The sequence below is a fragment of the Dama dama genome, chromosome 11, assembly GCF_033118175.1.
Source record: "Dama dama isolate Ldn47 chromosome 11, ASM3311817v1, whole genome shotgun sequence".
NCBI classification, from domain to species: Eukaryota; Metazoa; Chordata; class Mammalia; order Artiodactyla; family Cervidae; genus Dama; species Dama dama.
The window spans coordinates 82,725,179-82,869,357 of NC_083691.1; the positions used below are offsets into that span (position 1 = coordinate 82,725,179).

Below are 144,179 nucleotides of genomic sequence, written 5' to 3' on the forward strand. Positions count from 1 at the left end.
TTTTGCATTCCCAGTGAGGATGCAATGTAGGAGAGTGCCTGAGTTCCCCCACATCCTTGCCAACAGAGTGTAATCGTCAGCTTTTGATCTTTTGCCAACCTGACGAGTGAGAAATGGTGTCTCAGTGTTGTGTTAATTTGCATTTCTCTTATTATGAGTAAAGTTGAATGTTTTTTCATGTTTAAGGTCCATAATTTGATCATTCTTTTTGGTGAATTGTCTGTGGATGTTTTTGCTCATTTAGTAACAGGATTTTAAACATTTAAAAGTTGTTTATTTGGCGGAAATAGCTTTTAAAATAATTTATGCTAACTGAGAGAAGAATCCCAAAGTACCTGGCTATGGATAAACTATGGATTCTGCCCTCTAGAAATTTACAGTCTGTAAGCTAAACACCATTACAGTGGATATGAGCATAAGCTGTGGACCCAGACTGCCTGCCTTCAAATGCCAGTCCTACCACTTAGGCAAGTTTTTAATCTCTTAGTGCCTCAGTTTCTCCATTTGTAAGATGAAAGTAACATTAGCATTTACCTCTTAAGATTATTGTCAGGATTAAATGACTTAACACATGTAAAGTACTTTGAGCAGGAAACATTCCATACATTTTGGCTATCTTAAGAGTCAAGAAAATCCTTTCAATACGTTGATTTGATCCCATAAGAAACCTGTTATATAGTTAGTTATAAAAAAAGAAGACCTGGAAGTGTAGAAACATTAGGCGAATCAGTGATAGAATCGGAATTGTAACCCATTCATATCAGAGAAGGCAATGCAACCCACTCCAGTACTCTTGCCTGGAAAATCCCATGGACGGAGGAGCCTGGTAGGCTGCGGTCCATGGGGTCACGAAGAGTTGGACATGACTGAGCGACTTCACTTTCACTTTTCACTTTCATGCATTGGAGAAGGAAATGCAACCCACTCCAGTGTTCTTGCCTGGAGAATCCCAGGGGCGGGGGAGCCTGGTGGGCTGCTGTCTAGGGGGTCGCACAGAGTCGGACACGACTGAAGCGACTTAGCAGCAGCAGCAGCAGCAGCAGCATTAATTTATTCATTCATTTATTTTCAGCTATTTTTTGAGGCCCTACTAGGCACTGGCTTAGGTACTAGAGATATAGCCTGAACAATACAGATCTTTGGGCTCCTGGATGCTCACTTTTCTTTTGTGGTGGAAGAGGCCTGTGTAGGGTGTGGAAAGTAACGAAACCCAAGGAAATCAATTTTGTTTTTTTGGCCATACCATGTGGCATGTGGAATCTTAGTTCCCCGACCAGGGATCAAACCCAAAGCCTCTTTATTAGAAACACGGAGTCTTAACCACGGGACTTCTAGGGAAGTCCCCAAGGAAACCAATTTTGTCTGTCTTGTTCGTCAGTAGTCTGTTCAGCACACACAACAGTGTCAAAATTCTTTTGTTTAAATGAAAGAATGAAGGAACAAATGACAGAGTAGTGAAAAATGAGGCTTGATGCATAGGTCGGGCTCAGATCATGAAAAGCCTTGTCAACTCTTTTGAAGAGTTTGAACTTCATCCTGAGCAGAGAAATCACATGAAATAGATTTGCATCTAAGAAAACTCAAGTCAGTCTGTGTGGAGGATCTACACAGGGGGAGAACCACAGGGAGGTTGTTATAATAAGTTCAGCGCAAGATGATGAGGTCCAAATCAAGAGGGAGGCTGAGGGGATGGAGAGGAGGTGAGCTGGAGGGAGGTTTAGAAGTCAAAGTTGACATCACCCGGACTTGCTGGGTGTAGAGGGAAGAAGAAGGCTGCAGCATCACTGAGATTTCACTGTGATGAGAAACTGAAGACAGGAACTTCCCTGGCGGTCCAGGGGTTAACACTCTTGTGTTCCCAGGGCAGAGAGAATACGTTTGATCCCTGGTCAGGAAATTAAGGTCTTTCATGCTTCTTGGCACAGCCAAAAAAAAAAGAGAAAGAAATTGAAAAGGGATGACTGATGGGGAAAATGGAGAAAGGCCTTTTTTAAAAAAAATTATTTATTTTTTAGCTGCACTGGGTCTTCACTGTTGCCCTCAGGCTGTTCTTAGTTGTGGCGAGCAGGGGCGCCTGTGTAGTTGTGGTGCAATGGGCTTCTCACCGTGGTGGCTTTCTTTCCGTGGAGCATGCGCTCTTGGTGCAGAGGCTTCGGTGGTTGTGGCTAATGGGCTTAGTTGCCCCACTGCATGTGGGATCTTCCCAGACCAGGGATTGAACCGGTGTCCTCTGCATTGCAAGGCAAATTCCCAACCATTGGACCACCAGGGAGGCCCAAGGAAGGCTTTTTAAACTTATGGATTTGAGGTGACCATGGGACAGTGCTCAATCTCTTGACTGTACTTGCTTTTGGCTTCTTTACACTTCTTGGAGTCAGGAGACTGGGACCTGTCCAGCACACTGTAGTGGCCCATGAGATAAACTGTCTAATATTGGAAAGTACACTGGTTAGGGGCATTACTTTGCTAACAAAGGTATGTATAGTTAAAGCTATGGTTTTTCCAGTAGTCATGTATGGATGTGAGAGCTGGACCATAAAGAAGGCTGAGCACTGAAGAATTGATGCTTTCGAAATGTGGTGTTGGAGAGTCCCTTGGTGGAGAAGGAAATGGCAATCCACTCCAGTATTCTTGCCTAGAGAATCCCGTGGACAGAGGAGCCTGGTGGGCTGCTGTCCATGGGGTCTCATAGAGTCCGACATGACTGAAGTGACTTAGCAGCAGCAGCAGCAGCAGCAGCAGAGTCCCTCGGACTGCAAGGAGATCAAACCAGGCAATCTTAAAGGAAATCAATCCTGAATATTCATTGGAAGGACTGATGATGAAGCTGAAGCTCCAATACTTTGGCCACCTGATGCAAAGAGTGGATTCATTAGAAAAGACCCTGATGCTGGGAAAGACTGAAGGCAGGAGGAGAAGGGGACGACAGAGGAGGAGATGGTTGGATGGCATCACCGACTCAATGCGCATAAGTTTGAGCAAGCTCTGAGAGATGGTGATGGACAGGGAAGCTTGGCATGCTGCAATCTATGGGGTCGCAACGAATTAGACAAGACTGAGCAACTGAACAACACTGGTTGGGAGGTCTCTTGACTAGTAGTGCAAACTTTACCTTCCAGGGGTTCCTGATGGGGGATGCTGGTGCTAAGTTTACTGCTAATTGTAACTGGAAGTTTATTCTTTGATGACAAAAATAACTTATCTTTGCATCTTCTCTTACACCTGAGAGGATGCATAATGCAGACTGTGGGCAATATTAAATAGATGTCTCATAGGAGATTAGAAGTGTAGGAAATCCATCATAGGAAATTAGGAAATCCATCATCAAGCAGGGCTCATGGCTTGGGGGGTTGCCCCAGGGTCACTGAGCCAAGATGCAGAGTTACCACGTCCAGGAGGAACTCCAAATCCCTTTCCATTGACACAGAAAACAGATGAATAAAGAGTCCAACAAAACCCCCTCTAGAATGGCACTCTGCAAGCTTTGATGACACCATTGCTTTTCTAGAGGTCATGCTAGATGAAAGGCTGTGAAAAGACCTGGACAAGACAGCAATTTGGACACCTGGACACATGCCTTTACCAGAGAGAAGGAATTTCTAATGAAGCTGGTGATAAGGGCAAAGATCCAAAAGAATAGAAACCATGTTTCACAGAAGCCTCCACAGGCAGATATTTATTTTAAAAAGTGACCCGAACTGTCTCTAGGATGTCACTGGATCCCCACAAGACGGTGCATCAGTTAGGAAAGGACCTGCTACAATTCATTTTCTGATTAGAGCGCTTTCTGGTTTGACCCTATAAGGGGCTAGGAGCAGGAGGGCAAGGGTATGCACAGTTAAGAAGATAGGAGGAGGGTCTCAAGTAGAAGGAAGCTATGACAAAGCAGAGGATGGTCTCTAGGTGGGAAACGGTATGAGAGACTTGTGCGAAGAAAGATGGAAAGGAAAAGCAGGCCACTAGCAACAGCTCGGGAATGGAGGGAAAGCGAGAGAAGGACGGGGAGACTAGCACTGGGGAAGGAGGTGGGGGATAAAAAAGGAGAGAAGGAGAGGAGTATGAAACATTTGCGGTGCACGAGTTAACGAATTATGGAGAAGAAACGTAGAGAATTGGGTTACTGAATTGGGAAGGAGGGACTTGGTTCTCTGGAGAGTCCTGCGATTACACAGCGCTCAGGGGGTGTGGTCCTGACTTTAGGGCGGTGGGAGTGCGAGAAGGTTGCGGTGGGGGTCGCCGCCCAATTTCTCCCCAAAGTGGAAGCCTGGGAAAACCGAGGGGCAGGCAGGCAGGCTAGCAGGGAGGAGGCGGAGCGACGGCGCCGAGGGGCGGGACGAGGAAGGGCGTGGGGAGGAGGAGGAGGAGGAGGAGGAGGCGCAGACTGAGGGCGGCGCTAGGACCTGCCTGTGCCCCGCCGGCTCCCGGGAGGTTGATAAAGCGGCGGCGGCGTTTGACGTCAGTGGGGAGTTAATTTTAAATCGGTACAAGATGGCGGAGGGGGACGAGGTAACGCGAAGCCAAGAGCCGCACCAAGGGTTGCGCCGCCGGCGGCGGACCAGCGACCCAAACACCGGGGTTAACCACGTCTCGTCCACGACCCTCCTAGGTACGGGCCGGCAGGGTGGAGGCCGCAAGGCCGGCGCAGGGAGAGGGCGCGGGCCGCTCGGGCTCGCGGGCAGCGGCCGCAGGCGGCGGGGTCGTCGTCCGCGGCTGGCTCCGCTCTCCTCCCGCCGCCGCGTCTGGCCGCCAGGCCTAGCCCCCGCCGCGCCCCGAGCTCCCGCGGCGCGCGGCCTGAAAAGGGCGGCCCTGGGACCGCGGCTCCCGCAGCTGTCGGGTGAACGGGCGGCGCGCGCCTCTGCGTCCGACCCGGCCCCCCTGCCCGCCCGCCGCCGCGTGTCTGTCGCGGTGTCGGCCCCGACCTGAGGGGGCGGCCTTGAGCAGGGGCTGCAGACCCAGGGCGAGGGGAGGTCGGCGGCGGCGCGGCTGTGTTCTCGGGAGCTCCGGACGCGCCCGGGCGACCTGTCACCCGGCCGGCACTCGCTGCCCTGTGTCTCGCGCGCGGAGAGGGAGGAAGGGTTAACCAGGTCGTGATGGGCCCGGCGGTGGAGGAGGACGCGCAGCGCGCGGGAGGAGCAGACACCTCGCTGCCAGGTCGGGAGGCTCTCCAGACACCCGTCCAGGAGGGAACCGCAGTCCGCAGGCCAGGGCTGTGTCCCGGGGCTTGGGTTCCGGGGCCCCGCAGTTCCCGAACCCAGTCTTGCGGGTAGTGCGTGGCTAGGATGCAAGTTCCGATTTAATTGTCAAAACTGGGCGTTTGAGCTGTTTACTAGTACTGAGACCATAGTGAGGCCCAGTAGGGCTGAAAGTGTCGGTGGTGTGAAGTCACCTGATCCTTCGCTCCCCGGTGCTGCTGAATGTGAGCTCCTACTGTAAAGGAGTGCCCCTGCCCCTTGGAAGACGCACTTGCTTTGGCGGCAGTGTTGTGTATCTCTCTTACTCAGAACACCCTATTTTTAGGAGTTTAGCATTTGATCTTTCACTGTGGTGTGAATTGAACGCCTGAAATCTTGATTGAGAATTTTGGTGGTACTTAAAGGCATAAAGTTTTTCCAAGGCTTATAATTAGTGAAAGCTTGAGCTTAGGTAAGTATGGCCATGACATAGATAAGCGTTTATTAAGTATATTGAGTATGAACTGTGTCTTTCAAATTTCTCTCCACAGTCTGATACAGGTTTTGTGAGGTAAAATGTAAAACGTTTTGATGAAAAACTCCTTTTAATAGAAGCGTTTATGTGAAATATATTTGATCATTCACGTTAGCCCTTAGACGTGTTGAACGTATGTCAGAGGTGAGGACAAACTGGAAGTTTTGTTAAGGGACAGGGAACAGGAAATAAAGTTGATTTTATTATTGCTTGCCAACCAAAGCACTTGACAGAGCTGTTTACACAGAAAAAATGCCCCCAGAGAAGAGAGGTATGCCTTAAGTCTATTCTGGTTGGAATTCTCGAGTCATTAGTTGTTCTGGAATGCCGATGGATTGGTTAATTTAGCTCTTTTGGACCTGGGAATATGTGTGCGCGTGTTTGTTTACTTATACCGTTTTAGATGTAGTTTCAAAGCGTTTTATGTGCTTGCCTTATTAGGAGAAACATTACTTTATGACTCACAGTTATGAACATCGTTTTTAGACTATGGCACATTGAGAAGAGATGCTATTCTTAAGACTTGATATATCGGGGTCATCATTTATTAAATGCTGTGTCCGCTGCTCACAGGTTTTTGTCTTTTGTGTGTGTGTGTGAAGTTAGTCCTTCACTTGAAAGCCGTTTCTATCAAATGACTGCCCAAAATAGTCCCTCTCCCTGCTAATTTTCTCTGAGTCACCCATTACTACCTTAAAAACTAAGTAAATTGGCTGAGATTTGTGTTTAAAGTTAAGAGCAAACAGGCTGTGAATGAGTAGGTACTCATCTGGTGATTTCGGCTGTAGAAACTCTGTCTCCCTCTGCTTTCTGGATAAAGTTGAGGAGTTGGGGTGAGTCAGGTGCTGCTCTTGTAGTTTAGTCTTAGGAAGATGCTTGTGTCTCTTGTAGTTTTTTTATTCTTTTTAGGATTGTAAGACCTTATAAAAGACCTAGGAACTCTTCTGTTGACTTTGTAGGATGATAAGAATCTGTGGATGTGATTAAATCTATTTAGTAAAGTGTTTTGAAATTCTTCACATTTTTTATTTGGGGAAGAAGGAGCTCCCTTATAGTAAAGAGGCACTTATTATAGGGCAAATAAACCAGGAGTTAAAATAAGATTCAGGCCTTAAGTGGAATGCACCTGTTTTAAAACTCATTTTTAGTTTGCCTCTCTGTTTTAACTTTAGGATAGGGTTTTGGAATACTCACAAGTGAAAATAAGTTTCTTGACGTTTTTAGACTGTTGCCAAAATTGTGCCTTTTCCATTTATCTGCTGTTAAGCAGCTACTAAGAGTGTACCTGGAGGACTGTCACCTAGTTTGATGCTGGAGTTCAAGACATAGTTAAAATTGTGAGACCTGGTAGTAAGATGCATTTTAAAAATGCATCTTATGCATTGTGTATGTTGTTTATGCTTAATTGGAAGACCTTTTTGACACACAATTGTAAGTAAAGCTGTTTGGCAGTCTATCAAAGGGCCAGAAATGTACAGGGTGGGAATAGAAGTTAGACTTTTTATAATAGTGACTTACAGCTTTACAGAAGGAGTTTTTCTCTAGAGTGGGTGCAGGGACACAGCTTAAAAAATTTTTTTTTTAAAGTGTGATGGTATTCTGATTGTCTAGCCATTTTGGGGTTGTATTGTTTACTCTTTGGGGCATTGTTTAACTTTAGGAAGATAGATGTGAATATAGAATAACCAAACTTGATCCTCCAATTCATTACTCATGTAAGTTTCTTGCTACCCTTTACTCTTCTTTATCACCCATGATACAGAAGACCTATTGAGGGCTTTCTCCATAGCTTTAAAAGTGGATATCTAGAAAAAAAGACCAACCTGAGGATATAGTGTCAGTAGGATAATACTTGATACATAAAGCACTTCAAACATCATCCTTTGATTTGATTCTTAAAACCTTCCTCTGGAGGAATTAAATTATTGCCACTGAAGGGAGTGATTGAGACTGTTCTACAGTCACAGAAATGACTCAGAGGTACTCTTACTGCTCCTCACCAGATTTGGAGGAGAGTAGGGGCCTCTTTTCATTCAGATTGTCACGTATCATAGTCATGACTGGGTAAAATTTTGTTGAATGAAGCCTGAAATCATACTAATGAGAAGATGGGGCAGTTAAAAAGTAAAGGTAGGGCAAATCACTTAAGTGGAGTGGGAAATTTTAAAGTAGAAAGGGAAAAGGTGGATATTGTAGAAAGAAGAATTAATAAAGTAGACGTTGGGGTTAGTCTTCTGGCCAGTACAGTAGAATCTAGGGGATTCCCTTGCTAAAGTACCAGTTTAGTAAAGTTATTTGTACAACTTGTATTTCTATGATTGGCATCAGAATAAATAATAACTAATAACTTGGCGAAATGTGTAACTGATGAAAGATACTAATCTAGGCTCTCTAGCAGGTTTTACCTTTTTATTGTATAATACTGATTGTGGGGGCAGTATTTCTTTAACCATAGAGAATCAAGATAGTGTAGTGGAAAAAGAATGAGGAATCAAAAGCTGAGTGACTTCATTTAAACTCTGAGCTTGAAACCCCTCACATGCAGTAGTGATAATCATCCCATAAGGGCTGTTGTGGTAAACAAATGAGGTGAGGGTACAAGTGTTTCATAAATTATAACGCTGTGTGTAAGATACAGTAATGTATGGGTAAGAATATGCCAGGTGGACTGCTTGTTCTGTTATATTAATATATGTGTATATTTGCAGTCAGAAAGTTTCTTTTAATTTTTTTCCCCTGTAATGTGGGCAGTTTAGTGTGGTCAGGAGTGGTGGGTAAATTTTTAACTTTATCTATAAAATGCTGATAATGTGTTCATGATTAGGGTTATTAAACGTGATTAAAGTGCTTAACTCAGTATCAAACATTGTGTTTGGTGGTACTTACTACTATAATGTGTGGTTAAGTCTTTGTTCAGGTTTTATCAGATAAAAATAAACGTTCATATTTCTCAGCTACCTTTATTTTAATAAACTTGCATTTTAGAGAATCATTTAATCATGTGACAAGTAATCTTCTGAAGTTGTTTATTTCAGTTTCAGGATTCAGCATGAATCATGGCAGTTTTCAAGTAGAAAACATTGGCTTTTCAAACCGTAAAGGTGGAAAATGTAATTTATGTCTGTATGCACAAGAATGCCTGAAACAGTGATTGACTTGAAACCACACTAATCATGAATCCCATAAAAAGCTTCCCCCCCTTTCTGTAGTCTTCATAGAAGAGTCTTGGGTAGTGATAAGAGCATACTTATTTTAATTTTGAATACTGTAAACTTCCATGGTCTTCAGACCATGGAACATTTTTTCCTTCCTGAAGGAAATATCTACCCTAGCAAGCTGGTAGAGCTTTTTTTTTTTTTTTGGATTACTAAGTAGATAATCTGTGGAGGCACTTTAGAAACTTTAAAGCTTCCTATATGAAACTCTGTAAAGGGGTGAAATTGGCACCCCTTGAGCTGCTCTTTTCCTCTTTGAATGACTGGGTTTATGAGCTGGAGTAAAAGCTGGATTAAATTCACTTTTATCAGAATGGTGGGAGGGGGTTTGAATTTTGAATGATAAGGTGGAGAGAAATTTTGATGAAATTTGAACAAAATTTACCATTGTTCTTAGTTTTTTTGATGTCAATGGATGATGCCATCCAACCATCTCATCCTCTGTCACCCCCTTCTCCTGCCCTCAGTCTTTCCCAGCATGAGTCTTTTCCAAAGAGTTGGCTCTTCCTGTCAGGTGGCCAAAGTATTGGGAGTTTCAGCTTCAGCATCAGTCCTTCCAGTGAATGTTCAGGACTGATCTCCTTGTGTCCAAGGGACTCTCCCACGAGTGTTCTCCAGCAGCACAGTTTGAAAGCATCAATTCCTCCGCACTCGACCTTCTTTATGGTCCAACTCTCACATCCGTACTTCACTACTGGAAAACCCATAGCTTTGACTAGATGGAGCTGTGTTGTCAAAGTGATGCTTTTAAATACACTGTCTAGGTTCCTCATAGCTTTTCTTCCAAGGAGGAAGCGCCTTTTCATTTCCTGGCTGCAGTCACCATCCGCAGTAATTTTGGAGCCCAAGAAAATAAAGTCTGTCACTGCTTCCACATCTGTTTAGTCTTCTTTTGATTATGGAGTTATTTCTTACTGAATAATGCTGGCTAAATATCTTTCTAGATAAATCTTGATTACAGGGTAAGGTCTTAAAAGTAGATTTCAGGGTTCAAATGGCCTGTACAGTCTCAAATTGAAGACCACATCAGCATATCCATTCAGAAAGGTTATACCCATTTATTCTGTCTCCATTTGTTCACAAGTGAGTGTTGTTAATTAAAAACAACCAACACATGGAACCAACACATAGAAAAATGGGGATTCCACTGTTTGTTTCATTTGCATTTCTTTGATTACAGTTGATATTGAAATTTTAACATGGTAATTGAATGTGAATTTTTTTTTTAGTTGCATTTTTTGTATTTGACTGGCTCGACCCGCTCTCAGTGTTTCTCTTATCTTTGTAAATTTCTTTTGTATACAAGAAATTCTTTTTCATGTTTGCTTTTTTACTTTGTGGGTTGTTTTTGGGAAATACTGTATTTTAAAAAAATACTTTAAATGGTTCTATATGAGTTCTTTCCTTAAATTGGCATCTCTGATGGCATGTCTGAACTTATTAGTACTAGTTTCTTGAATATTTAGGTATGCACACATGGAGGTTTATTCCTTTTCTGTTTTGAATTCTTTGTGAGATATTGATTTTTTGTTCCTGTCTCTTTTTAATACCAAAGTATGGGCATCTGCTTCCCTGATAGCTCAGTTAGTAAAGAATCAGCCTGCAATGCAGGAGACCCCGGTTTGATTCCTGGGTCGGGAAGATCCGCTGGAGAAGGGATAGGCTACCCACTCCAACATTCTTGGGCTTCCCTTGTGGCTCAGCTGGTAAAGAATCCGCCTGCAACGCGGGAGACCTGGGTTCAATCCCTGGGTTGGGAAGATCCCCTGCAGAAGGAAAAGGCTACCCACTCCAGTATTCTGGCCTGGAGAATTCCCTGAACTATATATAATAGTCCATGGGATTGCAAAGAGTTGGACACGACTGAGCAACTTTCACTTACGTGGGCATCTGCTTCAGTGCCTAGTAGGGTGGCAGAAGCTTCCAAACTTAGGAGCTGGATTCAGATCACCATCGTTTTCAAGCTTTGGCTTCCTTAACAACAACAACAACAAAAAACCTACTTCAGAAATTTAAGGTTCAAAGATAATATTTTCAAAGCACCTGACATCTATTGAGTGTACAGGGTTACTCCTCAGGGTAAAGGAGAGCCTGAAGGGGCTGCGACTAGTTTTCTTTTGGGGGTAAAGAGGTGGAGTAGGACAGTCAGGTAGAGGGCCATCCTTGGACAAAGAACTAGCTTTTTTCTCCCCTTGATGTTATGTTGCTATTTTGACACCTACCTTATAAAAAGGCTTTCTGTTTCTTGTAGTGAATATCTATGTAGAAAAGTGTGGAACAGATCACTCTTTCTAAGCTTTCATGTAGTTGGGAAATCAGATAGACCTTGTGCATGTTTGTGAGTAAAGTTTACCAATAAGTTTCTAATTTCAGAAGTAGAAATTAGTGTGTTAATATTGTTAAGGAAGACTTGGGGGAAGTTGGGCTTATCAATTCTTGAAGTCCTTAGCAGAGTTGTAGGCTATACCACTTGTTTGAAGATAGAAAGATAGGCATATGTTGGGATGCTTTAGTTAAAGTACTTGTTCCTGCTTTCTAAGAATTTTTCTAAAAAGGATGCTTGAAATATTTAAAAGCAATTAAAAGCAACTGAAAAATCAAATTTGTTAGAGCATGTTTAATAAAAAAGGATATGAATTTTTCTTTAGCCAAATACAGCAAATAATTTATTTAAATAACTGCTAGAAAAACTGTCTGAATAGCTCCCCCAGAGATGTGTGCTCCCTGCCTCTGTTTTTGATTATGTATGTATTTCTCTGCCGCAGGAAATCCTGACACTTAATCTAAAATTGCCAAACTTAGAGAAAGAACAAAGGAGAGGATAGTGAGAACCTTTGACACGCTTATCCCGTTTGTTTTGTTCAAATTAGTCACATTTTATCTAGCTGGAAAGATGGTAATTTGTTCCTTTTTGGCCCTATTTCCTTTTTACCCCTGCTTTTAGTAGGATTTTGTCTGCATTGAGCCAAGATTGGGATTTGAGTGTATTCTTTACTTTCCTTTCTTTAAACTGCTGCTGTGATAAGTCATCTGAGGTTGAGTGTTGAAACAAAGTGGAACTTAGTGTTTTGTTTCCAGAGACTTGACAGATACCTGTTTGAGATTTGTCATGAAAAGCCTATTCCAAATTTAAGGTTGAGTGCATTTTTTTTTTTTTAAATAACTCCTTTGCTAGCTTGTTAACCCAAATTTCAATAGCTCTTCTATGAGTTTAATATCTTTTGTTTTACTGCAGAGTTAGTTTGGAGGCCCTCAAAGTGAATGATTAAACCATTTATCTAAATTGAGGCAATGTACTCTGGTTTTGTTGGATTCCTGATTGCTGTGTTAAAAAATCTTGGAGTCACTGTACCAACAGTACTTTTGGAAATGGAAATTTAGTGCTTTGTTGCTTTATAAAAGCTTATAGAGAAGAGAATGTCCCTTATAAAAAATATGGAATAATTTAGTATTATCTGTTGCCTATTCTAAAGAAGGATGTTGAAGCTAGCTAGCTCTTGCATGCATCATTTTCTATTTTTACTGTCCCCTCTTGACTTTGAGCTTTTCACCTTATACTCAGGCTCCTTCGTTTCCCTTATATCTGATTTCCCTGTTTTTAGACTCTCATTATTATACTTCTTACTCACTCATCACTTTCAGTTTATCTGTGCAGCACAGCTTTGATCCTATCACTCTGCTTCAGAATTTTCCATGGCTCTCCTCAGGATAATGCTTAGCATTTTTAAGCTTTTTTTTATTCTTTTTTTTTTTTTTAAATCTATTTGGCGGCACTGGGTCTTAGTTGTGGCACATGGGATCTTCCATTTTTGTTACAGCATGCAGGATCTTTAGTTAACTACATGTGAGACCTAGTTCTGACCAGGGATTGAATCCAGACCCTCTACATTGGAGTGCAGAGTCTTAGCCACTGGACCACCAGAGAAGTCCTAGCTTAAATTTTTAAGTTTAGCTTAATCTGATTTTCATGACTTAGAGAAAGGCAGCCTTCTCCAGGGTATCTTCATTGATAACCCTGGTTTAAATAATCCCAGAATATCTGTTTCTCGTTATACTGTCACTTTATACTTGTTTGTGTCAGAACTTTGAGAGTAAGGACTGTTAGTAGCAAATTGTACTTCTCTAGTGTCTAGCAGTAGTGACTAGTCTGAAGTAGTTAGGTTGAGAGAATCTTCATGACACATTGCTGAGCATTGTTGGAATCAGTGAATATGAAACAGTAAGTTGCGTATTTGTTTACATGTACATATATATGCATATCTTACCAAAGATGGGAAAGGATAATTTTATTGCATCTTATGTTTTTAAAGTCTTCAATTAAAACCTACCCTTCTAGAAGTTTTATGAAGAAAAAATTTTTTCCCAAATGGGGGACTGTATAAATGATTTGCTAACTATAAATGATTAAGTTTTGACAAGGAAATTTTTTGAAAAAATAAAGAGAAAGATAGCTGTATGCTAAGATTTGTTATAAAAATGAGAAATAAACTTCTTTGCTTTTAAACAAACTGTATTTTTGGTAACTTTTTTTAACTTTATATAAAGATATTGAGCACATAAGAATTTGCTTCTGAGTTTGTTCAACAAACCTGCTCATTTGGCATAGTTGGAGAATGATGGATCAGACAGTTACAAAGGCTGGGTGTACATTGTGATCTGACCACTTAAAATGTTAGATTTTGTTTACATTAAGCAAACCTCAGTGTCCTCCTTCATATAGATAAGAAAACTCTTAGCTACTTTTGAGGATTATATAGTTATTAGCATAGAGTAGGCATTCTATGTGTTTTTCTCTCTTCTAAAGTAAAAGGTACAACATCTAAAAATATTTCATACAGTAATTTATTTTAAGGAATGAGAAAATTCTTAATAATATCTCTTCTCCCAGATACCCAGTTCTTTCAGTCCTCTGTTCAAATGTCTCCTTACTAGAAGAGCCTTGCCTGACTGTTCTTTTGTCAAATGGCAACCCCTGTTTTCCTTTCCCTTAACTGGTTTTATTTTTCTCTATAGCACTGGCTTCCCTGGTGGCTCAGATGGTAAAGAATCTGCCTGCAATGTGGGAGACCTGGGTTCTATCCCTGGGTCAGGAAGATCCCCTGGAGAAGGGAATGGCAACCTACTCCAGTGTTCTTGCCTGGAGGATTCCAAGGAGACAAAGGAGTCTGGTGGGCTACAGTCCTTGGGGTCTCAAAAGAGTCAGATAGGACTGAGTGATTAACATTTTTCACCTCACACATTTGGATCTTATGCAGTAATTTTAATTCTCTTTCATAGTTTATTTATCAGTAGATATTTAGGTTCCACATTTTTTTTGCAGTTAGACACAATCCTCCCCTGAAAAGGAGCCATGTCTCTTCTGTGCATTGGGTAAGAATTCCTCTGGCATGTAAATAAGTTATCTGAAACTAAATGTAAAAAGTTTCATTACTGTTTACTCATATTCTCTAAAATAGTGTACCACACAACAAAAGTGTGTCTTCCCATCCCCCCCCCCCCCTTTTTTTTTATACCAAAGATGCAGGCCCCTTGGGGTGACTTGGGTGAGATTTTCTGTAAGACTTTTCTTTAGAAGAAAAGAAAAGTCCTCTCCTACTGAGGATTCTTAAGTTGCAGAACCTAAATAGAATTTTTCTGAATTTCTGTCTTGTTGCTTAGAGCCTCCCAAGCCATTATTTATTCTAGCATTTCATAACTAGTCAACAAAATTGACTTCATAAACTGCCACCTTTTTAAAAATAATTTCAGTTGAAAATTTTCTAATCTTAAAGTATATACACATATATTTAAATGTATGCTTTAAGAGCTGATTAATATTTGATGATAAACTTTGGGAGAAATATTTTGTGATCTATTTTACATTTTTCTTCTATTTAGATAAATGCATAAAAAGCATTTTTATTCTTCAGTATTTTTTTTTTTAATAGATTCAGATTTTATTGTTTGCTCAATGTGGGGAATAATCTAAATCATCCATATTGAGGAAAATCAACTTTGTTTTATATAAACGTAAAAGCCAACCAAAGTCAAATCATGTTTGATAAAATGAACAGTTTTAAATTAGAAGTGAGTATATAATGAACAGTTTTAAATCAGAAGCCAATACTTTGGCCATCTGATGCAAAGAGCCGACTCATTGGAAAAGACCCTGATGCTGGGAAGGATTGAAGGCAGGAGGAGAAGGGGACAACAGAGGATGACATGGCTGGATGGCATCACCAACTCGATGGACATGAGCTTGAGCAAGCTCTGGTTCTGGGAGTTGGTGATGGACAGGGAAGCCTGGCATGCTGCAGTCCATGGGGTTGCAGAGTCAGACATGACTGGACAGCATTTTTGTCTCCCAGAGACCCCCTGGATATACGATAACTTTTAGTTACTTTGTCTTTTATTAACAATGTTTGGGCATACTAATTTTTAATTCTATCTTTTAAAAATCCTATTTTTAAAGCAGCAGTGGCGATAAGAAAATATCCTTCATATTTGAAAATATTTTTAGCATAGTTTTGTTGTTTAGTTGCTAAGTTGTGTCCAACACTTTTGCGACCCCCTGGACAGGCTCCTCTGCCCATGGCATTTCCCAGGCAAGAATACTGAAGTGGATTGTTCAGTATTCTTTAAATGGAAACAGCAAAGATTCTATGTCATCACTGCCGGTTACTGTGGAAACAGTAGATTACAAGTGGAAAATAATGTTTGAGTCTTATAGGAAAACATTTTTTTGTTTATCTCCTGATTTGAGAGTAATGAAGGAAGGAAATATGAATTACTGTATATGCTCTTTAAAAGTATTTTTAAAGCTTGGTGATTAAGGATGGTCTTATTGGTCAGATGGGTAAAGTTGATGGGGGAAAGTATCTGATGTATGACATTAGTGGAAGGTCTCCTGGAGTCTTTAAAGTTTTCATTTTTACCATTTGCATCATGGTTCCAGTTTTATCCCTGGTAGCTCAGAGGTTAAAGCGTCTGCCTGCAATGCGGGAGACCTGGGTTCGATCCCTGGGTTGGGAAGATCCCTTGGAGAAGGAAATGGCAACCCACTCCCAATTTTCTTGCCTGGAGAATCCCATGGACGGAGGAGCCTGGTGGGCTACAGTCCATGGGGTCGCAAAGAGTCGGACACGACTGAGTGACTTGACTTCACTTCCAGTTTTATAGGAGAGAAATTTAACTATAAGTTATTAATAACAGTATTTTATAGGAGCAAATAGTTAAATTCTTTTTTGTGGTACCTGTTTGGCTAGTAGCTACTTCTCTTCTTAAAAAAGTTTGTTTTGAAGTCCAAGTTTGTGTCTTTGTCAGTATTCTTATTCTGGGCTGCATCTATTTGGGCAGGGAAAGGGAAGCCTGCTATTAAAAACTCACCAGGTGATTGATGATGGCTCCAGACCAATACTTTTCAACCCTAGCTATATATCATATTAACTAATTAGAAAATTTTTTATATTTATATTTTTGAAAGTAGGGGTGTGTCAGGAAGCATTTAACAAGAGGCTTCCTGTGTGCTGTTTTGGATCTGTCAGGAACCCTCTGGCCCTTATTAATTCCTGAATATTCAAGAATTTAGAGGAGAGGCACACTTTTCCGGGGCTGAGGAATCCTGGCATTTCTCATTACAAGTGATAAGTACCCTCTTCCTTTTTATGAGCCATAGGGTAAAAGGTGATTGTTTGCCACTCTGTCTTTGATAGAGATTGTCTTATGTTTTGTAAGTCTGGAATTTTAATCTTTATCTTCGCTGAGAATAACCACCTTGTAAGACAGTATATATGCCCACGCCATGTTGATTAAAACACCTTTGCTTCATCAGAGCTTGGGTCCCCGTGTCTTTCTTTCTATTCTTTCTTTTTTTTCCCCTCTCTCTCTCTCTCTTTCTGGCTAATTCCTTGGAGCGCGGAGGCCCGCTGAGCTCACTTTCTTGCCCGGGCTTCTAAGACCCTCTCGAGAAGGCACACTGCACCTTCACCCTCTCGAGAGGGCGCCCGGTGCCTACGCGCAGCAGCGCGAGCCCTAAGAACAGGGCTCTATTGGCTTTCCGCGGAAACCAGGGGATGTCAGCCTCTTTCTCTCTCTTACTTTCTTATCGTCGACTCCGGACCACCAGGTTCTGGTTCATTAAAGGACCAACAGGGATGTCTATGTACACTGCCTCTTTTCACTTTATACAGCATCCAGAATAGCTCAGCTAGAGTGGTTCACAGTCTCCCAGGAAAGTGGTGGATTGTAGTGTAGCTGGAAAACCTGCTTTCCTTTAGTGAAAACTGTAGCATCACTGGAAACTACATGAATAAAATAAAATGAATGATCTTTACATTCTAAATACATGTAAAATACTGTGATCATCGGTACTCTGTTCTGTTCAGAGGACCATCAGTGTTGGGAGTTAGAAATTCAGTTTTAGCCTCCCATCCAAGATTGCCTGATTCAGAATATTCATTTTAAGAAGATCCAGGTGATTCATATGCATTTAAAAAGTTTGAGAAACACTAATGTAGAGGAAATAACACTAAATAAAACCACAGTCAGGTCTCCCTTCACAGGGTGGTCCAATCATCTGTTTTCCTTGTCTTAAAAATGAGTGAGTTTGGCTACATAATCTCTAAAGCCCCTGTGAGTGATATATTAGATTTAATTTTAAATATGGAGGCTCATTTTTAAGCATCTGTACTAGAACTTGAATGCCCTAAACTTTCTTGACATTCTGGGGAGTGTATTCATGTATTCCCTTTATGTGTAAACACTTGTAAGGAATTTAAAAATGTCCCCCTCTCCAATTTAGAAAGCTGTTTCTTGAGTTCTTTAAAAAAAAATACATAACTTCATAGTACCTTTTTATTGTTTAACCGTAATATCTTGGTGTGATGAGGACTCACAAGAATTGATTCACAAAGGAGTGAATTTGTCACTATTGGAGATACTCAGAATTACCTTTTTTGTTTTAATCTTTCATGGCACCATCCTGCCCCTCCCAGTCACTAAAATGCTGTGGAAGTAGCAGAAGATTGAGAAATAGAGTTTGAGAGACCTTTTCTCACTTCTAATAGCTCTGGTCTATATTTCTATCTTTTGTACTTAGATCTACTTCATTTGCTAATAAAACCTTTATTAGCCTCACCACTTAAAAAACTTACTATTATGGGAAATTTCAGATATGTACAGAAGAGAACAACGTTAGAAATCTGTGTATATATACATCTCCAAAATTAAACGATTATCAGTATAATGGCCACTTTCTTTTATCTATTTTCCATACCCTGCCTCCCTACCAGATTGCTTTGAAGCAAATAACCGATTATATGAATGTTCTGTGTCTTTAAAAGAGGAAAGGTTTTTTAAAGAAACATCCTTGGTACTATTACCATGCTAGAAAAATAATTCTGTAATACCAGATATCCAGAGTTCATATTTCCCTGATTGCTTCAGGTTTGTTGTAGTTGATTTGCTTGAACAAGGCCCCCTCACTGCATTTGGTTGATACGGCGCTTAAGTCTCCTTCTCTTTTTTCCCCCCTTTCTTTTTTCAATTTTTTGTCCAGGTTTGCTTGTGCAGTGAAATTTCCTATATTCTCGTTTTCTGACTTCATCTCTGTGGTGGTAGTGAATGTGTCTCTTTTCTTTCCCATAGTTAGATCTAGAAGCTTGATCAGTTTGATGTTTTTAAAAATTTTCCTCAAACATACGTCTTTGGTGGTGTCTTCTGGTTTCTGATACATCACAGTTCAGTTCAGTCACTTTGTGTCCAACTCTTTGCAACCCCAAGGACTGCAGCATGCCAGGCTTCCCTGTCCATCACCAATTCCTGGAGTTTACTCAAACTCATGTCCATTGAGTCAGTGATGCCATCCAACCATCTCATCCTCTGTCATCCTCTTCTCCTCCCTCCTTAATCTTTTCCAGCATCAGGGTCTTTTCCAGTGAGTCAGTTCTTCACATCAGGTGGCCAAAGTATTGAAGCTTCAGCTTCAGCATCAGTCCTTCCAGTGAGGATTTAGGACTGATTTCCTTTAGGATTGACTGGTTGGATCCCCTTGCAGTCTAAGGGACTCTCAAGAGTCTTCTCCAACACCGCAATTCAAAAGCATCAGTTCTTCAGTGCTCAGCTTTCTTTGTAGTCCAACTCTCACGTCCATACATGACTACTGAAAAAACCATAGCTTTGACTAGACAAACCTTTGTTGGCAAAGTAATGTCTCTGCTTTTTAATATGCTGTCTAGGTTGGTCATAGCTTTTCTTCCAAGGAGGAAGCATCTTTTAATTTCATGGCTTCAGTCACCATCTGCAGTGATTTTGGAGCCCCCCAAAAATAGTCTGTCACTGTTTCCATTGTTTCCTCATCTATTTGCCCTGAAGTGATGGGACCAGATGCCATGATCTTAGTTTTCTGAATGTTGAGTTTTAAGCCAACTTTTTTCACTCTCTTGTTTCACTTTCATCAAGAGGCTCTTTAGTTCTTCTCTGCTTTCTGCCATAAGGGTGATGTCATCTGCGTATCCTGGCAATCTTGATTCCAGCTTGTGCTTCATCCAACCTGGCATTTCGCATAATGTCCATGAAACTTTTGATTGTCTTTTTGTGATGTTAAGCGTGGGTTAATCTATCCATTGTAATCTATCCCCTTTGCCTTTCACTCAGTGGTCTTAGTAGTCGTGCATTGCTGCCTTTTGAAATCCTCATTTCTAGGGAATGAAGACCACCTGGATTCGCTTTAAGACCTTACATACTTAATTGTTTCCTGGATAAACAGTCTTAAGTCAGATCATTAGTTCCTATAAGTGTGTTTTATTTCCAATTGTGTTTTGTTTTAGGGAATCTTCCTGTATCATGCTTGATCTTGAAAATAAATGAAGACTAGACATGTAACATGAATGAATGAATGAATGTATTATTACTTAGTAATGATTATATGGCTTCCCTGATGGCTCAATGGTAAAGAATCCACCTGCCAGTGCTGGAGACTTCCATTCCTGGGTCAGGAAGATCCCTTGGAGAAGGAAATGACAACCCAGTCCAGTATTCTTGCCTGGAAAATCCCATGGACAGAGGAGCCTGGTGGGCTGTAGTCCATGGAGTCGCAAAAGAGTCAGACAGGACTTAGCAACTAAACAATAACAATGATTTTATATTTACTGGTAATACAACCTTTTAAGGAATATTTTTTCTTAAAGTAGGTTGGTTGAATTATTAGATGGATAAAGGGTCGAACCCGTGCCTTCTGCAGCAGAAGCATGGAGTCCTAACCACCAGACTGCCAGGGAATTCCCAATAACCTCTTCTTAAGAGGAAGATAAAGTACAAGTCAGGAGTCCTTCATTCCTTGGTAGAATTTGCTTTAGCAAGTTAAGTCTGCATTTTTCCAAAGATCTTATAATTATTTCCAAAATTAATATTAAAATAATTTCATATTTTTCTTGGTGATTCTTTAAAACTTTGAATAGCAAATATCTTTAGTGATTAGTTGCTTTTTCCACTTTGAAAGTGCTTTGTAGCTGAACTATTTTGAGTGAGATTCTCACAATTAGGTCAAATTTGCCTTGAAGCTATGCATGGCTGTATCTTTCTTGGCTTTAGTTATGCATTCACTTCCTGAAAAGTTTTGGTTGTTGATGTTAGTGATTTCCGATAGTTAATTCCTTCTTAAATTCCAGCTAACATTATGGGAAAATTCTTCGGTCCATCTGTAATGGCACTTAACACTTGTGTTGAATTTTCAGTGCCAGTTTTCTTCCTAAACCTCTCAAACCATCTTTTTAAGCTAAAAACTTTTTCCTTTGATAGCTCACTTATTTGGTTCAGTTTTGTGGATTTGCTTATACATAATATTCTATCAAGTTTTCCCACATCGATAATCAGCCTGTCCATTTTATCAAAAAGACTGGTGACTATATTGACCTACAGATCTCTGCGACTTTCAGTTATATTTTCTTGTTTTTCACAACTGTATTTTGTTGAACATGATAGTTTGAACCTGGAAGATAACTCGTACTCTTTCATATCTCATTTCTGTAGATTTAAATGCCATGCTTTATTTCTAGAGTGACAATTATTTTACTTAAGGTTTTTTAAAAAATTTTTTTGGTGATTTACTATTTTTTTTTTTTTTTTTGAGATCATAGTTAAAGCAAAAAAGTTCCAGAGTTTGAAGAAAATATACAAAAAGTAGAGAGTAGAGTATGTATTTGTGTTGAGCACTGACTGACTCCAGATTTTTTGCTGGATTATTAACCTCAGCTCATTAGCCAATGATCCTTAATTTTGAGTTGTTCACAGTGTTTTACAAATTTGAATTTTGACCCTGATTGTGGGAATGTTAATTGTAATAAAGGTCATGGAAGCAGAGTAGGGTTATTGAAAATAGGGCCATTTCTTTCTGAGGCTTTGTCTATATGTCTGTAAGAGAGGCAGCAGTGGGACTTTAACCAGTTTTATTGCCTGTTGTGTGTTTATAGCCAGTTCCAGCTTTTTAACACCATTCAATTGAGAGAACCACAATTATTCTAATGGGAAAAACACAGTTTGCTTTATAAGGTTAAATTGAAACAAAGGATTCTTGACTGAGCATTCTGTAAGAAGTAAATCATTGATATATTATGCAAGCAACTGTATATCAGCTAAGTCTTTTTGATTAGTTTTCAGCGTTAAATTATGTGCTGTATATGAGGTACCCCACTGTGCTCTAAAATATGCAAGCAGCACATAATTTTTTTTGAATTTAAAAAGCTATCTGCAAAATATACTGTTTAAGCATTTAATAATTTGCTACTGTAGAATTTAGGGGCTTCCCTGGTAGCTCAGTGGTAAAGAATCCTCTTGCCAAACAGGAGATGTGGGTTCAATCCCTGGGTCTTGATCCCCTGGAGAAGGAAATGATAACCCAATCTGTATTCTTGCCTGGGAAATCTCATGGATGGAGGAGCCTGGCAGGCTACAGTTCATGGGGTTGCAAAAGTCATTCACGACTTAACGACTAAACGTAGAATTAAAGTAACTTCTGGGTTACAGTTTATGACTGTGTGTTTTCTTAAAGCTGCCTAGATTATGAATAGACAGATGGTTCATACAAGAGGAAACAAATATGCATAGAAAAATGATCAGCCTCTTCAAGGATATGCGTATTAAAGCAAAATGGATACTGTGACTAAAGATATGAATTTAAAATTTTCATTTTAGCTTATATTTTAAAAACAATTTTGTCAGTATAGGTCTACATATGAATGGAAAATGATTTTTTGGTATTTGATTCAGTTATTGGAAAACTTGCTGGGAACAGCTTGTGTATGTGAATCTTAATCAGTTGTAAATTTTATGAAATCTAAGTGATCATGTGTTTTTGATAAGCATTTAATATCTGAATTGGAAGATGCTATAAGTGTAAAATACACAGTGAATTTCAAAGACAGTATGAAAGAAAAATGTAAATACCTGAATTTTAAAACATTGATTTTGAGTCAAAATGACAATATGTATGTTGCGTAGATTTGGTTAATAAAATAATATTAAAATTATTTGCTTCTTTTTACTTTTTAATGTGACTAAAGAAAACTAAAAATTACCTATGTGGCTCATCTCTCCTGTGGACAGGCCTATCCTATATTGATAATTTTTTGTCTCCATAAATACTGAGACAGGTTGTCAAATATGAATATGCATTTGTCTGTTTTCTCTTTAATTCATGTAGTTTAAGTCTCTTATTTAGGGTTATTATGTTTTTCTGATGTTACCCATTTTATATCTAGAAATACTTTTAGTCTCTAAGTCTACTTTGACATTCTTACAGCTGCACCATTTTTCCTATGGTTATTTGTATATGTATCTTTTTTCCTACTTTTACTCTCAACCTATCATTGCTTTTATATTAAAAGAGCTGCTTCTTTATACAGTATACAGTTTTGCTTTTATTATCCAGTGTGACAGTCTCTTGTGTTTTCATTGGAATGTTTAGTATATTTACTTTTAATGTAATTATTTAATTGGGCTTAAGTTTGCCACCTTGCTGTTTGTTTTCGGTTTGTTCCTTGAGTCATTTATTCTTGTTTTTTCTTTGGGTTAATTGGATATTTTTTAGTGTTTCATTTTGGTTCCTTATTGTCTTTTTTAGGTTATACTTCTTTGCTTTTTTAGTCATTGTGCTAGAGCCAATAGTATGCATCTGTAATGTATCAAAGTCCATTTAGAATCAGTGTTTTTAGAATCGCTTTCCACTTCAGAATATTAATAACCTTAGAATGTAATTTATTTGTCCCCACATATTTGTCATAATTTTTAAAAATCTTCTACATACTTTATAAACCCCACATGGCAGTCTGTATTTTTGTTCTAAATGATCAGTTATCTTTTAAGGACATTACTTGGGGGAAACAACCAGTCTTTTATTTTTGTATCCATTTATTTACTACTTTGGATACTATAGGAAGGAGGGAGGAGGCTTTCCATCTGGTATCATTTCTTTTCAGCTTGAAGAATGAAGAACATTATTTAGCATCTCATGTAGTGCATATCTTCTGGTGACAAATTTGAGTAGCTTTTTTGTTTATTGTCTATATATTGCTTTCATTTTTCAGTAATAGTTTCTAAATATAGAAATCTGAATTGGAATTCTTTTTTTTTTCTTTAAACACTCTAAAGATATTATTTTGTTGTCTTCTGGCTTCCATTGCTTCTGATGAAAAATAGTCATTTGAATTATTCCCTTTACTGTCTGGTGGCTTAGATGCTAAAGAATCCTGTGGAAGACCTGGGTTCCATCCCTGGGTTGGAAAGATCCCTTGGAGAAGGGAATGGCTACCCACTCCAGTATTCTGGCCTGAAGATTTCCATGGATTGTATATGGCATGGGGTCTTGAAGAGTTGGACACCACAGAGTGACTTTCACTTTCTTCACCACATCACTTCTTTAAGAATTTTCCCTTTATCTTTGGTTTTTAGCACTCTGATGTGGTTTTCTTTTTGTGTTTACCCTTTTTGAGGTTTGCTTTTTGGATCTATAAGTCTCTGACACCAAATTTAGTAACATTTGACTCAGTTCAGTCCAGTCACTCAATCATGTCCAATTCTTTGCTACCCCGTGGACTGCAGCACGCCAGGCTTCCCTGTCCACCAACTCCCCAAGCTTGCTCAAACTCACGTCCATCCAGTCGGTGGTGCCATCCAGCCATCTCATCCTTTGTCGTCCCCTTCTCCTCCTGCCTTCAATCTTTCTTAGCATCAGGATCTTTTCTAATGAGTCAGTTCTTTCTCATCAGGTGGCCAGAGTCTGTCCAGTGAATATTTCATTTTAATTATTGTACTTTTCAGCTCTAGAATATTCATTTGTTTTCTAGTCATCTATTTATTGGCTGAAACTCCCTAACTACTTATTAAGAGCTTATTGAACATATTTGTAATGTCTTCTTTAAAGCTTTTGTTGAATATCTGGGCCACTGCAGGATTGTTTTCTGTCAACTGCTTTTTTTTTTTTTTTTCTTTACGGTGGGCCACGTTTTCTTCTCTACATTTCTAATAATTTCTGATCATGTTCTTTAATTGTACGTTGTGCATTCTGGAGATCTGGATTCTGTTGTCTGATTTGTGTTGTGGCTCAAAGTTCAGTTACTGATTGCTCTTGACCTCTTTATAGGCTTGACTTTGTATCTTTTTAGTATGACTTTTAGAAAGCTTAGAGGAAATCCTTCTAACTTGGGGATACTAAATCTCCAAAGTGTCTCCGCTCTTAGTGTTAGGCTTTGTTTGGGTGGATCTTCAGTAGACCTTAAAATAGTTAAGCATGGGCTTTGAATCTAAGATATGGCATTCCTGGTGTTTTAGCTCCAATGCCTGAGGTGTTCTGTCCACAATGGCTGGGCCAAAATGTCACAGTGTCCCAGTACAGTTTGACTTCTGGTATCTCTGTTCCTCTTAGAACCCTGTAGTTGCTGCTTTTTGTAAGCCTTGTGTAGTGTGTTCTCCTGTACCTGTGAAACTTGTCAGCCTTGGCCAGGGACTTCTGGGCTCTGCCTCTGCATTGCTGGAGTTCATTCTCAGGCGTGTTTGACTCTGTGACTCCATGGACTGCAGCATGGCAGGCTTCTCTGTCCTTCACCACCTCCCGGAGTTTGCTCTAACTCATGTCCATTGAGTTGGTGATGCCATCCAACCATCTTGTTCTCTGTCGTCCCCTTCTCCTCCTGACTTCTACCTTTCCCAGCGTCAGGGTCTTTTCTAATGGTTCTTCACATCAGGTGGCCAAAGTATTGGAGCTTGAGCTTCAGCTTCAGCATCAGTCCTTCCAGTGAATACCTCTGCATAGTTCCTTTTTCTCTGTTCTGCCTCACAGCTTCCCATCCCACTGCCTTTAATAGTCCTGAACTCAGATCTTTGCTTATGCTTTGGTTCCCCACTCTAGGTTTAGGAAATTGTTCCTAGGCAGAGAGTGGCTGTGGATGGGTGTGTGTGTGTGTCTGTGTGTGTGTGTGTGTGTGTGTGTGTGTGTGAGAGAGAGAGAGATATCTTTTTCCAAGGATTCTTCTCTCTCTTGTCCAGCTTGAAAAAAGATGCCTGGTGTATTTAGTTTAGTTTTATGGTTTGTGGCAGAGGGCCAGTCTGGTAGCAGTTATTTTAATGACTGAAAGAAGCAGCCTCAAATATTTCTGTATCCCACTGCAACTCCCAAGTGAGCTTGTGTTTTTAAAAACAAAGCAAAACAGAATTGGGGAAGATTTGTACTACTTTGTGATCTGCCTTTTTCCTGGTTATTTTATACCAGTCTTAAAGATATCTTTAATTTCTTAAGTGTGTATATGTGTTTTAAAGCTGCATAATATTATCAATATGTAGTTAAAATATTAGGCCAGTTTCCAGTTTTGAGACATTCAACCTTAAGTTTCACTACCATAAATAACACTGATAAACCAACTTGTATATCTTTGTTAGCATCTGTATTTATTTTCTTGTAATAAATATCTAGAAATAGGTTTACCATGATATAACCTCTTTAAAGCTTTTAAAATATGTGCTGAAGTAAACTTTTGAGCACTTATATACTATTTTTATTTTGTTATGGAGTGTAGATGTGGAACAAATAAATACCAAACACCAAAATATCACTTTGCTTTTGTTGAATAGCTAATTTTTGTAAATAGACTAAGTGCACTGAATCCAGGCCACTTTCCATAAAAATTTGTTTTAAGTTTTTATTTGGAATGAATATACTTTGATTGCTTCTGAAAAGTGAAATACTTTTTACTTGGTTTTTTTCTACAAGTTTAGTTTTGGGTTGATGTAATCTAATGCTAGTGGCATTTTATTGTAATGTAGATTTACAGCACCTTTCATTGTCATAGCTTCTAATTAAGCCTGAAGTTTTCAAATGTACTTAGTCCTGAAGTGTCACTTTTCCTGTTGGAATATGTACTGAATGTATGAATTTGGCAAATACAAGATAAAGTATGATTCAACGGCGAGAAAAAAAAAGCAAAATGATAGGTGTCTTCTTTTTTAAAAAATAATTGACTTTTACGTTTTAAAGCAGTTTAAAACGGTTCACAGAAAAATAGAGCACAAAGGACAGTGTTGCCACCCCCCCCCCCCCCCCCCCCCCCCGGCACTTCCTACAGCCCTATCAACATCCCACACCAGAGTGGTATATTTGTTACAATCAGTGAACTTTCACTGACACATTATTATCATCCAAAGTCCAGAGTTTCCAGTAGGTTTCACTTTGGGAGTTGTATATTCTGTGGGTTTTGGCAAATGTATAATGACATATCTCTAACATTAGTTTCATAGCCCTAAAATTCCTCTGTGCTCCATGTACTCATCTCTTTTTTTCCCCCAACCCTTGGTACTGACTTTTTTTAAAACAAAGGTAGTGTCTTTTTTTTTTTTTTTTAAGGCCTTGTAGCAAATAGGTTAAGTATATTAGGAAAACTATATTGACGGGCTGAAACCTACCTTCCCAGCAATCTCTTAGCATTGAAAAGTGGAAATGAAATCAGCATTCTCTGCATAGAAGTTAACTTCAGTTTAAAATCTTAAGTAATGCTAAATTTAAAAAGACTTCCACTTGTAGGTGATCACTATTAATATTTACAGGTATTCTAAATAAATTTGCATATACTTATTAAATTTTTTTTTCGATGGCCTATATCAGTATTTGATGAATGAAATACTTTACCTGTATTTAGTCCACACTTGGTAGAGAAATTACGATGGGGGAGTAAATTTAGCTGAACCATGTTATTGTGCTCCATAATATCTTTGAAACATTTGCTACACTTCCTTTTAGAAGTCTGTTGACTAGAAATAGTGACAAATATGCTGCCTGTGTATCTGTAGTATCTATCTTTATCCATGATATTAAAGGAAAACAGGCTACTGTAGTCAACTAATTTAGGTGAAATTTCAAGTTAACAGATTTCCTGCCAAATGGTTAATTTTTGTTTTTATTTTTAAGGAACCAACTAATGCTTTCTTTACATTAAAGATAAGACTACTTGTTGGTTTTAACAAAATCAGCAATCTCCAAATTTGGTCATTGTGATATTTTAGCACTTACTGATTTTGAGTTCCTTTTAATTGTGCATGTGAGTACGTGGTCAGTTGTGTTTGGCTCTTTGTGGTCCCATGGGCTATAGCCCGCCAGACTCCTCTGTCCATGGAATTTTCCAGGCAAGAGTATTGGAGTGGGTTGCCATTTCCTACTCCAGGGTCTTTTTAATTAAAATGTGTTATTTGTTAGCTCTTCATAGTTTTATTTGTGATTTTTGTGATAAATGTACTACTCTCGAGTTGCTAGAAGTATTTCCCCAAAATAATTATGTGATTGTTAAATTTGCTTATAAATGGGTGGGAAAGGGGCATGTGTAAAACTCCTGAGTAAAATATGTACATTTCATTCATTCAAGAAATATTTATTAAACACTTGCTAGGTGCCAAGCAGTTTTCTAAATGCTAAGAGCAAGAGTAGTCAACAGGGTGATTAGGATCCTTTTTTTGGTGGCCTGCACCTTGTATGCAGGAGGGGGAGATATGATGTACACATGTAAATGAATGAAAAAAGGTCATTTTTAAATACTGAAAAAGGCTCTGGGGGAGAAAAACCCTGTTCTGTTAAAGTGATGGGTAGGATCTGTAATTTAGACGGAGTGATTAAGGATAGCCACATGGAGGAGATAACATTTGCAGTGACACCTAAATGATGGAGAAGCAAGCCACTTCAATTTCCAGGGACAGAACTTTCCAGACAAGGAAGAATACAAGGCAAAGATTCTAAGGTGGGGAACAGGTTTGGCCTATTCAAGGAACAGCAGGAGGGCTAGATTGCACAGAACTGTGGAGGCTGTAATCAGGAACTTAGAAGATCCCCCCCCCCCCCCATTTTCTGGTTACAGGGGGAAACTAATTGAGGGTTTAAGCAAAGGATTGGTAATCTGGGGGGGTGGGGAGACATATAATAAATAAGTACTTACATAAATATTCAAATGATGGGTGGATAAAGTTTGGGGGAGTGTAGGAGGACTAGGAACCTTGGGAGAAGATATTCATGAGGAAATGACATTTAAACTGAGGCTTAAGGAATTAATTAGGGGAACAACATGGGAAAGAATATTCCACACAGAGGAATGGCATGGTGGTATATGAGTCTAGAAAGAGCTTAGTGGCATAAGGCTCTGAAAAAGACTAGCTTGTCTATTTGTAGTTTACAGAGGGGAAAGTAGCACCAAATGGGGCAGGAGAGATTTGGCAGTGAGGACAGGTCTGTGACAGTCAGTGACAAAGGTCTGTCTAGTCAAAAGCTATGGTTTTTCCAGTAGTCATGTATGGATATGAGAGTTGGACCATAAAGAAAGCTGAGCGCCAAAGAATTGATGCTTTTGAACTGTTGTGTTGGAAAAGACACTTGAGAGTTCCTTGGACTGCAAGGAGATCCAACCAGTCCATCCTAAAGGAACTCAGTCCTGAATATTCATTGGAAGGACTGATGCTGAAGCTGAAGCTCCAATACTTTGGCCACCTGATGCGAAGAACTGACTCATTGGAAAAGATCGTGATGCTGGGAAAGATTGAAGGCAGGAGAAGGGGTGGACAGAGGATGAGATAGTTGGATGGCATCACCAACTCGATGGACATGAGTTTGAGCAAGCTCCAGGAGTTGGTGGTGGACAGGGAAGCCTGGCGTGCTGCAGTCCTTGGGGTGGCAAAGAGTCGTTCATGACTTGAGCGACTGAACTGAATTGAACTAAACAGGATTTTATGAGGCATGTGTACAATTTTAGCTGTTAATCCTCTGTAACAGTGATTTTAACGAGTAACTTAATCACATGTGCATTTAATATTATTAGTAGTTGCTACTCTGAGGGTTTGATTGGAGGAGGGGGCAAGAAGGGAGACCAGTTTGGTTACACTTTAAGTGAGCTAGGATGGTGTTTTTGCTTTCACTTTCCTCTCAGGTTCAAAGGATTTGTTAAATAAGCCACTCATTATATATAAATAATACAAATATTTATTAGAGAATTATCTAGCTAACATTAAAAGAATAGTAATAATACTAACATTAAAAGAAAAGAGAAATAGAAAGAGCAGAGGATACATCAGCTAGTTGGGTTTGACCAACATCCAGACTTAAACAACGCTAGGAAGTCTCGAGACGCAGCACATCTGGAGTCCCAATTGGGAAAAGGTCCCAGGCGTCCACTCCGTGGGTGAGACGTCAAAAATTGCAGTTCGAGGTTCCCATTTATAATCCCATGACGCAAATTGATATCATCATCAATGTGTGACCAAACTGCAAGCCTAGTTTCATGTTAATGCTGTTTGTTTTGTCTTGTAAAACTTGGAATGTTGTTAAGCCTGAGGCTTGGTTGGCCAGGCCCCCTTCAGGGGCTCAGCCATCTTCTTCCCCCCTTTTATCTGCAAGTCTTGCACTCACAGCAGGCGGTCACTCCCGGTCACTCACAGATAGGGCAGTGTCCAGGCAGTGTAGAAGCCAGGTCAGAGGCCTACTCTGCTTTGTCTCTGATGCCTAAACAAGACTATTTATTTAATTTCCCTGACAGATGGTGGTAATGAGAATAAGGATGATATCAGTAGAGATTTTGAGTGAAGACAGATTTAAGACCTTGGTTAGATTTAGGGGTGTGGAAAAGGAGAAATGTATCAGGGACAGGCCTCAGGTGTGTACCTGCAAATGAGTAGATGGTGGTGATGTTACATAGCGACCCTGGTCAGTTAAAGGTCACTGTAGAGATTTAGCATTCTAAGGTTGTAAATAAAAGCTTCTCCTATGGGATTGATTATTTTAAAATTACAGTGCAGTGTGTGCTCAGTCATGTCTGACTCTCTGCGTCCCTATGGACTGTAGCCTGTCAGGCTCCTCTGTCCATGGGAATTTTCCAGGCAAGAATACTGGAGTAAGTTGCCATTTCCTTTCTCCAGGGGATCTTCCGGACTAAAGGATCCAACTTCCATCTCTTGTGTCTCCTGCACTGGCAGGTGGATTCTTTACCCTTGAGCCATTTACTGTCACCTTATGACAAACGCATATAATGCTTACTATGTATTAAGCATACTTCAACTCATTGAATCCTGATGACAACTTAATGTGGTAGGTGCTGTGACTATCCCCATGTTACATATGAGAAGACAGGCACAGAGAAGTTAAAAGACATACATCTAGACAGTTTTGCTTCTTGGTTCATTCTTAACTACTAATTAGGCTTGGAAGGTTTTAATTAAACACAGTTTGCATACTGTGTGGTAATTATCTAGACTCACCTAATGATATATTAAATTGGAATGTAACTGTGTTAGACTTTTCCTGGGAAGTTTACTTTTTTGTGCATTCAGATAGCATACCTGGCTATATCTTTATAGTACTGAAACAAGCAGTGGTAATATCCTCTTTAATTAAATACTGCTTTCTGTTATTTTCTAAAATTCTTTGAAATTGCTTTGTCTTTATGTGTGCATGTGCTAAGTCACTTCAGTTGTGTTTGATTCTTTGCAGCCCTATGGACTGTAGCCTGCCAGGCTTCTCTGTCTATGTGATTCTCCAGGCAAGAATACTGGAGTGGGTTGCCATGCTGTCCTCCAGGGGATCTTCTTGACTTAGGGATCGAACCTATATCTCTTATGTCTCCTGCATTGGCAGGCAAATTCTTTACTACTGGTGCCACCCTTTGAAATTGCTTGGTCTTTGTATTTTACTGTTTGCAGCACCTTTTGAAATAGTGTTGATTTTACTTTGTACAGTTAAATGTGCCTCATAAAGTGAAGGTAAAGGCTCTAATGTGCATGCATACTCAGTCGCTCCATCGTGTCCAACTTCTTGTGACCCCATGGACTGTAGCCTGCCAGGGTTCCCTGTCCGTAGAATATTTCAGGCAAGAATACTGGAGTGGGTTGCCATTTTCTCCTCCAGGGGATCTTCCCACTCAGTGGTTGAACCTGCATTGGCAGGTGGATTCTTTATCACTTTGCCTGAAGTCTCTAATAGTCTTTGGAAATCACATAATCTAGATGTTTCTTTTTGTAAAGAGACTGAAAATTCATTAATATAGGTATGTAATTTTTGCTGTGAGAATAGTGTCTTTGTGGGCTGATATTGGTACACTAACAGTGTGCCACTCCTCGGCTGTCTCCTTCTCTGAGAGGAGAGGCTGTCGTTGGGTTGAACGTAGTAGATGCTATATATTTCCTTAGATTGGAAACTGGCCCTTAGTAGACAAGCTCAAGGGGGAGAGTCTCTTACAGACATTGATGTGGGAAAGGATATGACCCCGAGGAGTGTACTAGTGGGGTCAAGCAGTTGATGGGGAAGAAAGGCAGACGAGGTATTATTGTACAAAGCCTCTGAAACTAGCTAAGTTGTGTCCACCCTTCTGTGACCCCATGAACTGTAGCCTGCCAGGCTCCACGGTCCATGGGATTTCCCAGGCAGGAATACTGGAGTGGGTTGCCTTTTCCTTTACCAAGTGGTCTTCCCAGCGCAGAGATTTAACCTGCGCCTCCTGCATTGGCAGGCAGGCTCTTTTACCACTGAGCCACCAGGGAAGCCGAAACTAGCAATTAGGTGGGTTTAAAAAAACAGAAGGGAACAAAATAGAAACCTAAACTTTAGAAAATTCTCTCTTCTGTTACATATTCTATTGTTACTTTTTCATCACCATTCAGTAAAGTTCTGCAAAGGTTAACTTCTTTTTGTGTGCTGGGTGAACAAAAGAGTTTATATAGCTGTTTCTTAGTGAAAATCGCTCAGTTGTGTCCAACTCTTTGGGACCCCATGGACTATACAGTACATGGAATTCTTCAGGCCAAAATACTAGAGTGGGTGGCCTTTCCCTTCTCCAGGGGATCTTCCCAACCCAGGAATCGAACTGGGGTCTCCTGCATTGCAGGCGGATTCTTTACCAACTGAACTAGCTGTTTCTTAGGAGTTATGTAATTTGAAGCAGTATCTATGGTGTTTGGTGAGAAAGGGTCCTAGAGGCAAATGAAACTCTGTCCCTCACTAATTGTCCTCCTTGTGTCTTTGTGTCTTCCACTCAAACATTAATCATGTGCTTTGTTTTAATAAGGAAGGCTATTTTTTTAGGTAACTTTTATTAAATTAGGACCCACTAGCTTTATCATGGCCATTTTGGAAAACTTTTTAGGATCTTAACAATTATATATATATGTATATGCTTATATATATACACACACACACATAAATAAATAAATATATATATATTTTAGTCTTTGTAACTTGGAATTATTTCCAAGTGAGTCTGGGGGGAAGAATGGAATATGAATTATTAGGTGAAATTGATAGTTTCTGTGTGCATACAGTAGCAGAAGTTGTTTATAGATGAATACAGTGTTCAAGAACAGTGTTGCTCACATTTAGCTGTGAAGACTTAATTGAGGCCATATTTAGTAGTGCTGCTTATCTGTATATATAGTAGGAAAGTGACTGGTATTCTTGGTCCTGTCTAATATTATAGAGGGAGTGAGACGTTCAGTATGTAGTTGAGCATCACTTTTGTAACTATTTCCAAGTGACCTATAATGGTGAAGAAGTTATTTGAAATTTTGCTTTAGTTGTGGTCCTTTAGGAAAAAGTTTAGAATGCAGGAATTAAAGTAACCTGTTTCTCTCTTTTTTTAACTCTAGGTGAGAATTATGAAGATGATGACCTAGTAAACTCAGATGAGGTTATGAAGAAACCATGTCCAGTACAGATTGTTCTTGCACATGAAGATGACCATAACTTTGAGCTTGATGAAGAAGCTTTGGAGCAGATATTACTACAGGAGCACATACGAGATCTAAACATAGTAGTGGTGTCCGTGGCAGGAGCTTTTCGTAAAGGGAAATCATTCCTACTGGACTTCATGCTTAGATATATGTATAACAAGGTGAATAGTGTCTTTTAAATTGAACCAAGTTAAAAACAAAAATTACCAGCCAGTCTTGTTTAAAAATAATAGATAAAAAGCAGTAGGAACTGTATCTTTAGTTTTAAAAAATATAGTTCTTGATACGACTTCTCAGTTAAGATAGTAATGTAAGTTTGTTTGAGCTCTTGATTCTTCTTCATCTCCCATCTCCATAATTCCTCTTTGCAGGTAGTACATATTGAGGTATATGATTGAGCACCTGTGTTCAATGTGTTCCAAGCATTGTAACTCTAACTCAAAATGTCTGAGTATACTTTAAATTTCCTGAGTATTGTTCAGTCTCTCCTTTTTTGTATTTCCTCACACCTTCCCCTTCTTGATTACCTTTGCAGTAATGAGTAAAGTAGGCTGATAGAGACTTCTGAAAAGGTATACTTATGCTCCTCAAATAAGTCTCCTTTAGAGAATTTTTCTTTTTGAGGTAAGATTCAGTCCCTTAAAGTGACTTCCATGGCCTTCTATGATCTCTAAGCCTCATTCCTTGCCTCTGTAGTTTTTGCAGTTCCTTGACTATGTCATAATTATCTCTCAGCTGTTGCTATATTGCTGCCTTATCTTTTCATTGGAAGCCTTCCATGATTTCTAAGACTATGTTATGACTATATGGCTCAGGTTAGGTGTTGCATTGATACTACTTTAGTTACTTATTTTTCCTGGCTAGTGTAGCCTCTGTCAGGAGTGGCCTTATCTTGATTACCATATCTCTCGTGCCTGGCACAGTAATTGGCCCATAGTAAGCACTTATTTTCTGTTTTGACTAATGAATCACCCTTTCTATTTTCACTTTTTGACAGTTGTTATTTTCCAGACAATTGTTATTTCCTTCCCTTTCCCTGACTTCGACTTTCTCCCCTGGAAAAAAAGCAAAAAAAAAAAAAAAAATTTTCCTCCGACTTGAGTCAGAATATTTTTCTGCTAGTTGAAAGTTGGGCTGAGGGAATGAGAGTTTGATAGGAACCAAGAAGGAGGAATTGAAATTTTGGAGTGGAACACTTAGTGGGGAACGGCTTTATAGGAAGAGGCTTTACATGTTCAGAAGGCCACATGAAGGTGCTAGAAGTAACACGTAGAATTATGTAATTGTCTAAACATCTGTCATGGTGTTGATCTTTACGAATTCTGTGTAAATCTGCAACTGGCTGTGTATGTGCCTTGAGATTAAGTAATAAGGCAAACATTCCTAGTTGATTTTCCAGGAAGCTTTTCAGTATTCTTTTTGTAGGAATCTCTTCAGGCATACTTAAATACACCTGAGTATCAAGGATATAGTTCATGTTAAAGAAGTCTATTTTGCAGAAGTTGGGAGTTGAGAAAGATACAGTAAAGTTTTTCCACTTAAACTTGATTATTTTCCAGAATTTTACATCTGAAATAAAGAAATGTATAATGACTTATTCTTTAAAAAAAAAAAAAGAAAAAAAGACTGTACATTTAAAGATGATGAATTTCTGTATTTTGAGGCTCTAACTTCTTAAGTTAGCTTGTGTATATTATATCTATCTGTGTCTGAGCTGTTCACTGCAAGTGTGTTTGATTCCAAGTAGATAGAACATTTGATAGAACGTTAGAAGGGGAAGGAAACTTAAATCACTTGTCTAGCAAGTTTCACCTTAGGTGCAATTTCTTATTTGATCTCTGATCAGTTAGTAGTGGCTGTTCAGAGGGGGAGTAGCAGCCCACACATGTGTCATATTTGTTATCTCTGAGCTAATAGACAGTGTACAACCTTACACATTGTTGTAGCCTTCTCAGTTAATATCTTCAAAGGTAACCACTATTCTGAACTCTCACCACAGGCTAATTTTGTCTGTTTTTGAACTTCACATGAATGAAATCATACCATAGGGTTTATGTTTGGTTTATTTCATTAACATATCTGTGAACTACCCATGTTTTTGCATCTGTGATAGTCCATTGTTTTTGTTACTTTGGTATTCCATAATATGATTATACCACATTTTTAAAATCCATTTAATTGTCAATGGATAATCTTAATAAGTTTTGGTAAGCTGATTTTTGAGTCACATGTTTCCAAAGAAAAGTAGATTACTCTGTTGTCAGTAGAATTGCTAGAAAAATGTTGATCAAGTGGTCATATAAAAGTGATTCCAACTTCAAGAATCAGTTTAGGAAGGTAGAAACTTAATGTAGTAGAATTAAATTAGTAAAACTTAATTTTTGGGATATATTGAACACTAAGTAATGGGAGCTGTTACTGAGCTGTTCTAGATAAGGATTCTTAATCCTTTATAGAGTTGCTTCTGTTTTTAAATATTTCTTGTTTTTTAAATTTATTTTTAATCATTCCTTATTTTTTAAAAAACTTCTGTGAACAATTTTTACTGTATAAAAGTAGACAGTGAATGCCCATGTACTTAATAATTTTTAGCAAAAAGTGATTTTAATTCTTTTAAGATTTCACTCCATTTCTTTTTCTTGGTAAATTTATTTGTTGAAAAATTTGATTGTTGGTATTATAGTTTCCCAGTCTGGGTTTGCTGATTTTACCCCATTGATGCAGTTTTCTTGTTCTTTAGTTTTGTGAATTTCCTGTAAATTGTTAGTTGAACCTAGATCAGGCTCAGGTTTGACTTTTTGGCAAGAGCATTTCATAGATGATATTTTCTTCTATGAGGAGGCACATGTTATCTTTTCACATAACAGTTTTTGAATCTTTATTGATTCCTGGGTATTCTGATTACTAAGCATTTAACAGGTAATATCTCAGTATTCATAGTAACACTGTGGAGTTGTCTTAGTGTTTCAGCTTGGAGTTGAAGAATGAAACTCAGAGTAAGTGGTACAGCTGGGATTCCAAGCCAGGCAATTTGATGTCAAAGCCTTTATTCTAAAAACTATTATGTAAAATGATGTTTGGTCCATTTATATACTTACACTCCATTGTTCTTTTGTGTTTACTTTTCATTGTTTACTTGTGAAATTGAAATAGACTGACAAGAGTACATGCCTGATAACTTTTCTTGCTGCCCACTGGTATCTGTGCTTAATAAGTAAGAGAGTTTTGACTCTGTTTATATCATAATTGCTGCTGCTAAGTCACTTCAGTCGTGTCCGACGCTGTGCGCCCATAGACGGCAGCCCACCAGGCTCCCCCGTCCCTGGGATTCTCCAGGCAAGAACACTGGAGTGGGTTGCCATTTCCTTCTCCAATAAATGAAAGTGAAAAGTGAAAGTGAAGTTGCTCAGCTGTGTCCGACTCTTAGTGACCCCATGGACTGTAGCCTACCAGGCTCCCCCGTCCCTGTGATTCTCCAGGCAAGAGTACTGGAGTGGGTTGCCATTGCCTTCTCCATCATAATCACTAGTGGCACTTTTAAGGGGAGTTATCTATAGTTTTTATTCTTTTCCATTTTAAGAACTGCTCCCAGAACTTCTTTCAGAGATCAAAAATAGGAACTATCTTTAAGGATTGTATGTGCTGCTAAATATAATTTGCCAAAAGCACAACTATGTCAGGATCAGTATATGGGATATTGAACTTGGTTTCACTTTTTTCTCTAAGGCTAATAATATCTGAGATTAAGATTTGGAAGTGTTAATCCATTAAAAAAACTTGGTTTCTTCTGCTTTCTAAGAAAGAAATGTATTTAGAGGAAGAATAATGCTTATATAAGTTTCTTCCTAGGGTCACTTTATTATTATTATTATTTTGTGGTGTAAGTTAAATATAACAATGTATGTAAGCCTTAATACAGCCAGTAAATTTTTCATTGAGTTATACTTTTGTGACCACTGCCACTCAGATAAAGAAAAGCAGCACTTTCAGCACTCCAGAAGGCTCTCTTGTTCTTTCTCCTACTTATTACTGTCTCCAGCTGTCAGGAACCACTGCTGTTGTGACTTAAATCACCATTGATCAGTTTTGTCTACTTTTGAAATTCATATAAATGTAATCATAAAGTGTGCACTCATGTCTGATTTCTTTCACTTAATATTAAGTCTAAGAGATTCATGTTGTTGTATGTATCAGTAATTGTTTTTTTTAATTGCCGAGTGATATTTCATTGGATGAAGATACCGTAGGCCTGGAAAAGGTCAGTTTTCATTCCAATCCCAGAGAAAGGCAATGCTAAAAGAATGCTCAAACTACTGCACAATTTGCGCTCATCTCACACGCTAGTAAAGTAATGCTCAAATTCTCAAAGCCAGGCTTCAGCAATATGTGAACCATGAACTTCCAGAAATTCAAGCTGGTTTTAAAAAAGGCAGAGGAACCAGAGATCAAATTGCCATCTGCTGGATCATCGAAAAAGCAAGAGTTTTCCAGAAAAACATCTGTTTCTGCTTTATTGACTATGCCAAAGCCTTTGACTATGTGAATTACAATAAACTGTGGAAAATTCTGAAAGAGGTGGGCATACCAGACCACCTGACCTACCTCTGGAGAAATCTGTATGCAGATCAGGAAGCAACAGTTAGAACTGGACATGGAACAACAGACTGGTTCCGAATCGGGAAAGGAGTACGTCAAGGCTGTATATTGCCACCCTGCTTATTTAACTTACATGCAGAGTACATCATGAGAAATGCTGGGCTGGATGAAGCACAGGCTGGAATCAAGATTACCGGGAGAAGTATCAATAACCTCAGATATGCAGATGACACCTCTCTTATGGCAGAAATTGAAGAACTAAAGAGCCTCTTGATGAAAGTGAAAGAGGAGAGTGAAAAAGTTGGCTTAAAACTCAACATTCAGAAAACTAAGATCATGGTATCTGGTCCCATCACTTCATGGCAAATAGATGGGGAAACGGTGGAAACAGTGGCAGACTTTAATTTTGGGGGGCTCCAAAATCACTGCAGATGGTGACTGCAGCCATGAAATTAAGAGACGCTTACTCCTTGGAAGGAAAGTTATGACCAACTTAGACAGCATATTAAAAAGCAGAGACATTACTTTGCTAACAAAGGTCCGTCTAGTCAAGGCTATGGTGGTTCCATTAGTCAAGTATGGATGTGAGAGTTTGGCTATAAAGAAAGCTGAGCGCCGAAGAATTGATGCTTTTGAACTGTGGTGTTGGAGAAGACTTAAGTCCCTTGGACTGCAAGGAGATCCAACCAATCCATCCTAAAGGAGATCAGTCCTGAGTGTTCATTGGAAGGACTGATGCTGAAGCTGAAGCTCCAGTATTTTGGCCACCTGATGCAAACAGCTGACTCATTTGAAAAGACCCTAATGCTGGGAAGGATTGGGGGCGGGAGGAGAAGGGGATGACAGAGGATGAGATGGTTGGATGGCATCACTGACTCGATGGACATGGGTCTGAGTAAACTCCAGGAGTTGGCGATGGACAGGGAGGCCTGGCGTGCTGCAGTCCATGAGGTTGCAGAGAGTCAGACATGACTGAGTAAACTGAACTGAACTGAATTGACAGACTTATGGGTTGTTTATAATTTTTGTTTGTTATGGATCAAGCTATAATGAATGTTCTTATAAAAGTCTTGGTGATGTAAGCACTTATTTCTGTTGAGTTTATACCCAGGAGTAGGAATGTTAGGATCAAAATTTTTTTCAGTAGTGGTTTTTAACCAATTTTGTACTCCCATCAGCGATGTAAAGACTTACAGTTCCTTTACATTTTATAAAACAGTAGTGTCATTTAGCCATTCTGATAGATGTGCATTTTTAAAATTTTAAGGCATCACTCTGTTCAGGTTCATATGCTCATAAAATTGCCAGATTTGATATAGAAGTTTAGCTTATTCATTTAATTATTGCTTTAACTGAATTTGCTTTTGAATATTTCACCTATTCCAAGTGATACACTGAATATAACTTATGTAACAAACTGCTGAAATTTAAGATTTGATATTATTACTGTTTTTGCTTATTAAGAAGCAGGTAGAATTTGGTCAGAGTTTTAAGATTCAGTAAGGAAAAATAAAAATTGGTGGGCTTATTTGTCTGCTGAAAATACGCTAAAGCGTTGGGTATAGAGGTTATGTGGACTATTGACTACTTTCTTTCTGTTAACATATTAGATTTTCCCTCCTTGATTTCTGAATTGTATATTTCTGTTCTTTCATATGCAGATTTAAAATTAGTGTAATTTCACTTAGAAAGCTTCACCAAATGTTGCCAAAGCCAGAGGAATCAGAAACAGATGACATGGAGGAGGCTACAATACGTTGTTCAAAGTCCTTATTGCCATGTTTTAGGAGGGCCTTTCTTGGTTGCATTTCTGAATCTATTCCCTGAAAATGTTCTGTCATCTGTAGCCTTTGAAATAGCTTTCTAGCTTTAAGCCCCAAATGTATGTACTGCCTGTTTTTTTATAACAACCAAAAGTATTATACCTATGTTATCACTTATTTCAGTTTTGTACTTGGGAGAGCATTAATTATTTTTTCCAGTAGACCTTTTCCTACTCCAAAGTGTTTGTTCTTGTAAATGAAAATTTGGTGTCTCTAAAATAGTTGACTTTATTTATCAGGTCATTTATTGAAGAATATCTCAAGTAATAACTGTTGTACATAAGCACTAATTAAACCCCAGCTTTAAAACAGTTGGGGAGTTAAAACAGTTTTATAGAATTCAAGTTCCTTAATACTAGCTTTTTTTGAAGGAGAAAGAAATTTTTAAGTGATTAACTCCCTACTTTATTCCCCTATTCCCCCTGGGACAGTTTTGATGTTTGACTCATGAGTTCTAGTTCAAGATTTCTTTTTTCTCACTCTTTAAAACATTTTTTTTTTCTTGCACGTTTCTTTCTTTTTATAGTTAATAGGATGTATTTTCTATAGACGCTTTAGAGAATGTTCACTGTAATCCTTTTGTCAAGAAGCAAGTTAAAATAATAGAATTAATGCCACATTGCAGTAATATATGGACATTTAACAGAACCGCCAGTGGACCATTCTTTTTCCTCTTAGACTTTTGTAGTGTTATAGGGTGGGTTTTGTATGACTGGAAGTCTTTTATTAAGTTCCTGTACTAAGTGTACTTGATATTTTGTTTTTCTTTTAAAAGCTTTATTGAGGTGTGGTTAACATAATGTATAATTTCACCTACTTGAAACCTGTAATATACAGTCCCATGATTTTAGTATATTCACAATTGTATAATCATCATCACAATAAATTTTAGAACCTTTTTATCACCTGAGAATGAAAAATATGAAGCCCTGTACCTTTTAAGCTGTTAACCCACCGATGCCCTATAACCTCTTCTCCCAGCCTCTTGCCCTAAGGAACTATAATCTTCTGTCTCTCTGATTCTGCCTATTCTGGGCATACATATAAATGAAATCATATAATATGTTGTCTTTTGTGACTTGTTTCTTTCACTTAGCATAATGTTTTAAATGTTTGTTTAAACATGCTATAGCATTACTGGTGCTTCCTTCCTTCTTAAGAATGAATAACATTCTGTTGTATAGATATATTTCATTTTCTTTATCCATTCATTGCTAGTGGGTTGTCTCCACCTTTGGCTTATGACTAATGCTATTATTGTGAATATATTAATATAACATTTTTACTAATTTTATATATAGTACATTAATATGTAATAATGAATGATAATGGTATGATATAAGGGTTTAGCTTCATTCTTTTGGATGTGCTTATCCCAGCACATGTGCTTTTGCATGTGCTTGTTCCAGCACCGTTTGTTGGAAAGGCTGTTTCCTCATTGAATGCTCTTGGCACCCTTGTTGACAATTAGTTGATCATAGACATGTGACTTTATTTCTGCACTCTCAATTCTATTGCATTGGTCTGTTCTTATGCCAGTACTAGAATGTCTTGATTACTGTTGCTTTGTAGTAAGTTTTCAAAACAGGAAATGAATTCTCTTAGTTTTTTATTTTTCTTTTTTCAAGATTGTTCTAGGTCTGTTCTAGGTCCCTTGCAGTTCGGTATGAATTTTGGACTTAGCCTGTCAGTTTCTATGGGAGGTTAGTTGGGATTATGTTGGTGTTTGGACTGAGTATAAAAGATGAGTTTGGGTAATATTGTCTGAATATTAAGCATTTTGATCTTTGAACATGGCATGTTTTTCCATTTATGTGGGTCGTCTTTAATTTCTTTCAAAAATGTTTTGTAGTTTGTATTTTTTATACTTCTGTTAAATTTGCTCCTTATTTGATGATGTTATAAATAGAATTGTTTTCTTAATTTCATTTTTAGGTTGTTCATTGCAAGTATACAATTGATATTTTTATGTTGATCTTTTATCCTGCAATCTTGTTTAACTCATTTATTCATTCCAGTAGCTTTTTAGTGGACTTTTTAAATGTTTTCTATACATATATACAAGACCACATCATCTGTAAATATAGTTTTCTTTTTTCCCTTCCAGTCTGAATACCTCTTATCTCTTTTTCTTGGCTGATTGTCCTAGCTAGAATCTCTAGTACAATGATGAATACAGGTGATAAGAGCATATCTTCTTATCTCTTTCCTAACCTTTAGGGAGAAACACCTAGGTTTTTACCACTGTGTATGATGTTAGCTGTAGAATTTTTTTTGGAGATATTGTTAAGTTCAGGAAGTTCTCTCTTTCTAATGTGCTAAGACAGTTTTTGTTTGCTTTTTTAATCATGAATGGACATTGGATTTTGTCAGATGCCTTTTCTGCATCTATTCATATGATCATATGGTTTTTCTTTAGTTTGTTGATGTGATCATTTCAGTTCAGTCTCTCAGTTGTGTCTGACTCTTTGTGACCCGATGGACTACAGCATGCGAGGCTTCCCTATCCGTCACCAACTCCCGGAGCCTGCTCAAACTCATGTTCATTGAGTCGGTGATGCCATCCAATCACCTTATCCTCTGTTGGCCCCTTCTCCTGCCATCAGTCATTCCCAACATCAGGGTCTTTTCAAATGAGTCAGTTCTTCGCATCAGGTGGCCAAGTATTGGAGCTTCAGCTTCAACATCAGTCCTTCCAATGAGTATTCAGGACTGATATCCTTTAGGATTGACTAGTTGGATCTCCTTTCAGTCCAAGGGACTCTCAAGAATCTTCTCCAACCACAGTTCAAAAGCATCAATTCTTGGGCGCTCAGCTTTCTTTATGGTCCAACTCTCACATCCATACATGGCTGATGGAAAAACCATAGCTTTGATTATACAGACCTTTGTTAGCAAAGTAATGTCTCTGCTTTTTAATATGCTGTCTAGGTTGGTCATGACTTTTCTTCCAAGGAGCAAACGTCTTTTAATTTCATGGCTGCAGTCACCATCTGCAGTGATTTTGGAGCCCCCCAAAATGAAGTCTGTCACTGTTTCCATTGTTTCCCCATCTATTTCCCATGAAGTGATGGGACTAGATGCCTGATCTTAGTTTTCTGAATGTTAGGTTTTAAGCCAACTTTTTCACTCTCCTCTTTCACTTTCATCAAGAGGCTCTTTAGTTCTTTTTCGCTTTCTGCCATAAGGGTGGTGTCATCTGTGTATCTGAGTTTACTGATATTTCTTCTGGCAATCTTGATACCAGCTTGTGCTTCATCCAGTCCAGCATTTCGCATGATATACTCTGCATATAAGTTAAATAAAAAGAGTGACAGTATACAGCCTTGAGGTACTCCTTTTCCTATTTGGAACCAGTCTGTTGTTCCATGTCCAGTTCTAACTTTTGCTTCTTGACCTGCATACAGATTTCTCAGGTGGCAGGTCAGGTGGTCTGGTATTCCCATCTCTTTTAAGAATTCTCCACAGTTGTAATCCTCACAGTCAGATGCTTTGGCATAGTCAGTACAGCAGAAATAGATGTTTTTCTGGAACTCTCTCACTTTTTCAATGAAATGGATCATACTAATTTTTTGAATGTTGAGTTAGCCTTGCATCCCTAGAATAGTCCACTTAGTTGTGGTATATAATTCTTTTTATACATTGTTGGATTCAATTTTCTAATATTTTGTTGACTATTATTACATCTATATTCCTGAGATATATTGGTCTTTAGTTTTCTTTTTTTGTAATGTCTTCATTTGGTTTTGATATTAAGATAGCACTGGCCTCATAGAATGAATTAGGAAGTATCACCTCTGCTTCTATTTCTTGGAAAAGTTTAGAGAGAACTAGTATTTTATCATTTCTTCCTTAAATGTTTGGTAGAACTTAGCAGGGAAACTGTCTGAACTTGGTTCATTCTTTTTTGAAGGTTATTGTTGATTAAATTTCATTAGTAGATACAGACCTATTCAGATGATATATTTTTTTCTCATGTGAGTTTGGTAGGTTATGTCTTACAAATAATCAGTCCATTTCAAGTCAGTTTTCAAAATTGTGGGCATAGAATTGTTCTTAATCTTTTATTATTTTTCTAAAGTCCATGAGATTAGTAGTTTTGACTCCTCTGATTTCTGATATTTTTAATGTATCTCACCTCTCTCAAATCAATTTTATTGATCTTTTAAAGGACCAGCTTTGGTTTGATTATTTTTTTTCCCCTGTTGTCTTGATATCCTGTTTTCTTATGTTCAGTGTTATTAAGGTTTCTGCTGTAATTTTATTCTGCTTCTTTAGGTTAAATTATTCTTCTAGTTTTGGTTTTAGATATTTTTCCTAATATGTGCACCCAGTTCTATAAAGTCTTTTCTAATCATTGCTGTCACTGCATTTCACATGTTTTCATCAGTTGTTTTTCTCATTTTCATTTAGTTCAAAATACTTAAAAATTTCTGTTGGGATTTTTTTGACCCGTGTGTTATTTAGAAGTATGTTGTGTAAACTCCTACTATTTATTTTGGGGTTTTCCAGTTTTGTTTACATTATTGGTCTCTAGTTTAATTCATTTGTGGTCTGAGAGCATGCTTTGTATGATCTGTTCTTTAAGGTTTAAGTTTTGTTTTAAAGCCCAGGGTTCTATTTTGGGGAATGTTCTGTATGAGACTGAGAGGAATGTGTATTCCATTGTTGGATGAAGGAATCTCTAAGATCAGTTAGATCTGCTTGAATGTTGATGCTGTTGAGTTCAGCTGTATCCTTGAAAGTGAAAGTCACTCAGTCGTGTTTGACTCTTTGCAACCATGGACTCTGTAGTCCATGAAATTCTCCAGGCCAGAATACTGGAGTGGCTAGCCTTTCCCTTCTCCAGGGGATCTTCCCAATCCAGTTATTGAACCCAGGTCTCCCACATAGCAGGTGAATTCTTCACCAGCTGAGCTACAAAGGAAGCCCAAGAATACTGGAGTCGGTAGCCTATCCCTTCTCCAGTGGGTCTTCCCCACCCAGGAATTGAACCAGGGTCTCCTGCATTGCAGGCAGATTCTTTACCAACTATACCATCAGGGAACTGATAGTTTGTCTTCTGGATCCGTCAATTACTGATTGAGGGGTGTTGAAGTCTCCAAGTGTAATAGCAGATTTTCTTGTTTCTCCTTGGAATTCAGTTTTTTCCTCATATATTTTGATGCTTTCTTATTAAGCATATATACATTGAAGATTGTCAAGTTTTTCCAGAGAAATGACTCCTTTTATCATTATGTATTACCACTCTTTATCCTGATAATTTCCTTGTCTTAAAGTCAGCTCTGTCTGAAATTAGTGTAGCTACTCTAGCTTTTATTTGATTAGTGTGCAGTTCAGTTCAGTTCAGTCGCTCAGTCGTGTCTGACTCTTTGCGACCCCATGAATCACAGCACGCCAGGCCTCCCTGTCCATCACAGACTCCCAGAATTTACTCAAACTCATGCCCATCAAGTCAGTGATGCCATCCAGCCATCTCATCCTCTGTCGTCCCCTTCTCCTCCTGCCCCCAATCCCTCCCAGCATCAGGGTCTTTTCCAATGAGTCAACTCTTCGCATGAGGTGGCCAAAGTATTAGAGTTTCAGCTTCAGCATCAGTCCTTCCAATGAACACCCAAGACCTATCTTCTTCAGGATGGACTGGTTGGATCTCCTTGCAGTCCAAGGGACTCTCAAGAGTCTTCTCCAACACCACAGTTCAAAAGCATCAATTTTTTGGTGCTCACCTTTCTTCACAGTCCAACTCTCACATCCATACATGACCACTGGAAAAAAAACCATAGCCTTGACCAGACGGACCTTTGTTGGCAAAGTAATGTCTCTGCTTTTTAATATGCTATCTAGGTTGGTCATAACTTTCCTTCTAAGGAGTAAGCGTCCTTTAATTTCATGGCTGCAGTCACCATCTGCAGTGATTTTGGAGCCCCCAAAAATAAAGTCTGACACTGTTTCCCCTGTCTCCCCATCTATTTCCCATGAGGTGATGGGACCAGATGCCATGATCTTAGTTTTCTGAATGTTGAGCTTTAAGCCAACTAGCATTGTATATCTTTCTCCATTCCTTTTCTTTATGTTTAAACTGGACTTTTTGTGGACAGCGAATAGTTGGATTTATTTTTAACCCAGTGACAGTTTCTTTCATTTAATTGGTTTACTTCAATCATGCATGTCTAAAGTGATTATTGATACTTGTTATATTTGTTGGTTCTTTTTTATTCTCTTTTTCTGCCTTCTTTAGCTTTAATTGACTATTTTATATGATTCCACATTCTATTCTTGCTTAGTGTATCTATTATATTTATTTAAATATTAAAAAATCTAATTGCCCAGAGTTTGCAATATACATTTACAACTGATCTAAGTTTGCTTTTAGAATATTACTATACTGCTTTATGGGTAGTATGGGTACCTTATGACAGAGTATTTCCAGTGCCTCCCTGCTATACCTTATGTTTTTAATTTCCTCTCTATATATACCATAATCACCTAATACATTGTTGCAAGTAGCACTTTGGACACACTGTTGTCTATTAGATGAATTAAGAGAAAGAAGAATAAAAGATTTTCTTGTCTTTCTCTGATATTCTTTTATGTATATGTCTGAGTTTCCAGCCTGTATTATTTTCTTTCTTTGTGAAGAACTTTTAACATTTCTTGCAAGGCAGGTGTACTGGTGACAACCTCCTTCGTTTTTTATCTAAGGAAGAATTTATTTCTCCTTCACTTTTGTAGGATAACTTTACTGGATAGAGAATTTTAGGTTGGTGGCTTTTTTCTTTTAACACTTTACATATTTCATTCCATTCTCTTCTTGTTTGTATGGTTTCAGATGAGAAGTCCAAAGTGATTCTTATTGTTCCTTGTTCCTATAAGTGTTTTTGTCTTTGTTTTCTTTTGGGATTTCCTTTTAGTCTTTGTCATTTTTCAGTTAGGCTTTGATTTGCCTGGTATAGATCTTTTGGTATTTATCCTGTTTGGTGTTATTTGATTGTCTTAGATCTGTTCTTTAGTATTTGTCATTAATTTCAGGAAATTCTCAGCCATTATTACCATGAAATTGAAAACACTTGCTCCTTGGAAGAAAAGTTATGACCAATCTAGACAGCATGTTAAAAGGCAGAGATACTACTTTGCTGACAAAGGTCTATCTAGTCAAAGCTATGTTTTTTCCAGTAGTCATGTGTGGATGTGAGAGTTGGACTATAAAGAAAGCTGAGCACCGAAGAATTGATGCTTTTGAACTGTGGTGTTGGGGACGACTCTTGAGAGTCCCTTGGACTGCATGGAGATCCAACCAGTCCATCCTAAAGGAAATCAGTCCTGAATATTCGTTGGAAGGACTGATGCTGAAGCTGAAACTTCAGTACTTTGGCCACCTGATGTGAAGAACTGACTCATTTGAAAAGACCCTGATCCTGGGAAAGATTGAAGGCAGGAGGAGAACGGGCTGACAGAGGATGAGATGGTTGGATGGCATCACCGACTCGATGGACATGAGTTTGAGCAAGCTCTAGGAGTTGGTGATAGGCAGGGAAGCCTAGTGTGCTGCAGTCCATGGGGTGGCAGAGTCAGACAAGACTGAGTGACTGAACTGAATTGATTACTTCTGATGTTTCTTTTATGCCTTTCCCCCTCCTTCTCGTATTCCCATTATACCTATTTACTGGTTTAGTCACTTAGTCATGTCCGACTCTTTATGACCCCATGGACTATAGCCCACCAGGCTTCTCTGTCCATGGGCTTTTCCAGGCAAGAATACTGGAGTGGTTTGCCATCTCCTCCTCCAGAAGACCTTCTCCACCCAGGGATCGAACCCACATCGCCTGCATTGCAAGCAGATTCTTTACCACTGAGCCACCAGGGAAGCCATACCTATTTATACCTTTTTGCAATTGTCCCACAGTTCTTAAATAGTCTCTTCTGTTATTCTTATCCTTTTTTGTCTATGCATTTCAGTTTGGGAAGTTTCTGTTGATTCATGCTTGTGTTCACTGATTCTTTTGTTGATGTGTCCAGTCTGTGGATAAGTATATTAAAAGTGAAAGTTGCTCAGTCGTGTCCAACTCTTTGTGACCCCAGGGACTATACAGTCCATGGAATTCTCAAGGCCAGAATACTGGAGTGGGTAGCATTTCCCTTCTCCAGTGGGTCTTCCCAACCCAGGGATTAAACCCAGGTCTCTGCATTGCAAATGGATTCTTTACCAGCTGAGCTACAAGGGAAGCCCAGGTATATTAAAGGTATTCTTTATTTCTATAATAGTATTTTTTCTATCTAGCATTTTCTTTTGATTCTTTGAGTTTCCATCTCCCTGCTTACATTACTTGTTTTTCACAGTTTCCACTTTTTAAAATTAGAGCTTTTATGGTATTTACCTTACTTACTTTAAATTTCCTGTCTAATATTTCAAAATCTGCATCATACCTGAGTTTGATTCTTATGGTTGCTTTGTCTTATCAGTCTGTTTTTCCTTACCTTTGACATGGCTTGTACTTATCAGACATGAACTATCAGAAAATAGGAACTGAGAGTTAAGCTTTTACTGTGAAGTTTTATGTTAATCTAGTTCTAGCTCAGAGATTGTTTAATGTTTTCTGCCGCTTTAGATCCCAGAGACTTCAGTATTCTCTGCCCCCCTCCATTGTCCTTGAGTTTCTCTGAGAACTCCTTAAATAGAATCTGTGTCTTGCTACTTTGTCGGTTGTAATCTACTGAGTGATGTGGTAATGTGTGCGTGAGGAGAGCTTTATCATTTTATGATTAAATCTCAGTTTTGTAAGTGGACCTGAGTCCCTGGGCTGTGACCTTCAGAAATTTCCTCAGCCTTAACAAATTGTTTTCTCCCTTTACTTGAAGCAGGAAGGCTAGAGGGAACTGGAGTTGATGAACTGAAATTTCCAGAGTTAGATAAAGCTCTGATCAGGTAGTTTGCCTTGAAGGGCTGGCCTTTGTTAATAGGGACTGCTCTCAGTGCTTACTTGCCCCTGTGTGTGTTTGAAAATGGTTGCAGGGAATTCCCTGGTGGTCCAGTGGTTAGGGCTCAGTGCTTTCACTGCCACAGCTTGGGTTCAATCCCTGGTCAAGAAACTAAGATTCTGCAAACCACGTGGCAGGGCCAAAACAAACAGAAAGTGAGAACCTCAGGGAACTTCTTGTGGATGAATTGTTTTAAAAGTCTAATGTTTCTTAATTGGCTCTAGGACTTGCCGAGTATTCTTACATATTCAAATGAAAACTCTGAAGTTATGCTTGGTGGTCAGAATGTTAATATTAGCTTATTCTATCATTTGGGTGTTTGGTGTTAATAACCTACCTCCTAAATTAGGTACTAGTTTATACAGATTAAGATTTTTATCTGTTATGTTTTTATAGGGAATGCGTCATAGCTCAGAAGGATCTGCTCTTTCATTGTACAGTTACTTGGATCTTTAATTTCATCCTTCTGTCCATTTTCCTTACAGCTGTGTTGAGTTGTTACGGCTTCTCAATGCACCTTTATCTTCTGGCCTGCCCATTGTTGAAGTTAGGAGACCTGGCTGGACCACCAGCCACGTGCAGATTTACCTAGCTTTTGTTTCACTTTGTTGCCAGAGAATGTTATCTTTCCTATGGTCAAATAAGAATTTGTTTCTTATTGTTTAGAGCAGGTAGGGGTTCTTTATTGTTGATAATTGTATTGGCGAGTCTTTCTGGCAAGGATTTCTGTTTATTCACTATAATATTTGACTACATTCAAAGTTCAAGTCTTTTCAGCTGAGATGCCTTTTGCAACTGGGACTTATTCAGTAAGCTTTTTTTTTTAACTGGAGGATTAAGATAATTTTTGAAATTTTTAGTTTTTGTCCCTGTATTAATAAATGGTATCAGGTTACTGTTTTTCAAGTTCTTAAGTTTGCTTCTACTCACTTATGACAGCAGGTAGTATTTGTTATGAGCGAGGCACCTTCTCGAATTCATGAGCATGCTCCTGAGGGCAGAGATGTTTGTTCTTTTTCACTGCTCTATCCCTTGAACCTAGAACAGTGGCTGGCACACAGTAGGGGTTAAATAAATATTTGTTGAATGAATATATTAAATTTACCAGTGTTCAGTATGTTAGAGAAATAACAAAACTTCTTAATTTCATGTTTTGAAATGTCAAACTTAACTGGTTTTAATTAGCTAGGTTCTCTGATTTACCTTTCTCTCATTCTTTTATTGACTGATCAATTTAATACTTCTGCTTCATTGACTAGGCTAAAGCCTTTTACTGTGTGGATCACAACAAACTCTGGAAAATTCTTAACGAGGTGGGAATACCAGACCACTTTACCTGCCTCCTGAGAAACCTGTGTACAGGTCAAGAAACAACAGTTAGAACTGGATGTGGAATAATGGACCAGTTCAAAATTAGGGAAGGAATATGTCAAGGCTGTATACTGTCACCCTGCTTATTTAACTTCTACTCAGAGTGCAGCATATGAAATGCCAGGCTAAAGGAAGCATAAGCTAGAATCAAGATTGCCGGGAGAAATATCAACAACTTCAGATATGCAGATGATACTCTAATGGCAGAAAGCTAAGAGGAACTAAAGAGCCTCTTGATGAGGGTGAAAGAGAAGAGTTAAAAAGCTGGCTTAAAACTCAACATTCAAAAAAGTAAATCATGGCATCCAGTCCCATCACTTCATGGCAAATAGATGGGAAAAAAAAGGAAATATTGACAGACTTTTATTTTCTTGGGCTCCAAAATCACTGCAGATGGTAATTGCAGCCAAGAAATTAAAACATGCTTGCTCTTTGGAAGGAAAGCTATGACAAACCTAGATAGCGTTTTAAAAAACAGAGACATCACTTTGCCGACAAAGGTCCACATAGTCAAACTTGTGGTGGCTCAAACGGTAAAGGAACTGCCGGGAGTGCAGGAGACCCAGGTTTGATCCCTGGGTTGGGAAGATACCCTAGAGGGGAAATGGTAACCCACTACAGTATTCTTGCCTGGAGAATTACATGGACAGAGGAGCCTGGTGGGCTACAGCCCATGGGATCACAAAAGAGTTGGACATGATTAACACACACATGATTTTTCCAGTAGTCACATACAGTAGTCATATATATGTGAATTGGGCCATAAAGAAGGCTGAGCGCGGAAGAATTGATGCTTTCGAACTGTGGTCATGGAGAAGACTCTTGAGAGTCCCTTGAAGAGCAAGGAGTCAAACCAGTTAATCCTAAAGGAGATCAACCCTGAACGTTCATTGAAGGACTGATGGTGAAGCTGGAGCTCCAGTACTTTGGCCATCTGATGTGCAGAGCTGACTCATTGGAAAAGACTCTGATGCTGGGAAAGACTGAGGGCAGGAGGAGAAGTGGGCAACAGAGGATGAGATGGTTGAAAGGCATCACCAGCCCAATGACAAGAGTTTGAGCAAAGTCCAGGAGATAGTGACGGACAGGAAAACCTGATACGCTGTAGTGGATGGGTTCACAAAGAGTTGGGCGACTTAGTGACAATAGCAATTTAGTAAACATTTTCATTACAGGGTAAACTAAGAAGAGATATAGTTAGTACATCTTTTTTTAGTGAGACACCAATTCTTTTTAAAGTTTCTTTTGGAGATAGTGAGGTTAACAAGCATCTTACTTAGCCTATGATTTCAGTCATCTATACTTTTTAAAACTTAGTTGTATTCTCTTATTCTTGTATTGTTTCTAGCAGTGATTGAAAGGATTTTATTTCTTCCATCTCTCTTACCCATGTGCAAAAGGGAACATGTTGAAACTTAATAATTTAAAAAATTTAATGTATTTATTGAGCAAGTATTTTGAGTGCCTACTGCAAACCAGGCACTATTCTATGTTCTGGGAATACTATCCTGTGTTTTGAGAGGAAAAAAATGACAAAACTTTTTTTCTTCATGGAACTTAAATTCTCATAGAAGAGATAGGGAAAAAATTTAAGTAATTAAGTAAAAAGTAATATGTAGAATAAAAGTAGATTTTTCTAATAGGATAGATTCTTTTAAATTACTTGTATAGGTTAAACATCACTTTGACATTGTTGGGGAATGAGATACTATGTGTGAGAGCCCCGAATAAGGAAGGCACTTTGGTAGAAACAGTTTTGTAAATCAGATGGAGTTTATGGCCTGTGCTCTAAATACTTACACAAGAACTGCAGTGCATAGCCATTTAAAGTGTCACCTGAAGTGTCAGTAATATGCTTTAAGAGTTCAGAAAAGTTGGAGTTCCTTTTCTTGACCACCCGCTCAGTCTAAGCTGAGAGCAGATGGAACAAAGGTATAGAGATGCTAAGCAACCTATGGGAATATTGACCTTTTTTGTTGTGGGACAAACTGGAACAGGTGTGTGTGTTTGGGGGACTTTAGGAGCAGAGATAGGGAATGTAAATAAAGGTGGATTGTATACAACAGGTCTCCAGATAGTCCTGTAAAGAAATGGGGAGCCACAGATGGCTTTTTAGCGGGATCATGGCATGATTTTAGATTTCTTGTTGAGAACATTAAGTGACAGTTGGGAAGGATGGGTTGGAGGGTACAACAGGGAGGTTCAAGGTGATTTGGAGCATCTAAAAAGTATAGTTAGCGCAAGACCATAATTGGGCTTATCTCGGGTGTACTGTTAGGAGAAGGCAGTGGCAACCCACTCCAGTACTCTTGCCTGGAGAATCCCATGGATGGAGGAGGAGCCTGGTGGGCTGCAGTCCATGGGGTCACGAAGAGTCTGACACGACTGAGAGACTTCACTTTCATTTTTCACTTTCATGCATTGAAGAAGGAAATGGCAACCCACTCCAGTGTTCTTGCCTGGAGAATCCCAGGGATGGCGGAGCCTGGTGGGCTGTCGTCTGTGGGGTCGCACAGAGCTGGACACGACTGAAGCGACTTAGCAGCAGCAGCAGCAGCAGCAGAGTATGCTGTTAATCCTCTGATCCCTGTGAAGGGTGCTTCTTGAAGCACAAGTCTGTAGTATATAGTATTAATAGAGTTGTACCATATATCAGCCTTGTGACCAATAGAGGATGAGGGTCTTAAGTTGAAGATACTGAAAGTGAAGAAGAGAGTCCAAGAGAATTTTGTAAGTGATAGGATTGGTAACCTACTGGGGTTGGAGTTTTGTGGAATAATAATTATAGATGGTTTGTGTTTTACCATCTGAGCCACCAGGGAAGCCCACGGATGTTTAAGATTGATCTTCACGTTAAATAGTGATAATTTGGGCAGCACTTTTTTCTCCCACCTTTTCCTCATTAAGGCTACCTTACACATCTTTCTCCACCCCTAATTGGAGCTTTGTTATCTATTTTGGACTATATAGAATTATTATATATTATTATATATATTATATGTAGTATATATATTATATATTACTATATATTAGAATTATTTCTGAAACAAAGGAATTTTTCCTGTGAGGTGAGGTACTTTGAGAAAAGGGTATATGGGCTTTAAATATACTTAAAGTAGAGGGCTCTTAATATGTGTCAAAGTTAACTCATTTATTATATTCCATATTTTCTAGATAAATTAGCTTATGGTATATTAAATTTCATATAATTTTATAATATCAAAACAGTTTAGTCCTGTAATGTATGTGCTAAAACATTTTATTATAGAAAAGTTTAAACATACCCCAAAATAGTAGAGTATAACAAACCCCAGTGTACCCACCAACATTTTCCTGGTCTTGTTTCATCTGTTTTCCTCTCTGCCCTTTTACTTGTTTAGTTTAACTAGATAAGACTTTATTATTATTATTATTATTACAACCTCAAAGCCATTATTACATCACACAATCATCTTTATCCCAACTTAGCACCATCTAATACAATACCCAGTCTGGATTCAGATTTCCCTTTTTGTTTTGAAAAAGATTTAGAGTTGGATTGTTTGAATCAGATTTTATACAAGTCTTGTGGTTATTTTTAAAGTTGATGTTTTTTAAAGAGAAAATTAAGGCAGTGTGAAAACATTTTAGTATAAGCTATTCTAAGAGAGCAGTGCTGTTTTGACAGTCATTCTGTCTGGAACTTAGGTTTGTAGAAGGACGTGTCAAAATAGCTGGTATTTTTATGATTTTGAACATAGGAAGTCTTTCCAAAGTGGGAAAAGTGGGTGTGACCCCACTTATCTAGAAGCCTACATTGAAAATGCGAGCAGATTTGAGAAGGTTCAGGTTTGGAGGAAGACCACATCTCTGTGAGGGATGTGGGATTTGGGACTGTTCTTGTAACTACTTGTGTAATGTTAACAGTATATTTTATCTCTTTGGATATACTGTCCTTATCTATAAAATAAGGAGTGGATGATTTCTTTTTTTCCTCAAATTTTTATTGAAGTGTAGTTGCTTTACAATGTTGTGAAGAATGGGTGACTTACATTCCTTTAGAGTTCTTATTTTTGTGTGTTTTATTTTATATTTATGCTTGATTTCAACAGGATTCTCAGAGTTGGATTGGTGGAAACAATGAACCATTGACTGGCTTTACATGGCGAGGTGGTTGCGAAAGAGAAACTACAGGCATACAAGTCTGGAATGAAGTATTTGTGATCGAGAGACCTAATGGAACAAAAGTAAAATTCTGTTTATAGTTTTTTTTTTTACTATTTTTTCTTCCATATTTCTTGAGCAAAACAACACAGAACTCTTATCTTATTATTTGATAACTTAAACATGTGGATTATTATGTCAAAGTGTGTGAGATATGTACTTTTCTTGACTTAATTACTGGTTTTTATAGTAACCATTTTATATTTGACTTTTGCAAATCGCTGTTGGTGAGTTTTTACTTAGTACTTCAAACTTTTAAATTCCTAGGTGGCTGTGCTGCTAATGGATACCCAGGGTGCCTTTGATAGCCAGTCAACGATCAAGGATTGTGCCACGGTGTTTGCTCTGAGCACGATGACCAGCTCTGTTCAGGTGAGACTCAGGGGTGCTCCACATGGCCAGTCACATAGCTCTGATACCTTTGCTCTTCCTCACAATGCCATTTGATTGAAGAAAAGAAGGATTAAAATGAGAGAAACTGTTTACATTTCTTATTGCTCACTTATGTTTCTGTGCTTGCTGTCCTGGCTTACAATGTGAGATTTCATAAAAGTGCTTACCAGGGAAGCAGTGAACCAACTGCCAATGCCTTTGGTTTTTTGTTGTAGCATCAATGCTTTTTTTAAAAAAGAATATATATTATTGTATGTTATCCTTAATTGAATTCAAGGATATTCAGTTGATACTGTGGTTGCCAGATACAGTAAAATGTAGAGTATGTTTTTATTTTTTGGCTAAATCAACCAAACAGCAAAACCAAGTAATTAAATTTAGTTTTCTACTTGATGTGCGTGGCAACTAGTACTTGATTATTTGAATGAATGGAGGTAGAGGCATAATAATTAATTCATATTTAATTTAGGAAACCTAAGTGATGTTTATATAATCTAGGATAGCACCTGTTTCACTTAGAAAGGAGTAAAATTCTTTTTTCACTTATGCTATACCCTAGTTATGTTTGGTGTTGTGTCAAGTTCTAGTCTCTTTGAGCTAGGCCATCTTTTTCCTGTATAATTTAAACTGATTGGATGGAATTAAACCACCACAGGTTATTTTGTATTTTTTTACTTTCCCTTTTATGAGCTTATCTGTGGTTGATAACTTCTACGGCTGAAAAAAGAATTATTGAAGTATGGTGGTTAGGTCCAGCTGGTGATGATGTTTCAAGATACATATTTGCAAATATTTTAAAAAGTATGTGCTTCTCCTGAGATAAGAAATATTTCTTACTGATGACAGATTGTAGACGATACTGTCACAGTGTCTTGGTTTTTGTGCTTTCCATTAGCATCTGGAATGTATGACTAGGTTAAAGTTCCCTTCTCCTTCCTTAGTTCAAAGTATCTAGCTGTCAGTGGAAACAACTTTTGGATATTACTTTGAGATAAAAGAGAAGGGGTTTCTTTTTATTATAGGGGTGGAGATATCTGTCTCTACAAACTAAATGGTGTTATTTGGGGCCCTCAGAATCTCTCTTTTCCAATTTGTTCTACTTTTTTTTCCTCCCATCTTACAGGGTGGCACAACTGCCATTTTCCTGAGGCAACCAGAAGCCACATCTCTGTGTTTGTATTATCACATTATAGCCCTTCAGATTAGCTGACTCTCTGGCTTGCTTTAAATTATAAGCTCTCTGTCCTAAAACTTACACTGTGGTGTTCTGTTATTTATTTAACTTTATGATAGTGAGAAGCCTAATTTTGGACAACTTAAAGCCACTTTCTTATTGTAAAATGAGAATTCTTACTATGCTTAATTGTCTCATAATGTGCTTTTGTGTGCAGTCAGAAATGAAATCCACCAGTTCCATTCTTCTTTCTCAAGATTACTTTGGCTATTCGAGGTTTTTTGTATTTCCATACAAATTGTGAAATTCTTTGGTCTAGTTCTGTGGGAAATACCGTTGGTAGCTTGATAGGGATTGCATTGAATCTATAGACTGCTTTGGGTAGAATAGCCATTTTGACAATATTGATTCTTCCAATCCATGAACGCGGTATGTTTCTCCATCTGTTTGTGACCTCTTTGATTTCTTTCATCAGTGTTTTATAGTTTTCTATGTATAGGTCTTTTGTTTCTTTAGGTAGATATACTCCTAAGTATTTTATTCTTTTTGTTGCAATGGTGAATGGTATTGTTTCCTTAATTTCTCTTTCTGTTTTTTCATTGTTAGTATATAGGAATGCAAGGGATTTCTGTGTGTTAATTTTATATCCTGCAACTTTACTATATTCATTGATTAGCTCTAGTAATTTTCTGGAAGAGTCTTCAGGGTTTTCTATGTAGAGGATCATGTCATCTGCAAACAGCGAGAGTTTCACTTCTTCTTTTCCTATCTGGATTCCTTTTACTTCTTTTTCTGCTCTGATTGCTGTGGCCAAAACTTCCAACACTATGTTGAATAGTAGTGGTGAGAGTGGGCACCCTTGTCTTGTTCCTGATTTCAGGGGAAATGCCTTCAATTTTTCACCATTGAGGGTGATGCTTGCTGTGGGTTTGTCATATATAGCTTTTATTATGTTGAGGTATGTTCCTTCTATTCCTGCTTTTTGGAGAGTTTTAATCATAAATGAGTGTTGAATTTTGTCAAAGGCTTTCTCTGCATCTATTGAGATAATCATATGGTTTTTATCTTTCAATTTGTTGATGTGGTGTATTACATTGATTGATTTGCGGATATTAAAGAATCCTTGCATTCCTGGGATAAAGCCCACTTGGTCATGGTGTATGATTTTTTTAATATGTTGTTGGATTCTGTTTGCTAGAATTTTGTTAAGGATTTTTGCATCTATGTTCATCAGTGATATTGGCCTGTAGTTTTCTTCTTTTGTGGCATCTTTGTCTGGTTTTGGAATTAGGGTGATGGTGGCCTCATAGTAGGCAAAACACTCTCCGACATAAATCAAAGCAAGATCCTCTATGACCCACCTCCCAGAATATTGGAAATAAAAGCAAAACTAAACAAATGGGACCTAATGAAACTTAAAAGCTTTTGCACTACAAAGGAAACTATAAGTAAGGTGAAAAGACAGCCCTCAGATTGGGAGAAAATAATAGCAAATGAAGAAACAGACAAAGGATTAATCTCAAAAATATACAAGCAACTCCTGAAGCTCAATTCCAGAAAAATAAATGACCCAATCAAAAAATGGGCCAAAGAACTAAACAGACATTTCTCCAAAGAAGACATAGAGATGGCTAACAAACACATGAAAAGATGCTCAACATCACTCATTATTAGAGAAATGCAAATCAAAACCACAATGAGGTACCATTACACGCCAGTCAGGATGGCTGCTATCCAAAAGTCTACAAGCAATAAATGCTGGAGAGGGTGTGGAGAAAAGGGAACCCTCTTACACTGTTGGTGGGAATGCAAACTAGTACAGCCGCTATGGAAAACAGTGTGGAGATTTCTTAAAAAACTGGAAATAGAACTGCCATATGACCCAGCAATCCCACTTCTGGGCAAACACACTGAGGAAACCAGATCTGAAAGAGACACGTGCACCCCAATGTTCATCGCAGCACTGTTTATAATAGCCAGGACATGGAAGCAACCTAGATGCCCATCAACAGATGGATGGATAAGGAAGCTGTGGTACATATACACCATGGAATATTACTCAGCCATTAAAAAGAATTCATTTGAATCAGTCCTAATGAGATGGATGAAACTGGAGCCCCTTATACAGAGTGAAGTAAGCCAGAAAGATAAAGAACATTACAGCATACTAACACATATATATGGAATTTAGAAAGATGGTAACGACAACCCTATATGCAAAACAGAAAAAGAGACACAGAAATACAGAACAGACTTTTGAACTCTGTGGAAGAAGGTGAGGGTGGGATATTTCAAAAGAACAGCATGTATATTATCTATGGTGAAACAGATCACCAGCCCAGGTGGGATGCATGAGACAAGTGCTCGGGCCTGGTGCACTGGGAAGACCCAGAGGAATCGGGTGGAGAGGGAGGTGGGAGGGGGGATCGGGATGGGGAATATGTGTAAATCTATGGCTGATTCATATCAATGTATGACAAAACCCACTGAAATGTTGTGAAGTAATTAGCCTCCAACTAATAAAAAAAAAAAAAAAATTAAAAAAAAAAGAAATGAAATCCAAATGAGATAATGCATAACAAAGGGCTTTGTAAACTAAATAATCAAAAAGATTAATTTTTTGTTGTTTTTAAGGCCGTGCTGACCGGCATGTGGGATCTTAGTTCCCTAACCAGGGATCGAACCCATTCCCCCTGCCTTGGGAGCATAGAGTCTTAATCACTGAACTTGCAGGGAAGTCCCTGAAATTATTTTTTATTACTGTTTCTTTCCTGATTATTGAGGCCAGATTTCTGTCGTTCCTTATTACATAAGTTCTATGATTGATAGGCTAATGACAGATTGATCCCTTTGTCATTTATTTTTAAAAAAAAAATAATTGTTGAGCATCTTGTTAAGTACAGTGTGGTATGCTAAGTACAGCATGGTATACTAAGTACTAATGATCTACAGTAAACAAGTCTTTTCTCTTTGCTGTTTATAACCTGGCCCTGACAATGAAAGGATCTGGGCCCATTTTCTAAATGCTAAGGCCCATATCAGTGAGAAGAGGTTGGTTATGCTCTCAGTTTTTAAGTTTAAATAGAGTTTAATCACCTCAATCATTAATTCCTTTTTAAGTACCTGTTTGGAATTAGCTGAGAAAATCATTTTAAGTTTGCTGGCATTAGTGACTGTTTATTTTCGTGACCTCCAAGTGATTAAGTTGGATCGTCACTTGCTTGCGGTTAGAATAGATTGTTCTATATTTGGAGTAACCCTATTTTTTTAGATATGTTATTTCTTAGCAGAGGCTGCAACTATGGACACCTACTACTTTTCTCCTTTGGTGGCCTAGGTGGTCTCTTAAAAGATCTGATTCAGAAGGACTGGACCTAGTGAATCTTCTCTCTAGTTTCTCTTTCTTTCGAGTACTTGAGTGAGTGATAGTCACTCAGTTGTGTCTGACCCTTTGTGACCCCATGGTCTGTAGCCTGCCAGGTTCCTCTGTTCATGGAATTCTCCAGGCAAGAATACTGGAGAGGGTTGCCATTTCCTTCTCCAAATGCCCTTCATGCCCCTCACAAAAAGGCGCAAACCCTAATGATGGACTTTTGGGGCACTGGGGTGCTGCCCGCATCCACTCAGAAGCCTGCATGGTGGGTAGGTAGTCAAGTCTGACTGTTCATTCTCTTCCCTAAGCACAGCTCCAGTCCCAAGACAGGTCCCTTTAATTCCCACTGGCCAGTGGCACTTGCCAGAATTTTCGCAAAGCCTCTAAAATTCTGCATGGTTGAGGTACTTGCTGCTCCATTCTAGGGTTTAATGGTTTCAGAAGGTACCCTGAGTGATGCTCCACAGATATTAGGTCTCAAACCCAGTTCTTCTCACCTTTCCCCTGCCTCCACCCAAACCATTCCACTTCCAGAATGCCAGGTCACATTGGTCCATCTCCCAATGGACTGCTGAACGCGCCTTCCTCAGACTTGGGGACTGAGGAGAGAAAAGGGGTCAGGAGCCATGAGTTCTCCATGTTTTTCAGCAAACAGAATTCTGGACCCAAACTGGACCCAAAGGATCTCAGTTTTACCCATGGACAATACAAAGTTAGGGTCAGATGCTCCTTCAGTGCTCCTTCTAGTTCTAAAATTTTGTTTTTGATAACTGCATTTTTCACATTGCTTCAAAACTATGTGCAAAAACATTAGTAATTTTCAAATAAAGATGCTATAAAAATGTATATCATAATTCTTTTGAAAAGCTACTTTTTAAATATAATCAATTAGTATTTAAGTTTTTTAGATTTTTTTTCGATATAATGGGGGTTCTTTCAAACAGGGAAAAAAAATCGAAAGACACATACTTCAGAAATTATAAGACCTTCCCTGGTGGCTCATTTGGTAAAGAATCTGCCTGCAGTGCAGGAGATCTGGATTCAATCCTCGGGTTAGGAAGATCCCCTGGAGAGGACATGGCCATCCACTCCAGTATTCTTGCCTGGAGAATCCCATGAACAGAAGAGCCTGGCAGCTTCAGTCCATAAGATCACACAGAATTGGACACGACTGAAGTGGCTTAGCATACAAGAAATTATATGTCATTGTATTCAGTTTGAAAACTTAGCCTATTTGATATTTATACTTACTTACCTAACTTACCATTATCAGCCCTGGTCTGTGTGGCTTGGAAAGCCTCCTAAAAATTTGGAAAAGGGCAAGAGTGCCACCTACTGTTCTGTGTGTGTGTGTGTGTGTGTGTGTGTGTGTGTGTTTTTAAACAGCTACTACAGTCTGATAAAATTTTCGTTATTTAGACTGAGTTTGCTTAAGTAAAAAGATAATCATATTAAAGTCAATGGTAGCTGAGGCACCCATGAGTAACTATAAACTATATGTTGTGAATGCTCCAAGGAGGAGTTTGATCTTTGTAGAACTATGCCCTTCACATTCATTGACTTAGAAAAATAGTTGGGGAAACCCTATACTTAAAAAAAAAAACTCATGGTGTATCATTGAAGAAACTTACTACATAAGTGTAAGTATGTAAACATACAACATAAGTATAAGTACACTACATATACTGTAAAAAGATGTGTGCTGCTTTCTTGGCCCCATGTGCATGTGTTCATGATTTTTACGTAGGTTACCACTGCTGCTCCCCCCTTAATGTTGTATAGTCAGGGAAAAAGAAATCCTTCTCGTGGACCACCAGTTAAGATAATGACTGAGCCATTCATATGTGTTCAGGTATAAAATAGCCTTCATTTCCATAAGTAAAGTTATATACAGCTGAGTATTCAAACTAAAGCCTAATGAAAATCAAATTCTGTTTTAACAGGTATATAATTTGTCTCAAAATATTCAGGAAGATGATCTTCAACACTTGCAAGTATGTATGTCTCAAAGAATGTGTGCCAAAGTATTGAAAATTTAATTCCTACTTTATTGTTACTTTACACCAAGAATCTATAATATTGTAAGAAGATTGACTATTATATGATTTTAAACAGATACATGACTTAACTAAAATAAATTTTAGTGTATACTTGGTCTTAAAAAATTAAATACTTGGCTTTCAAGTGATTTTAAAGGCCCTGACATCTAGTGGTCTGATATAGAACAGCTTTACAGATGTCTTCTTTCAACGTCTCTGGGGGCATTATTTTAAATAATTTGATTTGATAGTTATTTACAGAATACGGCAGACTTGCAATGGAAGAAATCTACCAGAAACCATTTCAGGTAAATTAAGTATTTTATCATTAAAAGAAATTAATCTGTGAAAAACTGTCATCTTGTATATCTGAAGACATAAGGACATTATGCCAAACTAATTTTTAGCAACAGATCCAGCAGAATTGAAACTAATTTATGGTAGAGTCATCACCAACTTAACAGTAGCAATTTACAAGATAGGAAATAGAAAATGATTATAGATTGATTCTTAGAATTTTTACTTAAAGAAGTTAATAACATTTCTCTTAATTAGGTGTTAATTCCCAGACTTGAGATAGTCATGTAAACTTCTTGTATACATCATAAACTACTGCAACATATTATTGGTTGTGTGTGTGTAGTGGGCGGGGGGTAGTATATTACAAGTTGAAATTAGACCTGTTACTGTTCATTTTTGATTCATAGAAAAGTTTCAGAATTTATTATGTCTCTCTCCCATGTTTTTTCATTACCTTTAAATGCTAGGTGCAGAATATTAAGTCAGAAATTAATTTGGGTGGAGTTATTTGAGAAGCATATACTCTGCTTGCTTCTTTGGAGTCTTAAAAAAAAAACAAAGCTAATTTAAAATAAAAAAAAATAAAGCTAATTTCAGATAGTTTGAGTTGACGTAGTATTACTTGGTTATTGTGTCACAGTAGGTGAGAGTGACTCCACCCTGTTTGCTCATCCGGTGTGAAGTCTTCCCTTACATGAGAGCATCCCTGGTGGTTCTTAGTGGTTTACACTGATTCAGTCTCAGTCTTGTCTGGCTCAAGTGATCACTTTTATGAAATATTTGGACAGGTTATGGTGTCATTTTTTGTATATTATAAAATGTACTCTATTTGGCCTATATCTGTTTTTCTGAACTGGGGTAATTTTGCCACCCAGAGGGCATTTGCTGATATTTGGAGACATTTTAGATTGTCACAGTTTTGGGGAGGAAGTTAATACCATTGGTATCTAGTTTTAGAGACCAGACGTGCTGCTCAACATCCTGTAATACATAGGACAAGTGTGCACAGCTAAGAATTATCTGACCCAAAGCGTCAGTAATGCTGAGTTGAGGAACCTAAGCATGTAAGAATAAAAAATTCTGTGAATTATTTGGTCTTTTAATTACACAATCTTGGCTTACAATTATGATCTGTATACCCTGATAGGTCTTTTGTTTCTTCTTAAAAATTGCTGTGTTATTGCTTGTGGTGACCATATATACAGTAAGTTTCTCAAGTGGATGTAGATTCTTGGTATAAGAGTTGGGAGTGTTACTGGTTTATGTAGTAGGCTCTTGATAAAATTGTGAGTAGTAGTAAACCATTTGGTTGCTCTAACTTTTGATAAGAATTGTTTCTGGGGAGTAAGGGACACTTCAGTTGTTAAGGTAGTAATTTTTGGTAAAATTTTATAAGAAATGGTTCTATGTTTCTCCTTTTTTCTGTAGACATTAATGTTTTTGATTCGAGACTGGAGTTATCCTTATGAACATTCATATGGTTTGGAAGGTGGCAAACAGTTCCTTGAAAAGAGATTGCAGGTAAGTCCCTATTTCTGAGAGAGGAGAGCATAAGCACCAAGTCAGGTGAAGGAGTGGGCTGCCTGGACTGCTGCTTAGACCACCAATGTCTAAGTATCATTGGGACAAATCGAGTATCCCTAGTTAACCTAGGTAACCCCATACATAATTGATGAGATGTAAATTGGTAGCACTTCTGCAAAAGAGGACAGTAGAAATGCCCTTGAATAGAAATAAAGGAACAGATATTTCTCTCCAGAGACATACTGAAGGAACATTTCAATAAATCAAATTCACAGGATAAATTCACAGGATAAGAGTTTGAAGTAGACTAACCTTTTGATCTTTTCAGATTGCATGCATTGAACACATGATGTGAGACTTTCTTTTCAAGGAATGTTGTCTCATAGAGTGGCAGCATATAGAGAGCTAGAAAAGGGATCTTAAATATTTTATCTAGTATAGCATTTATACACACACACACCTCAAAACTGGGACCCAGAAAAGTGACTTGCCTTTGGTCATTTAACACATTATTGGTAACTGTAATAGGACCCAAATATCCAGACTCCTGTTCTGACCCATGCAAAATGCCACACCAAGGCAGTGCTGGAAAATAAACTCACCACCATGATCCTTATTCCTAGAGGTATCCTCCCGTGGAAACCCTCAGGTCAAATACAACCCACCAATGACATCCACAAAAGATATATAAAAATCTTTATTCATAAATAGGAGGTTTCTTTCTTTGGGGTAATAAACTTTTGTTTGTTCCCTGTGGAAGGATGCATTTAGTTTTGCAACCATATTCAATGACTGAGGGTATAATATAATTTTTCTTAATCCTAGACTGAGATTAAAACCAAATCCTTATTCTTAGATTATATGAAAGGCATTTCGAGACTGTCAAAGATTTTCATTAATCTTTGGTTTGTTTGGAAGAAATTAACATGAAGTACTTTAGGCATACTAACTAAATTCAGAATTATGGACTTCAAAGACAAAGGGTTTTTTAAATACATTGTTAAAGTGATACAGAAAAGTACACAGACCATAAGTATGCATACACCTTGATGAATTTGTGCAAATTGAACATAGCCATATAATGACCCAGAAGCACCCACCTTTGTCTACTAACTCCCCCTGGTCCCCAAACCCTTCACTGCTGTTCAGACCTTCAAGAGGCTTTGTTTTTAGACTTTTTATGAAAGGAATCACACACACAGTATGTATTCTTTTGTGTCCAGTTTCTTTTGTCCAGTATTACATTTCTGAGTTTAATTCATATTGTTGCATGTAGTTTAGTTCACGTATTCTCATTGATATGCAGTATTCCATTGTAAGAATAATAATAATTTTTCCATTCTACTCTCAGTGGAGATTTGGGTAGTTTCCAGGTTTTGTTGATTACTGATAGTACATGTATTTTAGAATGGTTTTTGAGACGAGTTTAGGAGGGAGTATGTGAATTATATTGGGATAAGTAGTTATTAAAAATCTAACTTTTGGTGGTCCAGTGGCTAAGTCTCTGTAATCCCAATGCAGAGGGTCCGGGTTCAATCCCTGGTCAGGAAACTAGATCCCACATGCTGCAACTAAGAGACCCAGCACAGCCAAATAAATAAATTAAAAAAAAAAAAAAAAATCTAACTTTAGTATATTCTTCCAGAAAATACATAGCAGTTTCTCTTTTGCAAAAAACTGATGACTAGCGTATGTCATAAACAGTCATTTGGAATGAGTGCTGGAATCTTACGGTTCTTTGGAATTTTTAAAGTTCTTTAGACTGCACTGGTGATTTTCACCTTATCTGTTGTTTTGCCCAAGGGCTGACCTTATTATTTGTAGGCAGATTAGTACTTTGTTTTTTTCTTTGCCATTGTAAGTACTTTAAAGACGGGTTTATAAATCACAGTCACACCTCTTGTTCTGGTGTTAGATGTTATGATTAATTATTATTTGTATTTATTCATATCCTTGGTAGCTAATGGGCTTCCCTTGTGACTCAGCTGGTGAAGAATCCACCTGCATTGCGGGAGACATGGGTGATCCCTGGGTTGGGAAGATCCCCTGGAGAAGGGAAAGGCTACCCACTCCAATATTCCGTCTAGAGAATTCCATGGACTGTATAATCCATGGGGTCGCAGAGTCAGACTCGACTGAGGACTTTCACTTTCACTTTGATAGCTAACAGGAAAAAAAAGAAACCTCTTGGTTTAGGAGAGGAGGTGGGTCTTACCAAATGGTTAGAAATGGGTCTTTAATAAAATTTTACATTGTCAAAAAACACCCATCTGGAGTAGCATTTGAATTACTGTGCATGCCTGTGAATATGTGTGTGTAATTTTAAAAGAAAGTTTGTTTTTCTCTTGTTTGCTCCTTTACCCTGTCCTCCTACCTCCAGGTAAAACAGAATCAACATGAAGAGCTGCAGAATGTAAGGAAGCACATTCACAATTGTTTCTCAAATCTTGGTTGCTTCCTTTTGCCACATCCTGGTCTTAAAGTTGCAACTAATCCTAGTTTTGATGGGAGATTGAAAGGTGGGAATTCCCATTCTTGCTAAAATCAGAACTCAAGTTTTAGAAACTGAAAGTTAAAAAAATAATACATATATATATATATATGTAGTTCCTTAAAATTTCTCTCTTATAGTGGAGGATATTTCAATGCATTGTTAATGAAGTGATTGTAGTGCTCTGTGTGGTCTTTCTAGCTTTCCATTGGTTTGTTGCAAATGCCTAGCATATTGATTAACATATTTTTTAATGTCTGTTGCTCAGCACTGATGTCCTAAAAATACTGGAGACTAAGAACATTTCAGTATTTCATCTGATTGCAGTCTGCTAAAAAGCATTACCAATATATTGTATTGATATAATTAGATTTAAGTCTGTTTCAGGGTGATGGTATAGTTTTCTGTGTATGTTTTAGGATTATTATGAGCATGATAGCAGGGGACTTGAGGATTAACAAAACTTTAACAGTATGGCTAGAAAAACAAAATTTAGTTTTAATATTTAATACAGTTTCATGAATTGTCTGCCATTTGGAAAGGATAGTTTACTTAAAATACTTAATGTGGAATTTGTCTTGGTAGTTCACAGTTTTTTATTATTTGAGCTGACAGAATTATTGAAAGATGAGGAAAAGGGGGTACTAGAGTTTGGGGGGCATTATATTTTTTCCTAGGAGATGTGTCAGTGTGACAGGTTTGGATGAGTTTTTTTAAATGAATCTATACTTAAGTATCATACTCCTGTTTTATAAAACAGAATTTCATTAACTCTTACCAATGGTGACTTTATTTCTTTTTTTTTTTAACTAACATGTTGACTAATTTCATGCCCACCAGATATTGATGAAGAGTTTAAAAGAGAGCTTCGAAATCTGGTTCCATTGCTCCTTGCCCCAGAAAATTTGGTAGAAAAAGAGATAAGTGGATCTAAAGTCACTTGTAGAGATCTTGTAGAATACTTTAAGGTAGGAAAATGCTTACGTTAAATGACTTTGTGTAAGTTAGAAATATAGTTGACTTAAAACTCATCTATAAGTTATAAAATTTCTTATCTGTATTTTAAAGCAATGAAGTAAAATTTATAATTTGTTTTTTTGCCTTGAATTGGATGTATCAATATTTTAGAATATTTAAGATTGTAGCAGACAACAATGTATCTTCTACAGTGATTTTATTTGTTTATACAGTTATCCTACTTTTTCTCCAGCTCTGATATGCAGAGAAGAACCATTCATAATATTATGATACCACTCTATCATTTGAAAGTGATAACAGATATTGGGAGCACAATTCTGCATCTTGAGTTCTCATAAAAAACCTGTTCTCAGAGTCTGAGTACTTGATGAGAGCCTTTGAAAGTTATCAAAACTGGGTTCTGAGCTCAAGTAAATTATTTATAGATTCCCCCCCGCCCCTCTGCTGTCTAGTCTTTATAGCTTGCTTGCCAGAGCAAGGCCACTGTTGAGGGTTGTAATTATTTGTAGTAGTTGTAGATGTATGGGGAAACACAGTTAATGAAAGAGTGTATTTTTGTGTTATTTAATGGACACTTGATCACCTTCATACTGTCTTTGTTTAGTTATGAAATAATTTAAGAGTCCGATGAAAGTTGAAGTGAAAGATTCCTATGTGGAACTTCCTTAAAAATTTTCATCTTTCTTAAACCACAAATTTGGTAATTTTTTTTGCCCTTGAACTGAAATATACTTTAATCTGATCAAAGTAAAATACTGAGTTAAAATGTTTTGTTACATATTTATTTGAAACATTGGTAGTTTGGCAGTAGGAGAGAATTGTGGATTTCTTTTCATAGAGTAGATGGCATTTTATATATAACTTTAAATATGAAACAGCTTTTCTGCCAAGTTGGAGTTAAATTTAGAGACATTTCTCTAGGATATTATTTAGCAACACACATTTTTAATAATGTTGAGAATAGGGTTAACTTTGTTGGAGTGAGAGTGATTTTTAAAGCTTAGGCTTTCCTTTTAATAGTGTGAATCATTTTTCTATCTAATGATTTTTCTTTGGGGATATGGAGCCAAATTGTATAACCTATCAATATAATGAGTCTTCTGTATTTTTAGGCTTACATCAAAATTTATCAAGGAGAGGAACTTCCACATCCAAAGTCCATGCTTCAGGTAGTGTGTGTGTTGTATATACATTTATTTATGAGGGAGAAAAAAAATCTGCTTTAGAGAGAAATGCTGAAAATGGGGTGGTGCTTCTTTGCATGCAAATACATTTTAGATACTTAAGGCATGGGTCCTGAAGTTTTTGGGTTTTTGTAACTACAGTTGCAGACCTTGTACACACAGTACCTTCATAGAAATGAAGGTCCTTGGTGCTTTTTCTTCAGTTGCTCAAGAAGTGTAGGGTAATATGGGTTTGAAGTGCTTTATGTAGGAAAATTTCTATTTCAGAAGATAGCTTGATGTGGGCCTTGCCGAACCAAGCTGCTTCTGTTCTCTGGGTCTTTGACAATGAATGTTGTTTGAAATAGGTTTATTTTCTCTTTATTTTAATGAGTGACAGCTACTTCTGGTGACTATAGTTTTTTCTTTCTTTCTTTCTTTTTTTTTTTAAAGGTATTCTTCAGGGACAATGTTATTTTAACCTGTTTGATTTTTTAAAAATTTGCTACTTTGGGCAATTTCCCAGTTTTATAGTGGATTAAACTGTTTTTTCATAAGATCCATGTAGTAAACAGTTTTGTGGATCTAAAAATGTATCCTGTGTCATGCTGATTATGTACATAATTTATTGTCTTAATCATCATTTATAGTCAAAAGATAGTTCACATAAAGTTGGCACATTTTATTTTTTAGGCAACAGCTGAAGCTAATAATCTTGCTGCAGTAGCAGGAGCAAGAGAGATCTATTGCAAAAGTATGGAGCAGGTTTGTGACTAACATTTATATTAGACACTAGAGTGAGAAGATTTTTATATTTAAAATCATCAAACCAATTCGTACTCCTTATACCTTGTCATGTTACATCATTCCCAAATTTTCTTTCTTTGTCTCTACTGAAAATAAGATTATAATTTCCATCTTTAGAGTGCGGGATGAGAGTATTACATATATCGCATTATTACATAGATCGCACTAAAATATTTTTTGACACACGATTCAGAGTGCTATTATCAGTAGCTTCTGATGTTAGTAACATTATCCTAAGACCAATAGCAATTTCTGTGCTAAGCTTGCTAATTCAAATATTCAAGTACCTTTTTTATGTGTTACACCTCTTAACCCACTTTCTTGCCAGCAGTCTTTTTTGGTGTATTGCTGGGTCAGCTGACATCAATACAGATTGTAGTGTAATTCTTTTTGTCTTTATTGGTATATAGTTAATTGGGAAAATTTACTTTGCCTGAGTCAGTTAAATATACAAGAAATGCGTAGATTATGATGACGTGTGGAGTATTAGAAACAAATTTAAAACTAAATCATGTAGGTGGTTTAACTTAACTGATCGGGGAGTTTCTTTCAAGTCTGACTTATTTCCAGCCTGTAATCTGTCCTACTGTCTGTACAGGTATGTGGTGGGGACAAGCCTTACATTGCACCTTCAGATCTGGAGCGAAAACACCTGGATCTTAAGGAAGTGGCAATTAAACAGTTTCGTTCAGTGAAAAAAATGGGTGGAGATGAATTCTGCCGTCGTTATCAGGACCAGCTTGAGGCTGAAATTGAAGAAACCTATGCAAATTTTATAAAGCACAATGATGGCAAAAATATCTTCTATGCTGCTCGTACCCCTGCCACACTGTTTGCGGTCATGTTTGCTATGTATATAATCTCAGGACTGACTGGCTTCGTTGGCCTAAACTCTATAGCCGTCTTGTGTAACCTCGTCATGGGGTTAGCACTGACGTCTCTTTGTACTTGGGCATATGTTAAATACTCTGGGGAGTTCAGAGAAATTGGAACAATGATTGATCAGATTGCTGAAACACTATGGGAACAGGTTGGTATCTATCTTTTGGTTTTTCAGTGACTAATCTTATCCCTGTGGCTCCCCACCTCTCCTTCAGTCCCCCATTCCCCACCCTCACCCCCAATATTTCCACACCTACTTTTCCTTTATATGGAGAATGGCAAAAGGATATTTTCTGTTTTGTTTAGATGCATAATCTGAATATAAGGTATAAACTGGAGAGATTTTTTTTTTTTTCCTTTAAAGTTATAATGTGCTTTGGTTGACTTATATCTGTAATACTCTGGATAGTTTCTTAGTTATAGGACTGATTATACCAGACAAGTGGGCAGGACCAGAGTCTAAGGATTTTTCCCTTTTTTGTTTTTTTTTTTTTTTTTGAGATAAGAAATTATCAGTGCAAGAGTTATGAAGGTATTAGGAAGTAAGTTTGGAAGTGCAGTTCTTTTGAAGTTTCTTACTAGGATTGATAAGCAATGCATGCTTATATTTCAGGAAAAATGGGTGATATTCAGGCCTTCATTGCCTTCCATGAAGATAGTGGTTTACCGATGTACTTACTACAGAGAACAATCTTATAGGGAATTCTTACAGCAAATAATCTTTGACTTCTGTACTATGGAAATGCTAATGAGCAAAGCAAAGTACTACAGTGAGCCAGCTTTTCTTAATAATAAATCTGTTGCCTCAACCAGAATTCAAATCAGGATTTTTTACCTCAAACCAGAATTCAAAGTTGGGCCTGAGAAGTATCTACTAAGGAAAGCCTTGTTGTGTATCAGCCAACTGTTGTCTGGAATTGCCTGTGTTCAGAAAATTTCACTTAAGGATATTGTCATTAAAATGGTCATCGTGAAATACCTGAGCATCATATCAAGAATGAAAGCTACAGTTATTACTGATGGACAATATAAAAGGCATTTTGAGATTCCATTTCTGGGCCAATGAAGTATTGGGCTTATTTGAAGATTTAAGATAATGCGGGTCCATGCTGGTTTTGGTTTTAAAGTCAAAGACTGAAGAAGTTGATTGATGATGATTTTTCTTTTTTTTTTTTAAATTTTTCTAGTAATATTATTATTATTTTATACAGTGACCCACTATATTAATTTGCATTTTATATTTCTTTAGAGACATGCTCTATTCAGATCTGATTTGGAAGCTTCTGTCTGGATATTTATTAAATTTTTATATCTTAAAAATTCATTCTTTATATTCTTCTGATATGTTCTGTCAGAAGATGGATTAAAAGCTATCACAACCTAAAAAAAAAAAGCTATCACAGCATCACTTAAAGTATTATCTACTTTAAAAGTGTTGAATCATTATTAATGTTCTGCCACATGGAATTTCGATATTGTACAGTGTCTTCTGAAAATCAGTCATCTCCAGTACAGCACTGATTGTAGGATTTTAGAGGTGCCACTATCACAGAACGAGTCAATGGAAGAATCTAAAGTGTGTACAAGTATTTTTAGTATAGTTGAGGTAAGAGGATCACTAGACGGAAGGTCTGTGCAGTGTCAACAAACCTTGTCTAAATTTTTTTGCATTTCTTTTTTCTTTTGCTTCAGAGGAGTCCCAGGAAGGTGAGAAACTATGAAGTCTCAAATTTTTGTAGTCTGAATTAAACTCTTTATTTAAATTCAAGGCCCTCTGAGTCATGCTCCTAACGAATTACTCCATGTTTTAGGTGTTTTCCAAACTGTTCGAAGTTACTAGACGTCGAATGGTTCATCGTGTTCTTTCGTCAGCACAGCGACAGAGACTGTCATCCAACAATAACAAGAAGAAAAATTAGACAGTATTTTTAACTTTTTTCCCTATCTGAAGTGTTCACACTTATACATGTAGGACAATAAGCAGGACCGTCTGGGCCGGTCTGCATAAAAGCTGTATACATACCAGATTTGATGCTGCATATAGGGTATGGAATTGCACATCCATCTCATAGGAATTGTAATGGTTTGAATAGGAGGAAAGTAATTTTTGTTACATTATAAAATGTCTAACTGCATTATTTGTAGCATCATAACTTTGTTTTGGGAGAAGCATCTTTTTATTTCCCACATTCCTGGTTATTTTCTTCATTGCTTTGAATTGAATTTTTATATCTATTTTTATATGTAACTCTTTTTTTACCTCATGTTTTTATTTGTTTTGCACATTTCTCATACCACAGGTATTGAAGCCCCTGGGTGATAATTTGATGGAGGAAAACATAAGGCAGTCTGTAACAAACTCTATCAAAGCAGGCCTGACTGACCAGGTGTCTCATCATGCCAGATTAAAGACAGACTGACACTTCATCTCCTCATGGACTCCACTCTCCCTTTTTTTCATGCTTGCTGTACAATGAGAACTCAAATAAAAATAAACCAAAGTTTACAATCAACTGTAGAAGTAGTTTAGTATAACTGGCTTCACAGATGGCTGCCACAGAGTGTGAAATTGTTTGTTGGTTTTAAGCATTCTGTTCATGGCTCCTGAGACATGATGATTGGCTGAGGAGCATTAGTTTATCATGCACACTGGTGCCATGTTTAATTCTTTTTTTTTTTTCTGATGTTAGTGAAATTTGTCTTATGTAAAAGGATATTTCAGGGAAATATTTTAAGAAATCTATTTAGAGTCTTTTTAACACAGTGTCCCATTGAAATTTTAATTTTTAGAGAAGTTATGAATCACTGTAGCAAGATTCAGATTGGAATGACAATGAAGCCTTTATTGAGCCACGACATTAAAAGTATATATTGCTTTACTGCCTTCAATACCAGTATTACATAAATGCATGTATCAGAAATTTCACAGAAATTACATGACAACTCTTGTAGCTAAGAAAGTGATTCTGAAGTGTACATTTGTCTTGCCTTTTTAAATTTATAAACCTGCCCTAAAACAAGATGCATATCTGGGAAACTAAACTGTCTTTATGCAGTTTAGCCTTCATGTACATAAAATATGCCATTAATTTTATTGGGGGAGAAATTCCATCCAAAAATGTTGCCTACAGCTATGAGTTAAGAGTGTCTGTACAGTGTGTAGTTTTTATTTTCTAAAATCACAGATAGGGCATGTATATGAATTATAAATATATAAATACAATTTTGTATTAAAAGTTTTGTAGTTTATGGCAAAATCTGGTTCTGTGGTAGGCTAATGAGTACAGTCCCTGTGAAGGAATGTTTGTGGCTCATGTCAGTGTATGAATGCATAGACAATTTGAAGTTTTTGATATATTTGTGATATTTATCTTCCTGAGCACTGCAGTCTCACTCCCCACCCCACCCCCCACCCTCGAGGGAATTCAATGGGAATGTTTATCGTGACTTTGTCCTCTGTTGCATTTTAAAGTTATTTTCTGTAATTTATTTTCAGTACATAATTAAAAATTTGTTGCATATATAAAATGGAACTTGTGATTCTTTTTTAAGGAATTATTCAAATATGTATTCCATTACATAAACCTATTTGTTTATACTGAAAAGAGCATGAGTGAGGAACACCCATGTGAGAGCTGTAAGCTATTGTACCTCAAAGCTAAGCTTGTAAACAGTTATTTTTCTGTGTCTGTCTCCGTCAGGGAAAACTTGTGATTAGCTAGGGGATTTATTAATTTTCGTTTCTCTCTCTTTTTTTCTGGTATATGTAAGGCTAACATTTTGCAGTACTTTTGTAGCCTTCTCTATGAACACCTGTTTAAAGCACCTAGTTTGGTTTTTAAGTGAAGAGAACTCAGATGTTGAGTTGCATGGCTGAAAGCTCAAAATTTACTTTGGTATATCTCTCCCCCCTCCCGCTTCAGATCCTGTGTTTATATGGATTGTGTTTGTTTCCATCTATTATTAAACTGCTACCAACTCATCTGTTCTTAAAGAGAATCCACCTGAAAAGTGTCTCATTTCTTTTACTATGTTTTATGAATGTTGTGGACTGTTTTTATGAATGGAAAAAATAAAAAGTTTGTTGTATAATAGCAATTCTTCTGAAATTAAAGAGACACAGGTAACTGTTTTGTTTTTTTGTTTTTTTTAAAAAGTTGTGAAATCTAGACCATTGGATTTCTTAATATTTCTTGTTGGAAAGAGTGTTTTCCCAAAATATAAAATTCTATTAAGGATTCCAAGAAAGTACTTTGGTTTCAGCTGGAAGACTGAATATTGTTAAGCAAGAAGCAGTAAAAGGGATTAAAGACAAACTCAAACTGTTTACTGAAATAATTTTGGTGTTAGTATATTTTCTGTGGTGTAATTTTTTAGTAATTTATATTACAAGGTTTTTTTTTTTTTAATAGCAAACTGTCTTCCTCATTAAGATATAAATAACTTACTTTTGTGGAAGAGATAGTAATTTGTGACCCAGCTATTGACTATGCCTTATATATTTCTCATGAAAATAGTCATCCTTGCTTCACTAAGTATATTCTGCTTTGAGCAGGGCTCCCATTAGCCATTTTACTCCAGAACTGGGCGCTTGAGCAGTTACTCTCGCTGTAGGTGTGACTGCTGCTGGAGTTAGGTACACTGTTTGATCATTGCAGGGTTAAACATTTTTGGGATGGACTTGGTTAAAAACTTGTTGAGAATATATCATAAAATTCCAGAAAGCACTATAACGGTACTGTTAATGGTTCATTAAGGTCAAAATGGGCTTATAGAAAGTTTTCAAGCAGTTGCTTTGTCTTTTGTCTTTCTGATTAGCTGTTTCTCTGCCACTATGGGTTGCCTGGGTTTGTTGCACACATTTTTAGGTTTTAGCAGTTTCATTCTTGGGAGTGAAGTTTTTTCCCTACTTTGGCCAGAATTGCTCTGTGCACCTAAATGTTTTTCCATTTGTGTACTAGTTGTGAGGTGATGGTGAGTGTCGGCTTGGAAGAGCTGGCAGCTGTTTCTGGCAGCCATCTACTTGGCCAGAATTTACTCATCAAATGACTGTCTTGGATTCAGTCTGGAGCCTCTGTCAGAAAGGGAACTTAACTTTGGGGAATACTTGACTTTTGGGCAAACAAAGCTACATGAGGGCTTTCTCATGCAGGACAGAGAAATGCCACCTTCTCTACCTAAATCTTTTATCAGATTGTAGGAATTCCTCCTCTCCAGATTTGCAGTTTGCTGAAATTGAGGATGAGGAATTGATCTACCCTTGACATATTTGAGGGCAATACAGCTCCTGTTAACATTCTTCAGTGAAAGCTAGGAGCTGACCAGGTCAAAAGTGCCTGAAGAGGAGTGTAAAAGAAGCTTAGGAGAAGGGGGAATCACAACCTTCATATAGTCAATCAAGCATTTGCACATACATTAGTACTTTCTGTTCAACCGTCGTGTGGTAGGAAACCACTTAAAAAAAGCTGTCTTGGGTGTCTCAGGCTTGCAAACCAGGATTCTGCCACTCCACACCAGGGGTTTGAGTCAGTGGAAAGTTTCAGACAGACAAGTGATATTCATAACTCAAAACTGCCTTAGCTGCATTTTAAAATTACTAAAGGTGGAGAAGAGAGATTTTGTTAACACTGAAGCAAGGTGAAAATGACCCATAATGCTACATTTAAAAAGTGGTATTAAGCAAGTAGTGGAAATCTCCCTGTCCTTTTGATTGTACGTGCCAGAGGTAACCATATATTTGGTGTGTGTGCTACGGAAAACTTCCCCTGTGCTTACAGACACATCTTTATGTATGCAAAAAACATGGTTTTTATTTTACACAAAAATAGAATTACCCTGTACATTATACATTTTTCCCATACAACACTGACATTTTCTTGGGCTGTTAAGTAATTCTTCAATGCTCATGCAGTTACCTTGACCCTTCTGAGGGTAGATGGGGTTTTGAGGAGAGAGCCCAGACCTTGGATCTTACTTTTTGTGCTGTTCTCCCCACTACCACAGGATTGGTGAGAGAATCAAGATACGTGGAGGGTGCTTGGAAAGCAGGTACTGTAGAAAATTTGTACTCAGTTTTGTTTGCCCTGTGTCTCCATCTGCTGGCTCTATTTGGCCAATTGACTAATAACTACTTCTTGAAGCTTTTCCATCCTTTGATAGGGTGTGGGGGTCACCTGGACTGTGATTTGTGTGTATGCTCAGTCGTGTCTGACTCTATGCAACCCCATGGATTGTAGGCCACCAGCCTCTTTTGTCCATGGGATTTTCCAGACAAGAATACTGGAGTGGGTTGCCATTTCCTTCTCCAGGGGATCTTCCCGACCCAGGGATTGAACCCAAATTTTCCTGCGTTGGCAGGCAGATTTTTTACACTATACTACCTGGGCTGTTATTTAAATAACAATTTTAAACTTTCTGAAAGTTTATATGGCAAACAATGTGGTCATTGTGGAGTAAAATTCTGTAGCTACTGACAGAGCAAGAAAGATCGTCTAAAATGTCCTAGTTTAGACTTTGCAATCACAAAACGTGAAGACTGTAAACGCTTGGGTGACCTGGAGCTGGAAGAATACTTGAATTAAACTCAGGGGAAAAGGAGTTGAACCTTGGGGTTATAACAACTTTGTTCCTAGCACCACCACTTCAAGCTTCGTGAACTTGGGCTGACACTTAGGTAACAGTTGAGCCTCACCTTCATCTATTAAATGGAGATAATACCTACCTCTCAGGGTTGTTAGGAGAATAGGATGAGAACATAAAATCCTCATAGACATTCTTTTGAATCCCTTTTATGGGGGATGATATTTGTGAAACGTGCATCTGTCTTACAAATCATACCTACTCTTAATTTTACACTCTGCTTTTTGAAGAGAATAACCATGATGACTCTTGGAGGGTGATAGTCATTGTGCAGAAAAACAGTATCAGGAGTTCCTTTCCTCAACAGGACTAAGTTCCTTGGAAAGAAGAAACTATACCTCATTGCCTCTTTTAGCCTTTCATATTGTCTAGTATTTTTTTAATAGCATGGTAAATGCTCAGAGTATTTGAACATGGGCTGGACTGGTCAACTGCATCCCTTCACCCAGCTTCCGTACTTAAACATCCACTATAGATGAGCTATACCATCTGCTCTAGATGGGCAAGGTGGTTATGTGGCAACTATGGACCCCTAAGTATCAGTGGTTGTATTATTCCACCTTGGCCTCAAAATAAGGAACACGATTATTAACTAAAAATCTTGTAACTGAGGAAGTGAGGGTAGGCTACCCTTAGGGATTTGGATTATCTTTAGAACTTACACTGATGTAATGCAGCTTCTTAAGTATCTGCTGTGTGTGTGTGTGTGTGTGTGTGTGTGTGTGTGTGTGTGTGAGTGAATGTATAAATTTATAAAGTATTTCTGGAAAAATGAGTGGGTGATTACTTAAACTGGCACATGAATTTTATTTCCAAAACTCTAGCTATAAAAAATCATTTCAAATTAAGTGTCTACTCTTAAGTTCTTACAGAACTGGATTTATAGACCTGCACAGTAAGGAGATAAGAGTTCTTATATTCATTGTGTCTCTAGGAATGCTACCACTGTTTAGAACAGAGGGGAGAACTGTTAGCTCTGTTAGTGTTGAAGCTTTTACAGGAGGTAAGAAAACCAAATTAATACATTTAGCCTCGAAACGAAATACCGCTGGTGCTGATGTACTAATAACCTTGGGGTGGCTATTTTAACCTCAGTCTTTGATAGAGAATTATCTGGGACTCACAGAGGTTGGCCACTTTTACCAAAAGGTTCTGGGATTGGAAGCCAGGTGTACCGGCTTTAGAGCCTAGATCGCCAGAAACTACCCTCCCTATTGCACTGTTGTGAAGAATAAACAGTCCTGCACAGGCCGGGCAAGGGAGAAGGAAGAGGTCAGCAGAGAGGAGGAGTGCAGCAGTGGGCCGCTTGGGTTCCAGTGTCGGAAGTGGTTGTAGGGTGGAGAAGGATGGAGTGGGGGGAGAGAGTTGTGAAGACCCTGGTCAGATTGTGAAGTCCTTTTACAGACCACATAGAGGGACTTGGCATGTAGATGTTGAGGATACGTGGGTGATTCTTAGAAAAATGGAGGTAGTCAGTTAAGCAGTGGTTTTAATTGTCTTAGTTTCTCAAAGTATGGTTTTATTTTTAAATCAGTCACCTGAAAGTGCTTGTTTTAAATGCACATTGTTGCCCCGCCCAACACTGTAATGAACTTGAACCTGTATTTCTGATAGGTCTCTCAGATCATTCTGATGTATACTGGAGCTTAATATCCGGTATTTTGAGAAGTGTTTCCTAATGGGTAGTAGTGTAATCAACTTCTGCTGTTTTGTTTCCCTTTGGCAATTAAAAACTTTTTTTTCCTTTGAAATAGAATGTACAACCAAAAGAGCCCAGGGCTTGAGGCAGTAGGGAGGATGGGGGGACACCAGAGCCCATTCTGGGATAGGAATTTGTGCCTCTGATCCCTCTACGTGACACCTTTGCCAAGGGGGAAGAGTCTGTAAGCCAGAGATTTTAGAAGGAGCAGGTCCTGCTTCAGGTACAGAACACTACCTCCACGGCAAGAAGCACAGACTGGCAGAGCCCTTGGAAATCAGACCGCTCCCCCACTCCCTTTCATCCACGCAGACACACAGAAGCTCAGATAGGGAAGTGTGTGCTAAGTCCCTTTAGTTGTGCCTGATTCTTTGCAACCCTATTGACTGTACCCACCAGGCTCCTCTGTGGGATTCTCCAGGCAAGAATACTGGAGTGGTTTGCCATTTTCTTCTCCCCTGGATCTTCTTGACCCACCCAGGGATTGAACTCACGTCTCGTATGTCTCCTGCATTGGCAGGAGGCTTCTTTACCACTAGTGCCACCTGGGAAACCCCCAGATAGGGAAGGGCACACAACAAATCAGAGGTGAGGTCAGGACTGGGACACCTGGGCAACCTTAGCAGAGAACCGTGGTCACAGGCCTGCATGTGCAGAGCAGGCCATCAGGCACACAAGTCAAGCGAACGACCCTATGGCAAGAAATGGCTTTGGTTTCCTGGTAGCAGTGTGGTCCCTGACCTCAGCAGAGGTTGCTATATAAAGGCCAAGAACGGGGTCATGGTTATGAACCTCAGGACTTTTCTTTTTCTTAGCACCAGAGGGTGGAACTCTCTGGCCAGCTCAGCTTCTTGGGGTTTCTCAGGAACTGGTGGTGCTGCTTGAAGGCCCCTGTGCCTTCCACCTGGGGTGGGGAAAGGAGAAGCCATCAGGGCTGGGTGAAGCCTTGTCCTGTCCCAGCGAGGACACATGGTGAGAGCGGGTCAGACTGGTATTTGTTCTTAGCTTCTGGGCAGTGGGCCTCGTCTCCAGCAGGAGAGAGGGCTTGGAACCGTTTTTCCTCAGGCTGGCTGGGAGGTAACCAGCAGCTCTTTGTTCTTAAGTCCCACCAGGCTGCCATGTTGGTTAGGACAGCGGTGTACCCTAGGCTGGCAAAAATGGTGGGTACTCCTGCCTCACGATACATGTCGTACCGAACGTAGACAGCTGACGGCCTGAAGAAGATGGAGTGGATGAAGAGCTGCTGTTTCCGGCTGTCGGAGCTGCGAGGCTCTTGGCGCCGTCAGAGTGCAGGTGAGGAGCCTGTGAGCGGGAGGAGGCCGTGAACACGGTGAAAGCGTTTTCGGGCGTGCCGAAGTCCTCGGAAGAGGAGACGTAGGTGAACACCAGCAGCGTGAGGTTCTCCACGAGGCTGAGGCTGGAGCGGAGGTGGGAAAGCGGGCACTAGCCCGGGCGCGGGAGGCGTAGCTGAAGTAGTGGCTCCAGCAGGCGAAGGCCGCCAAGAAGTGGGGCGCCGAGTGCAGGCCGAGGTAGAAGCACCACCCGTACGGCGGGGGCACCTCTCGGCCGATGGCTGAGCTCACTGACGGAAGGTAATGGGCACCCCGCAGTGTGTGGCCCGAATCTCCTTGAAGTGAAGAGCAGAGACGAGTACACAGAAGAGGAAGGCGACAGTGGGGTGGGCTGCAGACCGTGACCGGGCCACCAGGGTGAAGTGGGGCCGGACCAGGGTCCCATGCCGGTCCAGGGACAGTGGGACCCGGTGCATCTTGTCAGACCCAGGCTGTGGTGGCGAGGAGGCAGGCCGGAGCCAGGAGCACCGGGGGATACTCAGACCCGGCCCAGTTCTGCTGTTTTTATACTAACTAGGAAAGCTTTCTGCAGAGAGCTGAAATTGTGTTCTTATGTTATTTACCTGAGAGGGAGGTGGAGCCTGTGTTGGAGAGGATAGCAGTTGATAAGATTAAAAGTACATCCTTCCGTATGAAAGTGAATATTGTCTCTCCCAAAGTACGGGACCCATTTTTAACCTTAGACATTCTTTTTTTGTTTTTGTGTTTTTGTTTTTGTTTTTTTTGTTCAAGACATGAAAGAGATTAAGTCATGACTCTACAGTAAATCCTCAAATAATGTCAAGAGTTGAGGAAAGTAGATTGATTTAACTACCTCCATTTAGTTTTCATGCTAAAGGGAATAATTTTTCCTTCTCTTTTTTATTTTTAAATTATGAAAGTATGATAACACATTTACAGGAGACTTGGAAAATACAGAATAAAGTTAAATATAGTTCCACTGTATATTACAATTATTTTTTTAAGTAGATGAATGAAGATTTTTAGATGGAATTTCAATATCAACCTTAGGCATTCTTTTAAACTGTCACTCTGTTTCTCTAGCTTTGGACTGATTCTCCCTTAAAATACTTCCCTCGAGGAACAAAGTAGTTTTAGCCACAGCTGATCATCACGATTGTCTTATTTCATTTCATTAGGGAAATATTTAAGGATGATAAGAGACTTTTCATAGTGTTCCTTGTTTCAACTTTGAAGGCAAAGAAAAGAACCCCAGGGCTAAATCATAAAATTGTCTCTATGAGGGACATCCCTGGTGGTCCAGTGGCTAAGATTCTGGACTCCCAATGCAGGGAGTCTGGGTTCAATCCCTGCTGGGGGAACTAGATCCCACATGCCGCAACAAAATCCCACGTGCCACAATTAAATTTGGTGCAGCCAAATAAATTTAAAAAAAAAATTGTCTCTATGAATCAGCAGAGATTATACCTCTTATCAAAGTATAATCTTCAAAAAAATCTAAGTTGACTGAATATTTGTTAAATTTATTTACCTCCTTAATGAGGAAACTGATAAGGTGACAGAGCTGGTTTGAGGCAGAGTTGGAGGAACAGGAGTTATGTAGTCTACCAGAAACGGTGTATTGAAATAAATGTGCTGAGTGATCTAAGCCGTCCAAAGTGAATAGCAAAGTCAAACCTCTGGGTTAGCGAGTCTCAAGGACTTTTGCTCTTAGGACCCCTTTATATTCCTAAAAACCGAGGATCCCAAGTGATCTATCAATATTAACCTTATTAGACACTAAAACAAAAATGTTTCAATATTAGTTATAGTAGGCTCTTGAACAAGATGGGGGTTAGGGTTACCCACCCTCCCCACAGTCAAAACTCCAGGAATCACTTTATAGTCCACCCTTCATCCTGGGTTCTGCTTTTCTGGATTCAACCAGCCACAGATTATGAACAGCGCAGCAGCTGGTCTCTACGGAAAAATTTGTTGTTGTTGTTAGCCATTTCCTTCTCCAGGGGATCTTCCCAACCCAGGGACTGAACCTGCGGCTCCTGTTTGCCAGATGGATTCTTTACCATTCAGACACCAGGGAAGATCCTACAGAAAAGTATCTGTGTATAATAGACCTGCAAAGTCCAAATCTATGTTTTTCAAGGGTCGACTGTATTTTCTTAAAAGATTTTTTCTTTTATGTGGACCATTATTTTTTAAAAAGTCTTTATTGAATTTGTTGCAATATTTTTTCTGTTTTCTGTTTTGTTTTGTTTTGGCCAATGAGGCATGTAGGATCTCAGCTCCCTGACAAAGGATCCCATTGCATTGGAGGGCAGTCTTAACTGCTAGACTGCCAGAGAAGTCCCAAAGGTCAACCATATTTTAAAAATAAAAATAACAAGCCTATTAACATTTTTAAATGAAAAATAACTTTAGATATGTTTTCAGAAAAAAGTCATTTTTACACTTTTGCAAAAAGAACACTGAACTGGCTTATCAGAAGACAGCTGAATTCTCATATCAATTTCTGCATTCACATGTTGCAATATGTTGTTTTGGTTGAAGTATATGAGGAAAACCTGACCTCACACTTATGTAGTTGGAAAGGGAGGACCTTACAGAGTCCCAAAGTGTCTTGGGAGCTCTCAGGGGTCCTTAAATTACACTTTGAGAATGACTACACTTTATTAAAAAATACCCTTGGCAGGGATGCTAAACAATGCCCCAGTAGAACTTTGAAAGTACATGCTGTACTGTCTTTTGCTTATTTCCAAGTTTTGGATGATTTTTCTTAATATTTCAAAGCCTACGTCATACTCCTATCACCAGAAACAGATTGGGTCAGACAGACCAAATTCCATTTGTGAACAGTGAGAATTTGGACTACATTGTAAATTCATTTCTTTAAACAATCCCCCCAAACAAAAATGTGTTTTTTTCCTCTCAATGTAAAACACACAAAATTTAGAAAATATTTTTTCTAAATAAACAATTATCTTTAGTACTTTGAATTTATTGGAGGTAAACACTGATACCTTCTTTTTTCTCTTTTTAATTTCCTTCAGTCTGTCATCTGTGTTGGTATATAGAATGAAAGTGAAAGGGCTCAGTCATGTCCAACTCTTTGCGACCCCATGGTGGAATTCTCCAGGCCAGAATATTGGAGTAGGTAGCCTTTCCCTTCTCCAGGGGATCTTCCCAATCCAGGGATCGAACCCAGGTCTCCTGCATTGCAGGAGGATTCTTACCAGCTCAGCCACCAGGGAAAACCAAGAATACTGGAGTGGGTAGTCTATCCCTTCTCCAGGGGATCTTCCTGACCCAGGAATTGAACCAGGGTCTCCTGCATTGCAGGCAGTGTTGGTGTATAAAAGTAAGCATATGTTTGAAGAATCCCATGAACAGAGGAGCCTGGTGGGCTACAGTCCACGGAGTCGCAAAGGGTCGAACACGACTGAGTGACTTCACTTTCACTTAAAAAAAAATTAATATATTTTTAAATTTAACATATCACAAGCCTTTTTCATGACGGTAAATCATGTTCTAAGTTATTTAACAGCTATTTTATTTTGTTATACTTTATTTACTTAGTTTAATAATGTATACTTGACATCTTCATTTTTGGTGTGTTCATAACACAGCAGTGAATAACTCTGTACCTACGTCTTTGTGGACATCTCTGCCAATAACTTAGAGACTGGGACAAATCCTAGAAGTAGAATTACTGACCTGTAGAAGTCTTGTACCAGTTTACACCTCCTTTAGCAGTGTTTGAGAATACTGTCCCATCACCAGTGCCTTTAGGACCAACCCCATCATGTTCCTGTCATCTGTCTACCATCAGAAGATGAAGTCATTTATCTTCTTACTGCTTCATTTATCATTGAATCCAGTAGTTCTCATTCTTGTCTGTTTATTGGGATCACCGCACCCAGCCAACCCTGGAGATTGTGTTTCAGGTGGTCTGTGGCACAGGCTTCATTTTCTAAAAGTTCCCCAGGTGATTCTGTTGTGCGCTTAGGACTGAAGACTGTGCCCAGCCCTCCTACCCCTTCCTCTGTGCTGTCTACAGTCCAGCCCTCTGTGTTCTCTCTTCATGTCTTGCCTTAACTAAAACTGGGTTCCTCTTGCACTCCCTCAGTAGAATGTCTCCTGACAGCCTTTTCGAGGCTGATTTTCTCCACACCTATGTTCTTCAGGTCCTGAAGGAGGGTTAGATTAATTGTGCTCTATTGCTGATTCAAATCTTTTTTTTCCATTAACTGACCACAAACAAACCAGCTTCAGAGCTGTCAGACTTTTCTGTTCCTCATCCCAACTTGCTACTGGCATTTGCCACACCTCTCTTCACTGATAACTATAGCACTTGGCTTGTAGTGCTTCTTTTCTGCTCCTTCTGTGGTCATTCTTGGCAACTGTAACACCACAAAACTGACCCATCGAGTACCTGAACTTTTTTTCAGCTCCCATGATATCTTTTCCCACTCCATTTCCAACTGGTCCTAAGTAGGACTAGGCCTCAGTCACATTGTCTGCCTGTATCCATACTGCCTCCCAAATCTTAATTTTTGACAATTATCACTCCTAACCTTTCAACTCATTTACTCCTGTATTTCCTTTCAAGCAATCCTCTGATCTCATCAAAACCTTATTCTCTGGCCTTACCGCTTATTCATACATCTCACACTCATCTCACTTCCTTCCTTACTCAGCTTAGATGCAGTGGTCCAGCACGGCAACCCATTCTTCTCTTTTCTTTAAAAATTTGGCCATGCCATGTGACATGTGGGATCTTAGTTTCCCCACCAGGGATGGAACCTGTGGCCCTGGCATTGGAAGTGCAGGGACCTGCACTTCCACTGGACCTCCAGGGAAGTCCCAGTTATTCTTATATGTACATTTGTAGTCTCTTTGTGGTGTGTATGTGTGTTAGTCACTCAGTCGTGCCTGACTCTTTGTGACCCCATGGACTGTAGCCCACCAGGCTCCTCTGTCCATGGGGTTTACCAGGCAAGAATACTGGAATGGGTTCCCATTTCTTTCTCCAGGGGATCTTCCTGACCCAGGGATCAAACCTGCGTCTCTTGTGTCTCCTGCATTTGCTACTTAAGTGTTGGGGTCCTTTAATGGACCGGAACCTGGTGGTACGGAGTCCACGATAAGGACGTAAAAGAGAGAAAGAGGCTGATATTCCCTGGTTTACGCAGAGGACCAATAAAGCCCTTGACACAGGACTTCCATCTCTCACGAAGGCACCAGGCACCCTCTCGAGGGGCTGAAGGCACAAGATGCCTTCTCGAGAGGGTCTTAGAAGCTCGGGCAGGAAAGTGAGCACGAGTCTCCACACTCCAGAGAATCAGCCAGAAAAAGAGAGAGAGAGAGAGAAACAAAAAAGGCACGGGGACCTAAGCTCTGATGGAGCAAAGGTGCTTTAATGATTTTTCTATGAGTATATATGACTGTGGTACAAGAAACATCTTTTGGGAATGATAGAGATCAGAAAACCAAACGTACAGCAACTGTTACCAAGGGAACAGGGGTAATGTTAGTTCCAAGGTCAGGAGACAATCCGTATCTCAAGAAAGGGGAGCAAGACTAAGCAATTTTGTCAAAAAGAGAATGTTTACTAAAGGATACCCAAGCCTGTCTCACACCATGACCTCAGTCCCTGGGAGCAGCATGCTGTTCCGCTTGAAGAGGGACAAAGGACTCATGAGAGACAGCTCGTAGGAATCCTCCCGTCAAACATCCCCTGACACTTAAGTCACCTGAGAAGCCCCAAGCATGTGGTAAGTGCTACAGAAAAAAAAAAGATAAAAAGGATCAGGATGAGGAGTGCTGGGGACAGGGAGGTTTAATTAATTAATTAAAACATTGTGGCATAATATACATAAGATGCACACATCTTGTACAGCTCAGTTTTCACAAATGTACACACCTACATAACCACCACCTAGGTCAAAATATAGACGCTTCCCACTGTCCCAGAAAGTTCCCATGTGCCCCCTTTCCATAGATAGTTACATGTCAATCCTCCTGTTATGGGTGGGGGGGGGGCACTGACCTATTTTCTGTTACTTTGTTTTGCCGGATTTTGAACGTTATCTGCATGAATTCACCCATATGTATGCTTGGGTCTGGTTTCCTTCAGCTTCAGCCAACACTGAACGTTTGTACTGCTGAGTTGTTGCCAGGATTCATGCTTTAGTAGGCTCTGTTGCATCCCACGGGTAGATATGCATGTATATGTCCAGGGGTGACATTGGAACTGATTCCAGTTTGGGTAGCTGTGACATCCCCATGCATGTCTCTTGGGTGGGTTGTAGGAGAGGAACTGCCTAGTTGAAGGGTCGACCAAGGAGGGTCCTGTTCATCTCTTTGCCCAGGGGCCTGAGGCATAACCTAGAATACTTTCTTTTTTTCTCTCACTCTCTCTTCTCTCTCCCTTTTTTTGAAAGATTTGCTTTAAATTATGAAAGTACAGTAACACATTTACAGGAGACTTGGAAAAAAAAGAACAAGGTTACCTGTAGTCCCACTGTATATTCAGATTTTTCACTGGAGGACTTCCCTGGTGGCTCAGCGGTAAGGAGCATGCCTGCCAATGCACGTGGGCTCTTCAGTAAGCCTGGGCGCCACAGCTCTTGAACCTGTGCTCTGGAGCCCATGTACTGCAACAAGAGAAGCCACTGTGAGGAGCAGCCTGAGCACCGCAACTAGAGAAAAAGCCCACACAGCAGCAAAGACCCAGCACCGCCAATAAATAAATAACTAATTACAAAAAGATTTTTAGCTGGAGAGTTCAATACCAAACTCTCAAAAACTAATAGAATGAATGTACAGAGAAGTAGAAGGATATAGTAGACCTGAAAAGCACTGTGAACCAATTCAACATAATTAATATTTATAAAGTTTTCACACAACAGGAGGATACAAATTCTATTCAAGTTCCCATAGACTGTAAATTAGGAGACACTGGAACATATCCAGGGACATAAAACAAGGTGCAAAATTTTCATGGTCTAAAGGTATTAAAATCATATAAAGTCTGTTCTCTTATTACTGTGGAATTAGACTAGAAATCAGTATCTAAAGATATTCGAAAATAACCCACATGTTTTCAAGTGTGGTGTGACATTCACCAAGAAAGATCTTTGACTTAGCCATCGAAAGCCTCAAAGTTAGACTGAAAAAAACACATTGGATGACCGCGCAGAAGAAAGCATTTTAACAAGAAATTAGTATCAAGATGATAATATTAATGATACTTTAAACAAAATACCATGTATTTGGAAATTAAATGTCTGCTTTTAAATGATGGTTGCATCTAAGAAGCCATAACAAGGAAAATTAGAAAATGTTTGTAATAGAATAAAAATGGAAAGAGAATTTACCAGAATTTGCTGCGTGCAGCTGAAGTTGCTCAATGCAGTTAAATACAATGGGGATCTTGAATAAGGAATGAAAACAAATAATGGACACTAGCATAAAATTTTGTGAAATTTGAACAAAATCTGTACTTTAATGATGCTATAGAGGTTTACTCTTTTAAGTGGGATGATGGTGGTGTGCTTCATCGTGAAGGTGACATTTGAGCGAAGACTTGGAAGAGGTGAGGCAATAAACCATGCAGATATTTCAGGGAATCATATTCCAGAAAAAAGGAAGTACTGAAGCCTGAGGAATGAGGGTGCATATCCTGTGAAAGGGATCAGTCAAGCTGTTAGGGGTCAGGTCACGTAGGGCTTCTACACAGTTAAAAGAAATTTTTAGTAGAAGGCAAACTGGAAACTATTAAGGCATTTTGAGCAGAAATGACTGGGTCATTTTCGTTGTTGGAATGAGACTAGATTGTACTGGGGTGGGCAGGGCAGAAAAAGAAAAAGAAAGATCAATTAGGAAGTGATGGAAATAGTCCAGGTGAGAGATGCTGATGATTGTGGATCAGATGGTAAGAAATAGATTTGGGATATACTTTGAAAAATGACAAAAGACCGACAAAGGTTTGTCTAGTCAAAGCTATGGTTTTTCCCTGTAGTCATGTATGGATGTGAGAGTTGGACCATAAAGAAAGCTGAGTGAAGAATTGATCCTTAATGAACTGTGGCATTGGAGAAGACTTTGGACTGCAAGGAGATCCAACCAGTCTATCCTAAAGGAAATCAGTCCTGAATATTCATTGGAAGGACTGATGCTGAAGCTGAAATTCCAATACTTTGGCCATGTGATGTGAAGAGCTGACTCATTGGAAAAGACCCTGATGCTGGGAAAGATTGAAGGCAGGAGGAGAAGGGGATGACAGAAGATAAGATGTTTGAATGGCATCACTGACACAATGGACATGGGTTTATCGGGAGCAAGCTCCAGGAGTTGGTGATGGACAGGGAAGCCTGGCATGCTGCAGTCCACAGGGTCACAAAGAGTCAGACATGACCGAACAACTCAACTGAACTGATAGTTTGATGAAATAATAAGCCATAATATAACATTAAAAAAAATAAGACATTTGGTATTATTTTTAATCTTTACAACAGTGCTTGAAAGTTTTCAAGGATGATAAAACTGAGTCTGAGAGAGGCAAAGCAAATTGCTTTAGGCACGTAGCTACTAAGTTTTTCTATACTAATCAGACATCTTATTTTTCATAACAAAATCCTCTCTAGCTAGTTTACATGGGAAGGGATTCACAAAGGCTCTTCAAAATTTGCAGAATTTTTGGAAAAGCTAGGCTGAGCTGCTAGGAACAACTTCCAGAACCACAGATCAGATTCAACCGTGTAATAGAGCTGAAGGCAAAACACATGGACTCTGCTGTGGACAGAGGAGACAGTTCCATCACCACTGACTTCAGAACCAGCTACCTTTGCTTCCCTGGATGTTTTTTGTTTGTTTTTTCAGAAAACTTGCTTTCAAAACAAAGTCTTGCATGTGTATTTCTGATTGGTAGACTTTAATACACTTATATTAATTTCAAAATTTCAAATATATTTTTGGAATGAATTCAAAATGTATTTTGAAATGGATTCAAAATTTCAATGCATTTAAAAAATCTATTTCAAATGAGGGAGGTAGGATTTATATGGGAGGCATTATCCAAGTGAGAAGAAGCTGTTTGAGGGATTCCAGGAAGGGATAAATGTTCCCTGCAGTCACTCTATGGATGCCCTACATCAGTGTACACCCTTCTCCCATCCTTAAGCCTCCAGGCTGCAGAACACAATGCAGCTGTCTGTTATATGAAATATGCTACTCACTCCCCAAAAGGGGAAGCCCCTAGTTCCAGTTGATTGCATTCAGCTCTATATTCAGGATTTTGGTTTGCTGTTCATTCTTCTAATTTAAACACACGCTTTTCTTAGTGCCTTGGAAAGTGAAAGTGAAGTCTCTCAGTTGTGTCCATCTCTTTGCGACCCCATGACTATAGCCTGCTAGGCTCCTCCATCCATGGGATTTTCCAGGTAAGAATACTGGAGTGGGTTGCCATTTCCTTCTCCAGGGGATCTTCCTGACCCAGCGAACAAATCTGGGTCTCCCACATTGCAGGCAGACTCTTTATGTCTGAGCCACCAGGGAATCGCTACCCTGGATAAATTATAAAATATATCAACAGAGACTATATACAATATATATTGGGGAAGGGAGAGGAGAAAGATTTAGCACATATATTTATAAAACATAACTCACCAGCAAGGGGAAATACAAGAATACAGTTAATATTTATTCATTCCATGTTGCCTTGCCCTCAGCCATAATTTGATTTGCCTTTACCTGGTTCAGTTCAGTTCAGTTCAGTCGCTTAGTCATATCTGACTCTTTGCAACCCCATGGACTGCAGCATGCCAGGCTTCCCTGTCCATCACCAACTCCTGGAGCTTGCTCAAACTCATGTCCATTGAGTCGCTGATGCCATCTGACCATCTCATCCTCTGTTGGCCCCTTCTCCTCCCGCCTTCAATCTTTCCCAGCATCAGGTTCTTTTCAAAGGAGTCAGCTCTTTGCATCAGGTGGCCAAAGTATTAGAGTTTCAGCTTTAGCATCAGTCCTTCCAATGAATATTCAGAACTGACTTCCTTTAGGACTGACTGGTTGGATCTCCTTGAAGTCCAAGGGACTCTCAAGAGTCTTCTCCAACACCACAGTTCAAAAGCATCAATTCTCTGGTGCTCAGTTTTCTTTATGGGCCAACTCTCATATCCATACATGATTACTAGAAAAACCATAGCTTTGACTAGATGGATCTTGGTCGGTAATGTCTCTGCTTTTTAATATGCTGTCTAGGTTGGTCATGACTTCTTCCAAGGAGCAAGGGTCTTTTAAATTTCATGGCTGCAGTCACCATCTGCAATGATTTTGGAGCCCAGGAAAATAAAGTCTCTCACTGTTTCTATTGTTTCTTCATTTATTTGCTATCAAGTGATGGGTCCGAATGCCACAATCTTAGTTTTTTGAATGTTGAGCTTTAAGCCAACTTTTTCACTCTCTTCTTTCACTTTCATCAAGAGGCTCTTTAGTTCCTCTTCACTTTCTGCCATAAGGGTGGTATCATCTGCATATCTGAGGTTATTGATATTTCTCCTGGCAGTCTTGATTCCAGCTTGTGCTTCATTCAGTTCGGCATTTCGCATGAGGTACTCTGCATATAAGTTAAAAAAGCAGGGTGACAATATATAGCCTTGATGTACTCCTTTCCCAATTTGGAACCAATCTGTACCATGTCCCATTCTAACTGTTGCTTCTTGACATACAGATTTCTGTATGTCATACAGAACCTGCATACAGATTTCTCAGGAGGCAGGTAAGGTGGTATTCCCATCTCTTGAAGAATTTTCCACAGTTTGTTGTGATCCACACAGTAAAAGGCTTTAGTGTCGTCAATGAAGCAGAAGTAGATGTTTTTCTGGAATTCTCCTGCTTTTTCTATGATCCAATGGATTTTGGCAACTTGATCTCTGGTTCTTCTGCCTTTTCTAAATCCAACTTGAACATCTGAATGTTCTTGGTTCACGTACTGTTGAAGCCTAGCTTGGAGAATTTTGAGCACTACTTTGCTAGCGTCCTTTACCTGGTGGAGTATCTTTATTCCTGAGGCTCTGAGTCCTGGGTGACCTTTTGTTTCTCTGGGGTTGCTTTAGTCGTGTTAACGTTCACCATTTCATGGGGAAGTACAAGGAGGACACTTTATTTTTGAACATTCCTCCAGCCTGTCTCAGGAAGCAGTCCTGTTTCCCTAACACCCAGGATCAATGACCACAGCTGAAATGGTCAACCCTCCCCCTTTCACCCCCTTTGCTTGTTTAGTGGTATGGTGTAAGGACTCTGAAATGACTGAGTGCCAGTCTCCACTGGTAGATGCCCCTGGTGGAAACATTTCTCTTTTGGACATTTTCTATATTGTGTGCACTGGCACATATTTATATTCCCTTCAGAATTGTTCTGCATACACTGATTGTTTTGACTCATCAGAGAAACCTAAGCTTCCAGGTGGGTACAGAGGTGTATCAAATGTCAAAATCTTTTTCCTAACGTGACTCTCTTCATATTCAATAAAGTCACCTGCAACTAAAGATAATGCCTATAAGAAAAAGAAAGAAAGAAGAAGGGAGAAGAGTTGCATAGTAATGGAAGAGCTGCCTCAAGATTTGATAAGTGTTCTGGAAGAATATGGTGACTTCCCTTTGGGGACATTGTAGAATTCTTTTATTTTAAACTTTAAAAAATATTTATTATTTTATTAATTTATTTTTTGGCTGTACTGGGTCTCAGTTGCAGCATGTGGGATCTAGTTCCCTGACCAGGAATTGAACCTGGCCTCCCTGCATTGGGAGTCAAGAGTCACTGGAACACTAGGGAATCCCAGGACACTGTAGAATTCTTGAGTTGGATGGGTGGGTCAGGGTAAAGCCCTTCTAATTCAAAGGATCTATTTCCATCCTTGCCTTCATTGGTGCTTGAGAGATGAATGGATTGTGACTGTGACCTTAGGACTAGCAGCAGGGATCTCAGAATGGATGAAAGATAACACTGAGAACTTTATATCTTAACCAGCTCTGCCATCTTGAAAACCATCATATGGTTTTTTTTTAAACCTTGTAGCTTTTAGATCATAAACTCTCAAAGATTTATTTTTTGGCAGCAAGCAACATTCAGAAAATCTGTCTTTATTGTGAAGTCTGAATATTCCAATTTATTAATTTGTTTAACCCAGTGGAATTATTAGGGGACATCAGGCATGCCTAATTGTCACCAATTTATTTCAAATAATTATAAACAGAATTGCAAAACATTTCTTTCCTTGGGCCTATATACTCTCTGTATTATGCCTTTGCAAACAGTGTATGTAAGACTATTTTCTTTTCTGTGTGTTCATGCATTCTGCACATTAATTGAGTGCCTGCTACATTCCAGCTAATTTCATGCTGGGGACACACCGGTAACCTGCAGGCACAGTCTTTTTGCCTTAGCCTTTCCATTCTAGCAAGGGATGCTAGTACACACCAAAATCGGCTTTATCTCCTGCTGCAGTTAAGGATGGCCTGTCATTTACCTAGAATACAGCAGGGGGCAGATGAAGTCCATTTTTCAAAGTCATTTATGGCAACCCAGCATTTTAGACGACAGCAAATTAGAATTACTCCACTTTTTGAAGGAAACTGGAATCTGGTTTTGCATTTTGCTCAGGGCTTACCTGACTTTAGGTATCTCTAATATCAAATCTGGGAAAAAGTCAAACTACAGGAACATTTTCTCTTCATATTCAATGAACATCTGCATGCATACTTCAGAGTAAGTATTTTTGGGGAATAGTTGTGAGAGATGCTTGCTAAGTAAAGGGATTTTATTCTCAATGCTTTAAAAAATAACAACTATTAAGTAGATTTAATATTAACTTATATAATATTGTCTAAAAATCTGATTTTTTATTTAGATGTTTGCTTAAACTGAGTTGTAGCCACGCTTTGATTTTTGATGAGAGGATGAGTAAAGAGACCATCATTTTCTTTAGCTAACCTTATTCCCATTTCAGAAATAGTAGCCACTCCCACATCCCTTCGGAGTGAATAAGAGGAAATGTTAGAAATGTAGAGAAAGAAACTTCACATGCGTGTATGTGTATGTTTGTGTGTGTGTCTTATTGTTATGGCCATGAGAATGCATCAGAGGAGCAGAAGAGAGGAAAGGCCCAGGGATGTGGGGTGTTGCATTTTGGCCAAAGACCTTGAGAGAATATTCTAATTTTGGACTTTTTAATGGTACATTAGGTTTGCTGGGTACTCTAAAGTATTCAATTGAGTATGAAGCTAGGCATTGGGCTTTTCTACACAAAAGAAAATCTGAGCTAGAGAGGAGAATTACCTGAGCAGATGCCTTTTATCAACCAGCACCTTGCTGGGCTCGTTCTTTAATCTACGGCTTCCCTGGCCCTCCTGTTCTGTTACTCTCCATGGGTCAAATAAAGGAAAGTTGCACCAACTCTCTTTGGCAATGACTTCCTAGACAGTAAGTGGGTGAGTGGAAAGGGAGGGAGCTAAATCAATCTCTAGTGAATCTGAGAGTCAGTCACATCTTCTTATTCTGTTGAATTATTTCTCTTCCCCAATAGATAGTAAGTTCTGTGGACCAAGGTCATGTTTATCTTGTTCACCACTGACTTTCCTGTGCCTATACATTTTTTCACACACCAGTGTTTAGGAGCATAAAAAACAGCCCTCCCGCTGATCTCATTAAGAAAAGCCTAAAGAGATTTAAAAATGTGGATAATCCCAGCCATGAGTTATTTGGAATTGTATGTGTGCATGTATGTGACTGATTTCCAATCACCTGTCACTGGTTCACCTATGAGTATGATGAGGTAGAGAGGTAAAGAACAGGAATAGCTAAGGAATTCTGAATAGGCTCAATGTTAAAGAATCCATCTGTAAGGAAGGAGATGAGAGAGACCTGGGTTCAATCCCTGGGTCAGGAAGATCCCTTGAAGAAGGAAGTGGAAACCCAGTCCCATATTCTTGCCTGGAGAATCCCATGGACAGAGGGGCCTGGTGGGCTACAGTCCATGGGGTTACAAAGAGTCAGACATGACTTAGTGACTAAACACACACACACACACACAATATAAGAGTCCTGAAATGTCTTCAAAGTTGACCATCTAGGAGGCTTCCCTGGAGGTCTAGTGGTTAAGAATCCACCTTGCAATGCAAGTTTGACCCCTGGTCAGGGAACTAAGATCCCACATATCACAGAGCAACTAAGCCCACATGCCACAACTAGAAAATCCATGTGCTGCAAGGAAAGATCCTGCATTAGGCAACAAAGATCCAGCAAGCTGCAACTAAGACCCGATACAGCCAAATACATTTTTGTTGACCATCCAATATTGTGAAATGAAGTGAAGTGAGAGTCGCTCAGTTGTGTCCAACTCTTTGTGACCTCAGGGACTAGACAGTCCATGGAATTCTCCAGGCTAGAATACTGGAGTGGGTAGCCTTTCTCTTTTCCAGGGGATCTCTCCAACCCAGGGATCTAACCCAGGTCTCTTGCATTGTAGGAGGATTCTTTACCAACTGAACTATCAGGGAAGACCTATCCAATATTGTAGACTCTTTGAATTAGAGGGGTCTTACCCTGCCACCCATCCAAGTCAGGAATTCTACAGTGTCTCCAAAGGAAGTCACCATCATCTGCTGAAACACTCACCAAATCTTGAGGCAGTTATTCCAGTACTACAAAGCTTTCCTTCCTTCTTTCTTTCTTTTTGGCAGGAGGATGTTTAAAAAATATAGAAAAAGGCATTCATATGCCCACTGCCTAGGATGGACAAGTACTAATGTTATGTTGTTTGATCTCAGTCATCCATCACTGGGAAATAGTTCTCCATGGATCTCTCACCTTTTTACACATATAGGAGTGAACTACTGGACCATCTTTTCAAGGATGTTTGGATGGTAAACAAGTGTGGAAGGTAGAGATAGTGGTTGCCTTCAGAATAAAAGGCAGGTTTCTTAAAATCTTGGAAGACAGAGTGTGTCTTGCACTAGAGGAACAAAATGCTGATTTCTCACTACTGCTATAGCTGTGAGTAACAATCTGCCTTTTGTTTCTGGCCTAAGAGTTTTGTGCCCGCATCTGGGAAACTGTGGCACATTACTATTTAAACTGTCCTAGGCCAGAGAATATAGGTGGAATTAGCTCCCAAGTAATATTAATATTAAAACTTGATAAGGGTAGAAAAAGAAGAAAACCAGACAATTTTACTTATGAATGTAGAAGCTAAACTACTAAACAAAAATTAGTAAGCACAATCCAGTAGAAAGTTATACAAAGAATGAAAGGAAATTAAGCCCACATTTATTTCAGATTTGTAAAGATAGTCTAAAAGTTGAAAATTCATAAAAAAAATTACAGTGTTCAGATGAAAAGAGAAAAAACCTGTATTATTACAGCAGTAGAAAGTAAAGGCATTGATAACATGTAGCGACAATTACTAATAGAAATTCCACATAAAGATAAAATAAGGCTTTTTAAACATGCTGATAACTACTGAATTATGAAATAGAGAAGCCATTTTAAAATCGGGAACAAATAGCATTGACCACTTTTATTGTTACTAACTGTTGTTTTGGAAGTTTCAAATAATTCAGTGAGACAGTAAAATATGTAAAATGTTAGAGAAAAACCAGTCACAGAGAGTCAGGATGAGCCACAAAAAAATTAGGAACTTGAAATGCACAGACATGGATAGAAATCTTATTTTGTCTCCATTTCATCTACGGAACTTTGGGCAAGCTATTTAATTTTTTTTTACAGTTCAGTTTTCTCTTCAGTGAAATGGATATAACAATAATTTTTGGAGATTTTGCACATATTAAATTCCCTCCACTCTTGTCAAAGGGCCCAGCTCAGTGGCCTGACACACACTCGGTTCCACAACTGTTCATTCTTTCCAACACTTTCAACCTCTGAGAATGTGAAAAACAGTAAGATTCTGGATGTTTGTGAAGGCTATGTATCACTATATGTGAAGTCTATAATGTCACTATACCATTCTCTGTGATTAAGAATGACACCAATATAGAAATGCCTAATTCTTTTCGTTCAAGCTTCTTCCAGAAACCTGAGAACTTTCAATACTTGAAACCTAAATTGATGATTCTGCCTCTTCCAGAAGAAAATCAATAAACATTAGTGCCTCCTTGGCAGACAAATTATAGGAACCACAAGTTCCACAATGTTTCATAATCTTATGAAATGTCATAATCTTATGACAAATCCCATCTGAGTTCCTGGGGGAGGAATCTTTTCTTACCAGGATCCCACTGGTCAGGCCCAGAGTTGGTGGTGCCTCCCTCCCTTGGTTTTGCCACTTTACTCATATGATTTGTCTGCACTTCCACCTTCTGAGAGCTTGGCCATTTCCTGGCTTGGTGGGTTCCCAGCCCTGCAGAGCCAGCCCTTCGCCATGGAGAGTCCTGGGAGGGCTCCTGCTTTGGCCGTGGACTATTGGGCCTCAGCTCCAGCAATAACATGTCAGGCTGAAGGTTTACTTCTCTGGAACTTTTTAAAATAAGATTTATTTATTTATTTTTGGCTGTCCTGAGTCTCTGTGGCTGTGTGGGCTCTCTTTAGTTGTGGCGAGTGGGGGCTGCTCTTGTTGTGGAGCACAGGAGCGTGTGAGCTTCAGTAGTTGCAGCTCACGGGCTTAGTTGCTCCAGGGCCTGTGGGAATCTTCCTGGACCAAGGATCGAAACCATGCCCCCTGCATTGGCAGGTGGGTTCTTATCTACTGGACCACCAGGGAAGTGGTCTCTGGAACATTTTTTAGAACTTATGGCTCAGCCTTCTCTGCTCATCTATGTGAAGTAATCTTTGAGTTGCTTCACTTCTGGATCTTCTTTCTCAAAACCCAAAATTTTAGACAATTTGAAGAAAACATCAGACAACTCAGAGGGAGGGACAATGTATGATCAGGAATCTTCACAATGGTCAAAGTCATGATAAACAAGGAAAGACAGAAAAATGGCCACAGATTGGAGGAGACAAAGGAGACAGGATGACTAAACACAATGTAGGATCCTGGAATGTTAATGGAGAAATGGGTGAAATCCGAATAATATCTGGAGTGTAGCTTATGGCATGATACCAATGTTAATTTCTTATTAATAATTTTGCCAAATACGGCATGGTCAGAAAAGATGTTACCATTAGCAGACACTGGGCACAGGATATATGGGAATCCTCAGAACTACATTTGTAACTTTTCTGTAAATATAAATTTATTTCAAAATCAAAAGTTTATTAAAAAGAAAAAGTCCCTTCTAAGCCTGAGATAACCTCTGGTTGTTATGGTTCAGAAAATGAAGCCAGGTTTCCAATGTCACAACAAATGCTGTCCCACTGGTGGTGTTCTCTCTTCCACTCAGTGATGTGTACAGAGTACAGTGTCAAGTTCAACTGTCATTTTCTTTTAGCTCAAACGGGACTAGGGACCCCTAAGATGTGCCTGTGAGTGAGCCCAGAAACATGCAGGGGGGTCAGGCAACTTTACAAAATGGTGCCTCTCTTTCTACTAGAAAGAGAAGCTCTGTTTAATGACCACACACACAGCCGTGTCCCTATTCCAACTGCCCTACAATGACTGGAGTCAGAGTTTGAAACTCATTGCTCGAGTTTCAGATGTGCTCCCAGGACTATATTTGCCTCAGGATACTGTGGTTGGACCTGCCAGCCAGGTTGTGTGGCTGGGTGATTTTCTAAATGGCTTCTGGCATTGTGTAGCAGGATCCATGAAGGACCCCCTTCTCTCTAAAGAAAACAGAACCAGCATCAGAAACACTGGGGAGGCAGAGGGGGCTGACGTGAGCTGTCAGAGTGAGGAAGGGGCCAGCAGGAGAGTTAGAAACCTTGACAAGTTTTTCATCTCTCCAGAGGAGTCAAGCTTCTCCAAATTTGTGGTTCCTCCAACTCCACAGGAATTGTATCATTCTGCAGTGTTCCCAGGCAATTATTTCTCCTCGCAAAGCTGAGCCTCCCCTTTCAGGATCCAATCAAGCGACCACAAATCAAAGATAGCTTGGACTCATTCCACTAATAGCATGGAAAGCCATTAGCTGAAGTTGTTTGAAAAGGGAAGTGGCTCAGATATCTCTGGTCTCACCAGAAAAGCTTCTGTAATGTCAGATTATGATTACCAAATGGCTTAGGGGCTGAGGCATCATGTTTCTCATAAGGAGAGGTTATTTATTGCACCACTGAACCGACACACTCTCCCTTACTCACTTGCACAAGATAAGATGAAGAGTCCTTTCAAGTTGAATTAAGTTTAAAAGGAAAAGCAACACATATGCTCCCAGCTAATGCTTGGGTTTAGCTCTGGTTGTGTAGGAAGAAAGAGTAGATGGCGCCCTCTGTGGGTGGTCTGGGGGGCTCTGCAAGGTCTCTTTGCCCCAGTGAACTTGTGGGGATCATTCCTTTTGATTAGGGCACTCTTTCCAAGAATGTCTTTGTCAAAATGTTAAAAGTCAGGGCTGTTCATCACCATTAACTTACCAGGGACCCATGTTTCTTTGGGGAATTATTTCTCCCAGTCTCCCTTCCCTGCGGTTCTGAGGGCCTGCCTAGTCCAGAACTCCACGCCCTTGTCCAGGGCTTAGATGGGTATCCTTCCCTCAGATCACAGTCATTGGTTCAGGGATGGGCACGTGACAGATTCTGGGGTGATCAGAGGCCTTTCCTCAGACTGATCTAAGAAGAGCTAGTGGTGAACTCATCTAAACTTGGGGTGATTGGAGGGGTGGATGAGAATCTAGATTCCGGAGGCTATGTTTTCAGTCACACAGAATGGAGGGAATAAAGCCAAGTAGGGGTAAGGAAAAAGGAGTTTTCATTGAGACCCAGTTCTAGGTATTGAGAGCACAGACATGTGTTTGGATGCTCCAGGTTCTTTCCAATGAAGCCCCCTTTTAACTGAGCATGTTTCTACTGGTTTCCATCACTCTCAAGAAAGAATATTCTAACACTCTCATCAATGTGCCTAACTTCTAGAGCTTTCCACAAATACCAATCCTGCATGGACAAGAAAAGGCTGCTTGCTGGCCTGACTTTGTTGGGGTTAGAGTCCCTGAGTGTACACCCTAGGTGGGCTCCCAACTATCAGGGGCCTCTTCCGGTCAGGATGGAAGGCTGAGAAAAAAACATTTTGACTGGACAGCCATGACAGTGGAGGGCCCACGTGTGGCCTGTTCTTCCTGGGGTTTTCTCCCTTTTGCTCACTGGATTTTCTGGAAGTTTCTTTTGAAGAAAGGGCTTTGTAGCTAGAACTGTTTTCTGTTTACCAGCTGAGAAGATCTTTACCAGTCTCTCCAAGGCTAATGTTCTTTAAGGTTTCGCTTTCTTAATCATCTGGCCTGGGCATGATTAGAGACCTAAGAGATTGCTGTGTTCACAGGCCGGGCAGCCCCGGGGAAGGGGCGGGAGGCGGTCCCCTGGGTGGCGACAGGCCTGAGCTCCCATCCAGGCCTTCCCCGCGCGGCCTCCATTTCTGCCAGCCTCTGTAGGCCCCCGCTGAGATAAGCCTGGAGTATGTCAGTCTCGTGGAGTTTCCGCCTCAGCTGGCCTTTCCCGTCCTCGGATGCTCCGTCCCAGTCAGAAGGGTACGTGTGGGCGTGCGGGGTGGTCTGCGATTCCTGACTCCTGGGAAGGCGGCCGCCCGCCCAGCCCAGGTGCTCGGAGGCCCGCGCGAGCCCGAGAGCCTGCTGCGAGTGAGGCCGGATGTGAGGCGGAGGGGAGGCGGAGCACGTGGGCTGGAGAAGAATAAACTCCTTCATGGCTCTGAAGGCTCGCCGAGTCTGATTTTCAATTATAAATAATCCCTGGATTTGTTCAAAGCTCAACAACAGCCCCGACTGCCCTGCAGCTGGGCAGAGCAGCCCACGTGACTTTTAAGATCACAGGGGTGTCCCACCTCCCTTCTGGCCTTTGCAGTGATGGGGGCGGGGGTCTGAGAACACAGCTGAGACACATGTATCGAACTGAAATGGAAGTTTTCCGCGTATGTTAACCGAGTTTCTGTGCAGCAGAACTCAGGAAACAAACAAACTTGTGCTTGCAGTGGGGAACCGTTCATTTGTACAGCTAACCTTTACTGAACACCTACTGTGTGCCATACACCCATCCTACGCTAGGGACTGGGGTGGACGGGGTGGGGCGGGGGCAGAGAAAAATATGACCTTGTTCCTGAGTGGAGGAAGCAGAGACGAGGGGGAGATAACAGGCTGGGATCCTGGTCTTGTTCGGATGCGCTAGGACGGGCCTTGGAGCCCTGAGGCAGGCCTGGAGGGGCTGTTACCTTACGAAGGAAACTGGTCAGGAGGCCTGAGCTCTGAGTCCTGTCAAGGAAGCTCTAGGAAGCACCTGCGAATCCCGAAGTCCAGCTCACAGGAGCTGGTGCACAGAAAGAACCCGACCCAAGGGAAGGGGCTGATGGGAAGGCTGGGGTTGAGGGGTGCGTGGAGCCTGAAGCTGCCGGCTCAACACAGAGGCTGTGGGCTTGTTTGGAAACCCCGTGGCTGGTGGTGGCTGGATAAGACGTTATGCAGAAAAGCTGTGAGCAGCCTGAAAGCTGGGGGAGGTTGTGGTGGTCCCTGGGTGCGTGGTGTCGGGGGAGTGGGGTGGGGGTGGGAGATAGGTCCTTCTTCCTCCTTATCTGCAACCCCAGCCCCAATCTGCTTTGCCCCTGCACCTAGCCATGGCCTAGGCCAAAATGTTTTGATTCAATAAATACTTTTTAGGGAAAACCAAGGAATCCCAGAAAACATCACTTGAAGAAAATGTCCTTTTAGGGTTTTAATGAAGGTGGAGGGAAGGGAGGGTGGAATTCAGATCACAGTTTTCACCCAAAGGAATGAAATGTTGCGTGGTGTCCTTTCAAACGGTGCTGTGTTTCAGGAATGGCTTGGGCTCTAGGGATGGAGGGGAGGGTAAAATTATCTCACTGTAATTTCAGAAAATGTGTCCTTTTTTTTCTTATTCCCTATAGAAGTGAAAGCAGAATGTGTGTGTGTGTGGTGCTGGCTGGAATATCACATGACATGACATCTGTTAAACGACTCATGTTATATATGTTACTGAATCAGTTGCCTCCGAAAGAAATTGTTAAATTTTTCAAAATCAGCATTATCAAGCCTCCCAGAGGATTTTATGAGAACAGCAGGAAAAGATGTCACATCTTTCCTAATTCAGTCCTCCTAGTACTCTCTTCTTTTCCCTACTGCTTTTTCTTCAAAGAACACATTTGTCCAAGGGAGGAAGATTCAGGACACTGCATCAGGGCTCCCCATTTCCCCTAAAAGGCACCTTGAACAACTCATTTCCTGAACTTCTTTTAAAGTATCTATTTTATTAATCAAAAGTTTTTGTAATATCTAAAGCAATTATCCTTCAATAAATAAATTAATTAGCATTATAGCTCCTTAGTAAGTATAAGAAAATCTGAACAGTATCAGAAATAATGTCTGTAATATATATGTTTGATTCTACTTATGATTACATAATTTTTATTCATACCAGTATAATTGTAATTTAAATAAAATATAGTGTTTAAAGCTTAAAAAAAGTTTTGATTGTAGTATAATTGATTTACAATGTTATTTTAGTTCCTGTTGTACAGCAAAGTGAATCAGTTATACATGTACATATATCTACTCTTTTTAAAGATTCTTTTCCTATATAGGTAACTACAGAGTTTTGAGAAGAGTTCCCTGAGCTATACAGCATTTCCCAAACTTTTGAAGGCCTAATGGCCTTCCTAGAAACCGAGCATTCTCAAGAATAGAACACATGTCTGTTGAAAGTCCCCAGGTGCCCAGAGCTGGCGGGACTGGTTGTTGGTTAAGATCTTGTCTGGCTGTTGAATGTGTGGGAGTGATCCCTAGCTGGGGTGGGTGGGGGGGTGGAATTCAGGATGGTGGGAATGTGGCCAAGATATGCAGAGCTGCAAAGAAACTAACAGCTTGGTTCCACTGCCCTTGAACCGTGGGATCATCATGGGAAGGAGTGGGCGTGAGAGAACCTGGACAAAGGCAGATCCGAGTTGTGAGTCCCTCTGGATTTAGAGTATTTCAGTAAATCCCAGCTCACTCCTCAAGGTCTGAAGATGAATGAAGGTCCTCCCCTCCCACACTTCTCTTTTCATTTCCTGAGCAAGACGTCATTTTACCTCTCTGGACCTCATCTTCCCTGTCTGATGAAGGGACTGAGCTAGATAATCTCCAGGGTCTTTTCAGCACTAACCTCCTGTGCAGGGCTGAATGAAAGTGGAAATGTAAGACCCTTGTTCAAAAATCAGGGGAAAATCGCCCTTAAATTTCCTAAAATATAAAGCTCTTTTCTTTCTCCTGTGTTATCTCACTTTTGACTTATGATTTTTTAAAAATCTAGATTGATAGTCTTTTAAAAATATTTTAATTTCTTTTTGGTTGTGCTGGGTCTTCATTGCTGCACTGGGTTTTTGCTACTTGCAGTGAGTGGTAGTTACTCTCTAGTTGTGGTGTGCGGGCTGCTTATTGCAGTGGCTTCTCTTGTTGTGGAGCACAGGCTCTAGGGTGCGTGGGCTTCAGTAGTTGCAGCAGGTGGTCAGTAGTTGAGCTCACAGGCTCCAGAGCATAGGCTCAGTAGTTGTGGTGTAGAGGCCTAGCTGCTCTGCTGCATGTGGGATCTTCCTGGACCAGGAATTGAACCTGTATCCCTTGCATTGGCACACGCATCTTCATCACTGAGCCACTAGGGAAATCCCAACTTAGGATGTCTTTAATTTACTAATGTTTTTCCAAGAAAAGAAAAATTAAAATTTAGTATTAGCATGAATGTTACCATTCATCCTTAAATCATGCACTGAAATTACACAGTTCACATTTTATAGCTTGCACATGCAGATGTATTTTGTCTTTAAATATAAAGAACAGCAGAAACACTGCACACAATGAACTTAGTTCTTTTCACTTGTTGATCTGTGCACATTCTGTCTACATTCTCAGCTTCCTGATGGGTAAGGAAGGACTGAAAGGAAAAGAATTATGAAAGTGCCTTATCTCTCCCCTTCCTTCCACGTCATAATTTTCAGCATAAGTGGTGGACTAATACAGGCAAATAACATGAGTAAGAAAGCAAAAAGCTGCTACAGGAAAATATCACCTGCTTCTATAAAAAGAAACAAAAAATGAACCACCGTAGGGTCTTGTGCAAAGATATTAGAAGAAGAAAGAAGGAAAGTACAGGAAAAACAAATGTTAAATGAAATACACGCTCCAGAAAACCACCACAGTCCTGCTGATAAAATTATGACATTAAAACAACGTTACACTAGAGTGGCCCAAATTCAGAACACCGTCAGCACAGGATGATGACCAGGATATGGAACCGCAGAAACTGTCATTCATTGGTGGTGAGAATGCAAAATGGTACGGCCACTTTTTCTTTCTTAATTGAAGTATGGTTGATTTACAACGTTGTGCTAATTTCTGCTGTATGGCAGTGACTCAGGTCCAGCCACTTTGGAAGACAGTTGGACCGTTTCACACAATTCAGCAATTGTCCTCCTTAGCATTTGCCCAAATGCATTGAAAATTTATGTCCACACAAAAACCTGCACACTGATGTTTATAGAAGAGTTTTCACAATTGCCGAAACTATTGAGCAACGAAGACATCCTTTGATAGGTGAATGGACAAATAAACTGTGGTACATTCTGACAATGGAATGTTATTCAGTGCTACAAGGAAATGGACTTAAGCTATGAAAAGATTTGGAGGAACCTTAAATGCATATTATTACTAATGAAAGAAGCCAATCTGAAAAGTCTACATACCATTTGATTCCAACTCTGTGACGAATTGTGGTGCTGGAGGACTCTTGAGAATCTCTTGGACTGCAAGGACAACCAACCAGTCAATCCTAAAGGAAATCAACCCTGAATATTCACTGGAAGGGCTGATGCTGAACCTAAAGCTCCAATATTTTGGCCACCTGATGTGAAGAGCTGACTTATTGGACAAGACCCTGATGCTGGGAAAGATTGAGGGTAGGAGGAGAAGGAGGTGATAGCGGAGGAGATGGTTGGGTAGCATCGCTGGCTGAACAGACATAAGTCTGAGCAAACTCCGGGAGATAGTGAAGGACAGGGAAGCCTGGTGTGCTGCAGTCCATGGGGTCACAAAGAGTTGGACACAACTTAGCGACTGAACAACAACAGCAACAAGTATGACATTCTGGAAAAGGCAGAACTGTGATGACAGTAAAAAAGACCTGTGGTTGCCAGAGGCTTGTGTGGGTGCAGGGATGGATAGATGGAGCACAGAGGATTTCAAGGGTTGTGGAACTATTCTATATGATACTATTATGGTGGCTACAAGCCATCATTCATTTGTCAAAACACATAGAATGTACAACACCATCAGGGAACCTTAATGTAAACTAAGGACTTTGAGTGATAATGGTATGTCAGTGTAGATTCATGAACTGTAACCAATGTGCCACACTGTGGGGGATATTGATAGTGGAGGAGGCTAAGCATGTGTCAGGGCAAGGGTGTATGGGAACTCTGTTCTTTTCACTCGATTTTGCTATGGACCTAAAAATTCTCTAAAAAGTAAAGTCTATTGGAAAAAATTATGACAAAATGTTTTGGAATTAATTTCAAAAGTAATCAAATCAAGAACCCAAGGTAGAGATACAAAAAGCAGGGGAGATATGTTGCAATGACAAAAGCTGCTGAAATGTAAACAGGTATAACATGAATGGCCAAGTAAGATTCATGGGAAGTTAGAGTTAGAGAGGGAGGCTGGCTGCCCAGGTTGTCACAGACGAGGTCCCTGCCTCAGCCTTCTCGTGATAGGGAGGGTCTGGAAAAACTAGGGGAGGAAGAATAATGATACTTGACTTGGGCTGATTTGCTTTTCGATTCTGGCACCCACAGTGAGAACAAGGCCAAGTCAGTCTACAGAAGATAGGAGACTTCATGGAGGAGATCTGAGGGGCTCCAGTCACCCGCCAGTCAATCATTTGACTTCTTGCCTAATCAACCCAGAACTGACCACCATGTATGACATAACTTAGCCAAGACTGTGAAACCATCCTAAATTGTTTATTTTTTATTTTATTGAAATATAATTGCTTTACAATGTTGTGGTAGTTTCTGCTATGCAGTGAAGTGAATCAGCTCCGTGTATACATATATCCCGCGCACTCTTGGACCTCCCTTCCACCCCACCCTCACCCTGCCCCTCTGGGTCATCACAGAGCGAGCACTCAGATGAGCTCCGTGTGCTATATAGCAGCTTCCCGCTAGCTCTCTGTTTTACACATGGTAGTGTATATATGTGAATCCTAATCTCCCAGTTCGTCCCACGCTCCCCATTCCCTTCTATGTCCACAGGTCTGTTCCTTATGTCTGTGTCTCTGTTGTTGCTCTGCAGATAGATTCTAAATTGTTGCTGCACAGAATTTTAAGCTTGATGTGTTATTATAGTCTATGTTTCGGGGTGGTTTATTCCATAGCCATAATAACTGATTCAACTCTGCCACCGTGGACTTATCAAAACTCACATGGCTTCACTCTTTTCATCTGTAATTTGAGGATAAGATCAACTTGAAGTTGTCATCATATTAACAAATGAACATTTAAAACATATAGAACATAATAGGGTTCCAACAAAATATTTTAACTGAATGAATAAATGGTTAGTATTCAATAAATCTCCCCCACAGAACAACTCCTATAATGATGATACCTAAGAGACTTTGGGGACTGGGGAAACCCGAGGTTCAGGGAAGCCATCAGCGAAGTAAGATGGAAACTGCTCGCCTTGCCAGGAGCTTACTCACACGACTGGGATCAGCCAGGCTGTTATTGCACATGTAATGGAAGAGAAAGTGCTTCCACTGCTCATTCCACAGCCAAACCACAGACCCTGGCAACTCCTCGCCTCGGAGGCAACAAAGACACATTCACAGGGCTTGGCTCCTTTCTTCTGAATCCTACACCTCAAGCTAAAGAAGTCTGTCACGCAAGGCTGGCCTGCTGGGAGCAGCTGGGAAGTCCGTCCTTGGCTGTGCCCAGCCGCCCTCCCCTCAGTCGCCTTCTCCTGAGGGCCCTCACATGTGAGTTCTGGGAATGCCCGGGAATGGCAGGACTGGTAGCTTCTTCTGTTTTGCTTCCAGGAATCTTGTTTTTTATTTTTATTTTTTGAAGCTCTTGAACCAGGAGAGAGGATTCCCTTTTATCACTTGAGAGACACCTTGTGGACAGACCATCGAGAATTTCATAATATCCGGTTAACAGATATTTTGAGAGCCAGCATATTGTCAGGCTTTGTACCAGGTTTTGGAGAGGCAGAGACAGAGAAGATTAGAGTTGCCTTTTCTTTTTATTATCCATCAAACATGAGGGCATGGTCTGGAGACAGGGCACAGGGCAGGAAGTGTCAGGAGACTGGGCTTTGGCTCCTGGCTCAGCCAGTGGATCACGGAACAGTCGCCTGGGCTTTCTGAGCCTCAGGTTCCTCCTCTGTAACGTTAGTGATGGGCCTCGATGACCTCGCTGCTCCATCCACCTCTAACGTTAGGTGCTGGAGAGCCTGTGGGCACCAGCAAAATCATGGAAGAATCTTGTTTCCATGTGCTCAGAAAAGCCTGGCCACCTAGTTTTCCCTTTTATTATTATTATGTCATATTTGATATTGGAAGCAGAATGTGACTATCACACAGGTAATGAAGCAGAGGAACAGCAGGAGAATCTGTGTGCCTTGGAGGTCATGGTCAATACCATTGCATCAGCTGGTGGGCTTCTTTCCTATACCACACCCTGCCTACCCCAAGAAGTAACCACCATTCTGAATTTTATTGCTATGAACTCTTGGTTTTGAAAAATAAGTTAGCACATATGCATGCAACATCAAATAATATATTTAATTTTGCTTTATAAAAGTTTTATTATACTATACTATACCCAATCTTTTCACTTGCTTTTTTCACTCAGTATTATGTTTTTATTCATGTGGCAAGAAGTTCATTATTTTCACTATAATATGTAACATTTTATTGCAGGAATATGAATATATAGTTGTTCTCATTCTCCAGCTACTTTGGGACAAGAGTTGTCCAGTTATTATTACAGTGTTACTGTGAACATTCCTATATATAAATGCTGGGCAAAAGTCTATAAACTTCTAGAGTTTATACTGAGAAAGAAGTAGAATCACTTGAATCTTAGGCATGCGTGCAAGAGTTTCTTCAAGGTAGAGTAATTAGGCTATAAAATACTTGAATATTCAACTAATTTTTTCCAAAGGAGTTGTACTAATTTAGACTTCTACCAGCAGAATATAAAAATTCCTGTTGACTCACACCCTCTCTAAGACTATGACAGTGTCTGACTTCTTAATTTTTGCCAATCCAGTGGGCGAAAAATGGTATCTTGCAGCTGTCTTAATTAGTCGCAGAGGTTGAGTGCTCTTTGATGGGTTTATAGATGACTCAAGTTTACTACTCTGTCAACTGACTGTTCCTGTCCTTTGAATAGTTTTCTACTGGGCTGTTGGCTTTGTATTTATTCATCTAATCACTGGACTTTGAAGATGAAAAGAAATCCTCTTTATGTATGTTTTATTGGTTATATATATTGCACATATCTTCTCCTGGTTTGTGGCTTTCTGATCACTTTCATCATGGGATCTATTGTGAAACAGAAGTTCTTAATTTGAAAGTAGTCAAATTTATTATTTTTTTCTTTCATAATTTGTACTTTTATGTTTTGTTTTGAGAAGTCTTTACCACCCTGAGGTCCTAAAGATGTTCCCCAACATTTTCTTCAAAAATTTGATTTTTGCCTTTTATATCTTCAACTCTCCAGGATTTGATTTTTCTGTGTAGTGTGATCTGATTATAGTTTGTTTTTTCTCCATATAGGTAACCAGTTGACCTGTACTATTTATTGAAGAATTTTGTTGTTTCCTTAGTGATCTACAGTGTCTTCTCCATCATATCTCAGGCACCTACTCCCTTCTCCTTCTCTTTCTGTTTCTACAGAGTTCTCTAGTCTGTTCCATCGGGCAGTTTATCTATATCTGTGCCAGTAAATACTGTGTTCATTACATCAGCTTTGTAATAAGTCTTGATATTCCTCTTCAGGAGTGCCTTGTTTATTCTGAGATCTTGGCTTCTCCACATAAATTTGAGAATTATTGGTTAAGTTCCTCAGCAATTCTGTTTGTCTTTTTGTCCGAGTTGTATCCAATCTTTAGATCAGTTTGGAGAGAAGCACCTATGTGTGAATTTCCAAAAGATTATATTATGGTCTTTGAGTAGCTGATGGTGTAGTGGGGAAGACAGACCCAGACACACTGGGGCAATACCATGTGGTAAATATTATATGAAAATGAAACACAGAGGAGGAGTTAGGGAAAGAGTTATAGAGAAGATAACATGTGTGAAGAGTCTCCATGAACAAACATTCTGTATTCTGGCTTCAGATGTAAAAAGTCTGTCTCTACCATTTTGTCAGACCCCTCCTCAGGAGATAACCACCAAGCTTACCCTCACTGAAGCCCTAGAATTATTGTGATGGTAGCACAACGGGATCAGTTTGTCCAGGACCTAAACTTAAACCAGTGTGCCCCATGCACTCTTTTCTCTGCATCCAAACGTGGTATCTCTTTCATATTATGTTCACCCCACACCCTACTCATTTTGGTTACCTTCGTAGGTCTGACTCATCTTTCCCAGAGAGACCTACTTAGGGTCTCTGCTGTCTTTTTATGAAGCCAATTCATTTGGTGACTTAGTTTTACAAGCCCAACTTTTGATAGCTTTGCCTCCATGTTTTATTCAATTCAGGACCGAGTTTTCTAGTTGTACTTCAACAATCAATTATTACAGGACACTGAATATCTATTCTGGGGCTATGAACTTTCAGAGGATGCAGAGTCCAGGGATATAGAGTCAGGTAGACTTGGGTTCAAATCTTGGCTCTTTCCTTATTAGCTGGGCAACACTGGACCAACTACTTAATTTTTCTAATTATATGGGTCTTCATGAATAGTTCTTCACTTAGTCACTCAGTCATGTCTGATTCTTTGTGACCCCATGGACTGTAGCCCTCCAGGCTTCTCTGTACATGGGAATTTTCCAGGCAAGAATACTGGAGTGGGTTGCCATGCCCTTCTCCAGGGGATCTTTCCAACCTAGGGACCGAACCCAGGTCCCCCACATTGCAAGCGGATTCTTTACCATCTGAGCCACCAGGGAAGCCCTCATGAGTAACAAGCTATGATGATTCTGGGTTCAGATAATATATATAAAGGCATCTTGGACATAAAATATTTTAATCAAAAGAAGAACAGAAAATGTTAATTTCAAAAACTAGAACAGAAGATGGTAACTTGCTTCTGAAATATTTTTTCCTTTGAGGAGCATATGAGGTAGTGGGAGGTAAGACCCTCAGAGAGGATGTGTACTAAAGGAAAAGCACAGTCCATAAAGGTTCATAAATCTGTATGCAGGTCAAGAAGCAACAGTTAAAACTGGACATGGAACAACAGACTGAGGTTCCAAATCAGGAAAGGAGTACATCAAGGCTGCATATTGTCACCTTGCTTATTTAACTTCTATGCAGAATACATCATGCAAAATGCTGGGCTGAATGAAGCACAAGCTGGAATCAAGACTGCCAGGAGAAATATCAATACCCTCAGATATGCAGATGACACCACCCTTATGGCAGAAAGTGAAGAACTGTAGAGCCTCTTGATGAAAGTGAAAGAGGAGAGTGAAAAAGTTGGCTTAAAACTCAACATTCAGAAAACTAAGATCATGGCATCTGGTCCCATCACTTCATGGCAAACAGATGGGGAAACAATGGAAATGGTGAGAGATTATTTTTGGGGGGCTCCAAAATCACTGCAGATGGTGAATGCAAACATGAAATTAAAAGACACTTGCTCCTTGGAAGGAAAGCTATGATCAACCTAGACAGCATATTAAAAAGCAGAGACGTTACTTTGCCAACAAAGGTCTGTCTAGGTGAAGATATAGTTTTTCCAGTAGTCATGTATGGATGTGAGAGTTGGACTACAAAGAAAACTGAGAGTTGAAGAATTGATGCTTTTGAATTGTGACGTTGGAGAAGACTCTTGAGACTGGACTGTAAGGAGATCCAAGCAGTCAGTCCCAAAGGAAATCAGTTCTGAATATTCATTGGAAGGACTGATGTTGAAGCTGAAACTCCAGTACTTGGGCCACCTGATTCGAAGAACTGACTCACTGGAAAAGACCCTGATGCTGAGAAAGATTAAGGCAGGAGGAGAAGGAGCTGACAGAAGATGAGATGGCTGGATGGCATCACCGACTCGATGGACGTGAATTTGAGTAAACTCCGGGAGTTGGTGATGGACAGGGAGGCCTGGTGTGCTGCAGTCCATGGGGTCACCAAGAGTCAGACACGGCTGAGCGACGGAACTGAACTGAACTGAATAAGGTCCCCAAAATCATGTTGACACTCTGCTTTGATACAGAAAAGATTTAAGATATCACATAAAATAGTTAAATTAGAGCAAGGTAACAACTTAGAAGTGATGAAAAGCAAAGCAATAATCAAGGGTGACCCTCACAGTGAAGGTAGGAAGAAGGAAGTGCAGAAAATGCACACCAAGGAGCCTTTTCCATACACTTGTTTTACAGGGTACTCATATTTGATGCTAAGCTTTCCAGCCCCCCCCCCCCAATAGAAACAGTGACAACTTACAGACAACTACAGGGAATGCCAAATATAGGAGAAGGATCAGCACGGAGGGAGTGGGGCTGGATAGGGAAGGTGACTTGACAATAATGAGGTTTGAGCCATATTTTGATGGACATTGGAGCTATGGATTCCAGAGGGAGGCACTCATGCAAAGTATAGAGGAGGAGAATAAAGAGTTTGTCCTGGGGTGTAGGGATCCTTTTGGCTTGTCTCAAGGTAGGACAGGCAGATGACTGAGGTCCTTAACACTGGTCTTTAGATTCCACACAATAGAGCCCTAGCTCTCCCTGACAGAAAATAACCTGATGGAAGGGGTATTTGGAGGAAATTACCCTGGCACCACACAGCTGCAATTGTCTCCTCTGCGGGTTGTAATTCATCATAGGCATTTAGGAAGACGCTGTCACGCATGTCTCTCCTGATATAGTTCACATCTGGTTCTGCCATTGGCAGTCCAGAGTATTTAGAAAATCTGCACAGCATTGGCGTTTAATAACCTTTGCTTTACACACAGTGAAGCCAACCACAAACTTAGAAATGGCACACATCCCTCTGGACTAATTTAGTCCAGGTTCTCTATGTGACTGAGGAAATCCCTTGAGTAGTCTGGACACTGGCATGAGTGTTGAAAACCAGGGAGGTTGCAACTAATCTTAGAAATAAGAGGAAAGGGAGCGACTTTCGCTTTCAGTTTGCTTGCCTTGCATGTATAAAGTTTGAGAGTTTGAAATAGCTCTAGACTGAACAGCCTTCTGCACAAAATTGTACAATCACCAGGAATTTTTTTTTTTTAAAGAAAGTTATATTTTTGTAACACATGGACATTATGACCCATTTGGGCTTGAATTCTGGCTGAGCAGTTTTTTTTTCCTTTGTTATACTTTGAGGGGCTCATGAACTCCTTCACCCCCCTAGAAAAAATGAAATTAATAGTTTCTTAGTTGTTCAATGACACAGGTCCATAGAGGGTAGGGACAAGTTCCATAGGGGACAGGAAAACATCTGCGGGAACACACACTTTCTCAGCCCAAGAAGAGCTCTTGGCAAAACTATAGGCGATCTCTTCTTGACCCCAATTAGTTGTAATCCGTGTGCAATCTGTCCTCTGGGACAGCTGTTATCAGACTATGTGGGGAAAGCATGTCCTTGCTAAACTTTTGAAGGAGTAGGGCAAAGGGCAAGGCTTTATTGCTCTGACAGTCACGCATTCACTTCCTATCATCCAACTGGTTGTTTGCTTTGGAGGCCATTCTCAACTGACTCTTGGGAAGCAAGCTGAATTTGTTGGAGGGGAAGTGGTAAGATTAACCACCAGCACGTCTTCCTTGATTTGTTCCTGACTCTTAGCTGGGAAGAGAATTTCATTTGCCAGTGTCAGAAACCCTTGGGAGAGAGAGTCCTGTTGAAAGGATCTAGATTTTTTAATCCTTCCACACCTACATGGATTGATCAAATGGGATGGTCTCTGTAAGGAAGTGTAAATAAAATCTGGAAGAGATACACAAGATGTAGAGCTTTGCTAAGTCAGTTTTTCTTAATGAAGTTCATTCACTCAATTAGCAAATATTTGAGAGACTTTTTTATACTAGCTGTTGTGTGTGGTGCTGGAGATACTAGGGGATAAATGAAAAAGATAAATCATGGCCCATGAGTCACTGATGTGACATATGGCAGAGTAACACTTCTCAAACTGTGTATCAAATGATGACACCAATTCCATATAACTCTTTTGCTTCCACCCAAACAAAGTAGAGATGGTGATTTTTTTTTTTTTTCTCAAATACATTTGGGAAATATTGTATACTCTGTTTTGGGGGTCATGTATTATATCATAGAATAAAAAAGTTTTTGATAGGTTCTGCTATCAATAATTGTGGTATTTTTTCTTTGTTCAATATAGCATTTATCCAAAGCATCAATAGGAAATCCACCTACCGGTACTTAGTTTTCTGTGAAATACATTTGGAACACATTGGTGGAGGAAACTCAGTGGAAATGAGCAAGTATTAAAAACTCTCAGGGTCACAAAGCTGGATGTGGTTAGCTGTGGTCAAGAGTTGCTGCCATTGAATGACATCCACCACGGAAGCCCCATTCCTGCCCTCTGGGACCACGAAACATACTCCTGTGCAGTACCCGGGGCTCTTACTTATATACTTTCCCTGCCGAAAATGACCTTACCCCACTCACTCTCTCACTCCTGTCCAATTCCTATGCTTTCACAATCCTGGCTCCAAATTCACCTTTGCCTTGGTGTATTCTGTAAAGTAGCATCTTCAGAATAAAAGAAAAAGTACTTTTATTATTTTATTTTCTTATTACAACAAGGTGTGTATATCATAGAAACACTGTGAAATGATATGAACCAGTAAAAGGAAATAAAGCCCATCCAGAGATAACTACTGTTAATGTTTTAGTGACCATCCTCTCAAAGTTTTCCTCCATCCCCGAAACATATATACACACATGTATCAAAAGTGGGAGTTTTGACTTTGTTCACTTAGTACTGTATTGTGAGGGGACCATCTTGTTTTCTTTTTTTTTTTTCCATTTATTTTTATTAGTTGGAGGCTAATTACTTTACAATATTATAGTGGTTTCTGTCATACATTGACATGAATCAGCCATGGATTTACATGTATTCCCCATCCCGATCCCCTCTCCCACCTCCCTCTCTACCCGATCCCTCTGGGTCTTCCCAGTGCACCAGGCCTGAGCACTTGTCTCATGCATCCAACCTGGGCTGGTGATCTGTTTCACCCTAGATAATATACATGTTTCGATGCTGTTCTCTCAAAACATCCCACCCTCGCCTTCTCCCACAGAGTCCAAAATTCTGTTCTGTACATCTCTGTCTCTTTTTCTGTTTTGCATATAGGGTTATGGTTACCATCTTTCTAAATTCCATATATATGCATTAGTATACTGTATTGGTCTTTATCTTTCTGGCTTACTTCACTCTGTATGATGGGCTCCAGTTTCATCCATCTCATTAGAACTGATTCAAATGAATTCTTTTTAATGAGTAATATTCCATGGTGTGTATGTACCACAGCTTCCTTATCCATTCGTCTGCTGATGGGCATCTGGGTTGCTTCCATGTCCTGGCTATTATAAACAGTGCTGTGATGAACATGGGGGTGCATGTGTCTCTTTCAGATCTGGTTTCCCCATCTTGTTTTCATTGTACTTGCCATGTCTCACACAGAGAGTGACACTCTGTAAGTACCCAATAATTATGTAATGAATGAGTGACCAATCCTGAGGTCTTTTCTAGCTCTAAACCCATTTGATCTTTATCATGTTTTTATTCCGTGAATCTTCCATGTGTCTCCACTTTACACTGATTTTTTTTTTAATTAGGAGATTTCATTTTTTAGGGCAGTTTTATATTTACACAAAAATTGAGCAGATCATATAGAGAGTCTCCATAGGCAATCCCTCTCCACCAGTGCAGTTTCCCTATTATTAACATCTTGCATTAATGTGGAACATTTGGTACTGTGAGTTTTTTTGTTTTGTTTTTTTATCCATTTTAGTAGGTGTGTAGTAGTAGCTCACTGTTTGTTTTAATTCACAATTCCCTAATGATATATGATGTCAACTTTTCACGTACTTATTTGAAGTCTGTATTTTTTATTTAGTGAGAGGTATGTTCAGGTATTTTGCCTATTTTTTAAATTGGGTTGTTTGTTTCTTATTGTTGAGTTTTAAGCATTCTTTGTATATCCAGTGATAATTTCACCAGATACAAAAGTCTAGGTTGATGGCTTTCCCTTTAGTACTTTAAACATTTCACTCCATTCTCTTCTGGCTTGTGTGGATTCTGAAGAGAAGTCCAATGGTAATTTTTATCTTTGATCTTCTACAAATCAGATTTCTTATTTTTTTTTAACTTTTTAAATCTTTATCTTTTGCTTTCTATAGTTTGGTATGTCTGGGTATAGATTTTTTGGGTATTTATCCTACTTGGTGTTCTCTGAATTTCTCTGGATCTGTGGTTTGGTGTCTGTCATTAATTTTGAGAATTTCTCAGCCATTATTACCTCAAATATATCTTCTTTTCATTTCTCTATTTCTTTCCCTTTTTCTTTGCCTCCTCCTTCTAGTGTTTCTGCTTCACATTTGTTTTGCCTTTTGCAGTTGTTCCACAGTTCCTTGATATTCTGTTTCATTAAAAAAATCATTCTTTCTCTTTGCATTTCTGTTTGAGGATGGCCTATCTTCAAACTCACTAATTCTTTTTAGAGTTTCCATTGCTCTGTTTACATTACCCATCTGTTCTTGCTTGTTTTCTCATTTTCCTTGAGAGCCCTTAACATATTAATCACAGCTATTTTAAACTCTCTATCTGGTAATTCTGAAAGCTACGTTATGCCCGAGTCTCTCTCTTATGCTTACTTTGTCTCTTCAGACTGTGTTTTTCCTTGCTTTCTAGCATATCATTTACTTTTTTGCTGAAATCCAGACATGATATATTGGGTAAAGAAACTGAGATAATTAGGCTCTTGGTGTGAGCTGTGCTATGTCTAATGTCTTTTGCAGCTGTAGTGCCAGAGGCTTCATGTTCTTCTAGTTTCCTTACTTGTTTTCCTTCTCATGTTGTTTTTATGTCTCCCTAAACTCTTCTTAAGTAGAATCTGTGTCTTATAGCTCTCGGTTGTACGCCACTGTAATTGTGGTGGAACTCTGCTGATGTAGTGGTTGGCTGTGGGTGGGGGGAGGTGATTTATAATCTTATGATTAGAACTTAGTTTTTTAGTGAGCCTGAGTGCCCAGGCTGTGACCTTCAGAAAGGTTCCTTAGCCTTTTCCCTTACCTTATATAATACAAGAAGACTAGAGGGGGTTAGAGTTGACTAATTTCCCTTCTGCTAGGTCAGATAAGGCTCTGGTAAAAACAACTTCCCTTAGAGTACAGGCCTTTCTTATTGGAAAATGCTCTGGGCCCATGTCACAAAGGTACTTTTCCCCTGGCATATTTAAAAGTAGTTACTTCCCTCCTCCCTCTGCTGGAAATAGGAGGGGATTGTTCTCCAACCTTCACTGTGAGAACCTGGTAGGGAATTTTGAGGTAAAATCCACGAAAATGTAGCCTCTTCCTCCTACCCCCAAAACCTGCCTTCTCCCACCAAAGTTTTTAAATCTCAAAGTGTCCACACTCATCCTCCATTAATTCTTCAAAATTACCATTAAAGTGTTCCAAATAGCCACTGCCTCTAGTGTCTTCTGCTTCAGGTAAGCTGATCGAAGCTTTGATTTTCCATATGTACCTGTCTCTCCAGATTTCAAGATGGTGAGTTGCCCTGTGATTTGAATTCTCTGATGTTTCCAAGAAAAGTTGCTGGTTTCCAATTTACTTAGTTTTTTTTTTTTTTCTTGTGAGTGCAATGCTTATGGCTGCCAAGCTCTTTAAATGTCAACATTTGAACTAGAAGGTCCTCTATTGATTTTCACTTGATCCATTTAATGGTCATTTATTGAGCATGATCTGTTGCTAGGACCTTATACTTAATCTAGTTGGAACACAGGCATAGCCAGTCCAAGCCTCTGTCCTTAAGGACCATCTGAGGTCATTTTCGTGGTGTATACTTTGTCTCTCAAACTGAGCCAAGGTTCCCCATTCCTGGTCTGTGTGTTTATATTCTGACTTCCTCAGGCAACTTTTTCTCAAACAAGTCCATCGATCCACATTCTCAAGAGTTCAAGAGTTCTCCAAGAACACTTTAAAATTTTATGTTTGCATTTTAATTATAGCATAAAATTTAGGATAGCTTAAGGATATTATAGAACAGGGGTTGGCAAATTATGGCCCATGGACTAAATCCAGCCCACCACCTGTTTATTTGTATAACAAGTTTTATTGAAACACAGCTATACTCATGTGTTTATGTAGTGTTTATGACTGTTTTCATGCTACAATGGTGGAGCTGCAAATGGTCGAGAAAGTGTATGGCCCATGATGCCTAAAATACTTACTATCTGGCACATCCCAGAAAGAGTTCACTATCTTTGCTCTAGAAGATCTTTAGATGATTATGATCACATGATTTCAGCATCAGTGTTTGTGTTTATGATCATGAGGCCAAATGAAGATTACAAATTAGGCTTCTTGGGAATTTAAAATTAAGAACATGGAGAATGAATTGAGTAAATACATGAGAAATTTGAGAACAAATCATGCAATGTGCAGAAGAACTTGCCCTGAAGTAGACAGAACCAGATTCATGTTGGAGGCCCACACCATGTTGGGGTATCTTATCTGTATATGTGCTGACTTGCTGCAACTCAATAACAACCGTAGTGACCATGGCAATGACCACATTCAAAACCCTTTTTAATTTCATTTCTAATTTTTGTCCCAGAAATAATAAAGTTAGATATTCACTTCATGCTGCTTCCAGTAAATATCACAATGCTAATCTGTCTTCAGTGGAAGATAATCATTTTTACTTAATTAGCAGGTAACACCTTACTAAAATTGGCATTGGAGAATTTGCCTGCTAGCAGAATTTTCCTTAAGGAAGAAATTTCAATATCCTAAACCAGCAAACAAAGCTCTGCCTTAGTCGTACCATTCTGTATGATATACTTACGTGTATTCTGGGCAGGAATTTCAGACTCTCTCTCTCAAGAAAGAGTCCCTCTACCTATAGGCCCATGACCCTGGATGTTCTTTTTTTTTTTTTACTTTTTATTTTATTCTGAATAAAAAATAACCAGCTACTGTATAGCTAGTTAACAATGTTGTGATAGTTTTGGTGCACAGCAAAGTGACTCAGCCATACATCACACATATCGATCCTTCCCTAAACTCCCCTCCCAGACTGGATGTTCAATACTCTTTATCATTCTGCCTGTTCCTGTCTTGGAGCATGAGGGACAACCCCACCCCAACCAAGAGCCTGCTCTTGAGGCAATCTCTCTTCTAGACCAGTCTCTGTTTTAGTCTCCTTCCTTCCTCTTTAGATTCTTTTTGGTGTCCTTTCTTGCCTGAGAACCTCTGTAAGAACTCACAGGATCTAATAACACTGATCTTGAGGGAAAAGGTATAAGTCTTGGTCAATTTCCTCCTCAGAAGTATTTTGAGCCCCATTAACATTTCCCATCTCCTTCCCCACAGAGTTCTGTACTAAGTGGTGGGTGTTAGGAACAGCAGGCTTTGTTATGCCACAAAAATACACCATTACATTTTTCACCCAGAACAACAGGGGCTCCCAGGAATCCACTGTGTATGATGGATAAACCCTGAGTAGAAGTCTGGGTATTGAAGGCAGAGATAGTGCAAACATTCTGCTCTCCCCTTTGATGGGTACAGGAACCTGGAGAAGTCAGTTGTGTACGTCCGTCCCGTGGAATGAAGGGTGTCTAATGTACAATTTAGCTAAATGCAATTTGAGGCCATATTTTAAAAAGAGCGTAAAGTGCTCTAAGGCAATGTTCATGTCTCGATTTTTTGTTACAGTTTTATTGAGATGTAATTCACAGACTCAGAGTATACAATTCAATGGTTTTAATATATTCAGACTTGTGCAACTATCACCATAATCAATTTTAGGGCTTTTCATCAACTCAAATGGAAATTCCATACTCACTAGCTGTCATCCTTCGCTGTACCCATTCCTCTTGACACTAAGCTCATCTACTTTTGTTTCTCTATGGGTGTGCATGCTAAGCTGCTTCAGCTGTGTCCTACTCTTTTGTGACCCTATGGACTGTAGCCCACCAGGCTCCTCTGTCCATGGGATTCACCCAGGCAAGAATACTGGAGTGGGTTGCCATTTCCTTCTCCATTTGCCTCTCTGTATATACTTATTCTGGACAGTTCATATAATGGAATTGTATAATATGTATATTATTATATGTGACTACTCTCTTTTACTTAACGTACTGTTTTCAAGGTTCATCTATGTTACAGTATGTATCAGTCCTCCATTCTTCTGTATGGCCAAATAAAATTCCATTCTATGGATATAACATATTTTGCTTAGCCATTCATCAATTGGTGGACATTTGGATTACTTCCATCTTTAGGCTATTATAAATAATGCCCTGTAAACATTCATGTACAAGTTTTTGTATAGATACATGGGTTTAGATCTGGATTCTTGATTTTATTTCATTGTTCCATTTAGCTATCCTTCTGCCAGTAACACATTGTATTGATTACTGTTGATCATGAATTTTAAAATCAGGATGTGCAAGTCCTCCAAATTTGTTTTTCACTTTCAAGGTTTTTTTTGGCATTCTTGGTTTTCTTGAGTTTCCATGTGAATTTAGTATTCAGCTGGGATTCCAATAGAGATTGCACTGAATCTGTAGATCACTTGGGGAGTTCTGCTGTCTTAACCATATTAAATCTTCCAGCCCATCAACACGGATATTTTCTCATTGATTTAAATTTTATAAATTCTTTCAACAATGTTTTGTCATTTTCAAAATATAAGTTCCCCTGCTGAGTACCTAACATGCATGAGACACATCAATGGTGTAATTCGTCAACCACATCACCTTCCCCCCCACATGTTGTCTGGAGAACACAGACCATAACTTAATTTCAGTTTTCTTCTCTACTTTGCACAGAGGAGGTGCTCAATATGAATTTGTTGAAAAGATAACCAAGGAACAATTAAATTCCTCACTTTGCTTCCTGTGCCCTGGAAATCAGAGTGGCAGGATCCTTTTCAGTTCATTAACAATCATGTTACACAAGCAGATGCTGGCTCACAGCAGCTGTGCTGCTAATGCATGTGCTGCGTCTGGGGTCCTTCATTTTGCCAAAAAAATTTAGAAGAGTCCTCATTCACAGCAACAGTCTTTCCCTGGGAAGAGCCACCTCTATGAGAATCTCCAGATAAGGAAGGGAGTTTGTCCCCTGAGCCCCAGGCTTGTACAATTCCATGCAATTTTGCACGCAGAGTCCCGCCTGCTGAGCAGGGCCGGGACAGCACAGAGAAGGTCCTAGGATGCTACGGCATGCAGACCCACAGGTGGGCAGTTGTCTCAGACCACAAAGCCGCTCAGGAAATGGGTGTGGGGTTTGCAGGGTCGGTTTCCTGCCAAACCCTCGCCTCCCTCTAGCCAGTCTACCCCATCTTTCACCCCCGGGCACCCATCCCTGACCCCAGCCCCTTTCTAACCCTACCTGAGCTGTCTTACCTGAGAAAGGGCCCCAGAGAGGATTTGCTCCATCTCCTTCTAATCATTCAAAATCAGTTAAACGAATGGAATAGATTTTAGTAAGTAACTGAGTGTTTTTGTAATAAAGGGTAAGGGGGAAAATGTGGTCTTTGAGCCTAAAACGTGGTTCCTGTTTCCAGTAGTAACTGAAATGAGCTCTGTGGATCACTGGGAATTAGATCTTAAAGGAGACAGGGAGAATCTCTGTGGGGATGGTGCAGGGAGCACTATCAGGATGCCAATCCCAGCCTGGTACCCGTGGGACCTTAGGCAAGTTAAGGGGAGTTAATTAAGTTAATTAACCTCCCATGCCAACAGTTCCTCATCCTTAGAGCAAGGAATACCTGCCCCACCTAGTCTTCTGTTGGGCATTATATGAACTAACATATGGACAGTACTGGCCCAGGGTGAACTCAATCAATATTGGGTTCTTTTCCTTCCGTGGAGATATTGAGGACGGTGAAGAGACCATAACTCAGATTCAGATGCAGGCAGGAATTGAACAAATATTTATGAAGTTCCCACTGAGAGCAGGAGCCCAGGGTCTGGTGGAGGATGCACACAAACACACAGGCAATTGGAGGCAGGGTAACAGTGACCATAATAAGAGTAAGATTGGGTGCTTGTGAGGTCCTGGCAGGGGCACCCACTCTTGGCGGTACAGCGAAGGGAATGTTCCTGGAGGCAACTTCCTATAAACCTAGATCAGAGGAATTAATAAGAATTACTTGGGCAAAGCATATGGGGCAGTATATTGGACAGAGGAAATAGTAAGTACCTGGAAGCGAAATTCCTTATGCATTAATGGACTGTTGGTAATAAAAACAACAACAATAGCAACATTGTTGTGGACCTACTATGTCCTAAGCATGCTGCAAAATGCTGTAAATACATTGTTTTATTGATTCTCACAGCTCTTTGAGCAATGTATTATTAGTTGTACAGATAAGGAAACTGGGACTTGGAGTGATGAAGGAATCTGTAAGATCACAGAGTTGGTGGGTGGTGGGAGATACTTTCCTTAGGACTTGGGTACCAGAGCCAGCACTGGCTCCTGACCCCTGTACAGGGCTGCCTTTAGTAACAGACTGTGACTGAGTAGGACTTCTCAGGCGGCACTAGTGGTAAAGAACCCGCCTGCCAATGCAGCAGACCCAAGAGATGTGGGTTTGATCCCTAGGACAGGAAGATCCCCTGGAGGAGGGCATGGCAGCCCACTCCAGTATTCCTGCCTGCAGAATCCCATGGACAGAGGAGCCTAGCTGGTTACAGTCCATGGGGTCGCAAAGAGTTGGACATGACTGAAGCGACAGAGCATGCACACATGTGGCTGAGAAAGAGCTTTCTGAGGATGCTGGGGGTGGGGGGCATTGCTTCAGGCAAGGCTGTTAAATCAACAGTTAGATGAACAGATGAGACCTTCATGGCCACACTCACTCTGCCCTTCCCCCGACTTGGCCATCTTGCAGATGCAGAGCCTTGAGGTCAGTGCAGATCTCTCCAGGCTGACTAAACAGCAACTCTCTGGGATGCTTCCTGTTAGAAGTGTGCCGGGAAGGACTGCCTCACAAAGTGAGCACTGCCCAGCTTCCGGGGGCTCCAGACACGTAGCTGACATTGTGAAGAGCACCTCTAGGACTCTGCAGAGCGGCAGCCTTGTCAAATTCAGATGCTCTGGCATGCTAGGATTTATTGAGAAAGTGAATTATTGGCAAGGTTTTGGCGCTCATCTGTCTTTCAGAGTTTTGTAGAAATAATCTGTCTCACAGTAGAGTTTGGCTCAGTTCAGGGTAGAGTAATGGAGTTAGGTGAATTTGGTGGAGGAGGAGGTCCTGGGGGAGAGAGAGAATTCCCATAACTTAAGTAAAAATGTTTTCAAGTCTTGAAATGAGAAGCACACTTAGACATAGAAAACAATGGATGCTTACAGAGTTTTGTCTACCTTGACATCTTTCACTATTAAATTTCCTGCCAGTATCTTACTAATAAAGGCCCGTTTAGAGCATGTGAAAAGTTACTCAACAGCACTAACCATCAGGAAAATGCAAGTCACAATCACAATGAGGTAGTACTTTGTATCCACTAGGACTGCTGTGATGAGAAAGACAAACAATAGCAAGTGTTGGCAAAGGCAGGGAGAGGTTGGCACTACTGGTGGGAATGTGAAATGGTGTAGCTGTTTTGGAAGTCTGGCAGCTCCTCAAAAGGTTAAATATAGAGTTACCATAGGTTAAACATAGAACTAATCCCAGGTCTATATCCAGGAGAAATGGAAATACATGTCCATAAAAAAAATTGTATGTTTTTAATGTTTAGTTATGTTCATAGCAGTACTATTCAAAATAGCTGAAACATGGAAACAGTCCAAGTGTCCTTCAACTGAAACATGGATAAACAAAACAGATACATCTACCTATGCAATAGAATATTATTCTGAAGTGTCATGAACCTTGAAAACATGCTGAGTGGAAAAACTAGTTGCAAAGAATTCTATATTATATGATTCTGTTTCTATGAAATGTCCAGAATAGGTAAATCTATACAGGCAGAAAGTAGATTTGTGGTTGCGTAAGGCTGAATGTGGGGTGGGGAGAGATGGGGATTGACTGCTAATAAGAACAGGGTTTCTTTTGGGGGTGATGAAAATGTTCTAATATTGACTCTATGGACATATTAAAGTCATTGGGTTGTATTCTTTCAGTGAGTGACGTCTATGGTATGTAAATTATATCTCAATAGAGTTATGTTTAGGAGAAGGAAATGGCAACCGACTCCAGTGTTCTTGCCTGGAGACTCCCAGGGACGGAGGAGCCTGGGGCTGCTGTCTATGGGGTCACAGAGAGTCGGACATGACTGAAGTGACTTAGCAGTAGCAGCAGAGTTATGTTTAAGAAACAACCATTAGGGGAAATTCTTGTTTGGTCTGGTAGTTAGAATGCTATGCTTCCACTGCAGGCAGCACATGTTTGAGCCCTGTGGCGAAAAAAAAGAAACAACCATTATGGGCAGTGGTGGGGTGCTGTGGGCTTATGGGCAGATTTTCCTCTCTGTTCCAAATTGATTCCAGGCCCATTGGGCCCATGGAATGAGGGGTTCATATTTACCTGATGAGAAAGCCGGACTCAGTGAGACCATGGGGCTTCCCTGGGCTCACTCACATTTACAGGTCTATTCAGCAGCAAGTTCTCCTAGCAACCAGTCCAGGCACATTTGACAGACCTGTGGTTTTCAAGCTCTGCTGTACTGAGTCTCTTTGGGGACACCCATGGGTATGGGCGGTGGGTTGGGATACACATGAGAAGTAGGGTTGCTGATCAGGTGAGCTCTAGTCTCCTACTTCAGTTCAGTCGCTCAGTTGTGTCTGCCTCTTTGTGACCCCAGGGACTGCAGCATGCCAGGCCTCCCTGTCCATCACCAACTCCCAGAGTTTACTCAAACTCATATCCATTGAGTCGGTGATGCCATCCAACCATCTCATCCTCTATCGGCCCCTTCTCCCGCCTTCAATCTTTCCAGGCATCAGGGTCTTTTCCAATGAGTTGGTTCTTTGCATCAGGTGACCAAAGTATTGGGAGCTTCAGCATCAGTCCTTCCAATGCATATTCAGGACTGATTTCCTTTAGGATGGACTGGTTGGATCTCCTTGCAGTCCAAGGGACTCTCAAGAGTCTTCTCCAACACCACAGTTCAAAAGCATCAATTCTTTGGCACTCTGCTTTCTTTATAGTCCAACTCTCACATCCATACATGACTACTGGAAAAACCATAGCTTTGACAAGATGGACTTTTGTTGGTAAAGTAATGTCTCTGCTTTTTAATATGCTGTCTAGGTTGGTCATAGCTTTCCTTCCAAAGAGCAAGTGTCTTTTAATTTCATGGCTGCAATCACCATCTGCTGTGATTTTGGAGCCCAGAAAAATAAAGTCTCTCACCATTTCCATTATTTCCCCATCTATTTGCCATGAAGTGATGGGACCAGATGCCATGATCTTAGTTTTCTGAATGTTGAGCTTTAAGCCAACTTTTTCGCTCTCCTCTTTCACTTTCATCAAGAGGTTCTTTAGCTCCTCTTCACATTCTGCCATAAGGGTGGTGTCATCTGCATATCTGAGGTTATTGATATTTCTCCCAGCAATCTTAATTCCAGCTTGTGCTTCATCCAGCCCAGCATTTCTCTTGATGTACTCTGCATATAAATTAAATAAGCAGGGGGATAATATACAGCCTTGACATACTCCTTTTCCTATTTGGAACCAGTCTCTTGTTCCACGTCTAGTTCTAACTGTTGCTTCTTGACCCGCACACAGATTTCTTAGGAGGCATGTCAGGTGGTCTGGTATTCCCATCTCTTTCAGAATTTCCCACAGTTTGTTGTGATCCACACTGTCAAAGACTTTGGCTAGTCAATAAAGCAAAAGTAGATGTTTTTCTGGAACTCTCTTGCTTTTTCAATGATCTAGCAGATGTTGGCAATTTGATCTCTGCCTTTTCTAAATCCAGTTTGGACATCTGGAAGTTCATGGTTCACATACTGTTGAAGCCTGGCTTGGAGAATTTTGAACATTACTTTGCTAGTGTGTGAGATGAGTGCAATTGTGTGGTAGTTTGAACATTCTTTGGCATTGCCTTTCTTAGGGATTGGAATGAAAACTGACCTTTTCCAGTCCTGTGGCCACTGCTGAGTTTTCCAGATTTGCTGGCATATTGAGTGAGCACTTTCACAGCATCATCTTTTAGGATTTGAAATAGCTCAGCTGGAATTCCATCACCTCCATTAGCTTTGTTCGTAGTGATGCTTCCTGAGGCCCACTTGACTTCACATTCCAGAATGTCTGGCTTTAGATGAATGATCACACCATCGTGGTTTTCTGGGTCATTAAGGTCTTTTTTGTACAGTTCTTCTGTTTATTCTTGCCACCTCTTCTTAATATCTTCTGCTTCTGTTAGGTCCATACCATTTCTGTCCTTTATTGAGCCCATCTTTGCATGAAATGTTCCCTTGGTATCTCTAATTTTCTTGAAGAGATCTCTAGTCTTTCCCATTCTATAGTTTTCCTCTATTTCTTTGCATTGATCCCTAAGGAAGGCTTTCTTATCTCTCCTTGCTAGTCTTTGGAACCCTGCATTCAAATACATATATCTTTCCTTTTCTCCTTTGCCTTTAGCCTCTCTTCTTTTCTCAGCTATTTGTAAGGCCTCCTCAGACCTTTTTGCCTTTTTCAACCATTTTGCCTTTTTCCATTTCTTTTTCTTGGGGATGGTCTTGATCACTGCCTCCTGTACAATGTCATGAACGTCCGTCTATAGTTCTTCAGGCACTCTGTCTATCAGATCTCCTACGTAGTTTGAATCAAAGCACTTAAGTTGATATACTGGGCTCACAATAATGCCTTCTTTGAAAAAAATTTTTTTTCTCTGCTAAAATCCATTGCCCTTAACCCCAGGTTTCTCCGATTGCAAAGACAGTGTACCAAGACTTCCCTCAATCTCAGCACCCAGCGTGCTAATGTAGCTATAGAAAGATGCTCACAATTCAAGATGCTCACAATTCAAACCAAAAGCAGTAACTCAGCTGCCAAGCTCTTGCTGCTTTGGTGTTGGCCCTCTGCTGAGGAATGCACCCGCAAGGTATCTGTTTGCAATAGGAATTGCCAACGAACGAGGGAGAAATATTGCCCTTGGCCAAAAATATAGCCTGTTGCTAGAAAACAATACAACTAAACCATTTATAAAATTATCAGAAAATACTGTCACTTAATAATAATATTGCACAAGATGTCCTTGTCCCCAGAAATCCTCCCATCCTCATCCAAGACTGTCTTTAGAGGCAAAATCTGCTTCCCAACAAAATCTAGGTTTGTCTCAATTTGTCTTAACAAGGAATGACATAAGTTTACCGGACAAAAGAGCCCCATTTTTTGTTGCCTGTGTTTAATCTGCACGGACAGAAAGCTGTAAATATCCTAAGTGGTTGTTGCCGGCTGGCCTTGGAGGGGCCGTTCGTTAAAGACCATGGTTCGCTGGTTTCTTGTGTGCCTTCCAAGGACCCAGGGATTCCTTGCCCATCATCACCATGAGGTCTGGCAAACAAAAGCCGGAGGCCCAGGAGCCTGTGTGGAAGGATAATGTGACCTTTGACCTCCACCAGCAAGGCCCGGAGGGAAAGAGGCAAAGTCAGGCTCCAGTAACGTTTAATGACAGATCTTGTTAAGGTTAAAAAAACAGCTCTGGCGTCCAGCTGGGACTTCATCTGGGGAGGCGCTCAGAGGGCCTTTAGCAACAGCCGCGGGGCCCCCTTGCGCAGCTGCGCCGGGGCCGCCAAGCTGTCTTTCTGAGACGCCACTGCCCAGGCCCCCCGCCCCTCAGGAGGACCCCCGCCGCTGTCGAGGACCCTCAACCCGAGTCAGTCTGAGTCAGGAGGGAGAGTCATTCATTTTTTCCCTATTGCCACCAGCAAGCCTTACCCCTCCGAGGCTATGATGAGCTTCTGACAGCAGCGATCCTGGTTTTTCTCTTAGAAAAAAACAATCATCAAGAAAAGCACTGAGATTAGTGCCCTTATAAATGAGATCCCACATAGTGTCTAGCCCCTTCTGCATGTGCCGGGATGGTGAGGAGACAGCTGTTTATAAGCCAGAACTCTCACCGGAACCAAACCATGCTCACACAGGGATCTCCGAATTCCAGTCTCTAGGACTGTAGAAGGAAATTTCTCTTGTGGCTAAGCCGCCTCGTCTATGTATTTTTGTTCTAGCAGCCAGAGGTGACTAAGGCAACATCTTGGAGCACGTCCATTTCCTGAAATTTGGGGATTCCTGAAGGTTTGGATGGGCTTCCCAGGTGGCACTAGTGGTAAAGAAGCCACCTGCCAATGCAGGAGATGTAAGAGATGTGGGTTCGATCTCTGGGTCAGAAAGATCCCCTAGAGGAGGGCATGGCAACTCACTCCAGTATTCTCGCCTGGAGAATTCCATGGACAGGCCAAGCTGTAGCCTGGCCAGCTACAGTCCTTGGGGTGGCAAAGAGTAGGCATGGCCAAAGCGACTTAGCACAAAGCACAAAGGTTTGGATACGTTATTCTCAATATCAAAGGGTGTGTTACAAAGAAAGAGTGTGACATAGGAGACATTATTTTATTTGAAGACAATGATTGATTCATATGCACTTGTAGGAAATAATACTGGAACTTTGCTGGTGGTTCAGTGGTTAACAATCCCCCTTCTAATGCAGGGGACACAGGCTGCAGGGACAACTAAGCCCCTACATTGCAACTACTGAGCCTGCCTGCCATAACTAGAGAGGAGCCCATGCTCCACAACAAAGGTGCTGAGTGCCGAAGCCAAGACCCGACACAGCCGAATAAATAAATATTAAAAAGGAAAGAAAAGAAACTTGAGACGGAACTGTTGAGTTAGCCTTTTTGCGGATAGTTGTCTAGGATTCCTTTTCCTGAATGGGTTTTGTTCGAGAGGCTTCTTAATGTTAGTTATGGCTGCTTTCAGACTTCTCAGACAACTGAGAAAACCAGTGGTTCTTTCAGAGCCACATGCCGGGAGGTCTCTGCCTGCTGGAGACTCTGGCCAACCTGTGGCCTCCACCCTCCTGGCTGGAGTGTGAGTGAATAAATCCTTGGAAACTGAAGAAGTTGACAGTGGTGTCACGCTAGAAAGCTGGAGGATCCACTTGTAGCATTTTGGACACTGTTTGCGCAACATTGATTCACTCTTTTTAAAATCTATTTTCTCACCATACATTGCAGTCTGGCTTTTGCCTCTCTTCCCATTACTCTCCTAACTACTAAATCTAGCAGTCTTTCCTCATACTTTTCTTATCCTCCTGGAGCTGTTTAGATTACCGCTGTTAGCCACTGTTCAGATAAATTAACATAATAAGGTGATGTCCATTTGTCACCCCAATTTACAGACAAGGAAATGGAGGATTTGAATCTAGAAACTCTGATTCCAAAGCCCATGCATTTATCCACTGCACTGCATTTGTAGTTGCTGATCACCTGCTCTTCTCCTCTCTGTGAAGCATTCTTCTGGGTTGGCTTATGTGCATGCATTTTTTGATCATTTTCTCCTCTATTTTTCTTCTTCCAACACCTATGGGTAAACGTTCCCCAAGGTTCTTTCTTTAGCTTTCTCTCTTCTTTCTCTTTATCACTATCTTTGACTGTTGTAGTGAATGACAAATGTATTATCTCCAGTAACATCCTGTCATCTCCTAACATAGACTCACACATTTCTTGCTTGTTTAACATCTGTATTTCTATAAATATCATCATTTCTAATTCTGACTGCATCATCTAACCCCCAAACTTGCTTTTTTTAAGAAATACAATTATTTATTAATGTATAACAAAAATTTATAATGTATAACACCTGATGTGAAGAACTGACTCCTTGGAAAAGACCCTGATGCTGGGAAAGATTGAAGGCAGGAGGAGAAAGGGATGGCAGAGGACGAGATGGTTGGATGGCATCACCAACTCGATGGACATGAGTTTGAGCAAGCTCTGGGAGTTGGTGATGGACAGGGAGGCCTGGTGTGCTGCAGTCCATGGGGTTGCAAACAGTTGGACATGTATGAGTGACTGAACTGAACTGAACAGAAATTTATTCATGTTCAAGAGATTTTCACAAAGGGAACACACCCTTGTAACCAAAACCAAGATCAAGAAACAGAACATTATGAGCACCCCATTTATCCCACTTTTGCTCCCTTCTGGTCATTACTGCCAAGTAACCACCCCAAAATAACCAATATTCTGATTTTAATGCAATAGTTTAGTTTTTCTGTTTTGAACTTAGATGGAATCATATTTATGTTTTGTGACTGTCTTTTTTCATTCAGCATCATGTTTATAGTATCATTCCAAGTTGTTACATGTAGAGATAGTTTATTCATTCTCATTAATAAATAACAGTCCATTTTGCAAATATACCATATTTCTTAAAATTCTTTCTGTTTTTCATAGACATCTGGGTAGTTTCCAGTTTTAGGTTGTTATGAATAATGCTGCTTTAAACATTCTCATCAGTTTTTCTTGGTGGACATATGCTTTTCTCTCATGTTCATGCTTAAAAATGGAATTGCTAGGTCTCTAGGTGCAAGTTCATTTTTAATAGATATTGCTGAATGCCTTTCCAAAGTGGCTCTTCCAATATCAACTAAGTTTTCTACCAGAAATATATGAAAATCCATTTGGTCCATACTTTTGCCAACGTTTAGTATTGCCTATTTTTTTAAAAAAATTTTATTTATTTCTTATATATATGCAATGTTATCTCATTATGGTTTATAATTTACATCTCCCCAGTGACTATGAAGGTAGGCAACTTTTCATGTGTATTGTGCATTTGCAAAGCATCCTGTTAAGTACCCGTTCGTATCTTTCTGTCCAGTTTTCTTTTGAGTTATTTTCTTCATATTGATTTATACTAGTACTTTGTATATTCCAGAGGTGATTCCTTTGTTAGGTATTTCAACCACTCTGTGGTTTGCTTTCCATTCCCTTAATGGTGTTTTTTGGGTGAAAAAGAGCTGTTAATTTTAATGTAATCCAAATATTCATTTTTTTCCCCTTTCTTGTTAGCACTCCTTTAATCCTGTTCAAATGTCTTTTTATTCTTGACTTCTGTACTTCTAATAATGGTCTTCCCATCTTTCCAGTCAAGCAAGTTTGCCATTTTAGAGTCCCTTTGATTTGTTTCTCTCCTCTGGTCCAATTTAATTAGTCACTATATCAATTTGATGCTACTTTAGAATCAATTCTTACATACCTAGCATTCTTTCAGCCACCATATCCCTGTTCAGGCTCCACTTAGCTCATCACAAACACTTCTAAGTCTCTCTTCCCGCCTCTCTTCTCTCCTTTAGCCATATCCCTGCTGTAGTCATCCTGCTAAAACACAACATGATATCACTTCTTGACTCCAAACACCCAAAAGTACCCAATATATTCAGAATGAAGCCTACTCCTTGCCAACTCTCCCAGACCTTCCAGGATCTGGCCCTCCTTGCTCACACATGCTTCCACACAACCTGTGCTCCACTAAGGCCCGCATTGTTTGCTGTTTTTCTCAATGTTCCTGCTTTCTTTCTCCATGCTACGATATCCAAAGTTTCTTCATCCCCAGCAGCTTTTCCTAGTGAGATGCCGCCTTCCTTCTAGGCTCAGTTTAAACACCGTATTTCTCTATGAGACTTTTCCATGACCCTCTCTTGTAATACCGTGTTTGTCTCTATTTAATGCTATCTTGTGCTATAGTTTATGTGTATATGTTTTGTTTCCAAGTCTAGGTTGTAAGATTCTGGAGGATGGGATTGTAAGATTCTGTCTCATTCATCTTTCTGTCTCTCTACAGGACATTCCACTAGGTCTTTCTCTTAACTAAGTCTCAACATATATTGATTCGTTTATTTGTTGGCTTCCTTGATATCTTAGTTGGTAAAGAATCCGCCTGCAATGTAGGAGACCCCGGTTTGATTCCTGGGTCGGGAAGATCCGCTGGAGAAGGGATAGGCTACCCACTCCAGTGTTCTTGGGCTTCCCTTGTGGCTCAGCTGGTAAAGAATCCGCCTGCAACGCGGGAGACCTGGGTTTGATCCCTGGGTCGGGAAGATCCCCTGGAGAAGGGAAAAGCTACCCACTCCAGTATTCTGGCCTAGACTATAGTCCATGGGGTCACAAAGAGTCAGACATGACTGAGCAACTTTCACTTTCACTTTTCAATAAGAAATTAGTAAGAAAGTAATAACAATATCTACAATTTATTGAGTATAATGGTAAGTGCTAAACATATATTATATCAAATATAATGGGGTTTTGACGATTACATGAGACATTGAAAGTAAAGACCTTGAAACATAGTAAAGACTCAATAGGTGGCAGCAATATTATTATTCCTGTTTAACAGGTGAGGCGACTAAAGCAGGTGCATAATAAGTCACTTGCTTGATGTTGCATAGCCAGGTGGAGGTGATTCTTGAGCTCACATGTCTATTTTTGCTTAGTTTCTTTCATTTAGCTCAGTGATTTTGAGATTCAGTCATGTCATTGTGTATACTGGTAGTTCATATTTTTAATTGATGAATAGTACATACAGTATCCACTGCATGGATAGATGATAATTTATTAGTCCATTCACCAATTGATAGATATTTGGATTGTTTCCAACTTTTGGCTTTTACAAATAAAGTTGCCAAGAGCATTCATGCACAATCTTTGTGTGAATATATAATTTCGTTTCTTTTGGTTAAATACGTAGGGGTGAAATGACTTTGTTACATGATAGGTATATATTAAACTTAAGAAACTGCCAAATTGTTTGGCAGTGTTTGTACCATTTTATATTCTTATCATCAGGGTATGAGTTTCAATTCTTCCACATATTCACAAATATTTGGTGATACATTAGTCTTTTTAATCTTAGTCAAGCTAATGGGTGTGTAGTGGTATCTCATTGTGGTTTAATTTGCATTGTTATACCTATGTCACAACTGATGACTAATGATGTTGAATATGTTTTCATGTATTTGTTGGCTATTTATATATAGTCTTTAGTGAGGAGTCTGTTCATATCATTTCAAGTTTCTAAGAGCCCTTTATATTTTGGATGCAAATCTTTATCAGATAAATGTGTTGTGTGAATATTTTGTACTAGTGTTTTATTTACCATTTTGTTTCCTTATTGGCACATTTCAAAGAGCAAAAGTTTTGAATTTTGATAAAGTTTAATTATTAATATCTTTTCTTTTATCGTTAGTGTTTTTGGTGTCATATCTTAGAAATCCTTGCCTGCCCTAAGGTCTCAATTTTTTTCCTTCCCTTTCCTACAAGTTTCATAGTTTCAGGTTTCACATTAAGCTGTGGGATACACTTTGAGTTGATTTTTTGTATGATAGGGAGTAAGGATTGATGTTTATTTTTTTTAACATGGATAATTAGTGCATGTATTGAAAAGACTTTCCATTCACCATTGAATTGCCTTGGCATCTTTGTCAAAAATTGGAAACAATCCAAATATTAAATGGATCAGTCTATTTCTTGACTCTATTTCGTTCCATTGATCTAAACGTCCATCCCTAAATGATAATCTAGCAGTCTGAATTGCTATAACTTTATAGTTAGTATTGGAATCAAGTAGAATAAGTCTTCCAACTATGCTATTTGTTAAAATTGCTTTGGTTACTCTCTCTAGGTTCTTTGAATTTCCATATAACTCTTAGAATTGGCTTGTAAATTTCTGCAAAAATTTTTGTAGGAATTTTGATTGAAATTATATTCAGCGGTGGGGAGAATTGGGACAGCATTGTCATTTTAACACTATAGAGTTTTCTAATCTATTAACCTTTCATGGTGACTTGAAAGTCTCATGTCAAAGGGGTGACAGCCCACGAATGGAAGGGGCTTAGATCTCCAAGTCACATTTGAAGAATAGGAAAGCTACTTCACCAGGGGTGTTCACATTGAACTTTGTGTGATACAAAATTAAATATTAATATGTAAATCACTGAGATTTTGGAGTTGTTTGTCCTAGAATAGTCCTAGTTTCATAAATAACCACTTTTGTTTTTTATGATAAAGCCCTTAGAGCCAAAGAAACAGAAATAGCTTAGGCTTGTTTACTTCATAACCAAAGAGAAATAGACTAAAATTAAATACGTGGCCTATGACCTTGAAGGTGACTTAATCGAGTAAGCCATACAAACTTTCTTGGAATTTATTCCAAAGAGTGGAAAAATACACACTTTGGTATTTAGTAAATCTGGGCTTAGGTTCTGGCTCTTAGAAGTTCTTGCTGGGTCCTAATCTCTTTGTACACTGGCCAGTGACTTTCATTTTAGTTTTTCTACTACCCTCCTTCCCAGTATTTGATTATTTTCATGCTCAGCCCATCAACTGAGCTAGTGCTGGGTTCATATTGATACCTTCTCATTGGGCCTCTCTGTCTTTTCATATACAAGTATCTCAAACCTAAATGACTAATACTAACCTTATTACTTTATGTAAATATGCCTTTTTCTTGACTTCTTGATTTCCATTAATTGTGCTGAGAACATTCTATTACTATTAAAACTACATCACTAATTAGATAATCTTGACTAAATATTTAAATGAAAGGAGAGATCTAATATATATTGATGGTTATTTGGATCTAGATTTTAGCTCTGTATAATATATGTGGATCTATTAAATGAGCAATTTTAATAGTATTTAAATTGTTACTTGTAAATAAATAACTCTTTTATTACTTTTATTTAAAAGATATATGTTAGATAGTAGACTCTTGGTGTGTGTGAATCTAACACTTGTGACTTTAATTCTTCACTTGTGATCCTGAACACACACAACATAGAGTCATTTTCCAGGAATTTGAGTCTTGAATTTGTGGGTGAGACCAGCTGACTACCTACCTATTAAATCTATCTTAGGGTTCTCTACTCATTAGTGTGCATTTAATAACTCTTATGAGGTAATGAAAATTCCATTTTTCTCCTTCTTTAAAAAAAAATTGTTTTACTGAAGTATAGGCTTCACCAATGGCTCAGCAGGTAAAGAATCTGCCTGCAATGTAGGGAACACAGGAGATGCGGGCTTGATCCCTGGGTTGGGAAGATCCCCTGGAGGAGGAAATGGTAACCCACTCCAATATTCTTGCCCAAAAAAATCTCATGGATAGAGAAGCCTGGAGGGCTACAGTCCAAAGGGTTGCAAAGAGTCAGGCATGACTGAGCGACTGAGCTCACGCCATAGTTGATTTACCATATTGTATTAGTTTCTGATGTACAGCAGAGTGATTCAATTATACATATATATTTATATTCTTTTTCATATTATTTTTCATTATGATTTATTACAGGATTTTGAATATAATTCTCTGTGGTATACAGTAGAACTTTGTTGTATACCCACTCTATATATAATAGTCTGCATTTGCTAATCCCAAACTCTCAATGCATCTCTCTCCCACCCTCCCTCAGCCTTGGCAACCACAAGACTGTTCTCTATGTCTGCAAGTCTGTTTTTTTTTTGTAGGTAAGTTCATTTGTATCTTAGAAAATTCTATTTTTTTTTTATGAAACATAGCCTAGAAAAGAAAACTAGCTTCTAGTGTTGATGATAGAAGTGAAATGAAGCAAAAGCAGTCTGAGAAAATTCTGATTTTTATTCAGAAAATAGGAATTAAATATAAATGAAAGAATGAAATATCTAATTTTGTGATAATACCAAATTAGGTTAAGCTAATTAATTTAAACTGGCTCATCAAGTGTTTAAGAATTTCTTTCATGAAATAAAATATTGATAAATTTTATAACTGAGTTTAGTTCTAATAAATATAGAACATATATGAACCTTGGTCACATTCATACTTACAAGGACTCACTTTTCCTAAATAAGCTTATCAAGTCCATTTCTCTAAAGAGGTGGGTCTGTCCCTAAAATGGATTCTAGAATTAGCCAGTTTAGATTTTCTCTACTACACTACTCCTGAATTCTCTGTACATGGCAAATTGGTGAGTGATTGTAGACTATTCCATAGATATATACTGAAAAAGGGCAGCTCTGAAATTTTCTAGATACTTTAGGTCAAAAATCCTGCTCTTAAGATAAAAGTAAGTTGTTTTGCAAAACTCTTTTAAAAAAATCTCCTAAAATCAGCTTCTCTTGAATAATCTCTTAATTCATCTCTTCATTTTGGCTTTACAGGAATAATATATAGACTTATTTTAATTAGTATGAGAAAAAAAATTTTAGTCAAATGGAGTATATTTTCTTCAGAAAATTTGCTGTGGATTTCTTTGTTTTTGTTTCTTTTGTAGAATTCTGGTTGAGTAGATCAACAGCCATATTGTTCATATCTTTTAATCAAACTGGTGTACTTTTAATATTCTAAATATCAAGGCAAGATATTACCCAAAGATTCTTGCTTCTGATAGTCACACTTGTAATTAATCCCCTCCCACACTGAATTGGACTGACCTGTGCAACCACGTGGGTACTGGATATGATGGTGCTTGACTTCTGAGGCTATGTTATAAAAGTTCCCTGTTTCTCTCTCTTGGATTATTGCTCTAAGGGAAGCTACTGCCATGTCCCATGGACACTCAGTCAGCTCTACAGAGAAGCTGGTTGGCAAGGAACTGAAGCTTCTGAGATACAGTAGGCACTAATTTGGCAGACACATGAGTGAGGCAGCTTGGAAGTGAATCTTCCAGCCCCAGACAAGCCATCACATGATATCACAGCCCTGGTCATCATCTTGACTACAACTTTGTGAGGTTGCCCACAGAGACTTTGTGAAATAGTAAAAGTGAATTGTTGTTTGAGCCACTGTGTTTTGTGATAATTTGTCATGAAGCAATTGATAACTAGTAAAACTAGTTAGGAAAGCTTGAGAAAAATTTTCCTAAGTATTCTTATAAAAACCCTTGTATCATCTTATTTAATACAGTAATAAGCTGTTTTTATGAGGTGATAAAGGACAGAAATGGTATGGATCTAACAGAAGCAGAAGATATTAAGAAGAGGTGGCAAGAATAAACAGAAGAACTATACAAAAAAAAAAAAAAAATCTTCATGACCCAGATAACCACGATGGTGTGATCACTCACCTAGAGCCAGACATCCTGGAATGTGAAGTCAAGTGGGCCTTAGGAAGCATCACTACAAACAAATCTAGTGGGGGTGATGGAGTTCCAGTTGAGCTATTTCAAATCCTAAAAAACGGTGCTGTGAAAGTGCTGCACTCAATATGCCAGCAAATCTGGAAAACTCAGCAGTGGCCACAGGACTGGAAAAGGTCAGTTTTCATTCCAGTCCCTAAGAAAGACAATGCCAGAGAATGTTCAAACTAAAACACAGTTGTACTCATCTCACACACTAGCAAAGTAATGCTCAAAATTCTCCAAGCCAGGCTTCAACAGTATGTGAACGTGAACATCCAGATGTTCAAGCTGGATTTAGAAAAGGCAGAGGAACCAGAGATCAAATTGCCAACATTTGCTGGATCATCAAGAAAGCAAGAGAGTTCCAGAAACACATCTACTTTTGCTTTATTGACTACGCCAAAGCCTTTGACTGTGTGGATCACAACAAACTGTGGAAAATTCTGAAAGAGATGGGAATACCAGACCACCTGACCTGCCTCCTCAGAAATCTGTTTACAGGTCAAGAAGCAACAGTTAGAATTAGACATGGAACAGCAGACTGGTTCTAAATCTGGAAAGGAGTACGTCAAGTCTGTGTATTGTCACCCTGCTTATTTAACTTATACACAGAGTGCATCATGCGAAATGCCAGGCTGGATGAAGCACAGGCTGGAATCAAGATTGCCAGGAGAAATATCAATAATCTCAGATATGCAGATGACACCACCCTTATGGCAGAAAGTGAAGAGGAACTAAAGAGCCTCTTGAAAGTGAAAGAGGAGAGTAAAAAAGTTGGCTTAAAGCTCAACATTCAGAAAACTAAGATCATGGCATCTGGTTCTGTCACTTCATGGCAAATAGATGGGGAAACAATGGAAATGTTGAGACTTTATTTGGAGGGGCTCCAAAAATCACTGCAGATGGTGATTGCAGCCATGAAATTAAAAGACACTTGCTCCTTGGAAGGAAAGCTATGACCAACCCAGACAGCATATTAAAAAGCAGAGACATTACTTGGTCAACAAAGGTCAGTCTAGTCAAGGCTATGGTTTTTCTAGTAGTTATGTATGGATGTGAGAGTTGGACTATAAAGAAAGCTGAGTGCAGAAGAATTGATGCTTTTGAACTGTGGTGTTGGAGAAGACTCTTGAGAGTCCCTTGGACTGCAAGGAGATCCAACCAGTCAATCCCAAAGGAAATCAGTCCTGAATAGTCATTGGAAGGATTGATGCTGAAGCTGAACCTCCAATACTTTGGCCACCTGATGCAAAGAACTGACTCCTTGGGAAAGACCCTGATGCTGGGAAAGATTGAAGGTGGGAGGAGAAGGGCCAAATAGAGGATGAGATGATTGAATGGCATCACCGACATGATGGACATAAATTTGAATAGGCTTCGGGAGTTGGTGATAGACAGGGAAGCCTGGCATGTTGCAGTCCATGGGGTCGCAAAGAGTCAGACAAAACTGAGCGACTGAACTGAGCTGAACTAATGAGGCGATGTTGCTATATTTGCAAGACATGGGTGATTCTTGTAATTTTAAATGAGGTGGCAAATGGACAGGTATTACTTCAGTTTTGCTGGAGAAGGAGTTGAGGTTGACTGTAAGAGTTTTGATCTTATCTTCATTTCTAGTACAAGATAGCGGGGCAGGGCATCCATAAAGGTGGTCTTTTTCAAAGGTGGGTCTTTTCCCCAGACATTAAATGAAGACTCAGAGAACTTCAGGGTTTCTTCTGTGAAATGTCTCTGTCTCAGTAAATGTTGGACAAAGCAAACAAAAATCTGGTTCCATTTCTCCATTGTTTCATGGATGCATTCTGATGTGGCAAAAATCCTTCCTTTGTGCCATGTATCAGCACTGAGAATGATTAAGGTGTAGACCCTTGTGAGGCTTTCATTTAATTGCACATGAAGCCCCATATAATTTTGCCCACAGAACAGTAGGGTTGTTTTGTCAAGTGTTCAAGACCTAAATTTGCCGTTGGCTCACCCCCAGCGCAGTCATGCGATTAGTCACGCAAGGAGTCACAAACCCCCTTGCCATGAAGAAATCCTAGCTGACGGCCCCACCAGTGCTTTTTTCCCAAAACATGTCTCTGGAAACTAAACTCAAACATGCATGTCAGTTTGGACTTATTTTTCATGTTTGTTTTGCCCAAAGCATGGACCATGTCAGAGAAGATGGAGACACCTTCACGGCCTGTTAGTCACATCTCACCAAAGCTTCTCAATGGGCTGTCAGACAAAAAAGGAGCCTCATGTAGCTACCTTAATCAGCATCCCCCATCTGTGAGGTCATTGGGATGTTTCAAACAATTTTCAGCTCTCATTAGTTGAGCGCGTTCCAAGGGCAAGTCCTTATCTTTTGTAACTTTTGCTGCCACATCCTGAGAAAGCCTCTGCTGAATGACACTTTCCCCATGGGTCAGCCCCCAGTAATGAGTCACCAATTGATGTGGCCTTTGCACTCACTAGCAGTATATGTTGATATTAACCTTTCGTGTTGTGAGATGTCGCTTTTACCCTTGGCTTCTGCCATGTAAGTCTCATTATTTCTAATAGGCTGTGGCAATTAGGGTCTTGGGGCTGTTGGTCACAGCCATTCGGAGCGGGGAAGGGGCGCTCGGGGAGAACAGTCGCTTTTTCTTTACATGAACAATGTGATGCATAACTCAGCCCGAAGCTGCACACAGCGAGGCCGTGGTGGACCTCCGGCCATGGGTGGGAAACTCCTCAGTCAGTACTTTCACATGTTCTTCCCTCAAACCAGCTCTTGGCTATTTTCAGCCCCCTTTTGTGCAGCATGACGTGCTTGGCAGATATTTCAGGGCATTGGATTTGGCCTAATAGGGAATTCATTAAATAGAATTATTTGGGAAAGAAATGGGTGCGTTCAAAGAGGCCCTCTTTGTTATTGTTGTTCAAAGATAGTTGGCTGGAAAAGGAGAAGGATGACACTGATGACCACCCATCTTGGGGAGTTTGTGGTGGAAGAAGAGGCAGCCATGAGCCCAAAGCACCGGAAGGCCCCTTGGACTTGTAACTGGGAAATCTTGACTTCTTTTACAAACTATTTACTGACTTCTCTTTGGCTGTGCTGTGTGTCAGTTGCCGCGCACGGGCTTTCTCTGGTTCTGGCGAGCGGAGGCGGCTCTCTAGTTCTGGTGCAAGGCCTTCTCATCGCGGTGACCTCTCTTGTTGAGGAGCACGTGGGCTTACGTGGTTGTGGCACAAGGCTTCGTTGCCCCCTGGCATGTGGAATCTTAGTTCCCGGACCAGGGATCAAACTCGTGTCTCCAGCATTGGCAGGCAGAGTCTTAACCACTGGACCGCCAGGGAAATCCAGGAGTCTTGACTCCTGATGGAACTCTATGGCTGTGAGAATCTGCTGGGCCACTCATGACTATAGGTAAGTTATGAAGCTATTTCTTCAAGGTCAGAACAACATTTGAGAGTAAAGGGATGAAGGGTGGGGTGAGTCCACAAGAAAGTAAGGACAGAAGGAAACCAAAAGTGACTCAAAGTGTAATACAGTCAGCATTCACATCCTCTCTAGTTCTTTGACCTGAAGTGCTTTCTATATTTTGAGGAAAACAAAACAAAATTAGGCCTGCTTTTTGTGCTTCAGACAAGAGGAGATTGAAGTCTTGGGAGTAACAACTCAGAAGAAAGATTTTTGCTCCTTTGTGGGCAGTGGAGCTTGAATGTACTACATCAGGACAAGATTTTTCCAAATGAATGCAAGAAAAAGCCCCTATATTAATCTGACTGTTTATGAAAATAACACTTGGGAAAGCCCCTCTGATAAATCAAGGACATGCAATGTCCAGAGACCCTAGTGTCTGCTGCTGAAGTAATCACTCTTGGTGGTGTAGCAGTATGGTCTGTTTCTGGGAGCCTATTGCTGATTTATTCTGTGCTCTGAAAAATGACACAGTTAACATGTAAGTTCATTTCAGTCGGATTGGTTCACAGTATAAATGTATGGCAGTTGTGAGGTGGAGAGTTCAAAATGTATGACCAATAATCACTGAAATTTAATTCTTCCTGGAATAAGTAAGAAGTCTCCAGAAGAAAGCCATATGAAGCTCTTTTCCTCTTTTTTCCTTCCCTCTTTCCTTCCATAAATGTTTAACCGGCTTGTTCTATGAGTAGGTGTTGGGCTGGAAGCTGTTGACAATCCGCTTAGCTAATGTAGCACAGTCTTATTCCCAGAGGACTTCAAATGGGAAAGAAGGAGAGGACGCTAACCCAAGGCAACACAAAAAGAATGATTAAAAGAGTGAATAGTAAGATATCAGAAGTTAAGAGAAAGTATTATTGCCAGGCTCTGAGGTGTTATACTTTATTATTATACTCCTTATCAGAGCTAGAACGTAAGAAGGAGTACCTAGAATAGTGGCCGGCCCAGAGAAACTCTCAGTATTTATTAATGAAAAAGCATTGACATCCTGGTACTGAAGCCTATGACTTTTAAAAATAAGTATTTTATTTTATTTATTAAAATTTATTATTATTTATTTGTTTATTTTTGGCTGTGCTGCACGAGGTACTGTCTCTAGTTGCAGTGAGCATGGACTATTCCTTAATTGCAGTGCTTGAGCTTCCATTGAAGTGGCTTTTCTTGTTGCAGAGCATAGGCTGTAGGGTGAGTGGGCTTCATTTGTTGTGGCGCATGGGCTTCATTGCCTCATGGCATGTGGGATCTTCACAGACCAGGATCAAACCAGTGTCTCCTGCATTGGCAGGTAGATTTCCAACCACTGGACCACCAGGGAAGCCTGCCTATGACTTCTTATTTGCATTCAAAAAGTGCTTTTCCCAGGTTATTTTCTCTGTTCCCCATTCCCCCACCACAACTCCATTGCTAGGAAAGTGGAGTGTGACCCATATCCAGGGACAGGGTACTATTAGGGGAGTTTAAAGGTGCTTACATATTTATAATGTTGACTCTTTGGTTTTTCTTTCTTGCATTGTTTTCCTCCCATTTGGAATCCTACTCTCCAGGCTCTGGAGCAGGACAAAGGGCACGGAGCTGCCTCCCATTTGGGAGTGTCTGATTCTGGGAAGGCCAGACAAGAACAGGACAGGGCACATGGGGTGATGATTTGGAGCAGTTGCTGTCAGCCTCCCGGAAAAGAGCTCTTGTTCCTGGGTTCACCCTTCTGTTTTTTCAAGTTGTTAAGACCTTAGCACCACCTTCCCCCAGCCCCCACCCCAGGTGACAGTGGGGGCCGTAGGGAAGAGGCCAAGGTAGCGACTGTGCTGCTCTTGGTCTGAGCCGTTAAAGCCTCCTGGGCCACTGAAGTCCTCCCTGTTTACACGTCTGGTCCACATCAGCTAGGGCTCAGGCCCCAGGTCCAGTTGGCAACAAGGCATTTACATCATTTTGGAGTTTCCTGTTTTCATAATTCCCTTGTGAGCCTTTGGAAACAGATGATGGACTGAAAAAAATAGGGGTTTGAAGTTCTCGTGTGACTCTCCAGCTCTTTACATTTTGAAAATGCAACCCAAGCCTTTGTAATATTTAACACAGTCACATAGAGACTATGGACTCTGCCAGGACAGCATTACCAAAAGGGATGCTCCTTACTTGGGTCTGCTCACGTTGAGCACCAGCATCTTTAAAAAAGAGCAGGTCTATCTGGGCCAGGTTATCCATCTATCTATCTGTCTGTCTATCTATCTATCTATCGTCAATCATCATCTATCATCTATCCTAGTTTGCTAGGGCTTCCATAGCAAATTACTGTAGACTGAGTGGCTTAAATAATAGAAATTTATCTTCTCACAGTTCTGGAGGCCAGAAACCTGAGATTAAAGTTGGTTTTGTCTTAGGACTCTCTCCTTGCCTTGTGAACATCCACTTTCTCTCTGTGTGTATCTGTGTACCAACCTCTTATTCTTATAAAGACACTAGTCATGTTAGATCAGGGCCCACCAAATGACCTCCTTGTAACCTAATTAGCCAAATGCAGGCGTATTCAAAGGTACTGGGGGCTAAGACTCCAACGTATGTATTTGGGCGGGGGAACACCACTCAGTTTATCATGCTTTCTCTCCCCCCATCTACCTTCCTGTCTCTTTCATCCGTTGTCTGTCTGTCTGTCTATCTGTCTATCTATCTATCTAGCTATCATCTGTCTGTCTATTATCTACTCACTCAATCTATCACAATACCTAAGGGGAACTTGAATAGATAATAAAAATGATTGTGAATGACTGGACATTGAACAATGCACAGATGAGAAAACTAAAGCTCAATGAAAGCAAACAACTTTCCAAGAGAAACAAACCCAGTATCTGGTGGAAGCTGTATTCAGTCCTAAATTTTTAGTCTTTAAATCTAGCATTTGTTACCCATAATGTTGTAAGTCCTGGAATAGCTATTAAAATTTCCCCTCTTTATCTCCAATTAGGATCCCATAAGTGACACTTATTAAGAAAACTTTTCTAAGTTCAAGAAGAGAGGACACGTGGGTGGTGGTGAATTATGGAGCTGGATCTGGAAAGAATTCAGTGGCGTGACTGTGCTGCTTATACTGTTGTCAGCTATAATTTAACAACAGTTCTTACAGAGAAATTTCTTAAATTATGAGACAGAGAATTTAAAGTTCTCTCCCAGGTACTGTGTCCATTAATGGCTGGATTATATGGGACCTTTTCTTTGGTATGTTAATAGTTAGCTTATGTCAATATGTGAAGTTGGAGTATTTTTTTTTCCAGAAAATTAAATTATGCATGTTTTGGTAAATTATTATTTGCTGCTATAGCAAATTATTATAGACTGACTGACTTAAATAACAGACATTTATTTCCTCACAGAGCGATGGTGAATGAGCTTTTCCAGCCACAAGGGTACTACAGATGGCAGCAGAAAGGTCACCAACCCTCTGACCTTGGAAGAACTCTGAGGAAGAATGCTGGAACTTTATAGGAGGATGTCATTTTCTCTGTAGCTCTTCCCACAATTAACATCTGTTCTTTAGAGACCATAAGACGTTTTTCAGTTTAATTTCAAGCTTCTGACAACTGTGAGAAAATTTCACCGTTTTACAACCTAATCAGTGGTCTGGGCTTTTGATTATTTGATGACTAGAATGTTTCATGAAGAAGGATTTTAGATAGAAGGTTCACATTCACTTGTATTTCAACTGAGTGGTTGGAAATTCAGCAAAATTCAGTGCTGTCACATCTCACAATGAATAGATTCAATTTGACAGTTGGTAAACATTTGTTCCCTGGATTTCAAGTCTTAAACTTTCAAAGTGAAAAATAAGCCTTGTGTTGAAATGACTGACTGTTATTTCTTGGAATCTAAAGGACCCATGAAAATGCAGAGGCAAGACAAAGGAGGGTGTTTGGTGCGAGGAGGGAGGGTGTTTGGGGATAAAGAAGGTAACTTCTAAGAGGCAGGCAGAGGAAGGCAGGATGCTAAGGGGTCCAGGTCAGATTTCATCCTGAGTCAGTGCTTGTTGGCGTGGTCTGAGTCCTGGGGCATAGGTGCACTCACAGTTTCGTGGAGGTTAGTTGATTCCAGTCTTGGGACAGGAAAAGCAGTCAGGCTGACTTGAAACATTTTGTTGCTGTGGCCGAAAAACAAGGATCTTTCAAGAATGTCAAAGCAATGCTTAAAGGAGTTTCTATTAGCAAAGATGTGAACATCAAACAATAAAACCAGTTATGGAGAATTGGTATGGGGTGAGTCTGTGAAGGCTATGAGTTCATAATAATACTCTAAAGCAATCTATATATAAAATGTAGTTATAAAAGAAAAGTGAATATATTTTTGCTGTTCAGTTGCTAAGTCATGTCCAACTCTTTGAGACCGCATGGACTGCAGCATACCAGGCTTCCCTGTCTTCACTATCTCCCTGAGTTTGCTCAAACTCATGTTCATTGAGTTGGTGATGCCATCCAACCTCCTCATCCTCTCTTGCCCCCTTTCTCTCCTACTCTCCATCTTTCCCAGCATCAGGGTCTTTTCCAAGGAGTCAGCTCTTCATATCAGGTGGCCAAAGTATTGGGAGTTTCAGCTTCAGCATCAGTCCTTTAGGACTGATTTCCTTTAGGATTGACTGGTTTGATCCCCTTGTAGTCCAAGGGACTCTCTAGAGTCTTCTCCAGCACCACAGTTTGAAAGCATCAATTCTTTGGTGCTCTGCCTTCTTTATAAAAGAAAGGTGAATATAGTAGAAGAGTATATTAGAATATGTAGGTGTTATTTTAAAAAATATTAAGCATATATTCGTTTTAAAGTATTGACTTGTATTTCTTCCTCTCTGCCCAAGCAGGAGAGAATAAACAGGGTCCTGGGAGTCAGCAAGGTGTCTCTGACAAAGTAGAATTTGTTCCGAGAACAGAAAGACTCACCAGCATCTGTGATCACGTTTAATGATGAAGGAGGAAGGGGTTAGTGAACAGAAGGAGGGCTCCAGGACGTGATACACACTGATGAATTATCTAATATCCTAGAGGGGAGGCAATCTTTCATTTCTTCAGAGATGGAGTCTCAAGATGACCCCATCAGTGAGAATAAACTACTAATAAAGAAGACATTCATTTTTTAATGAAGCTAACAGACCAGGGTGGTATACCACAATCATAGAGCAACACACTAATACAGCCAGTCATGCAAATTTAATGACCACTTTACTTCTGAAAAACAAGTCACACAAAAAATGAAGATCTATCTCAAAATCAGGGACATAACAGTGCCATGTTGTGATAAGGGAAGTATATTAGTTATCCACAGGCATACACCTTATCTGCCTCCTGAGAAGCCTGTATGCAGGTCAAGAAGCAACAGTCAGAACCAGACAATGGGACAATGGACTGGTTCAAAATTGAGAAAGGAGTACATCAAGGCTGTATATTGTCACCCTGTTTATTTAACTTATGTGTGGAGTACGTCATGTGAAATGCTGAACTGAATGAAGCACAAGCTGGAATCAAGTTTGGCGGGTGAAACATCAGTAACCTCAGGTATGCAGATGATACCACCCTTATGGCAGAAAGTGAAGAGGAACTGAAGAGCTTCTTGATGAAGGTGAAAGAGGAGAGTGAAAAAGCTGGCTTAAAACTCAACATTCAAAATACTAAAATCGTGGCATCTGGTCTCATCACTTCATGGCAAATAGATGGGGAAACAATGGAAACAGTGAGAGACTTTATTTTCTTGGGCTCCAAAATCACTTCTGATGGTGACTGTGCTGTGAAATTAAAAGATGCTTCATCCTTGGAAGAAAAGCTATGACAAACCTCAACAGTATATTAAAAAACAGAGACATTACATTACCAACAAAGGTCCGTCTAGTCAAAGCTATGGTTTTTCCAGTAATCATATATGGATGTGAGAGTTGGGCCATAAAGAAGGTTGAGTGCTGAAGAATGAATGCTTTTGAACTGTGGTGCTGGAGAAGACTCTTGAGAGTCCCTTGGACTGCAAGGAGATCCAACTAGTCAATCCTAAAGGAAATCAATTCTGAATATTCACTGGAAGGACTAATGCTGAAGTTGAAACTCCAATACTTTGGCTCCTTGCTGTGAAGAGTTTACTCATTAGAAAAGACCCTGATACTGGGCAAGATTGAAGGCAGGAGAAGAAGGGGATGACAGAGGAGGAGATGGTTGGATGAGCAAGCTTCAGGAGGTGGTGAAAGACAGGGAAGCCTGGTGTGCTGTAGTCCATGATGCTGCAAA

General features: G+C 39.7%; 1 protein-coding gene and 1 pseudogene across 4 annotated transcripts; one reads left to right on the forward strand and one right to left on the reverse strand.

Annotated features, from left to right (window-relative positions):
- Positions 1–4,447: 4,447 nt before the first annotated feature.
- Positions 4,448–73,351, forward strand: ATL2 (atlastin GTPase 2). Of its 4 annotated transcripts, XM_061155578.1 has the most exons (14): positions 4,448–4,606; positions 33,048–33,292; positions 53,989–54,123; positions 54,368–54,472; positions 60,984–61,034; positions 61,331–61,387; positions 62,808–62,900; positions 65,284–65,422; positions 66,235–66,362; positions 67,485–67,541; positions 68,229–68,300; positions 68,941–69,372; positions 70,917–70,931; positions 71,036–71,518. In XM_061155578.1, exons 1-14 carry the CDS (start codon positions 4,489–4,491, stop codon positions 71,141–71,143), a joined length of 1,755 nt encoding a protein of 584 aa, XP_061011561.1. In that variant the 5' UTR covers positions 4,448–4,488; the 3' UTR covers positions 71,144–71,518. The 4 variants fall into 4 exon arrangements, with proteins under 4 accessions (XP_061011561.1, XP_061011558.1, XP_061011560.1 ...); XM_061155575.1 differs by lacking the exons at positions 70,917–70,931; positions 71,036–71,518 and adding an exon at positions 71,525–73,351; XM_061155576.1 differs by lacking the exons at positions 4,448–4,606; positions 70,917–70,931; positions 71,036–71,518 and adding exons at positions 4,963–5,151; positions 71,525–73,351.
- A 5,139-nt stretch (positions 73,352–78,490) lies between these two features.
- LOC133065334 (post-GPI attachment to proteins factor 2-like) lies at positions 78,491–79,330 on the reverse strand (annotated as a pseudogene).
- Between the last annotated feature and the right edge of the window lie 64,849 nt (positions 79,331–144,179).

Coding starts and splice junctions, on each gene's coding strand:
- ATL2 (XM_061155578.1), top strand. CDS start 4,489: ATGGCGGAGGGGGACGAGGTAACGCGAAGCCAAGAGCCGCACCAAGGG. Junction 4,607..33,047: donor CTCGTCCACGACCCTCCTAG/GTACGGGCCGGC, acceptor TTTTAACTCTAG/GTGAGAATTATGAAGATGAT. Junction 61,035..61,330: donor ATGATCTTCAACACTTGCAA/GTATGTATGTCT, acceptor TTGATTTGATAG/TTATTTACAGAATACGGCAG.